The 101710-nt window shown below is 42.5% G+C and overlaps 2 protein-coding genes across 5 annotated transcripts; one reads left to right on the top strand and one right to left on the bottom strand.

Moving 5' to 3' along the window:
• Positions 1-24487: 24487 nt before the first annotated feature.
• Positions 24488-77362, top strand: DZIP1 (DAZ interacting zinc finger protein 1). Of its 3 annotated transcripts, XM_042929267.1 has the most exons (20): positions 24488-24654; positions 24766-25326; positions 32762-32846; positions 35535-35659; positions 38510-38671; positions 44079-44216; positions 47136-47198; positions 53302-53442; positions 53891-53939; positions 55089-55145; positions 57219-57275; positions 62340-62399; positions 67907-68049; positions 68486-68648; positions 68952-69081; positions 69867-69920; positions 71546-71739; positions 73208-73338; positions 74556-74730; positions 76302-77362. In XM_042929267.1, the coding sequence occupies exons 1-20, from the start codon at positions 24652-24654 to the stop codon at positions 76376-76378; spliced, it is 2568 nt and encodes an 855-aa protein (XP_042785201.1). In that variant the 5' UTR covers positions 24488-24651; the 3' UTR covers positions 76379-77362. The 3 variants fall into 3 exon arrangements, with proteins under 3 accessions (XP_042785201.1, XP_042785209.1, XP_042785219.1); XM_042929275.1 differs by lacking the exon at positions 62340-62399; XM_042929285.1 differs by lacking the exons at positions 57219-57275; positions 62340-62399.
• A 1351-nt stretch (positions 77363-78713) lies between these two features.
• LOC122214295 (claudin-10) lies at positions 78714-101510 on the bottom strand. 2 transcript variants are annotated; one of them, XM_042929231.1, is made up of 5 exons: positions 101221-101510; positions 94299-94460; positions 94129-94210; positions 79660-79767; positions 78714-79050 (listed from the first exon to the last, which is right to left on the bottom strand). In XM_042929231.1, the coding sequence occupies exons 1-5, from the start codon at positions 101438-101440 to the stop codon at positions 78927-78929; spliced, it is 696 nt and encodes a 231-aa protein (XP_042785165.1). In that variant the 5' UTR covers positions 101441-101510; the 3' UTR covers positions 78714-78926. The 2 variants fall into 2 exon arrangements, with proteins under 2 accessions (XP_042785165.1, XP_042785174.1); XM_042929240.1 differs by lacking the exon at positions 79660-79767.
• Between the last annotated feature and the right edge of the window lie 200 nt (positions 101511-101710).

Raw genomic sequence — 101710 nt, 5'->3', positions numbered from 1 at the left:
GCGAACTGCAGGATTCTCAGAGCCTGCTACCTCCAGCCGAGTACAGACTCCACTGAAGAGTGCTCGAGAAACGGCCAGAGTCCCAGGCTCGGTAGAGGAGGGTGAGCTGATGGGGCCCGGAGCATTTCGGGGACAGCCGGGCAGAAATACGTTAGTGACCCGAGGCCCGCGAGAATGGTTTGGAAGCCCGGGAACCCCCTCCCCACCACTGGCCAGCGGACCAGCGTGCCCAGAAAAGAGAACAATTCTGAAAGATTCTGTGAAGAAACAACCAGGGAGGCACAGCTGCTAAGAGAGCAAGGGGGTCTGGAGAGTGTAGCCAACGTCAACCATAAGGGGGGTGAGGGGGGAGACCTGTTAGAAAGGATCTTGCATCATGTCCTCATCAAAGGAAACTCAACAAGAGAGATAGGAAGTTGAACAAGATAAGATTCAAGTTACTCGCTTTAGCGTTAAGTTTTGTTCAAAGCCACTTTCTCTGGCGTCCCCAACACAATCCAGCTCGCAAGCTGTACATCAGTGATGTTTTAGGTGGAGTAAAACAGTAATGCTGTTCTGTGTTTATTGCCAAGCATAAACTTATTACTTTACCAATAAGTATACAACTGAGTATTAAATAAATAAAACGTTCATGTAATACTGATAATAAATAGATGAATCTTTGGACAGTTGGAATGAATTAATATCGATTTTTTTAAACAGCTCTGTGGCCACCCCATGTTCATTGCACCACTACTTACAATAGCCAAGACATGGAAACAATCTAAGCACCATTAACAGATGAATTAATGGATAAAGAAAATGTGGCATGCCTGCATGAGTATTATTTAGGCATAAAAAAGGAAATCCTGCCATTTGCAACAACATGGGTGGACCTTGTGAGCATTATGCTAAGTGAAAGAAGTCAAAGAAAAATAAATACTATATGATCTTGTATGTGGAATCTAAAAAACTCAGATACAGAGAACAAATTGGTGGTTGTCAAAGGTGGTCAAAAGTTTCAAACATCCAGTTACAAGGTAAGTCCTGTGAATATAATGTACAACATGGAGAGTATAGTTAATAATACTGAATTTGAAAAAGTAACAATACTGTATTGTATATGTGAAAGTTGCTAAGAAAGCAGAAGTTAAAAGTTCTCATCACAAGAAAAAAATTGTAACTATAGTGATGGATAGTAACTAAACCTATAATCATTTTGTACTATGTGCACATATCAAATCATTGTACACCTACAACTAATACAATGTATGTCAGTTATAGCTGAATAAAAAAATGTAAAAATTGGTACAGTTCTATGCCTTCTGATTTTTGATTATATGGAATTAGTGATAAAATGTTTTACATACAATGGGTAAACTCTTCAAAACAAACTTTCTAAAGTGAATTCTAATGGTCAATGTCTTTATAAAGGTTTGTGTTATCATATTGTGAAAATATGATAACAAATCATAAGGACTTTATTTTTTCCAGATTTCATGTCTATAGATTTATATAAATGAATATCTAGATATCTAAATATTTAAATCTAATATACTTATAGATATTAATATCTATCTCATATCTAAATTATATCCTTACATCTAACTCCAAGCATAGAAACAATTGCATTTAATCTTATAAACACAATAATTAAAGGACAGATAATGTCAAAATGGACAATAAAGGAAATAACGTATCAATTATAAAGCTGTCTACATGGTATGATGAACTTCCTTTTGTGGCCAGGTGATTTCAACAAAGATGCCAAGACAATTCAATGGGGCAAAGGTAGTCACTTCAACAAATGATCCATGTGCAGAAGAATGGAGCTGGACCCCTTCTCTACTTAGACCATAAAGTATAAAATCTATAAAACTCATAAAAGAAGACAGTAGTAAATCTCCATGTTCTTGGGTTAAGTAAAGGGTTCTTAGATACAACACCAAAAACACAAGCACAGAGGAATAATTAAAGTGGATTTCATAAAAATTTAGATTTTTTGTGTTTCAAAGGACGCCAAGAAAATGAAAAGACAATACACAAGATGGAAGAAAAAAAATGCAAATTGTAGATTTGATAAGGGAATTGTATCCAAAAAAAAAAGTATATATCCTTTTACAACTCAAGAATAAAAGACAACCCAATTGAATACACAAAGAATCTGAATAGGCATTTTTCAAAAGAATATATGTAAATGGTCAATACGTACATAAAAAGATAGTCCAAATCATTAGCCATTAGGGAAATGCAATTCAAAACCACAATGAGGTACCACTTCATACTTGATAGAATGGCTATAACCAAGAGTTGGTGAGGATATGGAGAAATGGGGATTTTCACATATTGTTATTGAGAATGTAAAATGGCACAGCCACTTTAGAAAACAAACATCAAAATGTTAAATGTCGACTTACCATATGACCCAGCAATTCCACTCCTAGATATATAGTTAAGAGGATTGAAAACATGTTCACACAAAATCTTGTTACACGGACGTTCCTAACTTATATAATCAAAAGTAGAAACAGTTCAGGTGCCTATCAACAAGAGAGTGGGTAAACTGTGCTAAATCCATTCAATAAAATATTGTTTGACTATAAACAAGGAATAAAGTACTGATACACGTTACAACATCAATGAACTCTGAAGATTATGCTAAGTGAAAGAAGCTGGTCACAAAAGGCCACAAATTGTAGACTTCCATTTATGTGAAATGACCAGGATAGATAAATCCATACAGGCAAGATTAGTGGTATCCCGGGGCTGGGAGTAAAGAATAGGGAGTGACTACTAATGTGGATAGGGTTTCTTTCAGGGGGTTGATGAAAATACTCTAACATTAGGTAGTGGTGATGGTTGCACATATCCATGAATTTACTAAAAATATTTAATTGTACACATTTATTTTTTTGTTTTTCAGAGAGAGCACATGTGAGCAGGGGAGAGGGGCAGAAGGAGAGAGAGAAAGAATCTTAAGCAGGCTCCATGCTCTGCACTGAGCCTGACACCAGGCTCAATCCCATGACCCTGGGATCATGACCTGAGACTAAATCAAGAGTCAGACACTCAACCAACTGAGCCACCCAGTCACCCCTAACTGTACACTTTAAATGAGTAAATTATAGGGGCGCCTGGGTGGCTCAGTCGGTTAGGCGGCCGACTTTGTCTCAGGTCATGATCTTGCGGTCCGTGAGTTCAAGCCCTGCGTCGGGCTCCGTGCTGACAGCACAGAGCCTGGAGCCTGTTTCAGATTCTGTGTCTCCTTCTCTCTGACCCTCCCCCGTTCATGCTCTGTCTCTCTCTGTCTCAAAAATAAATAAACGTTAAAAAAAAATTTTTTTTAAAAATGAGTAAATTATATCAATTATAACTCAATAGAGTTCTCTAAAAAAAAAAAAAGAAAAAGTAAAAGGATGGAAAAAATATTTATCATGCAGATACTAATCAAAAGAAAGACAGCTGGGGTGAGTATCTAAAGTAGGCAAACCTATAGAAACAAAGTGGAATGGTGGTTCTCAGCAGTTTGAGGGAGACAGAATGGGGAGCTGTTGTTTCAGTTTTACATTATGGAAAAGCTCTATTGCATAATAATTGTGAATATACTTAAGACTACTAAATGGTACACTTACAAGTGGTTAACATGGGGCCCCTGGGTGGCTCAGTCAGTTAGGCATCAGGCCCTTGGTTTCAGCTCAGGTCATGATTTCATGGTTCCTGGGATTGAGCCCCGCGTTGGGCTCTGTGCTGATAGCTTGGAGCCTGCTTGGGATATACTCTCTCTCCCTCTCTCTCTCTCTGCCTCCTCCCCCCTGCCAAAATAAATAAATAAACTTTTTTTTTTCAAGTGGTTAGGGGCATCTGGGTGGCTCAGTCGGTTAAGCACCCAACTCTTGATTTTGGCTCCGGTCATGATCTCATGGTTCATGAGATCAAGCATGTCAGGCTCTGCACTGTCAAGAAGGGATTCTCTCTCTGCCCTTCCCCTGCTCATGTTCTCTCTCTCCCTAACCTCCAACTCCAGGAACAACCTGAAAAGGCTTCCTTAGCGTGCGCATGTGGCTTCATGGGTTCAAGCTCCTCATCAGGCTCTGTGCTGGCAGAGCAAAGCCTGCTTGGGATTCTCTCTCTCACCCCCTCGCTCTCTGCCCCTCCCCGACTCGTGCTGTTTCTGTCTCTCTCAAAGTAAAAATAACTTCTAAAAAAGTGGTTAATAGGGTTTATTTTGCTATACCTTTTTTACCACAATTTTTAAAATGTACTAAATCTCAGGACAGCTGTGGAAAAAGACATTTAAAAAAAGAAAATGCTGGGGCACCTGGGAGGCTCAGTTGGTTGAGCGTCCGACTTCAGCACAGGTCATGATCTCCACCTGATTGTGAGTTCGAGCCCCGTGTCAGGTTCTGTGATGACAGCTCAGAGCCTAGAGTCTGCTTCAGATTCTGTGTCTCCCTCTCTCTCTGCCCCTCCCCTGCTCATGCTCTGTCTCTGTCTCTCAAAAATGAATAAGTGGAAAGAAAGAAAGAAAGAAAGAAAGAAAGAAAGATGCCAGATGACTGATTAATATGGGACAAAGTAGAATTCAAAGCAAAACAAAATGACCAGGGATAAAGAGGGACGTTACAAATGATAAAAGGATCAATTCAATGAGAAGACATAAAAATTCTAGAGGATATGCACCTAACAACAGATCTTCAAAATACACGAAGCTAAAACTAACAGAACTGAAAGGTAAAAGAGAGAAATTTATAATTTTAGTTGGAGACATTAATACTTCTCTCTCAGTAATACATAGAATGAGTACACAGAATCAGCAAGGAAAATCAGAAGAACTGTTCATTAGCCAACTGAATCCATCTGACATTTATAGAACACTACTGAATACACATTCTTTTTTTAAAAAAAACGTTTATTTATTTTTGAGAGAGAGAGAGAGAGAACATGGGCAGGGGAGGTGCAGCGAGAGGGGGGCACAGAGGATCCAAAGTGCAGAGATAGCAGAGACAGCACAGAGCCCAATGCTCTCTCAGCAACTGTGAGATCATGACCTGAGCCAAAGTCACACGTTCAACCAAGTGAGCCACCCAGGTGCCCCACAAATACACATTCTTTTTAGGTGCACATGGAATATTCACCAAGATAAACCATATCCTACATCATAAAACAAAACTTCACCAATTTAAAATAATTGCAATCATAAAATAAAAGAACTCATTATATAAAGTATGTTCTCTGACCATGATACAACTAACCAAGAAATCAATAACAGAAAGGTAATAGGGAAATCTTCAAATATTTCTAAACAACACACTTCTAAGTAACCCATGAGTCAAAAGGGAAGCCTCAACAGAAATTAGAAAACATTAGAACTGAATAAAAAAGAAAATACAACATATGAAAATTTCTGGGATACAGTCACTAATTCCAACACAGTTCCTATGAAACTCCCCATGAGGCAACTCCTGTACAGCTCCCTACAAGTAGGCAATAATGTATCCGACGTCTTCTGGTTGCCCAGGCATAGAAAGAAAAATAGAGCTTGAATCCATGTGAAATGAACACATGTCATTTACACTTCCATTGGCCATAACTAGAGACATGACTCCATGTAACTTCAAAGGCACTGGGGAGTTTGTTGGGGCACCCACACAGTTGACAATCAGTGTATCTGATTCAGTGAGCAAGAGTGATAACAGAGTTACCAGTCATAAAGTTTTATAGCTCAAGGTGGTAATGGCCAAGATGGAAAGAAGTGGTAGGATTTGGAATCTACTTTGGAGGTGGAGCCAACAGGCCTGCTGATGGATGGAGGGCAGTAAATGAGGCCTCGTTTATGAAAAGGAGCCAGCCACTTTAGGAGGCTCACAGAGGAATAGCAAATACAAACCTACTTGTCCACCCAAAATGGAACTGCAAAATAAAAGTTCAAAACATATCAAGAGCTGTCATGCCAAGAAAGACGGGCAATGGAGCCTGAATTCACAGAAGAGGAAATTAACTTTATAGACTAAGGATGCTTTATAGACATAAATGCAAGAAATACAAGAACATCCATACAAGACACCCAATACAATACATCCGCAAATGCAAGAAAGGAAGTACGGAACAAAATAGGCATAAATGAAATGAGAACAGGAGGATATAAAAAAGAATAATTGTGTTAACTTCCTAGGGCTGCCATAATAAATTGCCACAAACTGTGTGCTTTAAAAACAATAGAAATTTATTTTTCTTATAGTTCTGGAAACCAGAAGTCCAAAATCAAGGAGCTGACAGGGCCATCCTCTCTCTGAAGGCTCTAGAAAAGAATCTTTGCTGGTTTTTCCCTCCTTTCTGGTGGTCCCTAGCAATCCTTGTCATGCCTTAGCCTGTAGTCATCATTCTAATCTTGGCTTCCACCTTTGTGTGGCATTGTTGTGTGTGTCCTCTCCTCTTTTTCTTCACTGATTACATCTGCCAAGACCCTATTTCCAAATAAAGTCACATTCTGAGGCTCTGAGCAAACTAGAATTTGGGGGTAAGAGGAATTATTTAACCCACCACAATAATTAATAAATAATCTTGGAAATTAAAAAAAAAAAAAAAAGATTAGTTCCTGAAATTTAAAACATACCACTATCAGAAACTCTTAGACCAGGCACACACAAAAATCTTAGTAAGGATTGGAAACCCCCAGAAAATCTTAGTAAATGTGAACAAAAATTAACAAGCTTTTCTAATACTTTATCTAAGAGCTCTGTATGACAAAAAAGATGATGTTCTGCCTATCAAATAGGACTTTTTTTTTTTTTCAAATCGCAACGTTTACAAAAATCTACCAAATCCTAGTTCACAAAGGAAATTTTACAAATTCCTAAAAATCATTATCATACAGGGGAACCTGGGTGGCTCAGTTGGTTAAGCATCCTACTCTTGATTTCGGCTCAGGCCATGATCTCACCTTTCCTGAGTTTGAGCTCTGAGTTGGGGTCTGTGCTGAGCCTGGAGCCTGCTTGGAATTTTCTCTCCCTCTCTCTCTGCCCCTCCCCTGCTCATGCTATAAATGAATAAATAAATAAATAAATAAATAAGCAAACAAACATTAAAAAAATCACTATCACGCATTTCACTTCACTTTACTTTCATTTCATGTTCATTTTACATTCATTTCATGTTCATTTCATGTTCACTTTAGTGCAATTAAATTGAAAGTCCACAAAAAGCAGATTTTTTTTTCCAAGTCATGTGCTTGGAAACAAAAAAAATATATATCTCTAAATTACTCATGGTAAAAACAAAATCATCACGAAAATTCCAAATTACACAAAACAAGATAATAATGAAAATGCTACATTATTGTAATTTGTGGAATACTGCTACAGCAAGTGAAATGGCCGATATGTTCAGCTCAGGATGCTAGAAACACTATAAGGCAGGAATAAAGAAATAGAAGGAAAGAAATAATGAAAAAATGAGCAGAAATTACTGTATTCGGAGTGGCAAAGAAATATGAGGGATCTAAACCAAAAAGCTCACTATTGATAGAAGTTACAAAATAGACATAAATAGAACAAGCTAAAAAAAAAAATCGAGAAAAGGCAGATTAGAATTCAAAAGGAGCACACAACTACAAATATGGTGGAGATGTTTTAATTTATAAGATAAATAAAGATAAATAAGATAAAGATAAATAAGATAAAGATAAATAAAACATTGTCTTTATGCCAATAAGTTCGAAAGTAGAGATGAAAAGAAAAATAGAATGTCTGGATAAGCCAATAGCTGTTAAAGAAAGTAAATTAGTAATTATGTGTCTCTTCCTAAAAAAAGCCACCTGGCCCTCACAGATTTGTAATCCCTGCTATATACAAAGTATTTCAGAGTATTTTCAAAAAGAGGAAAATTTCTCCAACTCATTTTAAGAGGCTAGATGATAAAATTGGAAAGAAAAGAAAGTCATCAACTAAATTATGAGACTAGATAAAGCAGTCTTAAATGGAATATTTCCAGATCAAATTCAGGTAGTTAAAAATGAAAGATAAAGAAGAGGTTATCCTGGGATACAAGGATAGATCAGAATCAAAACGTCTTTCAATGAAATATGTCAAATTAACAGGTAGATGAAAAATCATTCTAATATATTTAATCCTTAAATAACATACAGCACCCATTCATGTTTAAAAAAAATAGGGGTGCCTGGGTGGCTCAGTCAGTTGGGCATCCAACTGCTGATTTCAGCTCAGGTCATGATCTCATGGTTCCTGAAATGGAGCCCCATGTTGGGCTCTGGGCTGACAGTGTGGAGCCTGCTTGGGATTCTCTCTCTCTCTCTCTCTCTCTCTCTCTCTCTCTCTCTCTCTCTCTCTCCCTCTCCCCTGCGATCTCTCTCTCTCTCTCTTTCTCTCAAAATAAATAAATAAACTTTAAAAATAAATAAATAATCTCAGCAAAATATGGAAGCAAACTAACTGCTTTAATTTGGTAATTGATATTTACCAAAACTTCTACTTTGAAGGTGGTAGTGTCAGGTCAGTATCTCCTTTCCGTCTTGGAAATCACCCAAAGTCACCAGCATCACCACAACAAATAAGAAAGAGGAAAGCTAACTGCAATCTCAACAAAATGTAGAAGAATGTTGAATCTCCAATTCCCAAAGTAAGCGGGAGAAATGCCAAACGGTAGAGGAATCAGAGAGAGGATGCCTGATAATGCACATCTAAAAAAAAAAAAAAAAAAAAAAAGTTTAAAAATGCAGCAAGATAACTATCTTGCTCCAAGGTAGAGGCATTTCCTATACTGCAAAACCCAAATACCTGGCTTGCAACAAGACGAATGAGATACACTGGTTGGTGACAGAAGCTACTTAGAGCACACTCTAGTTCCAAGAAACAAAAGATATAGACTTGAAATAAATGATGTTATTTATTATCAATAAATGATAATTGATTAATTATCATTTCCCAGAAGCAGTGTATCACCATGGAAGAGAAGAGAAACTTCACATGATGAACAGCCTTGTGGTTACATGTCTCCCTTTGCACAGAAGTAGTGAAAACTAGATCAATTCATACCAATCCTTGGATCATAAGAAAAATGAGGACCAGCTTAGAACACAGCCCCATATTTTCCTCTATACAAACTTCCTACAAAAACAGCTTTAGGAAAACTTCACTTCATTTAAAGATAAGTAATCAGAAAGGACAGAATCAAGTGGCCAATAGGCACATGAAACAGTGCACAACATGATTTGTCACCAAGGAGATGCAAATTAAAACCTGAATGAGATACTGCTACACACCCATCTGAATGACTTACAATGAAAAACGTTTGACAATATCAAGGGTTGCAAGCATTTAGAGCAACAGTAACTTTCACACAAGGCTGGTGAGCATGAGATGTTACAACCACTTTGGAAAAACTGTTTAGTAATGTGTTACAAAGTTAAATTTATATCTGGGGCGCCTGGGTGGCTCAGTCGTTAAGTGTCTGCTCTTGGTTTCAGCTCAGGTCATGATCTCACAGTTCATAAGTTCAAACCCCACACTGGGCTTCGTGCGGCCCTGTAGGGCCTGCTTGGGATTCTCTCTCTCCCCCCTACCTCTCTCTCAAAAATAAATAAGCTTAAAAAAAAATTTTTTTAATTATATCTATGTCTACTTGATGACCTAGAAATTCCTAGGCATTGGTATTAGAAAAATGAAAACATATGTCTGCAAAAAGCCTTGTACAATAATGTTCACAGCAGCTTTATGTATAATAGCCACAAACTGAAAATATCTCAACAGGAGAATGAATTTTTTAAAAAATGATAAACTCATTCATATAATGACTTTAAAAATATAAACACAAAGGAGTGCGTACTGTAACAATGTGACTATACTTAATAATATTGAACTGTAGACTTAAAATGATTAAGAAGGTAAGCTTTTGTTACATATATACTTTTTATTTATTTTGAGAGGGAGAGAGAGTGTGTGCACATGTGCAGGGGAGGGGCAGAGAAAGAGAATCCCACACAGGCTCCATGCTGTCAGCGCAGGTTCCCCACGTGGAGCTTGATTCCAGGAGCTGCGAGATCATGACCTGAGCCAATATCAAGAGTCAGATGACTGAACTACCCAGGTGCCCCTTGCTATGTATATTTTACCACAATTAAAAATAATGATACAAAAGACAATTTACTGGATAATTCCATTTATATGAAAGAGTTCAAGAAGAAACAACACTAATCTATAGTGAAAAAGGCCTGAATGGAAATTACCTCTGGGTAGTGGGTATTACCTGTGAAGAGTATATGGGGTCCTACATATTGGAAATATTATGTATTTTGATGGACCACAGATCATGATATATTTAGATGTTGCATATATTGCATGATCATAGGTAGGATATACTTAGTATGTAGCACTTTCCTGTAAATATGCAATACATCAAAAGAACAAGTAGAGATACAGAGCCTGGGGAGGAAATGGAGAATTGAAAGCTGACAGAACTCGGGGAAAAATGTGGAAGAAAAAAGAAGCAGTTACAGCATTGAAGGTCAAACTGGAAAGGAAAATCATGCTGAAAACCTAGAAAGATACGTACAGTTTAGGAATGAGAAAAGGAAGCAAAATGAAATTAAATAAAATGTTTTTAAAAATTAAAGTATGAGTTGTGGCTACATGGGTATGATAATTCAATGAGCTATGCATTTATGATCTGTGCAGTTTTCATAGGAATATTATACTTCAATAAAAATGTTAATTAAAATAAGGATTGGCAGAGAATATCGATGAGAAAGCAGGCAAGCAATATCCAATTCTACACACACTTCTGAGTTCCCAACAGAGAAAATGGAAATACAGGAAGAGAACACATGTATCAATACATAAAACAATTCTCCAAGATTAGAATAGGATTTGAATCTGTACCTTAAAAGAACACGCTTTGTACCAGGAAAAACTGTTTCAAAGCTATCACTCTTGAGACATATCCAGGTAAAAATGCTAAATTCTAAAGAAAAAGAAGTAACACTATGAACAGCCAGACAAAAAGTTCAGGTCATATATTAGATAAAGTAAGTTTAGACTGGGTGGGTCTATACTTTCTGTATTGCTGGGCATTCATTTCTATAAGGCAATTGAGCAAAACTTATGTAAGAACAAAGGCCACACACACACACACACACACACACACACACACACACACAAAAGAACAAAGGCCACAGATCAGCCATTTTTAATATGTGAAAACACCAGGATATTGTTCCTATGAGTCATTCTTGAAGAAATTTTTCCTGGACTTATATATTATATTTACCTCCAAGAAAAATAATGAAGCTTCACTTCTTACTAGATCCTCTTTCCCATTTGATGATCCCCTTTGTCAAAATCTTAAATTTCTAGTCCCTCAAATTTCTAGAAATCCTAAATGATTGGATTCATCACTGTCACGACTCCCATTATGATACCTAGCTAAAATAATTATTAAAATTTCACTTAAAAAAGAAATGTGTTGGGGTACCTGGGTGGCTCAGTCGGTTAAGGGTCCTGCTCTAGATTTCTGCTCAGGTCATGATCTCACAGTTTCTGAGTTCAATCCCTATGCCATTAGTGCAGAACCTGCTTGGAATTCTCTCTCCCTGTCTTTCTGCCCCTCCCCTGTGCTCTCTTTCTCTCTCAAAATAAATAAACTTAAAAAAAGAGAAATGTTTACACAAATCACTTGTTTTTCCTAACTTTTTATTTTGACATAATTTTACACTTAAAATGTTAACAAGCATAGTCTCCCCTTACTCCATGCAGTGACCTAGAGGGTGATTGTGGGAACTGCAGCACCCATCTTCAACCACAAGGGGGCAGGGCACATGGAAAGTTGCAGAGAGCTGGGAGAAGCTGGGAGCCTGGCAACTTCATGAAGCCAGTATATAGACCCACACTGCCTTCTTCGAGATTGCCCTTATTATTTGTTAAGTGTTTATTTAAATTCCAGTTAGTTAACATACTGTATCCTGTTAGTTTCAGGTGTACAGTATAGTGACCCAACACTTCCTCAGGACACCTTTACATGAGACACATTTATACAGCTACCCTCACCCCACCACCCTTTCAAAAATTCATGGTATGCCACTCCACTTTTACGAAAGACCAACATTAGTAACTGTTTTCTCCAACCAAAAGAAACCTGAAGAGGATTTCTCTTTTATGAAAAAAAAAAAAAAAGCAGAAATAATGTCCAGCACTTGTTTTGCAGGGAGCCCTCATACCGGCAGCGTGTGCTGTGAGCAGCAAGTGTGCAAGCCCCTAGATCCCTGGGAACTAGACTCGGCTTTGCAGCCATCAGGCCACCAGAGTTCTGAAATGTCCCTGCAAGCATCTGTGCTTTATCTCCCTGTATTTTGTGCATCCATAAGATGTGCCCAAGAAAGGTAAATTTTGGGGTCTGGGAGTGCTCAAAACATTTTCCATATAAATTAGTGTAATTGCTTGTTTGCCTTACATCATTGCAGCTTACAGAAGATTTCCTAGGAATGCCGTATTTTCAGCGTTGGGAGAAACCTATATCCTACTATAAAGGGTTCCAAAGATAGTACAAAATATCCTCATACACCCTTCATCTGGAGTGCCCCATTTGCCACTTTGGGTTTATCACTCCCTCTTCAAGAGCTAACATGTGACTTAGCTGTTCTGCCAAAAGAAAAGCATGTCTCAGAAAAGGGGCTGCTGTTCTTGTCTAGGTCCTGTAAGGAGACCACATGCATCAATGCCACAGCAACCTACAGCCGATGTAAAACATAAACAGTAGACTTTCCTATCCTCAATATGATATTGGGGGATTGTTTGCTACTCTGCTGAAAGCCAACTGATACAGTTTCTGGTTGCCAGCCGCTCTGGTACTACCCATACTATGTACTGGTTCCTGAAAGCCATCTTGTCCTTTGGAATAAAGACTCGATGTGTGCTTGAGGGGGTGCGGGGGAGACTGGCTTTCACAAGGAGCAGGGCCAAGAGGCAGAAGCAGGTCCTGAACGCTGTCTCCCCTTACTATTGCAGGTGAAGCTAAAATTAGAAGGCAGGAGAACAAGACAGAAGAAGAAAAAATAAGCAACAGCACACATCCCTAAAAAGAATGGGAAAATTCCTATGAATGTGTTTGATTTTCTATGCTTTTCTAAGCAACAGTGACTGTCCTGTCTTGAGCTGGTTAGGATCCTAGTATCTGTATGAAGGAAGCTAAGATCCCAGAATCTAGATGGAGAATCAGTAAGTAGGGAGTATGTACCTCCCTGAGACAGAAAAATCCAAACTATTCAAAGGGATAGAAAGGTGCTATCTTCATGCACCCCAATGTTTACAGCAGCACTATCGACAACAGCCAAAGTAGGGAAAGGGCCCAAATGTCCATCGATGGATGAATGGATAAAGAAGATGTGGTATATATACGCAATGGAGTATTACTCAGCAATCAAAAAGAATGAAATCTTGCCATTTGCAACTTCGTGGATGGAACTAGATGGTATTATGTTAAGCAAAATTAGTCAGTCAGAGAAAGACAAATATCATATGACTTCACTTATATGAGGACTTTAAGATACAAAACAGATGAACATAAGGGAAGGGAAGCAAAAATAATATAAAAACAGGGAGGGGGACAAAACGTAAGAGACTCTTATTAAATATGGAGAAAAAACAGAGGGTTACTGGAGGGGTTGTGGGGGGGGGGGGGTTAAATGGCTAAGGCCCATTAAGGAAACTACTCCTGAAATCATTGTTGCACTATATGCTAACTAACTTGGATGTAAATTACAAAATAAGAAAGAAAGAAAGAAAGAAAGAAAGAAAGAAAGAAAGAAAGATGCTATCCTTTGTCCTGTGTTATCTGCATCTTTAAATCTTGACCCTTCGCTTTAGGGAGAGAGAACCTGCTGAAGAAAAGCATCAGGATACCTTTCCTAAAAGCAAGGTCGTAGAGCTGGGTGGTAAAAGAGAGTCAGTACTGTTCAGACTAGACAGACATCTGTTACCCTTCTGCTTGGAATATCTTCCTTTTGGGGAGTTTCACTCCACTCTCCATGCAGTCGTGTTGGGTCCTGAACCACTGACTGTATCTCTATCAAAGCCCCTTTTCCTACTACCACCTTAGGGTCCATCAAATACATGATCCACACTAGGTCCGTCACATTCCCTCTCACAGGAATGGAATCTGGAGTAGAATTTCAAAGGACTGAGGGTGGATGGGGCAGTGGGATTGCCCTGAGTTACAGAGAGCTCTGGATCTCACCTGGTTACTGTCTTTCATGAAGGCTGATCGATTTCTCCTTTGCTAATGTGAACTACCTACTATCCTGCCAGTCATCCCAGGACAGAATCAGTTTCTGTTATTGACAAGCAAAGAACCTTAATTAACAGGGAAAGTGGTGCCAGAAAAAGGGCACCCATGGGGAAATGTGGGGTGTTTGGAATTAGTTATTTGACTACTATGAGGCAAAAGAATCTGAGACTCCTGTTAATATTCAATAAGTTTGGGGCTCTGGGAGCCTCGTAGTTGCTTCACTGACCAAATTAAAGGGATGATGAATGGCGGACAACCAGGTATAATGGTCATTTTTTCACTCAATGTATAACTTAAAACAAGAGAACAAAATCAAATCTCAAAATTTCACCTTGGTGATATGCCAGTTTTTTCTGCAACTTTGACAAAAAAAAAAAAAAAAAATCGGTTCCTCTCTAAAGCTGTAAGGTTGAGGACGTACAAACCAAACCCAGAAACTGATTTTGCGAGTTGACTTCACAAGTCTCTGTATGTCTTTCACATGAAGGTTGGAGAAATGATCAGGAGGCAGTGCATCCAGGCTAGTGGGAAAGGCAACATTGAAGAAGATTTGTAGGACTGAATGAAGTGCATCTTTGAGATGGTATTGGCATCCCCTGAGAACTTGCTAGAAATGCAAATTTTCTAGCCCTGCCCCAGACCTACTAAATCAGAGACTCTCAGGTGGGCTCATAGCTGTCAGGTTTAGGATGTCTTCACAGCTCTGATGGGGAGCGGGGGGACTGTGATGAAAGTTTGAGAGGAACTGACATAAAGGAAACTGAAATCTTCAAACCATCTTGAAATAACCCCTCACCCTGCTTTCTTTGGCCAAGGGCACGTTGCCACCTTTGCATGTGAGAACTAATAATTTCCCTCAGAGCCCAAGTCACACGGTTGCTATGGCAACCAGCCACAAATTTCAAATGGCCCTGGTAGGGGGAGGGGGAGGTAATCCCGACAACTGATACACCAGAGTTAGAAGTCTAGAAGAAGTTGTAGAAATTTGCTAACCTATGTCCCCTCCGAAACTTGGAGAATGGGGAACTAGACTTTGAGGTTGTTAGATAAGGAGTACGGTCCCCATATTCTACGTGGAAGAATGTACAGATACGGGGAACCTCCAGAGATTGCATATTCAGTGCATAACAAGTTGGGGAAAGACCATTCGATGTAAATGTGTACAGAACTTTGTCCCACGACCAATTACATCTCAAAAGTCAGAAATCCCTTAACAAGTCTAAAGGAAAGAATACAGAGACTCGAGGAAAAGGGAATAAAGGATTGGATAGATGATGCTCACCTAGTCCAGGCAGCTCCCCACCACCACATTTTTGACATAAACTTTCATTTTCATAGCAAAACATATAGACTGTTAAGGGGAACCAGTGTTATGGTAGGAAAAGTGAAACCACTGCAGGTAGTTTAAGCAGTAAGATAATTGCACCCAATTAGATGCTTGCAAAATCATAACAGAGATGCAGGAGTGTGTGGAGGGTAGGACAGCATCGGAGCTGTGAAATTCTGGAGTTTGATCCTCCGATAAGAGGAAAAGGCACCGCTGTCTCAACAGCCACTTGATGCTGTCGAGAGTTGTGCCTAGACACGCTTAGTTCAACAGCTGCCTTTACCTACTGACACTGATCACACAGCCTTGCTTGCCAGCAAAAACGACGGCAGGCAAATAGTTCCTGTCCCACTTCTCTCTTTCATGTCATTCAAGAGTGTATCTAATTGGCAGAAACCAATTTGCTTCCAGAATATGAGCTGGAAAGGAGTCTGAGAAAGGCATGGGTTTTAGCTTTCCAGCCTCTGCAGAGCAAGAAGATACATTTAAGGAAGGAGGCATGAAGGTGTAGTGAACAGATTCTGTATCCGTCTCCTAAGAGAGGTGACAGCTCAGTACAAAAAGCCTTCTCTCAACACGGAATGCTGAGTGCAAGCGCTGTCACTGGGATGGGCTCCCAGATCTCAGGGGAACGGGAGGAGCTCAAGATGCGTGTGCCCATGTGAAAGCTGCTAACCACCAGGGGTAAACTGCACTTGGTTATCCTGGCAGGCAGTACCGTGGCCATGGCAATCAGATTCCAATAAAAATACTCCGGCCCCTGTGGATATCCCCCCCCCCCAGTTGTGATAAATTAATCAGGTAGCTCCAGAGTGTGGCATGTCATGAAACCATACGTCCTGAGTTGATTCGTATGATCCCTTCCCCCACCACCACAAGCGCCAGGACTGAGCCACCTTCCTTGACAGTTAGGTTTGGGATTTTGTTTTTGTTTTTAACCTGTCTTCCAGATCTGAGTCAGTTCAAGGCAATACATTAATGGTTCAATTAAATTGTTGTTTTTTTTTTAAATTTGTTTAAATATTTATTCTTGAGAGAGACGGAGACAGAGCATGAACGGCAGAGGGGTAGAGAGAGGGAGACACAGAATCCAAAGCAGGCTCCAGGCTCTGAGCTGTCAGCACAGAGCCCGATGTGGGGCTCAAACTCATGAACTGCAAGATCATGACCTGAGCCCAAGTCAGAGACTTAACCGACTGAGCCACCATGAGCTGCTCAGTTAAATTCTTTTTTTTTTTTTAATTTTTTTTAACGTTTTTTTTTTTTTTTAATTTATTTTTGAGACAGAGAGAGACAGAGCATGAATGGGGGAGGGTCAGAAAGAGAGGGAGACACAGAATCTGAAACAGGCTCCAGGCTCTGAGCTGTCAGCACAGAGCCTGACGCGGGGCTCGAACTCACGGACCGCGAGATCACGACCTGAGCTGAAGTCAGACGCTCAACCGACTGAGCCACCCAGGCGCCCCTGCTCAGTTAAATTCTAACTTGAAATTGCCACCAGGCCATTTCACTACTTAGGCCACAGTGAACAACCAAAGGGAGGTATGGGTTGCTGTGGTGATTTCAAAATATGGCCTCAAAATCTTTGAGGCGTCCTCCCTTGAAAAGGCAAAACTAATTGCTGTCCCCTTGGGTGTAAGTAAAAGTGACTTGCTTGTAATCAGCAAATATCCCTCTAAGCCCTACCTTCACTGCATCTCACACATTTTGATAAGTTCTCTTTTTTATTTAGTCCCAAATTAAAAATTTCTCTTGAGGTTTCTTCTTTGAGCCATGTCCTACATAGAAGTATGTTGTTTTATCTCCAAATATTTTGGAATTTTCTAGCTATCTTTCTTCTATTGATTTCTAGTTTAATTCTGTTGTTACCTGAGAATATATTTTGCATGATTTCTATTCTCTTACATTTGTTAGGGTGTGTTAAATGGCCTTGAATGTGGTCTATCTTCCTGAATGTTCCACGTAAGTTTGAGAAGAACATGTGTTCTGTTGTTGGATGGAGTATAGTCAACCATTGAACAACCTGGGTTTGATCTGCATAGGTCCATTTATACATTGATTTTTTTTTCAGTATAGTACAGTACTGTAAATGCATTTTCTCTCTTTTATGATTTTCTCAATAGCATTTTCTTCTCTTTACCTTACTTTATTGTGAGAATGCAGTATGTAACATGACTGTGTTATCAGTAAGATGTCCAGTCAATAGTAGCCTATCAGTAGTTAAGTTTTGGGGGATTTAAAAGTTATATATGAATTTTCAACTGTTTGGGGGTCAGCACCCCTAACCCCTGCATCGTTCAAAGGTCAACTGTACGTACATGTTAAGGATCATTATGTCCTTTTGGAACATAAATTCCTTCATCATTATGTAGTACCTCTTAAATCCCTGACCATCTTCCTTGTTCTGAAATCTGCTTTAATACCATCTAGTTCCATCCACTAGTTGCAAATGGCATAGGCCATTCACATTTAAAATGATTATTGATATAATTGGGTTATCATCTTACATGTTTGTAACTATTTTCTATTCATTGTACTTGTTCTTTATTTCTTTTCTCCCTCTTTTCCTGCCCTCTCTGGTTTTAATTGAGCATTTTATTTTATTTCACTTTATTTTTTAAGTAATTTCTTTAAAGATTTTTTTTAAGTCATCTCTACACCCAACATGGGGCTCGAGCTCACAACCCGGAGATCAAGAGCCGCACGCTTTACCAACTGAGCCAGCCAGGTGCCCCTTTACTGAGCACTTTATATATCGTTCTGTTTATCTTCTCTCTTAGCATATCAGTAATACTTCTCTTTTTAACTTTTTTAATGGTTACCCTAGAGTTTGCAATATACATCTACAACTGCCTGCCAGCAGCACCCCATTTTAAGTTACTCAAAGGAAGCTAAGGCTGAAAAGCCAGGTTTGAAGGCAGAATTCTTGGATTCTCAGACAAGCTCCCAGGGCAGCAACTCTTCTCTTCCCAGCTGGCACCATCCGAACAAGTGAGGGGCTTTGTGTGCACAGGTGTATAAGCACCAACCTGTATGTCTACACTATCTAGTGCTTTTAAATAACTCTGTTAGAAGTGCTAAAATGGTTAGGCCATCCCATGTGCTAACCAGAAGCAGCAGTCCATCTCTGAGAAGACAGACTCGGGAAGCAGCCCATGCAGGTTCTGGAAGTCAGCGTGGCTGTTTACGGAGGAAATTCTGGGCTTCCGTGCAGCTGGGACATGGTCTAGAATGGGAAAGCACAGGCTACTGGAGGGCCTGGTCCACTAGCTCCTTGGACTTTTCTAAACAGCCAGGCTGGGGTGAAAGTCCTCTTGCTGACGTGTAAAGGCAGTATGGGCCCAGGTAGTCATCTGACTCATCTTTACAGAGTTTGAGCTTGCTACTCAGTTCTTCAAAAGTAAAGAATATAGTGTATAATAACGGATATACATATAGCGTATAAATTACAAGGAAAAGGGAATGACTTAACCCAAAAGTTAGGACAATTGTTAAATAGGAAGGTAGAGAGGGACGTGATAGTGGGGGTTCATAGAGAGGGAATGTTTTATTTCTTAACCTGGGTGGTGAGTATACAAGTATTCATTCTATTACTCCTCAAATTGTGCATATACATTTTATAGACTGTTCATACTATATATAGGATATTATACTTATGACTAAAAGACATTAGTCAGGTGATCAAGATAAGGGCATACATGACATGTATTGTCTGGTTCAATACATTTTAAGTATTTTGCTTCATAGTCCCACTTTCAGTATCTAATCTTGGTTTTACTCATGTAAGGCCTGATTGTGTTTAATGATAAATCGATGTGGGGGTACCTGGGTAGCTCGGTCAGTTGAGCATCTAACTCTTGATTTTGGCTCAGGTCATGATCTCACAGTTTATGAGATCGAGCCCCACATCGGACCCTGTGCTGATAGTGTGGAGTCTGCTTGAGATTCTCGGTCTCCCCCTCTCCCTGCCCCTTCTCCACGCTCTCTCGCTCTCTGTCTCTCAAAATAAATACACTTAAAAAAATGATAATAAATGGGTGCTAATCACTACCCCAACTGCCTACCTCAATGTAATTTTCATTTTCTCACACTTGCTATTTTCAAACAAGAGAAATAGAAACAAAATTTTGAAATAAATTAAACTACATTTTTGTTTACTTACTATAAGAATCAATATTCACCAATGTTTCTATTTTCCTTTTTTAGGATATTTCTGTCTTCAAAAAATACTTATTTGAGCATTTACTACATGCTCAACATGCTAGAATACCTGAAGTTCTCATTGTCTATTGGAGATAGATACTTAGTTTTTTTGTTTTGTTTTGTTTTTTTGTTTTAGAGAGAGAGAGAGACAGAACATGAGCAGGGGAGGGGCAGAGAGACACAGATTCTGAAGCAGGCTCTAGTCTCTGAGCTGTCAGCACAGAGCCTGATGCAGGGCTCGAACTTGTGAACCCCAAGATCATGACCTGAGTTGAAGTCTGACACTTAACTGAGTCACCCTGGTGCCCCCCTACATACCTTCTTAAAAGTGAATTGTGTAATTATCATAACCACTTCCTGCTGGGCTGTGCTAACTGGTATGAGAAGTTTGAAAGAATCAAGAGTGTATGAATGATTGCCATGCCTTACCAAAGTCAACTGGTTCACTTTATTTCTTCCAACTCCATATATGTGGAGTAAGGTACTGACCGTGGGGAATGATGGATATGAGGAACTCAAATGGTGTATCATCAAATAATGTTCAACAATCATGCTACACACACACACACACACACTCACACACATACCAGAAAGGGCTACAGACTATAGACTTTGCAAAAGCAATGGCCTTTCTATTTCATAATGCCTGAAAATTCTACCTAGAGATCTTTACCCATTCTACTTTTTTTTTTTTTAAGTTTATTTATTTTTGAGAGAGAGAGAGAGAGAGAGACAGAGCATGAACATGGGAGGCACAGTGAGAGAGGGAGATACACAATCTGAAGCAGGCTCCAGGCTCTGAGCTGTCAGCACAGAGCCCGAGGCAGGGCTCAAACTCACCAACTGTGAGATCATGACCCGAGCCCAAGTCAGAAGCTTAACCGAGGGAGCCACTCAGGTGCCCTCTAACCATTCTACTTTAGAGGATTCTTATGGGATCTTGGATTCACTTTCGAATTGAAGCATTTTAAAATTCAACACATTTAAAAATCTCACAAGGCTGTGCAAGGCCTCATGATTTCAAGTAAAAACTAAAGAAAGGAATTCACATAAATACTTATTAAGCTACTACTATGCTTGAAGACTTGTGCTAAATAAAATGCGGTACAAAATTGATTGGGTCAGGGAGAATCACAGGGAAAACATGTTACCATCCTGAAAAGATTCTGTAGTTACTCCTTTCTAAGTGAAGAACATTTTTTTGCTAGAGCAGACGCTAAAATTATGCAAAATACGCACTCAAATTTCTCAATCTGGGTCAAGCTCATGGCTGTTATAAATGATACATGAATACATACTTTCCGGATTACTACTTATTTTAAAATACTGAATTTTGTCCAATTGTCAGACCAAGTGTTCCAATTTTAGGTTAAAAAAATAACTACACTACTCTTGAACTGCGACATCCCGTCTCCCCCCACTGTCAAACTTTGTACCAACAGAGATACGTGCCTCGCGTCCTGAAGTGGACAAAACCGAAAGAACGCGGAAACCTACGTGGGTTTACTCCGTGTGTGCTTCTGTGCACAGACCCTAATCCCGTTTTTCACGTCACTCAAATGCACAGCTGCATTAGATAGCCTCTTCAAGGTTCCTTGCATCTGCAGACTTCTGCAATGAAAACTCCTCTCTTCTTGGGAGCGAGTTCACAGAAAGCCCCTATGGTGAGGGCCAGGCCACCCGAAGGATTGGACTGAACCTGGTTTCTCTTTGAAAAGCCTTTCTGGGAAGAACATCCCACGCCAGCAACAGAGCGCGCCCCGGCACCACGTGTCTGCACCAACGGCGGGATTGGCGGAGCGCATTTTAGTGCTGCGGTCTAGACGCGCGCGGTCCCGCCCAGCTGCCAGAGGAGCTGGGACGCCGAGAGGAGAGGCCGGAGGGAGATCGCAGAGGGGAGGGGGGCGGGTGGGGGGTGGGGGATCCCGAGGCGCCAGCGGCCGCGAGTCTGGAAAGGCCCGAACGGCGCCAGGCCCGCCACGCCGCAACTTGCCCAAACCAGACAGGCTTCATCCTGCGCCCTGGAAGAAGGAGCCGGCCCGCCGCCTCCCGCTCGGCTGCTCCTCTGCCTCCGCGGGCCCCGCCTGCGCCAGCAGCGCCTCTGGGGTCTGGGCCCCCCAGCGTCGCCCCAGTCCGCCTGCAGCGCCCGGCGCCCGGCTCCCGCCAAGGAGCGCGCAACTGGGGTGAGCCGAGGCCCGGGATGCGCCCGGAGACCTTGGGAGCTTGCGGCGGACCGGGCATCTCGGGGCCCGCGAAGCCAGGGCCTCCGCCCGCTTTCCCCGGCTGCGAGCCGAGGCACTGCAGACCCCGCTGGCAAGGCTGCGGCAGCCCCCACCCTCAGTTTACCTTCTAACGGGTGGCGCCGAGCCCTCGCTGGAGCCCACCTAGCTCGGCCTTTGTCTTTGCGGGTTCAGCTGGCCGGCCCTGCAGTGCACCAAGGACTGGTTGCGCCGCGCGGGGCTGCTGCCCAGCCGCGGGATGGGGGACGGAGGGAACGGGAAAGCGTGCCCCCTTCTTTCCTGTTCCGGCCATCTTGCGACCGAGATTCAACCAAAGGGGCAAGGATGGCCAGCAGCGCGGCGCTCTGGGCCGGAGTGGTGGCGGCGAACGGAGATGGGCACCTCAGTCCCGCGCGCCTCTTCCCTGGACCGCAGTGGGGGCGTGCGGACCAGCCCTCTCATTCAGCTCCGAGGGCCTGGGCCCAGAGCACGGGTGAATCCCTTAAGAGGCCAGAGGCACAGAAAATAGGAGGGATACCGGCCGGGAGCCAACAGTTATTTAAGCGTCTAATTCATTCAATCATTCTTTATCCACGTGTCCATTTGGCAAATTCTCAGCTCCTCACTGTGCCTGTCCGTTGTTAGGTGCTGGGGACACACGGTGAGCAAAAGAAATCACGGCCCTTGTTCCCGCTGATCCTGCAGTCCAGTGGATGGAGCCCACAGGACACAGACCTGCCAGGTCGGTAACCTGACGTCCTTTAAACAGATAGGGAAACTGAGGCCTAGGACTGACATAACTTGTTCTAGGTCAAGCAGCAAGTATATGGAAGAATCAAACTTTGAACCTAGATCTTTAATTTTATACTGGCTGCAGTGAACCGTTAATAGTTCTTTTTTCCTAAAGGCCCATTAAAAGTTGTTTGGATGTACAGTTTATATGAAGTCATATGAACTGCATGCTTTATTTCTTGGATGTTTTTATATGGATTTATTTCTAGTTCACAATATCTGGGAGTGCTAAAAATATTTGATATTACAACTTTGCTTGAAGTTACTCTGAATGGTATTTTCCTTTCTCCTACTCACATATCTGGCTGTTAGGAAAGAAAAAAAAATTCCTGATGGTTGGTCCACGCAGGGACACCCCGGTGGATTGAGGAATGTCTGGCTTTTCCTCAGCTCATTGATCTCTGTGGTAGCCACAGGCATCACCCAAAAGACCCCAAGAATGAAAGGCCTGATGTCTACAAGTTGCTGTTAGAGCAACTAGCAGCAGATGCTGCAGATCTCTGCAGATCACAGAATGCAGCTGCCTCACAAGTTTGTAAGGTAAACACCCGGGCCCTCTAAAACTTGATGGTACAAAGCTGATGGTTAAAGTTCCCCTCCATATATATATATATATATATATATATATATATATATATATATATGTAATTTTTTTACCTTCACATTTTGAAAAGGTATCTTTTTGGGAAGACAAGTACAAAAAGTATTAATAATATCTGTGGAAGTTCCTTAATTTGTACTTTTTTTTTAATGTTTATTTATTTTTGAGACAGAGAGAGAGCGAGCATGAGCGGGGGAGGGGCAGAGAGAGAGGACACAATCCGAAGCAGGATCCAGGCTCCAAGCCGTGAGCACAGAGCCCAGTGCGTGCGGGGCTCATGCCGGGCTCCAACTCAAAAGCCGCGAGATCGTGACCTGAGCTGAAGTCGGACACTTAACCGACTGAGCCACCCAGGCGCCCCTTAATTTGTACTTTTATCAGTGTCCTGTACTTACCAGTACCTTATTTTTATATGTAGGCAATCCATAGAGGAAAAGAGACCCCATTTTAAAAAGTATTTCGGGTGTACGAAATTTAGAAAGCCTGCCGTCAGATATAATTAGCTCTGCCACTATTTTAATTTTTAAAACTTTATTGAGATATAATGTACAAATGCACCCTTAATTTTCAGTGCACAATTCGATAAGTTTTGGCAAATGTATATACCCCGGTAATCAACAAACAGTAAGCACAATCAAAACAGAATATTTCTGTTATAGCCCCAAAAGTGTCTTCCTGCTGTTTTGAAGCCAATTCCCCTCCATCCCATTTAATTTTACATAGTTTTGTTGTTTAACGTTTCTTAAGTCTGTGTGTAAAAGAGGAGGATGAATAGGCATTTCTGATCTCAAAATCTAAAGTGAGGACAGGGGTGAATAACTGGAGGCTAGCGGCCGGAACGGAAAGTTCCCGGGGATGTGGCTCCCCACTCCTTAAGGACAGGGAGGGTCAGCCCCAGAGCCAGGGAGGGTGGTGGCCCGGTGAGCTGGCGCTCAGGAAGTGCCCTCTTCGGTGGACGGGCTCGCCCACGAGGTCTCCTCTGGTCCCGCAGGGCCCTGGGCGCACGCTGACTGTGCGGGGGCTGGCGCGCCCTTTGCTCTAAGTCCGGGTCAGGGCGCTGCCATAGCAACGGCCTGGACGCCCAGACCTTAGGCCGCCGCCGCCGCCGCCGCCGGAGACCCGGCCATCTCCCGCTCCCGAAGGGTGGGGCGGCGGCGGCCCGGGAGGCGGCCGGGGCCGGGTAGACGGGACCGCCCCCTCCTCGGATACCAGCTGAGGCCGCGGGTTTGCTTCCAAGCATGGTAAGTGAGAGCGGGGAGGTCGGGCTGCTGGCGATGTGGGACTTGGGGGCGGCCGGGGCTCCCCGGGACTCCCAGCTCCCTCACCACCCCTACGCTGCCTCCTCCCCTCAGCCCTTTCAGAAGCACGTCTACTACCCGCTGGGCAGCGGCCTGGAAGGACCCGACGCCCGCGCAGCAGCTGCCGCGGCGGGAGCGGCCACGATGGCCTGTGGTCCCCCCAGCGTGGCGTCGGTCCCCCTGCCCTTCTTCCAGTTCCGGCCGCGGCTGGAGAGCGTCGACTGGCGGCGGCTGAGCGCCATCGACGTGGACAAGGTGGCGGGCGCCGTGGACGTGCTCACGCTGCAGGAGAACATCATGAACATCACCTTCTGCAAGCTGGAGGACGAGAAGTGCCCGCACTGCCAGTCGGGGGTGGACCCGGTGCTGCTGAAGCTCATCCGCCTGGCGCAGCTCACCATCGAGTACCTGCTGCACTCGCAGGAGTTCCTCACCTCGCAGCTGCACCACCTGGAAGAGCGGCTGCGCCTGAGCCTGGCCGATGGCGAGCAGAGCAGGAAGCTCCTCACCAAGCAGGCCGGCGAGATCAAGTTACTCAAGGAAGAGTGTAAACGCAGGAAAAAGATAATCTCGACCCAGCAGCTGATGATCGAGACCAAAGCCAGCTATTACCAGGTGGGACGCTGCGTTGTGATTCCGAATCATAATCCAGTTTAACATCCTCGATTCCCACCTCGGTATTGAGAGTCCTTTCCTAGATCACCGATTTTTTTTCCCCCTTTGTGAGATTTTTACTGCAAATCAGAAGAAACAACATAGTTAAGCAAAATAGTAATTTTAACCAACAGCTGACATGGTTCGTTACCTTCTGTAGACAACCAGAGGATTAATAATTAAACAATGTTGTCTGTCGTGCTTTGCTGAAAGTCCTCTTTATAAACGCTGGCTGTTTAAGAAACTGTGTCCTCCCCCTAATTGATGTAATGAGAAATAAACCAGGTACAAATTGCTGTCGAGGTCTGGCCCCAGATGATCTGGAATGATTAAATTTGTGGGGCTTTTATTTCAAGATATTTTCAAGCTTGCTGAAAAGTTGTAAGAATAGTGCAAAGAAATTCATAAACCCCTCCCCCAGATTCTCCAGTTGTTAACATTTGCCACATTTGCTTTATTTTCTCATTCTATATATACATATAATTTTTGAACCCTTGGCCAGTGAGTTCCAGACTCCTAAGTAGTTCAGTTTGCATATCTCCTAAGACCAAGAACACTGACTAATGTAACAATATTAGTGATATAGAACAACAGTATTTGTTAATTGAACTGGTATTTAAAAAAATTTTTTTAATGTTTATTTTTGAGAGAGAGAGACACACACACAGAGTGCCAGTGGGGGAGGGGCAGAGAGAGAGGGAGACACAGAATCTGAAGCAGGCTCCAGGCTCCCAGCTGTCAGCACAGAGCCTGACTTTGTGGGCTTGAACCCACGGACCACGAGATCATGACCCGAGCCGAAGTCAGAAGCTTAACCAACTGAGCCACCCAGGCACCCCTGAACATGTAGTATTTTAAGTATATTTTATGGGGCACCTGGGTGGCTCAGTTGGTTAAGCATCCTGCTCTTGATTTTCTGGCTCAGTGATGAGATCTAGCCCAGTGATCTAACCTGGGGGCTGCCTCTGTGCTGAGCATGGAGTCTGCTTAGGATTCTCTCTCTCCCTCTCTCTCTCTGTCTCTACCCCACTTGCATGTGTACTCTCTCTCTCTTTCTCTCAAAATAAATAAACATTAAAAAGTAAAATAAAATATATTTTATTAATGTAAGAATAGTATTAAAAAAATTGAAACCTCTTGCTTTTCTGTGTTTAATCTCTAACTTTTACAGGTTAGATATTGAGCTAAGATAAATATTGTAATTTTTTAGTATAATAGAAATCAGTTGTATATATTTTTTTATTGACTAGATGGAGAAAATGCAAAGGGTATCAACAATGTTTGATAAAGTTATCAGAGAAGCAACAGGCTGACAAGACTGATTTCATATCCTTACATTGTAGTCACTTTGGCTAAATATGAATTAAAAGGCCTCAGTGAATGGGCGCCTGGCTGGTTCAGTCAGTAGAGCATGTGACTCTTGATCTTAGGGTTGTGAGTTCGAGCCCCATGGTAGGAGTAGAGTTTACTGGGAGGAAAAAAAAGCCTCAGTGCACTTAGGTACTAGGGGCGTGAGTAAATGCAGAGAACTGGATGTAGGCAGATTATGATGTGGTCATTAGTGCTTAGGACTGACCCAACAGGAGTCTTGAGAGAAGTGTACTTAAGATAGGTGAACAATTGGGACAGAATACTGTTAGAAAGGCTTAGTGTTTAGCCTTGGGTACACAACCCTGAGATATAATACTCAAATGACACCTAATGTTGCTAATTGCCTATTTGTTTCATAAATGCCATGTACATATTTATAAATAGTGTTGATATGGCCTTTGATAAATACATCTATTAAACAACGAATAGAATAGGTTCTATTTAGACATTAAAAATAATTTAGCTTTGGTAGCAATCAGTGATATGTTAACACCTATGACATACAGAAATTTTATGTTTATGAACATTTTTTCATTCTTTTAGTTACTATAGAAATAGCTGTTAGTAAAGATTTTCAAGTTTGAATGATACACATGAATAAAGGTAAGGGCTTCGTTTTATTTAATGACTGACACCTGCCAAGTTGGCCACTCAGCAGAGCCTCTGAATAACAGTGTTGGGTGTATGGCGTGCCCCAGTGTGACCATGTAGAGGTAGGATTGCCCAGACCATTTATTCCTACTTAGTGTGGTATAGATACACTCTGCTCTCTTAGGTGCCTTGCCATTGTCTCTTGATGGACTGAGCAGTGTGAGCCCTTTAGGGTGACAATTCCAGAGTTAGACTGTCTGGGTTTGAATCCTAACTATTCCACCATGCAAGTCAGTTAACATCTAGACCTCAGTTTCCTCATCTGGAAAATGAGAACATTAGTAGTAGGTATCTTTTAGGGCTGTTCTGAGAATTCCATGAGCTAATGCACATGCAGCATAAGGAAGTCTCAGCAAATGGCATCTGACATGTGGTGTTGATTTCCACACTGGCTTCTTGGTAGTGAGCTGTGACTCCTCAGGATCTCTGCAAGGCCTCGCGCCTTTCCTAGGAGGTGAATAGCGGTGGTACAGGAAGAAGGCCAGGGGTTGCAGTGATGATGCTGTAAGAAGCGGTGATTCAGGGAGGGGAAGTCAAGTCTGCTTCTAAGAATAGTTGGCACATAGGCCAGCTGGGGGTCCAAGATGTTACAAGTATTTCAACTCCAGGTTCGGACATGTGGGGATATTTGGCCTATGATAAGATTTATAGGAAGACAATTGATTTTGTTTAAATAGCTATTTGACTTTAGCCTGCAGTCATGAATTTGTGTTTATGGAGACCTCCAAAAGCTGGGGAAGTCTCATGGCCATGTGTAAAGGCCAGTGTGTGCCAATGATGTGGTTGTCAAATTATTTTTTTTAATGAAATTAAAAAATACCAGTGTATCATAACAGGACTTAGACTCATTTTAAGAAGAACTTTTGTTTTCGCAGCTGGAAGACTCAGATTCCTGTCCATGCTTTAGCACTACAGGCAGATTTTGGGATCTATGTCAGTGAATTTCTGACCCTGGTTGCAGTTTTTCAGTGGAGATAGTGTTGGGGTAGAAAAAAGCATACATTTTGGGGTGCCTGGGTTGCTCAGTTGGCTACGCATCTGACCAGCTCAGGTCACAATCTCACGGTTTGTGAATTTGAGCTCTGCGTTGGGCTCTTTGCTGTCAGCGCAGAGCCTGCTTCAGATTCTCTGTCTCCCCCTCTCTCTCCCCCTCCCCTGCTCTTTCAAAAATAATGAACATTAGGAAAACAAAAAGAAAAAAAAAAGCATGCGTTTTGCAGTCAGAGAGACATAGGTTAAAATATGCATCTTATAACGCTATGACCCAATTCATTCCCCACACCGTTAACCAACCTCTGGCAACCACTGGTCTTTTTACTGTCTCTGTAATTTTGCCTTTTCCAGAATGTCATATAGTTGGTATCACTCAGGATTTAGCCTTTTCAGATTGGTTTCTTTTACTTAATAAAATGCACTTAATGTCCTTCCATGTCTCATTTATCTGGTCACTTACTGAAGAACATCTTGGTTGCTTCCAAGCTTTGGCAATTACGAATAATGCTGCTATAAACTGATACGTGTGCAGGTTTCTGTATGGACATAGGTAATCTAAGTGGCTGTATCATTTTGCATTCCCACCAGCAATGGGTGAGGGTTCCTGTTGCTCCACTTCCTTGCCAGCATTTGCTGATGTCAATGCTCTGGATTTTGGTGATTCTAATGGGTGTAGGGTGGTATCTCATTGTTTAAATTTGCATTTCCCTAACGACACGTTAAGTGGAGCATCTTTTCCTATGCTTAATTGCCATCTGTGTATCTTCTTTGGTGAGGTGTCTGTTATAGTCTTTGGACTATTTTGTAGTTGTTTGTTTTCTTTTTGTTGAGTTTTAAGAGTTCTTTGTATATTTTGGGTAACAGTCTTTTATCAGTTGTGTGTGTTTTGCAAATGTTTTCTCCCAGTCTGTGGCTTGTCTTCTCATTTTCTTCACATTGTCTTTTGCAGAACAGAAGTTTTCAATTTTAATGAAGTCTTGTTTATCAGTTATTTCTCTTTAAAAATTTTATTTATTTATTTTGAGAGAGAGCGCATGCACACATGAGGGAGGGGCAGAGAGGGAGGGAGAGAGAGAATCCCAAGCAGGCTCCACACTGTGACATTGCGGAACCCCGTGTGGGGCTTGAACTCATGAACCATGCGATCGTGACCTGAGCCAAAATGAAGAGTTGTTTGCTTAACCAACTGAGCCACCCAGGCGCCCTCAATTATTTCTTTCATGGATTGTGTCTCTGGTGTTGAATCTAAAAAGGCATCATCGAGATCATCTAGGTTTTCTTCTATGTTATTTTTAGGAGTTTTATAGTTTGGCATTTTACATTTAGGTTGGTGATCCCTTTGAGTTCGATTTTGTAAAGGATGTGAAGTCTGTGTCAACATTCATTTCTTTGTGGATGTCCAGTTTTTCCAGTACCATTGTTGAAGAAACTGTCTTTGTTCCATTGTATTGTTTTTGCTCCTTTGTCAAAGATCAGGTGGTGATATTTATATGGGTTTATTTCTTGGCTCTCTCTTCTGCTCCACTGATCTGTTTGTCTGTTCCTTGGACAATACCACACTGTCTTGATTACTGTAGCTTTATATAGTAAGTCATAAAGTCGAGTAGCATCAGTCCTCCAACTTCATCCTTCTCCTTCAATACCTCGTTGGCTATTTTAGGACTTTTGCTTCTTCATACAAACTTTAGAATCAGTTTGTTGTTATCCACAAAGTAACTTGCTGGGATTTTGATTAGGGTTGCATTGATTCTGTAGATCAACGTAGGGAAAATTGACATTTTGACAATATTGAGTCTTCTTATCCATTAACACAGGTATTCATTTATTTAGTTCTTTGATTTGCTCTTCAGAACTTTGTAGTTTCCCTCCTATAGATATTTTACATGTTTTATTTTATTTTATTTTTTTGAGAGAGAGTGTGTATGCATATGAGAACACGAGCAGGGAAGGGGCAGAGGGAGAGGGAGAGAGAGAACCTTAAGCAGGTCCCATGCCCAGGATGGAGCCTGACTCTGGGCTTGATCCCACAACCATGAGATCATGACCTGAGCCAAAATCAAGAGTTGGACACTTTACCTGCTGAGCCAACCAGGTGCCCCTAGATCTCATACAAATTTTGTTGGGTTCATACATAAGTATTCATTTTTGGGGTGCTAATGTAAAGGATGATGTGTTTTTAATTTCAAATTCTACCTTTCCATTATGGAATATAGGAAAGCAGCTGACTTTAGTATATTAACCTTCTATCCCACAACTTTGCTATACCTGGTTGTTAGTTCTGGGGTTGTTGTGGGTTTTTGTTTGTTTTGCCAATTCTTTTGGATTTTCTATAAAGACATTAATGTCATCTGCAAACAAAGAAATTCTGTACCTTCCTCCCTAATCTGTGTATTTGTTACTTCCTTTCCTTGCCTTATTGCATTAGCAAGGACTTCTAGTACAATGTTGAAAAGCAGCAGTGAAAAGGGTCTTCCTTGCTTTGTACCTGATCTTAGTGGGGAAGCTTTGAGTTTTTCCACCAAGCGTGATATTAGCTGTAGGTGTTTGTTGTAGCTAGTCTTTACCAAGTTGGGAAAGTTCCCCTCTTCCCTGAAGTTTTTAACTCTTAGACTCTTCCACTGTGAGCCTCCAGCAATTTGTCAATTACAGTTTAGGTTTTCCTACCCCTTCTTACCCTGAGTTCATGGCTTTTCTGTATTGTTCAAATAGTTCAAATATCTATTTTTTGATTTTAGAAATTAAAAGTCACAGTTTCCAGAAAGCCTCATCCTTTCCTTTCTCCAGTGCTGTGCCTGGCCCTAAAGCCCACACTGACATCTGAGTCCAGTGGGCAGGCCATGACATACTAAACTTGAGCAGTCATCAAGAGCAGAGAAAGCTGGAAAGATACTTTAAAGACTCCCCGAAATGCAAGGCCAAGAAATATGCCATAATGTTGGCTTTCTGGGAAAGAGACCCTGAACTTCTGATGCAGTTATACTGATTTGGAGTAAGCTATACTGCACATGAATAGAAGAACATGTTAGTAGCACAATGAAAATGAAACTGCAAAATCCAAACTGGAAGAAACTCTGTAGGACACATGTTTAGTTTCTTCAGCAAAAGAATTGCAAAGATAAAAGAGAGATGGGGGGCCGGGGCGGTCTATAGACCAGAAGACAGTGGAGAGACATAATGAGCAGTTGCAGGATATGGCCGTATTGGGATCCTGATTCAAAACAAACTGTAAAATTTTTTTCTAAGAATGTCCTTTTAGAGGCTCCTGGGTGTCTCAGTTGGTTAAATGTCTGACTTCAGCTCAGGTCATGATCTCACAGTTCGTGAATTTGAGCCCTGCTTTAGGCTCTGTGCTGACAGCTCAGAGCCTGGAGCCTGCTTCAGATTCTGTGTCTCCCTCTCTCTGCCCCTCCCCCACTCACGCTCTGTCTCTCAAAAATGAATAAATGTTAAAAAAAATTAAGAAAAAAAATGTCCTTTTAGAGATGGATTCTGAAATACTAACAAATGAAATATATAATATCCAGGTTTTAATTCAGGGTAATCCAGGAACAAAGATATAGATGAAACAAGTGGAATTTTTGCTTAAAATTTGAATCTGTGTTAAAGTGGAAAATAGAACTATTTGTGGATTTTTTTTTCAGTAAAATTCATTTTAGGAGGCCAAGTATTTCTAAGCATGTGTTCAGTGATTTATTAATGCTGGGCTCTGGGAATAATGCTATGAATAAGATAGACAAGAGCCCACACTGTCAGGAATGTGACATTCTAGAACCAAGAGGGATTGAGCAGAGAACAATAAACAAGTGAAGTGGCTAAACGTGGAAATAGTAACTGGTGAGACATGCAATGGTGAAAGTAAGTGTGGTGGGACAGTGACTGGCAGGAGGGCCATCTGCCAAGGTCTTGTTGAGGATGTGCCCAGTGGGGAAGATGCTCCCGGAATGACTCCTGAATGTCAGGAAGGAGCCAGTGGGGGGAAGGTCTGGGCAAGGTTCAGGCCGGGCACGAGCTCATGCAGAGGCTGAATTTGGCCTGCTTGAGGGACAGAAAGAGGACTGGCGTGGTTGGGGTGTCTCGAACAAGTTGGTGACAGGCTGGGAACCAGCTGTGGAACAGGAGCAGCATCAGGGGTTCCTGCAGGCACCCAAATGGGCTACTCTGGCTGTCGGGAGATAGCTGTCACTGCCTTGTTCTCAGTTTGGAGAGAACACCCTGGTTTACAGTTGTCTTTTTAGTCCTGCTTTTAGTATCCCTTGCCGGGATGATATCTTTTGGGGGACTGTTCCCAAGAGGTGGTGCTTTAGGTACCCCAATTTTAATTGAAATTAGGTGGGAGAGCACTTGTTACAGGCATTCATATTTGTTGCTGTCTCCTTTTCAGTGCCATTTTTGTGATAAGGCCTTTATGAACCAAGCTTTTCTACAAAGTCACATTCAGCGCCGCCACCCTGAAGATTCTCACCTTGGTAAGTCACGAGCTCAGCTTCACAGAGCTGTTTTCCTTTTGGTACCTTTCTCTATTTTCAGTGAGGCATGGTCCAGTGCATCTCTCAGTCCTTCTAAAAGTATCATAGTCTTTGTTCATTCATGAAATATTGAGCGCCTACTATGTGCCATGCACAGCACCAGGCCTGGGGCTATGGGCGCACACGAAACAGACCAAGTTCTGCCCTCTGGGGTCTTACATTCTGTTAGGAGGGGCAGAGGAAACACACTTAAATAAATGAGTGGTTCCTTTCAAACGGTGGCAAATGCAACACGGAAAATAAAACAAGAATGGGGTGGAGGTGGTCAGCAAAGTCTTCATGGAGGAGGCCTTATTTGATCAGAGACTGGATTGATGAGGAGGTCCCAGCCCGGGGAAAAGCTGGGGAATGAATATCCCAGACATGGGGAGCTCTGAGTGTCGGAGGTGTGAGGGGCAGGCAGCACAGCATGTCTGAGGAACAGAGAGAAGATCAGTGGAATAGAGCGAGCAAGGCAGTAGTGTGTGGGGACATTGGAAGGGAGGAGGCCAGGTCACGTGGGACATTGAAGGCCCGGGCCAGGAATGTGGGTAGTGGCTGGTGAAGAGCGTAGGGGCCGTGGTGGTGGAAGCAGGTGGAAGAGTGAGGAGGCTACTGGGGTAATGCAGGTGAGTGATGTGGCAGCAGGACCAGGACGGGACCAGGGAAGACCAGAGAACTGAAGATGGAGAGGACGTGTGTTCTGCACAGAGCCCACAGACGTGTGACTTAGCATGAGAACGAGAGATAAGAGAAAGACAGTCTTGGATTTTGTCCTGTACATTTGGGTGAGTGGCAGTGACGTCTACTGAGGAGATCTAGGGGTGGGAGGTGGGCTGAGGAAGGAAGGAGAATGAGAGTGTGTGTTGGTCAGGGTAAACCTGAGGCACACATACAAACGCCATGCGAGTGGAGATGCAGGGGCTCTGGAGGTCAAGGTGAGGCCCAGGGTGGAGATACAAATCCAGGAGTCGTTAGCAGAGCGGGGCTGGTTGAGCTCACCTAGACAGAGAAGAGAAGGTGGCTAGGGGCCAGCCTCAAGGCTCTCCAAACATCAGGAGCTCAGGAGGAGCAGCCTAGTGGGTGAGAAATAGTTATGGAAGCAGGAGGGAGACCTGGGGAGTGTGTTGTCATGGAAACCAAGGGAAACAAGTGTTTCAGGAAGGAGGCAGTGACCAATTTATTGAATGTACCTGAGGCGTAGAGTGAGATGAAGACTGAGAATTGGTTATTGCTGTCACGATGGCTGTTGTTGACCTTGACATAGCAGCTTCAGTGGATTGGTGTGGACAAAAGCCCAAGGGGAGTGAGCTGAGCTGACAATCAGGTGAGCAAGTGGTCATGTTGTAGACATTTGCTTCAGTAACATTTGCTGGGAAGGACAGCAGAGACATGAAGCATTGTCTGGAAGAAAATGTGGAACAAAGGGAAAATTTTTGTTTCATTTGATGCGGGAGATACAAAGATGTGTTTGGGTGCTGATATGAATTAACCATGTATAGAGGAGGAAAATAAGCAAGAGAGGGCAGGAGTTCGGTGGCTTATCAACTAGGTTTCCTGTTACTTAAATATTCTTAAAAATAAAAAGTACCAGGTCTATTTCTTCTTGCAGATCAAAGCATTCTGCAGATTGCCTACAGACTAGTAACCCACTGGAATTCTCATTATGATCTTAATGTTTTCATATCTAGATGTACGTACTCCTAACTTGTCACTAAGTACTTGCTTTCTGAAACCTCCCTTTTTTGCCAGTCTGTTTCCATTCCTGCCTATTTCGGACAAACAGATTGATTTAGGAAAATAGCTAAGCTTTGTGTAAACAATACGAATGGCATAAAATTCCACATGGAAGTCATGGACCGTTGATGCTACTTAGCAATATAGTGGAGAGATTGGGAAGGTTAAATAGTTTAATTAATCTACCATTCTTCCGTGTGAAACTGACCTTCTTTCTCTTCTGTTTCAGTATCTTATTCTATCTCATACTCGTTTCAGAGAGTATTTCGGACTCTGAAATGAGTATTATTTCTTCAGGTCATCTTTGAGATTCTGACTTTCCACTTTGGCTTTCATACCTTGCATGTCTACACTCACAGACACATGTACATCCATTCAGTCATGTGCACATCTTCATGTAAGTACATGTACATAAGTATCTTCCCTTCACTTGTTGCTTCCTTTTACAACCTTCTGCTACCTCTTTTTGGCCTTGTGAACAGTTTATGGCCCCAGTTTGCATCTTGAATGGCAGCCTCTGATTGTCTTAGCACTGATGGGGTTCTCAGGAGAATGTGGTGGGAGCCAGAAAGATAGTGACCTGCCATGGAAGCTTCCCTTCTCTCACCGAGACAGGCATCTCAAAGAAGAGCCCGGGATTATTCCTTGTCACCGTTATTATTCCCTGAATGGGCTCTCACACTGTCTCTGGAGGGTAATCCAATACAGTGGCCGAAATAATCTGCTGAAAGTAGTTCAGTGCCCAGTAACACGATGGGCTGCGAGCAAAAATTGGCTCATGTGGCACAAAAAAGTAATAATATCCCAAGTTGGAGCAGTTTCCTTTGTCTTTGTCATATCAATAAGACCCTGTAAGTTTCAGATAGGTTTCAGTAGAGGTGGTATTTTAATAAAATATTTCTGTTGCAACAGAGTATAAGAAAAAGGCACAGACTGATAAGCTCCAGAGTGAGATTGACATGCTGAAGGAGCAGCTGCAGCTCACCAAGTCTCAGCTGGAGGCTGCACAGCACGCCCATGCTGTCAGGTTCTCTAAGGTACGGTACTGAGTTCGGAAATGGTGGGATGGTGAGAAGGATCCGGATTAATTCCTTTTAAATGTTTGGTGGAATTCACCAGTGAAGCCATCTGGTCCTGGTCTTTTCTTTGTTGGGAGGTATTTGATTACTGATTCAATCCACTTATTCATTGGTCTGTTCAGATTTTGTTTTTCCATGATTCAGTCTTGGTAGGTTGCATGTTTCTAGCAATTTATCCATTTCTTTGAGATGGTCCAATTTGTTGGCATATAATCATATGCATAGTGGGCTATTATAATCTTTTGTAATTCTATAGTGTCCGTTGTAATGTCTCCTCTTTCATTTATAATTTATTTGAGTCCTTTTTCTTTTCTTGGTTAGTCTAGCTAAGAGTTTGTTAATTTTGTTTATCTTTTCAAAAGCTCCAACTCTTAGTATTGTTCATCTTTTCCATTGTTTTTCTGTTCTCTATTTTATTATTTCTGCTCTAATCTTTATATTTCCTTCCTCCTGCTAACTTTGAGCTTAGTTGTTTTTTTTTTTTCTAGATCTTGAGGCATAAAGTTAGATTGTTTACTTGAGATATTTCTTTTTTTCTTAATGTAGACGTTTTTAGCTGTGAACTTTCCTCTTAAAACTGCTTTTGCCATATCCCATACGTTTTCGTATGTTGTGTTTCCGTTTTTGTTTATCTCAAGATCTTATTTACTTCCCTTTTGATTCCTTCTTTGATGCATTGGTTGTTCAGGAGTGTATTGTTTATTTTCCACATATTTGTAAATTTTCATTTTCCTTCTGTTGCTGATTTCTTCTTCTTTTTCTTAATGTTTAGTTCTGGGAGAAAGAGAGAAAGCACAAGTGGGGGAGGGGCAGAGAGAGAGAGAAAGAGACAGAATTCAAAGCAAGCTCCAGTTTCCAAGCTGTTCAGCACCGAGCCCAATGTGGGTCTCAAACTCATGAACCAAGAGATCATGACCTGAGCTGGTCTGTCACTTAACCAAATGAGCCTCCCAGGCTCCCCCTTCCTGTTACTGATTTCTAGTTGCATACAATTGTGGTCAGAAAAGATACTTGATATAAATTCAGTCCTCTTGAATTTGTTAAGACTTGTCATCTAATGTATGATCTATCCTGGAGAAAGTTCCACATGAGCTAAGCAGACTGTGTGTTCTGCTGGATACTATCTGTTGGATATTATATGTCTATTGGGTCCATTTGGTATGAAGTGTTCAAATCCTGGGTTTCCTTATTGACTTTGTGTCTGGGTGATCTGTCCATTGTTGAGAGTGGGTATTAAAATCCCCTATGATTACTGTGTTGCTGTTTATTTCTCCTTTTTGTTCTGTTAGTATATGCTTTATAAATTTAGATGCTGCAATGTTGGATACATAAATATTTATAATTCTTATACCTTCTTGATAAATTGATCTCTATTATTGTTAAGTAACCTTTGTCTCCTGACATCTTTCTTTTTTTAACGTAGGCATTTACAGCTATAAATTTCCCTCTTAGCACTGCTTTGGTTTCTCTTTTTTTTTTTTTTTTTTGTTTTTTGTTTTTTGGTATGTTGTGTTTTAATTTTCATCCATCTCAAAGTATTTTCTAATTTCCCTAGTGAGTTTTTCTTTGTCTCATTGGTTGCTTAAGAGTACAGTGTTTAGGGGCGCCTGGGTGGCTCAGTCAGTTAAGCGTCCGACTTCGGCTCAGGTCATGATCTCGTGGTTCATGAGTTCAAGCCCCACGTCGGGCTCTGTGCTGATGGCTCAGAGCCTGGAACCTGTTTCAGATTCTGTGTCTCCCTCTCTCTCTGACCCTCCCCCGTTCATGCTCTGTCTCTGTCTGTCTCAAAAATAAATAAGCGTTAAAAAAAATTAAAAAAAAAAAGAGTACAGTGTTTAATTTTTTAAGTATTTGTGAATTTTCCAGATTTTCTTCTGTTATTGATTTCTGGCTTCATTCCACTGTGGTTGGGAAATACACTTAGCACACTTTCAATCTTTTAAAATTTATTGAGAGGGGAGCCTGGGTGACTCAGTCGGTTGAGCATTCTATTCTTGATTTCAGCCCAGGTCATGATTTCATGGTTCATGAGATTTGAGCCCCGCATCGGGCTCTGCACTGACAGTGGGGGAGCCTGCTTGGAATTCTCTCTCCCTCTCTCTCTGCCTCTCCCCCTTCCCTCAAAATTAATAAATAAACTTAAAAATAAATAATTAAAATTTTTGAGACTCTTTTGTGACCTAACATTTGCTCTCTCCTGGTGAATCTTCCATGAGCGTTTAACAAGAATATATGTTCTGCTGCTCTTGGGTGTTCTGTATATGTCAGACTAAGTTTGTTTATTGTGTTAAGTCTGCAGTTAGGTAAAAAAAAAAAACAAAAACAAAACAAAACAAAAAAACCCAAAACTGAAGGTCATTGAGAAATCAAAGGCTGATTGACTAGACATGAATTTAGCTTGTATAAATAGGAATTTGTGTTTTGGGAGTGAGATGGGGCTACTCTATCCAAATTGATACAGTATTGAGAATGGTTCTTCTGCTCAATAGACGTTTTCTTTTAAAGGATGTTTACATTTTACATATTGCATATCTACTATACAAGTTCATAGATCACCGAACTCTTGAGACTTTGGACCTCTGTGTTTGTATTTTAAGAGGTGTAAGGATGAAAGGATGCCATGTGCTGTTTTTGGTTTGGAAAAATCGCTGTGGACGTTGCCATTATATGAAGTGCTATTGCACACCTAACTGATACACTCAATACTAGCTGGAGCTATGTCCATTTATTTAAAATTTTGCACATGTCATTTATTTAAAATTTTGCTTCATATAGAACTTTTAAAACCATGCATTCAAATAATTTCAGGAATATGAAATGCAGAAAACAAAAGAGGAAGAATTTCTGAAGTTATTTGATAGATGGAAAGAAGAAGAAAAGGAGAAACTAGTTGATGAAATGGAAAAAGTCAAGGAAATGTTTATGAAGGAGTTTAAAGAATTGACCTCCAAGAATTCAGCATTAGAATATGTAAGTATTAAACCAAGTACTCCTCATAGTATTGGTAGGATTGTTGCCTTGAGAGGTAACATTAGAATGGCATTATGGCCAGTGGATCTAGAAATCACTTTATTGTGCCTTGGTCCAGACAGCCCCTTTCTTGAGAGTCCTGAGGGAGCTTGAGACATACAGAAGACAGAGCAAGTCAGAAAAGTCATTTCTTTGAAAGTGGGAGCTTTGGCTCCAAACGCATGTGCAGAACACTTGGTACATTTGAGGGGCTCCTGGCTGGCTCAGTCGGTGGAGCATACAATGTTTAATCTCGAGGTTGTGAGTTCAAGCCCCATGTTGGGAATAGGGATTAACTAAAAAACTAAAGATTATGGGGCGCCTGGGTGGCTCAGTCGGTTGAGCGTCTGACTTCAGCTCAGGTCATGATCTCACAGTCCGTGAGTTCGAGCCCCACGTCGGGCTCTGTGCTGACAGCTCAGAGCCTGGAGCCTGCTTCAGATTCTGTGTCTCCATCTCTCTCTGAACCTCCCCTGTTCATGCTCTCTCTCTGTCTCAAAAATCAATAAAGGTTAAAAAATTTTTAAAAATAAAATAAAATAAAATAAAATAAAATAAAATAAAATAAAATAATAAAGATTAAATAAATGTTAAAAAAAAAAAAAAAAGAACACTTGGTACATTTGGTACCCTTGGTCAGATCATAGAAGAGGGTCTCTGTTTCCTTAGCTCGTTAGGATAGCCAATAAGCCATAAGCCTCCTCCCTGAATTCTGAAGCTTTCTAAGTTCCAAAGGAACTTTCTGGAAAGACTGACACAGATCACCAATGTGGAAGAAGAAAGCCAACCCACAAAGACAGAAGTAGAATTTTTTTTGCCAGGTCCCTTCCTGGCCGGTGGGAAGGACAGCTGTTCTGTGCAAGCAGAATGTAACTAAATGAGTCTCCATCCCCTATAGGAGCAGTCTTGTTCCACACTGCCCTGGTCACATGCATAGACAGAGACGTGGCTTGCTGGGCTGGGACCTTAACCTCTGTGACAGTGATCGCTGTCCTCCAGCGAAGAATGACTTGAGCTGGATGGGCAGCCCAGTCCCCGGTCACCCTTGGGGAAAGGAAGCAAGATCCTTGAGCTCCCTCTAGGGGCCAACAAGTTTTACAAACTAAAATGGAAAGATATTTTTGGAATATGGCTCAAGGCCTTCTCTAAAGCGCCTTGAACTCTTGCATAGGGGTAGGGAAACCACAATCTGTGAACCGAATCTGACATACCACCCATCTTTGTATGGCCAGTGAGCCAAGAAAGGTTTTAATATTTCTAAATGGTTGAAAAAGGTCATAAGAAGAATATGTCACAACACATAAAAATTACATGAAGTTTACATTTCTGTGTCCGTAAGTTTTATTGGCATACGACCACATGTGTTCCTTTACACTTTGTCTGTGGTGCTTTTGTGCTGGAGCCGTACAGGTGAGTGATTATCACCAAGGCCTTATGTGTCTCCCGAAGCCAGAATACCGTCTGGCTCTTTACAGAAAATTTGCCAGCCCCGCCATATCTTTATAAAGCAAACATGGCAAAATGTTAACAATTGGTCCAAATGGGTGTTCATTATATTATTCTTTCAACTTTTCTTTTTCCTTTTTTTTTTAAATTTTTATTTATTTTGAGAGAGTGCACAAGCACTAGCAGGGGAAGAACAGAGAGAGAATCTCAAGCAGACTCCATGCTGTCAGTGCAGAGCCCAATGCAGGGCTCAATCTCATGAACTGTGAGATCATGACCTGAGCCGAAATTAAGAGTCAGTTGCTCAATCAGCTGAACCACCCAGGTGCCCCTCAACATTTCTATAAGTTGTAATTTGCAAATAAAAAGTTGAAAGGGAATAAATTTGGATGGTTCACTGTGTCTTTTTTGTAGGGCTACAACTTCCTGTTGGTTCAGTCGTTCCATATCACCTATCCTTGGTTGTTGTTTCTAAGCATCAGAACACCTAGGCAGTAATTTCTCTATCCATGGTTTCTTTTTCGATCCCTGCACCAGGGACCTTTCCTGAACTCCTATCTGTGGTTCAAAGTGGGATGCCGTATAACCCACTGGTGGATTGCGATACTAACCAATTTAAGACTGGCTTCTCACATCTTCTTCATCAAGGCTGTACTCATTTTTCCCTTTGTGATAAGCTGCTAATTAGAGTTCTTTTGCCTAAGGTTCCATCCAGGATCCTGCCCCCAGCTGCCTGCTCCCGGGATAATTTTAATAGTGGATTGGGACTTTTCCCCACATAGGGCTTTTTTACCACTCCTACCTTTTTTGGGGGGTGGGGGGTAAAAAGATGGCTTTATTGAGATATAGTTTCTATACCATAAAATTCACCCACTTAGAGTGCACAGTTTAGTAGTTTTTAGTATGTTCACAGGGTTGTGCATCCATCCTCATAGACGTTTTGGAATATTTCATCTCCACTGTGCCCGTTGGCACTCCCTCTCCCAAGCCACTGGCAACCACAGATCTGCTTTCTGTCTCTGTGGATCTGCCTATTCTGGATGTTACGTGTGAATTGAACCATACAATATGTGATCTTTTGTGAGCAGCTGCCTCCCAGTTAGTATAATGTTTCTGGGATTCATCCACGTCGTAAGGATATATATACATCACTATTTCATTCCTGTAGTTGCCGCATGATTTTCCATTCCATGAATATCGTATTTCTTTTTCTTTTTTTTTTATGTAGAGTTTCAGATTGTTTTTTAATTTAACTTTATTTTTTATTTTTTAAAATTTGCATCCAAAATAGTTAGTATATAGTGAAGCAATGATTTCAGTAGATTCCTTAATGCCCCTTACCCGTTTAACCCATCCCCCCTCCTACAACCCCTCCAGCAACCCTCAGTTTGTTCTCCATATTTATGAGTCTCTTCTGTTTTGTCCCCCTCCCTGTTTTTACATTATTTTTGTTTCCCTTCCTTTATGTTCATCTGTTTTGTCTCTTAAAGTCCTCATATGAGTGAAGTCATATGATTTTTGTCTTTCTCTGACTAATTTCACTTAGCATAATACCCTCCAGTTCCATCCACGTAGTTGCAGATGGCAAGATTTCATTCTTTTTGATTGCCAAGTAATACTCCATTGTGTGTGTGTGTGTGTGTGTGTGTGTGTGTGTGTGTGTGTGTATACCACATTTTCTTTATCCATTCATCCATCGATGGACATTTGGGCTCTTTCCATACTTTGACTATTGTTGATAGTGCTGCTATAAACATGGGGGTGCATGTGTCCCTTCGAAACAGCACACCTGTATCCCATGGATAGATGCCTAGTAGTGCAATTGCTGGGTCATAGGGGAGTTCTATTTTTGGTTTTTTGTGGAACCTCCATACTGTTTTCCAGAGTGGCTGCACCAGCTTGCATTCCCACCAACAATGCAAAAGAGATCCTCTTTCTCCACATCCTCGCCAACAACCATGAATATCGTATTTCATTTGCCTGTTCATCAGTTGACAACATGTGGGTTGTTTACCCATTTTTAGCTATAGATGGTTTTTAAAATTATTATTATTTTTTAAGTTTATTTATGTATTTTGAGAGGGACAGAAACAGCGTGAGTGGGGGAGGGGCAGAGAGAGAGAATCCCAAGCGGGCTCCGTGCTGCCAGCCCAGAGCCCAACGCAGGGCTCAAACTCATGAATTGAGAGATCATGAACTGAGTGGAAACCAGGAGTTGGATGCTTAACTGACTGAGCCATCCAAGTGCCCCTAAAATTATTAATTATAATAGACTTCATTTTTTTAGAATAGTTAAGCTTACAGAAAAATTGAGCATCCAGTACAGAAAATTTCATGTAACACCCCCCTCTCCTACCCTGTACAGTTTTCCATCTTACTGACAACTTAGTCTGGTACATTTGTTATGGTTGATGAGCCAATACTGACATATTAGTATTAATTAAACTCCATACTGTGGTTCCACTTCTTTAGCTTTTACCTAACATCACTTTTCTGCTCCAGGGTCCTCTCCAGGATACCACATGATATTTAGTTGTCACACCTCCTTAGCTTGTCTGAGACGGTTTCTCTGACTTGTTTTCAGTGACCTGGACAATTTTGAGGAGTACCTTACTTGTCAGTAGGACGCCCCTCTACTGGAATTCACCCAGGAGTCTTCTCTTGGTTAGACTGGGCTTACGGGTATGGGGGATGAAACCCTCAGTGATAAAGTTACAGTTTTCATCACATCATCTGAAGGGTAATACTCTCTTCATGATTAATGGTTGTTGGTGTTGACCTTGATCACCGGCTCAGGTTGTGTCGGTCAAGTTTCTCTGCTGAGAAGTCAGCCTCCACCAATTTCACACTGTACTCTTTGAAAAGAAGTTGCTGTGTTCAGCCCAGATTACCCTTTTGTTTCTTCAGTTAACGTATTACCTTCTGTGATTTTTCTGAGGGTTTTTTACCGCTGCTAACTTTAGGAATAACATAACAAGCAATAGGTAAAATTAAAACATGTTGTCCCTAATGGGTTCATGGATACAGTTGCACGATGATGGTGGCCTCACCACTCAATTGTCATGAGAACCTGGGCACCTGGCTGGCTCAGTCAGTCAAGCATCTGACTCTTGGTTTCGGCTCAGGTTATGATCTCACAGTGCATGAGTTCGAGCCCCGCATCGGGCTCCATGCTGACAGGGTGGAGCCTGCTTGGGATTCTCCATCTCCCTCTCTCTCTCTACCTCTCCCCTGCACATGCCCCCCCGGCTTCACCGCCTCTCAAAATAAATAAATAAGTAAATAAATAAACATTAAAAATTGTATTTATATTAGGAATACAAATAAGTAAAAAAATAAAAATAAATAATCATAAGAACCAGCTGCACTCAGTTCCTCTGTTCCTGGACACTGTTGTGTGCCCATCAGAAATTTTAAGACCCATTGTATAAGATTAGAAAGTTAGGTTGTCCTTTCTGTTGCAATCACCCTGTACATATGCTGTTGGAAAAACTGGAAAGCAGCAGAAAGAAAACCGGAAAACCAGTAGGTGGGAGAAGGAGAAAGCACAACAAGCATCTAGTAAGGATAGTCGGATTTAAACGTGGCTGCATGTTGGGGCGCCTGTGTGGCTCAGTCAGTTAAGCATCCGACTTCGGCTCAGGTCACGATCTCACAGTTTGTGAGTTAGAGCCCCACGTCAGGCTCTGTGCTGACAATGTGGAGTCTGGAGCCTGCTTCAGATTCTGTGTCTCCCTCTCTCTGCCCCTCCTCTGCCCCTGCTCTCTCTCTCTCTCTCTCTCTGTCTGAAAAAAAATAATAAACATTAAAAAAAATTAAATGAAAATAAAAGTGGCTACATGTTCCCCAATTTTATTTGTGTTCAGTCTTTTAAAAGTATAAATATCTGCACCAGTGAGTTTGCATTTATTTTCTTTCATAGCAATTGTCAGAAATCCAGAAGTCCAACATGCAGATCAAGTCCAATATTGGCACATTAAAAGACGCACATGAGTTTAAAGAAGAACGTCCTCAGTATCCCCAGGATTTCCAGAATGTGATGCAACTTCTTGATAGTCAGGTATGTGCCAGTGGCCAGTAACTGCAGCCGGGGCCTGATTTTTCTTCCTGAAGCAGTTTACAAGCATTTCCTACAAAAAAAGGGTTTGTCTCTTCCCGTGACCATGAAGCTAGTTCTTTTCTTCTTGTCTCCTAATACACATATAATTAATCATAGCCGTTCATTAGATGCTTGTTGATTGACTAACAGATGCAGATATAGACTAGTTGGCAAAACTATTTCATTTTTGGCTAACACAGTATCAACTTGAATTGTGTGGGATTACCTTAGAGTTTATTTTTCGTATTTCAGAGGTAGGTCCCTGCTGTCAAAAGGCCTAGAAAGGCATAATGAAGCACTAACTTTATTTTTAGAGCTGAAATATCTGGCTGCATTGCTATACTGATGGTCTTCTTCATTTATGAAACCTAATTACAGTCATGTGGAAAGTGGCGTCCATAATCAGCACAGTTGTCATTCTGGCAATTTTCACCCTCCTGGTTTAGGGGAACATTGCTTTTTACCAGGAAACAAATGGAGATTAAAGTTTATGAATTTAGGATTTTGTTGAAAAAAATATTTGCAAACGACATATTGGATAAAGGATTAGTATCCAAAAACTATAAAGAACTTACCAAACTCAACACCCGACAAACAAAGAATCCAGTGAAGAAATGGGCAAAAGACGTGAATAGACACTTTTCCAAAGAAGACATCCAGATGGCAACAGACACATGAAAAGATGCTAAACATCACTTATCATCAGGGAAATACAAATCAAAACCACATTGAGATACCACCTCATACCAGTCAGAGTGGCTAAAATTAACAACTCAGGAAACAACAGATGCTGGTGAGGATGTGGAGAAACGGAACCCTCTTGCATTGTCGGTGGGAACGCAAACTGGTGCAGCTGCTCTGGAAAACAGTGTGGAGGTTCCTCAAAAAATTAAAAATAGAACTGCCCTACGACCCAGCAATAGCACTACTAGGAATTTATCCAAAGGATACAGGAGTGCTGATGCATAGGGGCTCGTGTACCCCAATGTTTATAGCAGCACTTTCAACAATAGCCAAATTATGGAAAGAGCCCAAATGTCCATCAACTGATGAATGGATAGAGAAGATGTGGTTTATATATACAATGGAATACTACTTGGCAATGATAAAGAATGAAATCTGGCCATTGGCAGCAACATGGATATAAGTGGAGGGCATTATGCTAAGTGAAATCAGTCAGTCAGAGAAAGACAGATATATGTTTTCACTCATGTGTGGAACTTGAGAAACTTAACAGAAGACCATAGGGGAAGGGAAGGGGAAAAAATAGTTACAAACAGAGAGGGAGGCAAACCATAAGAGACTGTTAAATATAGAGAACAAACTGAGGGTTGATGGGAGAGAGGAGAAAATGGGTGATGGGCATTGAGGAGAGCACTGGTTGGGATGAGCACTGGCTGTTGTATGTAAGCGATGAACCCCGGGAATCTACTTCCCCAACCAGGAGCACACCATACACACCGTGTGTTAGCCAACTTGACAATAAATTATATTTAAAAATATATACGTATCATTTTAAAAAGTAAGTGTATTTTTGGAATACAGACCACTCCCACTGTTTCTTACGTTGCTGCTCACATCTTGCCTCTCTCCCCGGCCATTGCCCTTCCACCGTGCAGCCAGGCCGGCCACGTCACTGTGCTGTCTTATCCTCCCACGGCTCCCCATTCTTCACAGAGCCAAGTCTGGAATCCTTAACCAGCAGCCAGAGTCCCTGAGGATCTGGACCCTGTGGTATCCCGCACTGTTCTCGGCTTTACCTCAACGCTCCCAGCTGCACCAAACAGCTCATGGGTCCCAGGAGACAGCATTCTGTGGTTCTGCTTTTGCCCTTGTGGCTTTCTTTGTCACACACCTCTCAGTTTTCAGGACCTGCGGCTTAATTCTTCAGCTGGGGCAGCACCTCTTCTAGAGAGTTCTCCTGGACCTCTGGGCTATTGCATTTGGGTAGTTCCCTCAAGCAGAGGTCCTGAGAAGTTCGCTCACATGCACCTTATGGGGGGGCTGTCTATTGTTAGGTCCACTTTCCTCCTATTCAAGGCAGAGTGTGTCCCTCAGTCCTCGCCCAGCCGGCCACGACAGCCCAGTGAGGCCCCTGGCATGTGGTAGGGGACTGTGAATTGTGTCTTGTATTGAACTGTTGACAGTTGCTCCCTGTGAGCTGGGCTCAGGAATTGAAGGACCTAATTATGAATCCCAAAGTCCCACCTAAAATTCTTTTGTTTCCTTCCTGTGAGCTGTGTTGTCAGGTCAGAACCCAAGGCCTCAGAAGCCTTGGTGTTTCTTGGGGCACCTGGGAGACTCAGTCAGTTGAGTACCTGACTTTGGCTCAGGTCATGATCTCACAGTTCGTGGGTTCAAGCCCCGCATTGGGCTTTGTGCTGATAGCACAGAGCCAACTTCGGATTCTCTGTCTCCCTCCCACTTTCTCTGCCCCTCCCCATCTTGCACTCTCTCTCTCTTAAAGATAAACATTAAAAAAAATGTTTATTTAGCTTTTAGCTCCTTCGACTGCCAAACTAGCACCTATTTTTGAAAACAAAATTTTATTGGAACACAGCCATGCCCACCCATTTATGTATTATCTAGTGAATGTTCTCCTACTGCTGGTAGTGGTGACTGAGTCCTTTGGCCCCAGAGCCTAAAATATTTACTATTAGTCCCTTAAGAGAAAATGTTTGCTGACCCCTGCCTTAGAGTTTAAGATGATAACCACGTGCAAATGTATTTAGACACTTTTGAACGTCTATAATCTAAAAAATGCTTGCTAAAATTTTACCAAGTAGGTAGTTGGGTTCCAGAGGTACTCACTACAAAGGAAGTTTCCATTTTGAGTCAATTTTATTGCACATAAATTACTGTTGTTTTACTGTGTCGTAGGAAAGCAAGTGGACCGCCCGAGTTCAAGCTCTTCACCAAGAACACAAGAAAGAGAAGGGTCGGGTAAGACTAAGAAGCCAGGGTCTGTCGGTGGGTCATTTTTTAAAAGAATATATGTTTTTTCTCTATGGCGAAGGTAGTGTTTATCTGCTTAACAAATTTTATGGAGAAATGTGTGACAGAAATGAAAATTATAATTTCTACACCAATGATAACCACTACTAACTACTTCGTTGTAACTTCTTTTGGTCTGTTTTCTGTGCCATAAATGTAGCATTTCTGTATGTTTTGAAACCCATACTTAGGGTCTTACAAATTTTGAATCATGCTTTATCACTGTGTACGCTTCTCACTTAATAGATTGTAAACTTTCTTCTGGTTTTTTGGGGATTTGTTGTTTTTTTAACATTCTTGTGTGTGTGTGTGTTTTAATTGTTTATTTGCTTTTGAGAGAGAAAGAGAGACAGAGAACCAGCAGAGGAGGGGTAGAGAGAGGGAGACACAGAGTCTGAAACAGGCTCCAGGCTCTGCACTGTCAGCACAGAGCCTGATGCAGGGCTCAAACCCATGAACCATAAAATCATGACCTGAGCCGAAGTCTCAACCAACTGAGCCACCCAGGCTCCCCAGTATTCTCGTGTTTTTAAAAATATTCTTCAAAATCATAATTTTTTTAATGGCTATAGAATGATCTTGTAGATGTATCGTAAGTTATTATTAATCATTCCTTTATTGCTGAACCCATCGTTTCTGATTTTTTCACATTGCACATCAGTAGTCTAAATAATCTTTAATTTTATTAAAGATAATTTAATTTGGGGCGCCTGGGTGGCTCAGTTGGTTGAGTGTCCGACTTCGGCTCAGGTCATGATCTCACGGTCCGTGAGTTCAAGCCCCGCGTTGGGCTCTGTGCTGACAGCTCAGAGCCTGGAGCCCGTTTCGGATTCTGTGTCTCCCTCTCTCTCTGCCCCTCGCCTGTTCATGCTCTGTCTCTCTCTGTCTCAAAAATAAGTAAACATTAAAAAAATTAAGAAAAAAATAAAGATAATTTAATGTGAACAATTCTTCCATTTTAGTGAAAACAGCTTGATTACAACTGAGTACATCCCAAATTTAAGCATTATTGCACTGGTGCAGAAAATCTAAAGTACTTTTATTTGAGACAGGAAAACTTGGATCTATCTTTTCACTTCATATGTACGTTGTAGCCCTGTGTCTGCTGTGTCTTAGTCGGTTTGGCTGCTATAACAAAATACAGTAGACCGGGTGGCTTACAAACAACAGATATTTATTTCTCATAGTTCTGGGGCTCTAGGGATTGAGCAGAGAGTTTGTTAAAGTGAGGTCGTGGCTGCGTGTAGGTGTAAAGCCCATGTTGATTTCTCCAGCCTAAACTACCCTCTGAGCTCCGGATGAGATAGCCAGCTTTGTACTTGGTATCTCCTCGGGCTTCCCAGGTGTCATATGTCTCAGATGAGGTGCTCGGGCTCGTCCCCAGATGTGGTTTTCTGTTGTTCGGTGGCATCCTGGTCTGAGCAGTCAGGAGCACGCCTTGAGCCGTGTCTCCCTCAGCACCCAGCGCAGGGGTATCAGCAGGGCCTGCCGCGTGTCTCATATCCACGTTCTTCTGTCCATTTCCATTGCTCCTACCCTCCACCGAGCCCCCGCCATTTCGAAAAGGACCCTGTAACTGGTCTCCCAGTTCCAACCTTCCCTTTTCCCAGTTTGCTCTCCAAGGAGCAGACAAGACCATCTGGCTGCTGGCCACCACCTGCCACCTCATCCCGGATCCTCTCTCCGAACCTACACTTTCTGACCACAATCGCCTTCGGGACACTTGTAGAACGTGCCAGCCTTTTTCTCTTCACACAAGGTCTTTGCTGCCGGGACATCCTTCCATTTGCTCTTCACATGGCTGTCCTTCCCCTCTGTCTTAGTGTTCTGTGCCTCGTAGCAAATTACCAGCAATTCATCTTCTCCAAGTGTCCGTGAGCACAGGCCTGGTGGTGTCCTGTGCTCGGAGTCTCACAGCTGCATTCGGGACGTGGGCTTGGCTGCTTTCTCATCTGGGGCTCAGGGTCATTCCAGGCCCGTTCAGGTTATTGGCAATATGCAGTTCCTTAGGGTTGACAGTAGGATCAGGACCCTTAGTTCCACAGCTCACTACCCAGCTGTTGACTTTTTCAAGGCCAGCAGGAGAGAGGCGCTCGCCTGACTAAGGCCCGTGCAGGGTAATCTCCCTTTGCATTAACTCAGAGTCAGCAGATTAGGGACTTAAAAAAAAAAATTTTTTTTAATGTTTATTTTTGAGAGAGAGACAGAGAGAGCCTGAGCAGAGGAGGGGCAGAGAGAGAGGGAGACACAGAATCCAAAGCAAGCTCCAGGCTCTGAGCTGTGAGCATAGAGCCCAACGTGGGGCTCAAACTAATGAGCCATGCATGAGATCATGACCTGACCCGAAGTCGGACGCTTAACCTGCTGAGCCACCCAGGCGCCCCAGACTGGGGGCTTTAAATGTATCTGCTAAGTCTCTTCACGTTTGCTGTCTTGTGTTGGTTAGAAGCACATCTCAGACTCCAACCAGCTCATGTCTTCGAGTCTGCTCTTGCTGCTATAACAAAATACCATAGACTGGGTGGCTTTAAACAAGGGACGTTTATTTCTCACTGTTCTGGAGGCTGAGAAGTTGCACAGTCAGGGGGCTGGCTCAGTTCCTGGTAAGAGCCCTGTTGCAGATGCCTTGTCACTGTGTCTTCATGGGGCAGGGAGAGAGCAAGAGATAGCTCTCTGGTCTCTCTTAAGAGCACTAATCCCATCATGAGGACCCTACCCTAATTCATCCAAACCTAATCACCTCCCAAAGGCCCCACCTCCTAATACATCACGTGGGGGATTAGGGCTTTGACACATGAATGGAGGGGCGGACACAAACATTCAGTTCATAACTCTACCAAGAGAAAGGTTTTACGCAGGGTGTGTAGTCTGGGGGTACAAACTTGAGGGCCATTTAGAATTCAGCCCCCCTCTTGCCTTAGCTTACAAGTCATCTGACACCATCTAAGTAGGTAGCCTCCTCCCTTACGGTTCCCATCATGTCATAAGTGTAACTCTGATTGCTGTTTCACATAGTTAGATTATTTATTCACTTGTTTACTGTCTCTGATCGGATCACTAGCCCTGCGAGGGAGGGACTCTGCCTATCTGGTTCTCTGTTGTATTCCCAACGTTGACTAACCTAAAGTGTGATTGGCATTCATTAAATATTTGCCGAATGAATGTGGAAGGTTGCTAGTCGGCCAACAAGGAGATCATTCAACCTTGTTATGGATGGAGGAATGCTGATTGGAGGGGTCAGAAGAGCAGGGTTGAAAGAGTCATCTGTTGGTATGAGCACAGGCCCCTGGTATGAACCCGGGCCCCCTTAAACTCAAGGCCATGCTGGTCTACCTTGTTGCCCTGCTCACCTGTCATGCTTCAGGCACTGAGTCAGCTTGAGAGAAGAGGCAGTGACAACTTAGAGGGGTTGCTTTTCTGGGAGAATGTTCTAGCTTCCCTTCAAGATGCTCTAAGGTAGTAGTTCCTAACCAGGATGCACTTCAGCATGACCAGAGTCTCTTTCCCAAAACACTCTTGCCCAGCTCCACTCAGTGAGATTCTGATTTAGTCTAGGATGGTTTCTGTGTTGGATCCATGGTTTGAACAACTGCTCTTAGGATTTGAGGTTCAACTCTTGTCCTTCAGGACGTCTTACAGCGTTGGTATCTAGGGACAGAATTCAGGCCTCCTTTCGAATGCGGATAGTGTTTAGTCCTTGCTCCTTTAAAGCCTCCTGTGCTCCAGACCGTTGTAGGAGTTCCGGTGGCCCTCCGGCCAGAATAGAGTGCAGGTTGCAGAGTTGTACTCTTGGCCACTGTGAGGCGTGATGGAAAGATGGACTGTTGGTGGTTTGGTGGAGGGAAGAGAGGCCTTCCCTGGTTCCGAGTCGGCTGAGCTGCCCCAAGTATTGGGAGTGTGGAGAGTCTGTGTTGCCGCTAGGCTACGCTGCTCCATTGTCTGTTGGTTTTGCCTGTTCAGAAGCTGCTTTTCTCCTTCCTTAACTTCTCTTAAACCCTAACAGAGGGGAGAATTCAATCAGGTTTAGTAATCTTTGCCTGAGACCTAACTATTAATTATTCCACATGATTGCTGCCTACTGTTCCTACAATGCACATATTGTATTTCTCTGTTTAAGGGAAGTTGTGATTGCCAACTTTTTATTGCTTTACCTAGGCCTCTTGGCAGCTCTTTGTTTTTTTTTTTTAAATAACATTGGTAGGAGTTCAAAGGGAGTCACATATAAACGATGGCATGCGCTTTTGACCCGACAGAAGACTGTAGAGCTTGGGAGGTTGTATGGTGGTCACATAACAAAAGGAAAGGAGGACAGAGTACTGTGTTCTGGTAGAGAAAAGAGCATAGTGCTTGGAATGGTAGGAGGTCACAAGAAATGGGCTCAAGAGCTCCAACTTTCTGAAATAATCTGTGGCTGTCCCTTGCTTAGACTGTTCTCTCAGCAGACTCTTTTCTGGGCTTTTCTAGTCCATTCTCAATTCCGATATCAAAATGTTGCCAACCCTTAGCTTGTCCTGTGTCTCCATCTTCTGGGAGTCTGGACGGACTCTACATGTTGTTGATCAGAAACTCCTACCCAGACCCCTGGACATTTTCACTGGCTTTTCCTTCTATTTTCCAGCTCAGCATTTCCCAGACTGCTTTGGGGCACTCTCCTCATGGTCTGTAGAAAATGTGGGGAAGGTTGTTGGCAGTGTTCTCCTGGGGGAGGTTCTTGGCATCTGCTAGGACACGAAAGGTTCTTCTTCATCCTTACTCAGGAAACCTTTTCCACTTGGTTCAACCCAGTGCTTGTCTCACCTTCTCTGGGCACAGAGCACTCCAGTGGGAAGACCATGCAATGTATTGAGAGAGAGCATTAACTTGTTGTTGTTGTTTTAAATGTAAATAGATTTTTTTAGAGCAGTTTTAAGTTCACAGCAACACTGAGCAGAAAGCACAGAACGTTCCCAAATACCCCTTCCCCCCTCCATACGCACAGCCTCCCCCATTATCAACATCCCGCACCACGGTGGTACCTGTGTTGGAATTGCTGGGCCTACATTAACACATCATTGTTACCCAAAGTCCATAATTCACATTAGGGTTTACTCCTGGTATTGCACTTCCTATTTCTATAGATTTTGACAAGTGTCAAATGACATGTAGCCACTGTTATAGCATCATACAGAATGGTTTCACTGCCCTAAAAATTCTCTGTGCTCTGTCTATTCATCCCACCCTCAACCCCTGATTTAAAAAGCCAAGCAAGTTGGGAAATGCTGCTTTAGACGCTCTTTGTATTTCTCCTAGGCACGCTCACGGGCCCCCTTTCTTTGGCCTACACAACCTTCTCCATTTCCAGGGTGTAGGCTTGGAATGTCCTTAGCTCCAAGGACCCATGTGTTTTTCCCCTCTGTTTAATGAGTAGTGAAATTGCTTTAATAATCTTTCCCTAAATTATTGAAAGCAAATTCTTCCTGAAGGTTTTTATGTCCAGTATATGATTCCATTTCCTGAAATGAAATCTCTGAAGATGAATCTGTTTATAAATCTTTGTATCTTTCTGTTTTCTGTGTCCCTCTCACGCTCCTCCCTCCTTCCACCTTCCTTTTCTCAGCGAATATTTATTGGGAACCTGCCAAGGGCCTGAGATGGTACTTGATCATTGGACATATGAATAATTAAGGTGGACTCTCCACCCCAGGCACATGTGGACGCCTGAGGGTTCAGGACTGCATTGGGTTGCAACCACTCTGTGGGGTGGGGTGGGGGGGCCCTGACCCTTTATCAGTGCTCATTCCTGTGGTATTGCATGCGATGTGCTCAGGTGCACACAGCTGTTCATGCTATCAGTGTTGTGTGTCGTGGGTCACAAGCTCCCCAGGAACAGAGATGAAGCCCTCATACAGCCAAGGCCATGGTATACAGTACCCAAAGATGGATTCAGTGACTTGATGTGCACAGATAACCTAAGGCCAGCAAAGAGCCACAGGGTGTATACATACAAACCGCAGAATGGAGACATTTCACATACAGTTTGCAGACCGATGCCTTGATTTTTTTTTTTTTCCAGCTCTTGTCACATATAGAGAAACTTCGAACCTCCATGATAGACGATCTAAATGCAAGTAATGTTTTCTACAAGAAAAGGATAGAAGATCTAGGGCAGAGACTCCAGGAACAGAATGAACTGATTATCACGCAGAGACAACAGGTATTTGGGGCTATATATTGGCACTGTTTTTCCTTAAGTAGCGCAATTTATCTAAGAACATTTTGTTTTATTTTAGAGCATTTGTAAGTTGGATAAGATAAAGGAGGTAGGATATTTTCTTCCATATGGTTGTTTGTAAAAGCACATCCAGTAGTTTTTTCAAGGTATTTTTAAAAACCTGTAAAGAGCAAGCAGATTTATTCAACTGGAATTTAGAATAAATTTGAAGAGAAGAATTTCTCTTCGTGATTACTTTGAGAAGAAGCCCAATCCAAATGCTGCTTCTATAAAACTTTTGCCTTCATGTCTCTAAAGTCCATTTGTCCCCTGTCTTTGGGGGATTTCATGAAAAAAGTTAATTTGCTAAGTACGGTTATCTTGTCCATTATCTAGCATGTCCCTATCCGGTTTCAAACATGAATCGTTAGAAAACTGTTTTTCTTTGCAGATTAAAGAGTTTACCAGTAGACCATTAAACAGTGTCAGTGAACCCAAAGGTGAGTGGACCAGGATCCCAGTGTTGGAGGCAAGGCAGGCCTCCCTAACCGTGCACCAGTCATCAGAAGAATGCGGGGTCCCGATGGTTGACAGGCACTAAAATGACATTCCTGTGGTGACTTTAATTTTAGCGATCTGTTACTGAGATCCAGAAAGTTGAAGAATTTTAAATACCTAGACTGTTGTTGAATGGCCTTATATGCTTTTTATCAGAATACTGTTATGCACAAAATGCATCCTTAGTAACCATACCTCTGGACTGATGTGCCATAAGGTGAATTTACAGTTAAAAGCAAAAGGTCTAGAGACAAACTGGGCTCGGCGCCCATCTCCGGCATTGTGCGGCTCTGTGAGTCTCTGCCTCAGTTTCCTCAGCTCTAAAGTTGGAGTATGAAGAGTTAGCTACATCATAGTCTTGTTATGAGGATTACATGGGAGAGCATATATAAAGTGCACCTGTTAAACACTGGCAACAACTATTGTTAATGACCCTAACCTCAGTTTCTCTAAAGTACTGGAGAGGCTTCCTGTGTCATTCTCAGCCATGGCAGTTGGAGTTTAAAGATTTATTCTAGGCACAGTTGGGGCACAGACAATCCCCGTCTCATTCGGGAGCGAGTCTAGAAGGGATGCTGGAGCCAGAAGTGCAGGGTTTCCTGATAAAGCGTAAAATTTACCTTTGTCTGGACCCCTTTCAAATAATCCAAGTTCCTGCTTGTCTCAGGTTGTTAAAGGGGTACTTGTCTGCTTGAGGAGCACAGGTTGGGGATTGGTAATGGGTGCATGAGCTACATTTCCTCCTCGAATCTGGGGGTCCTGGGGGTTCATTGGCCTACATACTTGGTTCCCTCTTGTTTTGAGATAAAGCTTTGGGAAGGGCTATTGTCCCCTATAACTTCTCTTCAAACGGTGAGAGTCCAGGTAGTGAGCAATACCTATATAATTACTTAGCATAAATATTTGACTGACCATAATTTTAGGAAAAAGTTTTATAAGGATTTATGTTAAACACCTTTACTCTGTTGGATGAGTGACTATATGTTGGTAAATTTTTTTTTTCCTGAGGGAAAAGATTAGTATAAGGGCTGGCAAAATATGACCCATAGCTTGTGATTTTTGTTATTAATTAATTAACTTTTTTATTTCAGGGAATCCTTTAACCTGGCAAACATTGGAATCTAAGCCAACTGCCCCAGCTGTATCTAGTAAGTTTCTATAATAGCCTCAGGGTTCAAAAGATACTTTAATAGTGCTAAACCAATACATGACTTATTATTTTTAGAGACTCTTCTTTGAAAACCAGTGTGTTTGCAAAGTATATAATAATCTATTTTGATTCCTGGCTTTGACCTAGTTCTAAAACCCAAGACAAGACTGTAAATATCTGTGTAATTTTGTGGTGATTTTTGGTTAGCCATACCTAACCTATTATTTGTCAGGTCTGTTCTCTGTGTCCCTCCCATGCTTGTACTTGTGGGTTTACAATGTGACTGTGTGGGGTGGCCACCACATTTTGGCATCGCTGAGGGTCAGTGCTGCAGGCTTTGACCTGGTGTTCCATCAGTCACTCACTTGAGGAGGGCTCGGCAAGTCTGTCTTCCGGAACCATCAGGGTTTGGCTATAATCCACAAAGACATAATCTGAAGAGTTTAGAAACGGAAAGATTGTTTTCCTAATAATAGTTAAACAGTTGAAATATTCTTATTATTCTTTTAGTCCATTCAGGAAAGCGTAAGGATGGAGGAAGTAAGGGTGATCCTGGACAAGAGAGGACGTGCGTGCAAACAGGGATCAGAATACCAGGGAAGGGTTCAGGCTGAGGCTAGGCGCTGAGTGACGGTACCATTCATATGGGCCCAGGACAGTAGTGATGAGCATGTTTGGGAATTTGGCACAATTGACTGGGAAATGCTAATGGTTTTCACCGCTCAGTCTTCTCAAATGCTTCTGGAGGCCTCTCGAGGTTACTTCTGCAAGCAGAAGAGGGTGAGAAGTGCTGAGGAGGGAAGGGCAGGTTCGTGCCAAGAGTGGGGTTGAGGGGATGGTAAAAGCTGGGCTTACATCTTATGGAAAAAATGCATTTTGTAGAAGGATGACAAGGTTAAAAGGCATTAAATTGTTATTGTTCATACTTTGTACTTGGCACAGTATTGGAACAATCTTTTGTTCCACTAAAACTTTATTTACAAAGACAGATGGTGGACTAGTATGTTCCATGGGTTTTACTTTTGCAAACCTTGATCTAGATTATGAAAGTTGCAAATGGCTTTCAGGGTCTTGTTTCTAGGGTCTGTGTGTGTCATTTACACAGAGCTAGGAGTTGAACACTTTCACCAGTGGCCGTTGTAAAGACAAAAATGTATGCCCATGGAGGAAGCTAAGGCTTGTGGCCAGTATTTTTCAGAGTAGGATTAGAATTAAAGATCTATCGTAATAAGCTAGTGGAAGAGAAAACTGATAGACAAATACATAGTCCAGAGAGGAACCTCAGGTAAGAATTGTCAAATATTGGAAGGGAGGCTGTGGAATCTAATTTTCTGACGATATTTTAAAAGTAGAAAGCATTTAGTCTTCCTTGAATCAGACTTCTCTCTAAAGGCTTTGACTGAGTTAATGCCTTCTCACAATGTGTTCCAGCCCAGTGATTGGATTTTTAAAATTGATTTATTGTACATGAACGTTCATATCAGCATTATTCACAACAGCCAAAAAGTAGAAACACCCAAATACCCGTCATCTAATGAATAGATATATAAAATGTGGTCAGTCCATACAGTGGAATTGGCTGATGCTAACATGCGATGTGCAACACAGATGAACTTTGAAAATGTGGTGTTAAGTGAAAGAAGCCATTTACACAGGACCCCAATGTTTGAGTCCATTTTATATGAAATGCCCCAAAATGAGGCAAATCCACAGAGACAGAAAGTAGATCAGTGCTTGTCAGGGACCGTGGGTAGGAAGAAATGGGGAGTCGTGGCTAATGGATGTTTGGGTGCGTGTGATGAAAATGTTCTAACATTAGTAGTGGTTATGGTTGTACAGCTCTGAGTTCACTAAACACCACTGAATTCTGTATTTTCAAAGGGCAAACCGCATTTCAATAAAGCTGTTACAGAGAATTGGTTTAGGTTAGCTGGTGACTGTCACCTGAAACATTTGTCCCTTAGGATCTGTATATATCTTGACTTATTGGAGGAGTGCTTGATTATCAAGTTGAGATGCTTATGCTTTTGTTACGGGAGCCTGTGAGCTTTCTCTCTTTGTGCTGTTTCAGTGACTGCCTCAGCCCCACAGACTTTGGATGCTAAACCAAGTCTAACAATGGCACACGGTAAGTTTCAGCCAAGTCTCAGCATTTTATGTGCAGTTTCTGCCCTGAGTCAGAGAACTTATTAACTAAAAGTGCTTCTGTGGGGGTAATTATGCAAAACAAAACAGAAGACGTTTTAGCAAATGCAAAACAGTTAATAAAACTACAGCCTTCATATGTAATATTATCGTAAACTGTGAATATACCTACTAAAGGCATAAAGTAAAACCTGTATATGTTGCTGGACTCACAAGCAGAGATTTTTAACTTTGAGTAGTACTTTGATTATGTGTGATTTCGGGCGGAAAGTAGTAGGTGTTGGGTAAGAAGGTGATTTTCTACTAGACCAGCCAACCAGCACGTGCCACAGGGCATGTGTGACTGTTTTTGTAACTTTCAGTGTGGCAGCAAATCACCTTTTTTAAACAAACAGTTTCAGCGATTGGTTGGAAAAATCTAGAAAAGACATGTGACAGAAACCAAAGGGAAAAGTAGGAACCACTGGTGGAAATCACTGCCAGGAGTCCATTCTTGGACCAGGGGCACAAAGATGATAATTGTTAATCACATGATCCAATAGATAGGGTGAATTTTTGTAGCCGTATTTTATTTTTATACTATTAAAGTGTTTACAGTCTTTGCAAGCATGTTTTTAGTACATTGTTTTCCTGTGGTCACCTGTGTATTAACTGAATTAAAATGGGAGAGGAATCAACTTTTTTCTGCTATCTACAAATGCTTCTGGAATGTAAATGATTACTTCATTGCATTTTAGTTAGACTTAAATCCATGGTCAGTCATATCAGACTTTGTGTCTTCAGAAGTGTTCTGGTTCATATGATCGTGGCCTTTTGTAATTATCTCTTTGCTCACTGATGGACTCATGAAGTGTTTATTGCCCCTCACTTTTTTTTTCCAAAGGTCATTTCAGGCATTTCAGGAGGATCAATACCCTTGAGCATATGTGTTCACACTATGTGATGCATAAATTCCCTACTTAGTGGGTGTTATTATTGGCAAGTGTTTATAGAACACTCGGGTTTTCTCCCTCTGGGCCAGTAAAAGAGATAAAATGTATGTTGCATCTATGTCAATTTGCTTTAATATTGAATAGACAAGAAAACTTCCCCTGGCAATTGCTCTCTACTCATATTCTTTATCTTGGGTCTAAAATCTCTGTCTTGCCTTCTTTTTCAGGGTTGATTTTTATAACGCATTGCCGACTGCTTCTCTGTACTTTCACAGCGTGCTATAGTTTCTTCTTCTGTCTTTTGTTACTTTGTTATCATTAGCCTTTTGTGTGACAGTGTCTGAGGTCTACATTTTCTTTGTTAAAACAAAAAATGTAAATATTTTTGGCACCCCTATAGTAAGTATGTTTAGTATTTTGGACCCCTATAGTAAGTATGTAAGTAAGTAAGTAAGCTGTCTGGAGTTAATTCAAGAGTCCTGACAAATCCATCAGTTTCAAAGCACTGTGTTCCTTATGGACTTTGCCCTGATTGGAGCTGGACTGCATGAACCAGCCATGCCCCCTTGTTGGCATCTGCTGGGATTAAAATGCTAGTTTTAAATGCCAGCCAGACCTGGCATGAGGCCTGCAGTCTTTGGATTGGGATCTGAGCTGATTTGTGAGCATCTCAATGGGCAGGAGCAAGGAGGAGGCTAGTACGGGGGCCCACTGACCTGCCCCCCACCCCCGGCCATGGCAGTGTCCCCAACGGTAGGGGTGGGGGAGGGGGCAGGGAGAGTAAGTCTGTATTGCATAACATTATTTAGGCCGATTACGTCTCAGTCTTTCCTTTTCCATCTCAGAGCTTGATGAGGTTCTTTACTGTGAGAAATGTCGTGATTACTCACTGTCTTAGGTTGGAGATCTGCAGGTGGGAGGTTATTGGGCAGTGCTCTTGGACAACCCCCGTGAGAGAAGACGTGGGTGGAAGGGGACGTTGAACCCAGATACAGCTGCAGTGGAGGCCTCGTCAGATCTCACCGGGGGCTTTAGAGCTGGGATGGGCAGTTCAGAATTTTCCTGGATCGAGCAATCAGTTACAAGATGTGGGCTGTCCCAGAGAGGAGGCAGGGGTGTAGGCCACTCCTTTCAGCCAAGACAAAGCAAAAAATAGAAGCAAAAGGTAACAGGAACGCACTAGATGTGAATTAATGGTGCAGATGAATTATTTGGCTGAGCATAGAGTATGCAGAAGAGATTTGAAGGAAGTAAGGTTGGTTGAGACTGTTCATGGCAAGCACCGTGTGCCAGACTATAGCTGTTCAGGCCGTTCTTGTGACATTATGTAGCTTCTGAATGTTCTTGAGGCTGGGTGTGGCCAGACTTGGAGGGCTAAGCTTGCGGAAGCTTAGCCTGACCAGAGTGTATTCAAAGAATCAGAGCTGGAGAGACCAGCTGGGGCTCGAGTAGTGGTCTACAGGAGATTCTTCACCTAGGAATTGGGGTTGAGGTTTTGAAACAAGAGGGGGCAGACATACCAGCCATTCCCGGGAATTGGTGGAAAGGTACAGGTGCAGATGGTTCAGGCGAGGATGAGGGAAGGGTTAAGAACACGATGAGCTCACGGAGACCGTGCCATTTAGAGGACTCTGGGAGACAGATGCAGCCATTGCCAGTGGGAAGGCACATGGCTTCATGGCCAAGAGCCTAGACTTTGAAGGGAAGCAGACAGTCTGGATTCATAGTTGACTCAGGAAGCCGTAGGTTTGGGTTTCCCTGCCTGACAAATGGGGAGAGTAGTATTGGCTACTTTGGTGGGCTGTGGTGAGGATCAGGTGAAGCAGGACCTTTGGAACAGGAGCCAGTGAGCAAGCCCTGGCCAAACGTTAGCTTCTGGGGTGCGGCCGACAAGTGCCAAAGGGCTGGATAGAGATCTAAGAGTCTGTCTTCTGGAGGTTATGGTAGGAGACTGACATAACGATTTTTCTGGAAGCCTCTGGAGCGTTCACAGGGGAGAGACTTCAGCTCTCACCCTGGATGGAGATCTCAAACCAGGGCAGGAACTGGGTTGTTTGGAGGCTGGACCTGTGGCTTATAAGGCATAAGAATGGCAGGCCCTTCTCTTCACACTTGGACATCAGTCTGCTAGTTTAGGGAGCTGGGGTCTGGTGGGCCTCACTTGCTTTATTGTAGGAGCCTGGCTTCCCTCCCCTAGAACCCTGTCCTCTGCCCCACAGGAGCAAAGGTCACAGTTTTGAAGATTTATCCTGACTCCAGAGAAATAAGTCCTAAGATGATCTCTGTAATACAATGATAATAAATATGCATATGATGGTTTGGGGAGATTTTAGGGAGATTTTCCTCATAACTTTATTTTTGTCATTTTCACAAAGTATAATAAAATATATACCATGTGACTTTAAAAATTGAAATTAGCTCTCCTCCTAAAAATCCCTACTTTCAGCAGTTCAAACTAGTGAATAGTCTATTTGTGTAACTTTACCTTTTAATTTTTTTAATATTTTACTGAGATAAAATTGATCTATAACACGTATCAGGTGTACAACATGATTTGGTAATTGTATATATTGTGAAACGATCACCACAGGGTCTAGTTAACATCCATCGCCACACATAATTACAGGATTTTTTCTTTATTTATATGACTTTAAAATCTTGCTGCTGAATGACAAATTCGAAAGCACATTTCTAATGTTCAGCAGCCGTGATCCATGGATGTAATTAAATGCTTCTTTGTGTGATCATGTTCATGTTTCAAAATTAGACTACTATTTGCTAGGCCGTGTTCCAGAAGTTCCAGAAGTTTAAAATGCATTTCTCCCAGTCAACGTTAGATAGGTTGACTTGGTTGCTGAATAAGCTATAAGAGCCTATTTATATATACTTAAGTATAACATATATGTATTTATTTGTGTGTCCCTGTACATGTGTGCATATGTTTGTAGATGCCTAAAACAGAGTACCAGAAGTACCCTTCAGCAAATTAAATCTAGAACATCAGAGTAGGGGGTATTAAATCTTAGGGAATCTGTGCAAAGCACATAGATCTGTGCCCAACAAGCTGGTGGGCTCTCAGTAATTGTTGGCAGTTACTACCCTCAAGGTCACCCACTCTGGGGTCAGGTGGTGGAATGAAATGGCCTCGGCCCTGTGGGTGCAGGTGGAGAGCTCCCTGGGGAGGTCCCTGTGGCAGTCTCCAAGCTGAAGACGAGTGAAGCACGCACTTCCTAAGCTAGATCTCTGCATTTTATCCCGTGTCTGAAACCTGACTGCCTGACGCCCAAACCTGACCTTCCCCAGGAAGGAACTTTCCCTCTATTGATGGGATGGCATTTAGCTTTATCTGTGCTGCCTATGGGTTTCCTAGTGCACAGTCACCAGGAGGCCTCATCTCTGCAGCCCCCCCCCCGCACCCCCCCCCCCCACACACACACACCGGGCCCTGTTCTGGGGTGGGATTGGGAACAGCCTGCCTTCACGTGCAGTCTGTCCGCAGCCTTGCCCTGGTGGCTTTCCCGGAGTGGAAGCAGGTGTTGAACCGTGGTTTGGGGACACAGAGGCGTATAAGGACAGGGTCTTAGTCCTCCCACTGCCCCTCGGGCCACCCGTCCTCCACCATCCCGGTCCTCCCACTTAAAGGTCCCGGGGCTAATGACAAGTGGGAATCCCAGAGCCTTGGGCATTTTCAAATATTTTTATTTTTGGAACTGAAATCGCTTCATTAATTTTCTCTTTAGCCACCCTATCAAAATACCTTATAAGGAAAGTATTTGGGGGGGGGTGTGGATAAGTGAAGAAGACCTTTTGCAGTTGTGTCCTTAAAAGAATAGCATCAGGCACGAGGTTGCTGAGTGAGAAACTGGGTGTAATTATTTGAAAATATAATTTCCTGAGAGGGGACTTGATGGAAAAGACGTGGAAAGAGAAGATATCACGAAAAAGTGACCAGCTTTAACTGACTGCCTCCATATATTTTCCCCCAGCGAATCCTGCTGTTTGGGGCATGATTAAAATACTGCGGAACTATATGGGTCTCAAAGTTGTTTGCAAGGAAACTAATTTTACTTTGCTGTTGTCCTGTTTGTACTGTTCTTATTTTTCCTCATCGATAGAACAGGCATTCCCATCGCACATACTGGAACCAATAGAAGAGCTTTCAGAGGAAGAAAAAGGTAACCAAGGGCTCCATCAGGGGTCCTACCTGCCTAGAGTCTATTTAGATGCCAAAACGCAAGCCTTGAATCCGATCCAGTGGTTTTTGTCACACCGTATCCAAAGTAGGGAAGACATTTAGGTTTGGAGATTATGCTTTCAGTCTATCTGTAGTGATCTGTCATCTTACTCCTTGAACATGCTGTTATATTTTCTTTCCCCTGCATTCCTGCATTCTTAGCATCTGAATAAGACATTTTTGTGTCAGTCGTGTGCCCGATGATAACAAAAATATTCGTCGCACAGTAGGTATTTCTCACACCCTGGATCTGGGAAAGGAGTGGGTGAAGTACCCATTTCAAAATGATTTTAATAGCAAGAAAATCGTAATGTTTAAGCTCTCAATGTAGAATATTTAGGTGCAGAATAATATCTGTGTGGGCAAATTTGGGAGCTGTTCAAGGTTTGGGGAGATAATTAGAGCAATTGTTGCTTATTCATTTGGCAGTTCTCAAAATCACTTTCTGTCCATTAATTTTGAAGTTTATGAAAAATGTTCCACATTATTAAGAGTATTTTCTATGCCAGACTTGTAGATCCTAACACCATTACATCTGAATCTGTTTATCATCATTTTCTCCTTAACAGTGATAATGCTTGACCATTTATCACCTCTTCAGGAGAAAGCAAATGGTTAATATGTATATAGATTCTGGCCTTGGCATTTGTGTTAGAGAATTAAAATTTTTTTATTAAAAATTTTTTTAATCTTTATTTTTGAGAGAGAGACAGAGAGAGAGAGAGAGAGAGAAAGAAAGCACAAGTGGGGGAGGGGGAGAGAGAGAGGGAGACACAGAATCTGAAGCAGGCTCCAGGCTCTGAGCTGTCAGCACAGAGCCCAACGCAGGGCTTAAACTCACGAAATATGAGATCATGACCTGAGCTGAAGTTGGAGGCTTAACAGCCGTGAGCCACCCAGCCGCCCCAAGAATTAAAATTATATATTCCAATTTGCAAATTCTTAATAGTTATTATAACTTCTTCTGTGTTATCTAGACAACTTTTTCCAAATTGTTTAGAAATTGAGAAGTGACTAAACCAGGCACATCTATAAAATCTATGCAATGTGTATTTTCAATTTGCTTTCAAGTAACATGCTTTCTCCCTCCTCCATGTCATTTACTGATGTCTGGAACACAAAATATCTTATTCTGTGAAGAATCTATGTAATGCATCAGGAGGTTCATAGAAAGGGTCCAAAATTTTTAAACAGGAGCCCCAAATCATACGGTTCACACTCATTTAAAAAACGAGTCAGCTAGGTTCCAAGAGGAGTCCTGCTTTGTCCACCATCACTTGGGGCCCTGCTTCCTCCCGCTGCACCCTTCTGCCTCTGTTTCTTTTAAAATTCTCTACCCAGACCATGTAGGGGGTGAGTTTGGGTGGCAAACACCGTCATTGGTTGTGTTGCCACATGCACGGGACCAGACTGGGAAAGAAAATAATCTTTGCCACCCTCGACTGCGTTCAGACACAGCTCTAGTGGGACATAGGAAAGGGCTGCAGACCACCAGAAAGCCCTGAGTCCCAAGCACACTGTTACAGAAGCCAGGGACCCAATGAATCCTTCCAGTGCTTCCATGGGGCCAGCAGATTAATTGCCATCAATAAATTCCTCAGCTGTGCTAACATTTTGCGATGATATCTGTGCAGCTAAATTTTGGCAGTGGTTTGTTTGCAAAGCGCTGTGGCTGTTACCAAGAAGTAAGGCATGCATGACTATTTCTGCGTCCGTACTTTTTTGACAGTCCCAAAGAGGCATATTTGATCTTGCTGTCCTATAGGACGTTAGGATGTGAGGGCCAGGAGGGCTCTCAGGGGCCGTTTTATTGTTCAGAACCTCGAAACACAGGGGGATCGGGAGCTTGCTCCAAGCTGTTGGGCTTCATTAGCGACGGGACTGGAACTAAAGTCCAGGTGTTCTGCTTTCCGTAGTTTAATGCAAGGAATGAAGTGAGAGAGGCAGGCTGGTCCAGGACTGGCAGGGTGCCCTTGGAGCAGTCTCTTTACCTCTCTGTTTTTAGTGTCTTCAGGTGAAAAATGAGACAATTAATTACTAGATGATGAAGTCCCTTCCGACTCGGAAATTCTGTTTTGGTTTTTTTTACTGTTTGCTTTGCACTGCAATTATTTGCTCACCATGAATGCTGTGTCATTAGTCTGATATATAACTGATCATTTGTGTGGGCTGTTATCCACTGGCCACCTACCTGGGTATGCTTTACATTTAAAAAAAATTTTTTTTAATGTTTATTTGTGTGGGAGAGAGAGGGAGAAGTAGGGGCAGAGAGAGAGGGAGACACAGAATCTAAAGCAGGATCCAGGCTCCCAGGTGTCAGCACAGAGCCCGACGCGGGGCTTGAAATCATAAACGGTGAGATCATGACCTAACCTAACGTCAGGTGCTTAACCGACTGACCCAGGCACCCCATGCCTTAAATTTTTTAATGAGAGGAAATGCTGATCCTTAGAAAGTTTTGTCTTACTGATCTTGTGAGCGGTATGTGCTTTAATTAAAGTCTTCAGCTGTGATTGGCTTTCAAGTGATTAATTCCACCTTTACATAAAAACTTTATGTTTTTTCTCCTGTTCATTCTATATTCTTTCTTTTGCTTCTTATCGGCCAGCTCCAGCCTTCTGAGAGCCTCCTACCAAGAGGTTTCTAATTATTCATAAATGAATAATCCAAAGCAAGCATCAACATATAAAGTGATTTTGAGGACAGAGGGAAATGTTTAATCTGCAGTCATTGTGGGAAACTCGGTCATCAGAATGAATTTGTCATCAGGGTTGAGAATGAACCCAGACCAATCAGCAAACAAATTCAGTTCACTTGACCCCAGTCCTGGAGCAGAAAGAGCCTGGAGCCTCTCTGGCTGTGCTTGTCTTCAGTTCCTTTTATATCCTGGATACTGACCCCAAAATTACCTTTGTGTAAACAGGGTGAGAGGTGTGTCTGTTTCACTGGTAGCACCATGACTCCCAGGCCATCTCTTTGTACCTCTTCTCATTTTAGCCCTAGATATTTGTGCACTTGATGGCCAACTAGCAGCCAAAGCCAACGACACGGCCATGGCTGCAGCTGGATTTTGGTGCATTATCTCTGGATTCTGATGCATTATCCATTCCTAGGACAGAAGTGCTTTTTTGTTTGTTTGTTTATTTTTGAAAGAGAGGGAGAGAGAGAGAGAGAGAGAGACACAATGTGAGTGGGGGAAGGGCAGAGAGAGGGAGACACAGTATCTGAAACAGGCTCCAGGTTCTGAGCTGTCAGCACAGAGCCCAACACTGGGCTCCAATTCACAGACCAGACTGTGAGATTATGATTTGAGCTGAAGTCAAACGCTTAACCGCTTAACCAACTGAGCCACCCAGGCGTCCCAGAAGTGCTTTTTTTTTTTTTTTTTTTTTAAGGTGGCTCCAGAATACGGGAAAACATTGGTGGGAAAACAGCATGAATGCTGAGACTATAAAATTTGAGATTACTTCTGACTTATATTAATATATAATCTTACAAAATTTCATAATTTCAGTTTAGCAAGCCGCAGTACCAAAGTATAGCAAAGCATTATCATGCAGGACCTTTCCTTCTATTTAATGTACATATCATCATTTGACTGATTTTGCCCTCAGCAAAACCGGTTATTAATGAGCAGAAACATTCTTTACCTGCTGGTATCGCACTAAGGTTTAGAGAACATCTGAACCACAGAGCGTTTTGTTGAGGGTCTTCTGTCAATCTGAGTGCCGTGGGTCCCTACACTTCCCATGGACTGAGGTGGGGGAGGGAAGAATGGGTGTCTCTGGAGCCCCTGGAGCCCCAGACCCACTAGATGCTGGCATCTGGTGCTACCCTTGTTGGGTGAAACACCCCTGTTTGGAGAATAGACTCCAAAATGATAGCACTGGTGATGTGTTCTCTCAGATCTGGCATGGGACATTCACCAAGGGTCTGAACAGCCCACCGTGAGGCCTCTTGCATCAAATTCTCAGCTCCTTTGACATCGGACTCAGTTCAGGGTCATGTAGACATGCCCCTTCTCCAAATGCTCTTGAAGTAGACATTTTTTAGTGGGAAGGAAAAGCTAGAATATGGCCTATTGTTTTTTCTTTGCTTTTAATTAGAAAGGCTCTTTTAAACAGAATATACTTCTCCCAAGACCTGTATTAACCTCTTTTTCATTTTGGTAAATATTTTGGGAGGGGTTATAATTTTCATGTTTTGAAATTTTGTATAAACTTCTACCGAATTTATTAAATAAAAACTTAATTATTTAATGTAAACTGGGCTTCTTCATAAAATGATACATAAATTCTAACTGAATTTAAGACAGATGAATTCTTCAGAAAGTAGCAAAATAATTTTAGGATAAACCATTGAACTTCTAAAGGATTTATTTTTTCTACCGTGCTTCTATAGAGACATTTCTCTTGCATTATTTATCTAGTTATAATTCAGTTAAGTGGGAGGGGCAGAGAAAGAGGGAGAGGGAGAATCCCAAGCAGGCTCTGCACCTGTTAGTGCAGAGCTAGACATGGGGCTTGAACCCACGAACTGTGAGACCATGACCTGAGACAGAAACAAGAGCCAGCCGCTTAACCGACTGAGACACACAGGTGCCCCTAAAGACACTGAAGTTTTTTTTAATGTTTATTTATTTTTGAAGAAGAGAGAGACAGAGTGTGGGGGGCGGGGGGGGGGGCGCAGAAAGAGAGGGAGACACAGAATCCGAAGCAGGCTCCAGGCTCCGAGCTGTCAGCACAGAGCCCGACGCGGGGCTCGAACCCACAAACCGCAAGATCATGACCTGAGCCAAAGTCGGACGCCCAACCGACTGAGCCACCCAGGCGCCCCAAGACACTGAAGTTTTAAAGCAAACTTAAGATAGTTTTGAAAGTTGTGATACTTCAGCATTATATATTGTGCTTGAATGACCAAATGACCCAAAAACTGTATTACAAAATGCTTGCTTGCTGTTTAAAAGTGGTGTTTTGCCATTTTCTGCTTAGGGATTTTATGTATTTTTGTTTTTTCTTCTCTTTTCTTTTTTCTTTTCTTTTCTTTTTTAAATTTACATCCAAGTTCGTTAAGATACAATGTAGTATTGCTTTCAGGAGTTGAATCTAGTGATTCATCACATACATATAACAGCCAGTGCTCATCACAAGGGCCCTCCTTACTGTCCATCATCCATTTAGCCCATCCTCCACCCCACCCCCCCCATCGCCTCCAGCAACCCTCAGTTTGTTCTCTGTATTTAAGAGTCTCATGGTTTGCCTCCCACTCTGTTTTTATCTTATTTTTCCTTCCCTTTCCCTATGTTCAGTCTGTTTTGTTTCTTAAATTCCACATGTGAGTGAAATCATATGATACTTGTTTTTCTCTGACTTATTTTCGCTTAGCATAATACACTCCAGTTCAGGAATATTTAATTTTTTTTAACACATTTTGTAAACCTTATTTCAGGAAGGGAGAATGAACAGAAACTAAGTAACAACAAGATACATTTAAGGAAAGCTTTGAAGGGTAACCCCTCCCTCAATAAGGAAATCAGAAACATGTTGGAGCAGAGTTTGCTGGAGAAACTGGAAACCTTGGGGATTAATGCGGTAAGCTCATTCATTTCAGGAACACTTGTTGGTTTTGCTTTATTTTGCTTTCTCAATGGGAAGGGATCAGAGAAGAGAAGAAGGCATGTCTGCTCTGTCCTTGTGGATTCATTCTGTCCTGATGGCCCACCTTGCATTGTTGGTTAGTCAGACAGACAGACACACACACACACACACACACACCCCTCTGTGCATTTGGTCCTAGCACTCAACAGCCTCTCACCGCTAACCAATCATGTAGAGTCATTCACACATCCCCTGTCCCACTGCGCTGGGAGTGCCTTTCGAGGTCAGAATAGCGTGTTGTGGTATGTTAGGGCATCCGCTTACCTCACATGCAGCCATAAAGACAAGAGGTTGGCATAGTTCGTGCTAACAAATGTTCATGAAATGAAGAACATGCCAGGATAATTCGGTTAACGGTTCATCTCTTCAGGATATACGTGGTATTTCAAGTGATCACTTCAGTAGAGTGCTAAGAACTGTGGAATCAGCAAGACATGAGCGAGAAAGACAAATACCTAACATTCAGCAAATTCGAGAATTCCTTGAACGTGAGGTCAGCTGTAAAATCGAGGAGAGAAACTTACTGTCCTCAGGTAAGCCCGTAACTGGCTGCCATTGCATTTCTGCACATAGGAGCGAAATCCAGTTCTCTTTCATAATTTTAAATGTCTCACAAACTCTAGAACTTGATTGGCAAGTCTAATACCATATGAACCATTTATATGTTGGGTCTCGGATTTTATTTTTATATTAAAAATTGCCTGTGGTGTGGACTCTAGACCCAAGAGATGAGTTTGTTGGTTTCAACTGCCAGTGTAGACAGTATTGTGGTATTTTCTTCTTCACTCACTGATCATCAAGGCAATGGAGATTCATGAATGATACTACTATTCCAGATAAGTATGGTGCTTCTCAAATGGATACCCTCTCAACTGGAGAAATACCCAAGGCAGTGCAACTTCCTCCCAAAAGCAGACAATTGATTAGGCAAAGACCTGTTTTCACTGATAGGACATCTGTTCCCAAGTGAGTATTTTTAATGCTAAAATTTTTGTATAAAAGGTTTTTTTTAATGTTTATTTATTTTTGAGAGAGAGAGACAGAGACAGAGCACAAGCCGGGGAGGAGCAGAGAGAGAGGGAGACACAGAATCCAAAGCAGGCTCCAGGCTCCAGGCTGTGAGCATGGAGCCCGATGCGGGGCTTGAACTCCTGAACTGCAAAATCATGACCTGAGCCAAAGTCGGATGCTCAATCGACCGAGCCACCCAGGCACCCCTGATAGACTGGGTGGCTTTAAACAACAGCAATATGTTTTCTCACACTTCTGGAGATTAGAAGTCTGAAATCAGCGTGCAGTATGGTCGGGTTCTGGTGGCAGCTCACTTCTAGGCTTGCAGACAGACGCCTTTTTTCCCTTTTTTCTCACTGTATCCTCCCATGGCAGTCAGAGAGAGGACTGATCCTTCTTCTTTTTAAAAAGGACACTAATCCATTTATGGGGGCCCCCACCCTCATGACCTCAGATAAGCCTAATTACCTCCCAAAGACCCCTTCTTCTGAGAGCATCACATTGGGGGTTAGGGGTTCCACACACGGATTTTAGGGGGACACACACTCACCCCACAACAAGGTTTGACTCAGCCAAGAGTCACACGTACAGCTCCGGCCTGTCACGGGCACTGGCACACTCGTTGCTGCTGATCCTCGTTAACATACGTTCAAAGCCACAATCACCAATCCCATAGAAATTTACATTAAATTATGTTATTGGTCCATGCCGTTTAGAAATCGTTTTCTGTTGTTTTTTAGAATTAAGAAAAATATCACAGAAGATCATTTTCCCAAAAAGTCTTCAACTCTTACGTGAGTACTTGGGAGCGGGGAGCAGCCATTTAAAAAATTCTTTTCACTGAACGTTCCTTTTATCGTAAATTAGTGTGTGCACTGTGATTAACTAAAGCCCTAATGATTAAACATCGTAATTGATTTGTTACTCTTTTATGACATGTCTTTGTTTCTTTACCAGATTTTATGTAAGTCAGTAGCACTTATCACATCTTGACCTCCACTAAGAAGTGAGACCGCCCTGAGTCATTTCCGTTACTCCCCTCAGTGTCCAGTACTTTTCAATAAGCACAAAGAATTAAATGGATGATGTCAACTTTTAGCGGCTGGATTCTTGGTAGCACAGTCAGATGATATTTCAGTCTTCTCGCTCCTTGTGGAAATCAGGAATGGCCCTAGACCTTACTGTCTTCGGCCCTCTCGGGATACTAAGAATCCTAGCTGAGTTACTCATAAACTGTGTGCCACTGATTCAGTAGTTTACCTGTTTAAGCCTGTTTCCTTATCTGTTCAATGGGATGATGCTGCCTTTTTCACAGGATAGTTCTACTACAAATTAATACATGAAAAGGGCTTGCCTCAGTGCTTGGCAGTTCATGGGGGCTTAATAAATTATAGGTATATTTTTGTTTTTACTTATAATGTTTTTTAGTTTTGTTATTTTACTTATAATTTATATTTAAGGGAATATAATTTAAATATAAATTTGAGTATTTATAAGTAAATTTAATTTTATCATAACTGAAATTTATCATCAAGTTTTTCTGGAGATATTAATACTGTAAATATCTCTTCTTGAGGCACTGTGTATATATAGTAGAGACAATATAAACTATGTATATATCAACTATATATAAATATATATATAAACTATGTATATATAAACTATATATAAATATATATATAATAACCATATACAGTTATATATAAACTATATATATATAAACTATATGTATATAAACTATATATATAACTATATATAAATATATATTTAACTTATATATATATAGTTAGAGACAGTATAAATATAGTAGAGGCAATAAAAATGATTAACCCTTCAAAAGCACTCTTCATGTACATAATCTCATAGGAAGAGCCTTATTTCATGGGATGTAGTATAACAACATTGTCTGGAATTTAAATGCTCAAAGAATATTTTTTTTTTGAGAGAGAGAGAGAAGGGGAGGGGCAGAGAGAGAGAGGGAGAGAGAGAATACCCAGCAGAGTCCATGCTGTCAGTGCAGAGCCCAGCTTGGGCTCTCATGAGCCTGTGAGATCACGACCTGAGCTGAAATCAAGAGTCAGACACTTAACCCAGTGAGCCCCCAGGCACCCCAGGAGAGAGAGAGTCTTAAGCAGATTCCACGCTTAGCATGGAGCCCCACACGGGACTTGATCCCATGATGCTGGGATCATTACCTGAGCCGAAATCAAGAGTTAGACACTTACCCGACTGAGCCACCCAGGAGCCCTAAGTGCTCAAAGAATATTCTTAAATGAACAAACACTACTCTGAACTTCTCACTGTAAAATAGAATGCTCTTTTAAAAGGCATATCCTGTAATGTGAAGTGACTGAAAATCCTGAATCATTGTAAATCCTGAAATGGGAAAACAATGCCGTTTGGGTTTTCATTTGTTTAGGACGCCGCCCTTCAGTTCAGAGGAAGAGTTGGATGGTGAGGACCTCATCCAGGCATGCGCATCCCCAGACTTACTTCTCGTGCAGTCATCCAAAAGCAACAAGAATAGCTTTGGAAAGAACACTGTCAAAAGTGACACTGACTGGACCGAGGGTAGTGAAATCGAGGACTCCGATATTTCTCCCAAGCCCACAGGTGAGCTGTTGTCATTGAAAATCCTTCAGGAAATTTTGTTTAGGACAGTGCTTCCTAACTAGGGGCACGAAGCACCGGGAGTCTGAGCTGGGAAAGTGCTCACAGGAAGGATGGGGCTAATCCAAAAGCTACTGTTGCCGAAGGAAGACAGACAGGGCACAGCAACTGACTGATGTGCAAGTGGAAGGTGAGGAGGGAGCTGGGGATACCTAAGTGTGTCAGTTTCCTAGGGCTTTAGGAACAAAGTGCTGCATGCCTTGTGGCTTTGAACAAATTTCTTGTCTCTGTTCCAGAAGCTGAAAGGCCAAAATCAAGGGTGGCAAGGTTGGTTCTTTGTGAGGGCCACGAGGGAAAGATCTGGTGTGAGCCTTTGGCCTTGGCTTGCCAATGGCCGTCTGGTCCCTGTGTCTCATCACATCACCTTGCCCCTGTTCGTTTTTGTGTCTGAATGTCCCGTTTTTATAAGGACACTAGTCATACTGGATTATGCCCCGCCCCCTAATGACCTCACTTTAATTTGATTACCCCTTTAAAGGCCTTATCTCAAAATAAGATCATGTTCTGAAATATTGGGGGTCAGGACATCAACATATGCACATGGAGGGATACAACTCAGCCCATACACTGGGTGCCTGTAAGAATGGCTGTTCTTATGCACCGTGCTGCCTTTGGGTGTGGCAGTTCTAGAGGAGCAGAAAAGCCAAGTGTAGGACTGCTGATAATTTGAAGAGAAGTGGGGCATAAGGGTCATTTCTTAAAAAAGAAGTTCTGCTTAATGCAGTTAAACATTATATATTTCAAACACCTCAGATATCATTAATTTATCGTATTGTATACAATTTATATATGTACACATAATTATGTAAAATATAATTAATTTCAAAACAGTTAATACTGTTTTTGAAAATACCCACGTGAATATTCCACTTATACAGACTACCTTGCTGAAGTGAACATTTCTTTTTTTTTTTTTAATGTTTATTTATTTTTGAAGGAAAGAAAGACAGAGTGTGAGTGGGGGAGGGGCAGAGAGAGAGGGAGGCGCAGAATCCGAAGCAGGTTCCAGGCTCTGAGCTGTCAGCACAGAGCCCGACGTGGGGCTCAAACCCACAAACTGCGGGATCACCACCTGAGCTGAAGTCAGATGCTTAACCAACTGAGCCACCCAGGCGTCCAAAATGAACGTTTCTGACCACAACTTGAATGAAACCATCCTTCTTTGATTTAAAATGAAAACTTTATTACTTCTAGTCTAGGGGATCATGATCTTTTTAAAAGGGATTATTATAAGGGCATTAATGTAACTTTTTGTCAATGCCCAAAATATATCAATTGATTTTAATTTAATAAATATGATTTTTTGCAAAGCTTACATTTTTTCAAAGTCGCCTGTAAAGTTATTTTGGAACCAAACATAGATAATGATTTTTTTTTTTTTAACTGTACCTATTTCCTGTTGGTCACATAGGAACCTCCATTAAAACGCTGACCGAAAAAGTTGAAAAGACGGTTTCAAATCATGGAAGTGTGAACAAGCCATTTGGTGGGATTAACGTTGCTGAGGCGTTCATCAAGAAAGAACTGAAAGAAGACCTGAAGGTGAAATCACTTTTGCTTGCTAGACACACACAGAGAAATTCATCTTTTAACGGGTTATCCTTACTAATTGTATGTCCTTTTTATAGTGAAATATTAAACAAACCTAGTTACTTGGTGTAGCCAGAGGTTGAGACTTTTACCTTATCTCACTTGCCATCTTGCCTTTCTTTCCATTCTGTAGAGAATCAAAGATACTGGGGTGCTAACTGGTAATAAGGCAACATGTGCTTATCAAGTTCTACAGGTTTTCAAATGCCTGTCACATGTCGGGCTTGACACTTGCAGGTGTTAGACGGTTTGTACACAGAAACGTGTGACTGACTAGAACCTGGGGCCTCAGATCCGAGTCGGTGGCATGACCTGACCGTAAAATGGGGACTTGTCGAGGTCTGGCCCCACTTGGGAGCTGGCGTTGGTGGAGAAATGCATCAGAGATCTGAGGGCAGAGCCCAAGCTCTTCCTCCTGAAGGGAGGAGAGGCCCTGACACATTCTGAGGTCCCAACGCCAGGACACCGGAAGTGTTTCTGTGGATGGAGGGCTCCTGTTGTATTTCCGGGCGTCGTTCATCTGTGCCGACTGGGTCTTCCAGTGGGCCTTCCAAGTCACTGCTTGCTTAGATTTAACTCTTCTCCTGCCCATCTAGGGACCCAGAGCATTTTGCCAAACTACTTTTAGTAGTGTTATTTGTATTGTACAAGCCAAAAGTGACAAAACGTATCACTCAAGCAAGAGAAAGCTAATGTGTCTTCCTTAGAAAAGGGGCAGTAGAAATGTGTGCTCCTTCAGTCGGGGCCTTTTCTGCAGGGCCCTTATGTGGCGTCTCCTGAAGTTCAGTGTCACATTATCACAGAGGGAAGAGCCCCAGACCCTGCCTAGTTCCTACTTAGGGAGCACCCTTACTTTACTACTACAACATAGTGTTTCTGGGATTTTGGAAACTCATGGTTGGTAGAGGAGGTAGGAAACCTACATTTCCATGGCAAAACAAAAAACAAAAAACAAAAACAATAAAAGAGGTGGTTCTGTCTGCTTTCAAAACACAGCTTTCCAAGTTCGTTTCATTCCCTTCCAGAAATGACCAGATGGGCAATCCTCCGAGATTCCCCAAATTCAAGTCATTCTGTGTCAGCAGCTCAGTCTAGCCAACAGCACGACCAAGGGGCGCTAACATGGACCGCGTCTTTATGAAACGTTCATTACTCTCCTTTTCTTTTAGTGCACAGATGTGGACGATGAAGACTGGGACATATCATCCTTAGAGGAAGAAAAATCTTTAGGGAAAAAAACTGGGCAAGAACAGAAGGAACATCTACCTTTGAAGAATGAGCCAAATTCTACTCAAGTGCCAAATGCCTGGGTTGCATCTAATCTCCAGGGGCCAAAGGGAGAAGGTTTGCTGCTTTAACATCTTACAGGAGCTTGGTCTACTTTCTAATTATTTGTGTTTCTTCCTTATAAATATCTAATTAAACTTAATATATCATACAAGTATCGATGCTTTATGTTATTTTAAAAAGGACTAAATGTGCACAACATCTGATCTGTATATATTTATTTAATTTGGGCCTAATCTTTGGATTTTAATTTTATTACTTTAATTTTAACATTATTTTTGAGAACGCCCATACAAATATTCATGCTTCATGCAGATGCCTCGCAGAAAATTAGAATTTCTGATCACACACCTGAGTGGGGCCATTCTTCTGGCAGTCTTCCTGAATTAATCTGCTCACACATCAAATGTTTTTATTTTCTTTGAAGAAAGATTTCTCTTGCAACATCGTAGCCAGTGGGATGAATTACAAATGAAACCCTGAGGTGACATTGTTCTTGGGTGAGACCTAGCATCTGGCTATGTCCGGGAACTTAAGTCTCAATGTATGTTTAATTTTTAAAATTATAAAATGTAATCTATGTATTTTTTAATCAAAGAAATTCTGCCCATGGTGAAAGCCAAGGGTCACAGAAGGGCTCCTCTGTGTGCCCCTCACCTCGTATGTTACCTCGAGTTCCCCCACATGTGAGTAGTGGGTTACGCTAGTGTCCAGACTCAACACCTGTAGACGTTAACTGTTGGTGTCCTGCTAAGACAGACGGGGGTCTGGCTCATTTTCTCCCCTCACTACACCTCTCATGACCCCTCTTCAGGGTCTTCAGGCCCCTATTGGTAGCTTTAATACATGCAGACCTCTCCCTTTGTCCTTTCCATTTTCAGCAAGATCTCTTGCCACCTCACTCTGTAAGATGCCAAGAGGAGCCATTGCCATGTCCGTCCTTCAAGTCAACTTTTCTCTCCTCCAGGGTGGGAGCCGTGCCTATACTGCCACACCGTGCCCATCACCAGGTTGCCTGTGCTGTCTGAAGGTTGATTCTGACAGTCACAACCTGACGACCGTGTGTACATTACAGTAACTGTATGCACACGGGACCGAGAGGATGCTCTGAATACCTTCCCTTTCTCTTCTCCCCGTGGCATGACCTCACGCCCCTCAAAGAAAAGATGTCTAGAGGACACTCAAGTGGAAATCTCTGCACCACACTATTTTGGTGGCTCAGCACACTTCTTAACATCATATTAAAGCCCACATCCCCTAGAAAATCCTTTTTTTCCCCACCATTTAATTCCTACTTGGCTTATTATAATTTGATTCTGCTTTCTTTACACCTACTACTCAGAGTCCGTAACAGTGACAAAACATTATCGAGCACAGTCAGGATGCAGACCCTGTGCTGAATGCAGGGAAGGAGAGATGCTGAGTGGAAGCCTCCACGTAGGGGTCCAGTGAGGGTGTCCAGGAGACGTGGCCATTCCGTGGCCAGACTGCACCCAGCCTCCTCCACAGCCTGCGGACGCTGGGGCCTGCGGATGGGTGAACAGACTCAGACACCCAAGTTTCGGAGTTTTACAGGCTCCTCAGTGTGCTGGTTTGATCACTCAGGCCTCCTCTTCCTCCCCCCACAGGACTTCAAGATGAATCAAGCACGTTGAAAAGCAGCTTAGTAACTGTGACTGATTGGAGTGACTCTTCAGATGTGTGACTACAGCCCCAGAGTCAGAAGGTCCAGACGCCAACAGGATTTCAGTAATCTGCCCACAGGATCCTTAACGCTCTTGCCCTACGGTATTTCCCACAAGAACAAGGAAGCGGATTCAAAGAACAAGGGTCTCTTTAACAGCACCTAATTCAGTATTGAAAACAAAAACTGTCAACAGTATTTCGAAGCATACAAAGGTGTTTAAGACTTCTGCTGCTTAAAAATAATGTGTCATTGAAGTCATAAAAAGTTTTCTCTTCAGAGCAGTACTCTAGTGTTTAAGCGCATTTTTTCGACTAATTTTTAAGTGAATTTTTTTTAAACTTATAGCCAGTTTGGGTTCGAATTAAAGCTTTTTTTTTAAATACCTTTCTTATATACATTGTCACACTGGAAGTGATTTATTATAAAATTCTGTTAGTATGCTTAAAACTGAATTAGTGGAATCAGTGAAATCTTACGAGTAGACTGGTTATTTTTCACATAGAAATAAGTTTAGAATTATAAAAATATAGCTAGGCCCACGCTAAATACATTTTCCAGAAGTACCTGTACCAGACTCAGCTTTGAGCCATTGTAAGCATGTTGTTATTAAACAATTATTTTAGAACTTTAAACACCATTTCTGCAGTATAACCTTTACCTTGGATATTTTATGAATAAAATGTAGCTGTTTTAAACATCAAGTTATCAGAATATGAAAAGATTGGGTCATTACTGAATTCATATGTGTATGTAGAGTTTTTCCCCCCTTTTTTCAAATGCCCAACCCATATTATAAAATACCTCAAAACTATTAGTTCTGTTCTTAACAATTGTCAATGGTCGCAAAGTTCATATAAACTGTTTTTTGCATTTTTTGTACTTTGTGGTACTACGTGTACTCTTGTTTCCAAAAAAAAGGTAACATTTTAACTAATGGTCTGTTGGGTTTTGGATGTCTTTTTCAATTTGCCAACCTTTTAAGTAAAGGCCTCCATTACATCACTGTGACTGTAGCTGAGTTACTCATTAAAGACAGTTCTGAGCTAAACTTACTTTATTGGCGGGGGGGGGGGGGGGGGGGGGGGTAGGCTTGCCCTGTTAGCTGTGCCACAACAGCCTAATCTAAAGTCACAACAATTTATTATGCTTCTGCCCCTCCCTGCCCCTTCCTCGCCCCTTCCTCCGGGGTCCCTTTCACTTGTCTGCTTGCACCCTTTCTAACACTTCCCCCAGGCCATTTTATGCAGATGTACTCACTTTGTATGTAAGTGCTTTCAAATTTTCATGTAGTAGGACAGAGATAAGCAACACACAAAAGCCACATCCTGCCTGCAAAGGCACAGGGGCCACTGTGTTATTTCAACCTTATTTAAACAGATACTTATTTAACATACTTATTTAACAGATACTTATGTAACAGACCTTGGGTCTGTTTTGCTTTTTTAACATGCATCATTAGTTCCTTTAATCAGAACAACTTCATAATCCTCATCCTGAAGATGTGCCAAAAGGAGGGGCGCCTGGGTGGCTCAGTTGGCTAAGCATACGACTTCAGCTGAAGTCATGATCTCGCGGTTCATGAGTTTGAGCCCTGCCTCAGGTTCTGTGCTAACAGCGCAGAGCCTGCCTGGGATTCTCTCTCTCCCGCTCTCTCTCTACCTCTTCCCCACTTGTGCACACTGTCTCTCAAAATAAACTTAAAAAAAAAAAAGATGTGACAAAAGAAGAATTATTAAGTAACTTGCCGGAGGCCATTCGGCTAGGAAGTGACAAGAGCAGGCTTTCCCTGGGCTCCAAGCTCCGTGTCTGCCACATCTTCACTCCTGACGGAAGGGGGTGGACTTCTGCCAAGTGAGCCCCAAATTTAAATTAAGTTGGCACATCTGTGTTGCAAAAGCAGGTGCCACCCAGGCTCCAGGACCTTCCTCTGCGGGCTCCAAAGTCAGGCATGATCAGCATCTCTCACTCAGCTCGTGCTGATGCTCCGCTCCAGAACCTGCTTTCTACAGAGACACCCAAGCAGTTATTGAAGGTGGACATGCCAGGCAATGGGCAGGAGCCCTTCCTTGAGCGCTCACAGAGATCGCAGTAGTGACAGGCGTAAGAAACCACAAGTCAATGCTACGCAGACTGTAACCTGTCCATCAACCCACGCATCTTTCGAGAAACAGGCTCGGATTGCCCCCACACTGTTCACAAGATACCACTCCTTAATACCCCTTCTGTTTAATATATGAAGGAAAAAAGGAATGGGGGCAAAGACTGCAACGTCTGAATGATTAAGGATACGTTACAAATCCTTGATCCTTCGGTGCTAAATGCATGTTCTATAAATGTATCAGATATATACAAATCCTGTAAATAACCTGTTTATTTTCTTATAGAAAGCCACAACAGAAAATGATTAGTATATAACTGTGTAAGAACATTTACATCCATACAATCAGCAAATTCTCCAAATTCATGTTTTAAAAATAGTTTGAGTGTGAATTACAGGAGGGCCTTGCGGGGATCATCTGTGAACAGTTCACTTTTATAGTAAAGACAGCTCGCGGCGGTTTTCCTTTCAGACATAAGCATTTTTATCAAACTGTTTTGAAGGGTTTGTGGTTTTAAGATCTCCTCCTGCGCCAGGATATTTCGTCCGAGAAGACATGACAGATGTGGCCCCGTTGTATGCGTATCCCATTCTGCAAGGCAAAACACCGAGAGCCCGTTTTCTTACACGGAGGGTAGAAACCATTTCCCCCATTTCTGTCCCAGCCAAGTTTCAGAGCCTCCCTGACTACTTTTAGTTAGCACTCTCTCTTGTACCCCCAAACATTTCACTGCCATTTCTGACCAGTTAGCGGGACCACGGGAATCTCAGCAGAGGAAACTCATGGCTTGTTCATTTGTTGTTTCTCTTTTAAAACTCCTCTTCCTGGACCCTGGGGGACCCTAGTGACCTTCATCAGTAATGTCTGCCCATGTGAAAATGATGAGGTCAAGGTGAAGAATACACCACACCCTGTCATAAGACCCGTCTTTCTGCTTACAGAAATAGCTTTGGAATGTAAGAATGATGAGCTCTGTTTTTTAAACTAACTTTAACGAAGTATATATTTATTCCATTCAATATATTTATTATATTGAATATTATATTCACTATATATTCCTCACTTTTGCCAATTCTAGTTTTTTGAAGTTTCTTTTTAGTTGTGTTTTGTTTTTCGACGTGTCTAAGAATCGTGTGAGCGATCTAGAACCTGCCGCACGTGTAGTAACTTTAACAGGTCATTTTTATCTCTTTTTCATACCTGGGTGTTTTGTTGTTGTCAGATATTGAAAAGCAAAATATGACACCACCAATTATGCAGAGTGAGGCTCCCGCCCATCCAATAAACAGAGCAGCTCCTAATTCATACCTGTGAGGAAGCATTACACATGCATTACGGCTTACTTCTTTTGGGGAGTAAACAGTATTTAAGACCTAACAAGCCAACCTTTACTAATGCTCATCAGAAATTGCCACTGCAGCTTGCAGAGGAAATAAGAACACTTGTATCTGCATAACGCCTTAAACTCTATTCAAAGTGTTTTTCTGGCCATCACTTGATTGTATCTCCCCAATCTCCCGAAAGGAAGAGGAAGTGATCCCTGCAGGCGAGGCAGAGGCAAAGCCAACTGCAGAGCCCAGGCCTCCTGACTCAACCAGTATCTTTCCTCTGGGCTCTAAGGCTCACAGAGCTTTCCATCTATTTATTCTGTTGCACAGGGTAATTTATTATTTTTTTTTTAATGTTCATTTATTTTTGAGAGAGGGAGAGAGGCAGTGCAAGCAGAGGAGGGGCAGAGAGAGGGAAACAGAGGATCTGAAGTGGACCCTGTGCTGACAGCAGTGAGCCCAATGTGGGGCTCGAACCCACGAACCGCGAGATCATGACCTGAGCCAAAGTCGGACGTTTCACCGACTGATCTCCCCAGGCACCCCACACAGGGTAAATTATTCAGGTAGACTCTGGTTAGAAAATGGAAGGTTGCCTTTGCTTTCAGTTTAATTCCATTTCATAAACATCTATTTGCAAATCACGTACAAATACACGTTGAAGATCAGCAGAATGTGCCATCCCCAAAGAGGCCACTTGGGCATGGGGATTATCTTGAGTGGAAGGCAACTGAGAAGATACAAGAAAAGCTCTCTGCCCTTCCCCATTTGCCTAAAAGCAGGACATAAATTTGTAAAGATGTCCCCTGTGCCGCCTACCCCTCCTACCAAGAAGGACAGAAGTTAATCACCAGAGACAACAATACACTCTGATCAGCTCACAAACGGCACCAGGAGGCTCTCCATAACACTTTACTAACTAGCCCTGCCTTCCAGTACTTCCTCCATAGATCTGCCTTCCCACAATTTGCCGCCCTAGGAGCTCAGAAGCCCTGTCCCTTGTCTTGTCACCTGTGAGCGTATTGTTCTTTTGTTAAGATGCCATATAAGCCCAAGTTCTAACTGGCCCTTTGAGTTAGTCATCACTGGGTGCTCCCACGTGTATGCATGATGCTCAGGTTGACCAACTGTTTTTCTCCTGTTAAACCATCTTTTGTCAGTCTAATTTATAGGGTCTCAGCTGAGAACCTCGAAGAGTAGAGGGGGAAAGAGGTTAAATTTTTCCTCCTCTACAGAGCCCGTGAAAAGTCCGTGCTAGATAAGTGCTATCTTGCTTACCACCACAATCTAGTGGGAGACAAATACAAAATAACATCATTTAGTGATAGATTGCTAATAAACAATAAACACCTCCTATATGGCTGGTCACAGTACTCTGCTGATGCCTTGAGCAAATACAAAGATAGACAAGGCAGCTGCTGCCTAGGGGATGTCCCCACACAAAGGGGCAAATAATGCTACAGAGAACAAGAAAGGAAATCACTTACTGTGGAGGGCCAGAGGAAATCCTTTTAGGGGAGGAACACTCACCCAGAAAAACAAGTAAGGAATGAGAAAAGTATGCCAAAACGTTAGGGGCTGTGTGTTCTCATGCTTGCCTATGCTTTTTCTGAAGAATAGGGTTTTTTTCTTAATTAAAGAAGTGATCCTCAAGCTTTTTTGGCCCACAGACTTCCACTGCAAGGCAAAAACTGACGGATGCCATTCCCAGCCTAATGGTGGTTTTCAGGATAAAATGAAGCCCAAGTGGGAGGGGTCTCTTTTGGTCATGCAGAATCCACAGAAGAGCTGAGACAGAAAAGCAGGGGGCGAGGGCGAGAAGGGACAAGACAGGTCTGAGGTGGGCTCCCTCCCCAGCCTGCCCCCCAAAGGAGGTGCAGGGCCAGACTCAGGTCTCGAGGCCACACCATGCTGTTGACAGCATCTGGCATGCACCCACCACCTGTGCCTGTCCCGAGTTTTGCCTCGTCTGTTTCTACGTGCCATATCACTGACTGAACTCCCAGCCGGGCAGGACAGGATCTCTCCCATGATCTGAGTCACAGTAATGGTAATGGAAGAGTGACCTTGACTGCCAGCTTGGGGAAGCAGGAAGCGACCCTAACAGAAGATCAGGAAGGTATCGTCCACTCGCTCATTTTCAGATCTGGCTACAGAGGCAATTTCACAGCCTGTGTTCACAGTTGGGAAGAAGTGATGCACACAACACATGCTGCCCTGTGGTCCCTTCTTTTCTCACTGTCGTGTTGCCTTCTCTGGGAAACCCAGGTGACAGCTGAAGCGAGTACAACAACAGGGGGCAGCACATCATCCCGCACTAGAGCACTAATTATGCTCCCGTAAACAAGAATCTTCTCCAACCGCTCCCACTAGTGGCGATGGCAGAAACAGAAGACTGGGGTAAAGTGCAACAAAACACCTTCAGTGCACAAAAACACTGGACCGAAAGGACTCAAGGCTGAAGTGCACTGATGAAAAAGAGCTGGCCGGACCAAGAGTGCAAAGTTCACGGTTTTATAAAAGATGCCTACGTTAAACACCATGCAATCCACCTAAAAAGGATATCCTGGATTTCCACCACCAGCTCTTCTTTTATGATGTTTGAACACAATTATGCACATAAAACCAGCAGACTGCCTGCCAGGTCGTTAGATGTAGGTCATCCGACCTCTTCAAAACATCCGTGAGTCCTACAGCAAGCTGCTCTCAGATGCCCCCCGTCACGCTTTTGCTGCAGACGGCTAACAGTGAGCACACTGAACATTTCTACTTGGAGGACAGGACTGTGGGATTACGGTCTAATGGTACTTTCTGTTTTTCTCTATCGTGGGCCTCCCATTAGAGTTCAGGCTGTCTTCACTCCTAATAAAAGCGTGACTTAGTTATTACTCTTAGTGTACATACCCCGGAAGCAACAGTCTAAGGTTTTTCTTAAAAAATATTGAGCTTTCTAAAATCAGATTCCAGGGCCGGATACCATGGTCGATTAAAAATAAGTCTCTAATTATTAATAGTGGTCAATCAGGGGTGACAATCATAGAAATCATAAACTACAGCTTGGCACTGTGAATTCGCTCAAAGGAGCATGCAAACATGTACACAGTGTCGTCACAAATCAGAGGATAAATTACTCAGGCAGGAAAAATGTTGGGACTTGTGTCTTTATACTCATTTAAGCCATCCTGAACCTTCTGCAAGAATCATGAGTTTGTCTTATATTAAAAACAGGTTCAGGGCACCGGGGTGGCTCAGTCAGTTAAGTGTCTGACTTTGGCTCAGGTCATGATCTTGCAATACATGAGTTTGAGCCCCACATCAGGCTCTGTGCTGACAGCTAAGAGCCTGGGGCCTGCTTCGGATTCTGTGTTGCCCTCTCTCTCTGCCCCTCCCCTGTTCGTTCTCTCTCTCTCAAAAATAAACATTTTTAAAAAATTTTTAAAAATACTGGCTCGCTTATTCCTGACTTTTAATATATTTTCATGTTATTTAACTTTAAGTCAGTAAATTCAGACTCTATTCCAAGAAAAGTACCATTTCCATTTGAGTTCCTTGTGAGTTCTCTCAGAGACAAATAGTACTCAGAGCTGAAGTCTTTAAGAGACTCCACATCTACATCAGCAATTTCTAACAATTTGGTTTTGTGACTTGGTTCTTTCTCTTGCAGAGACTTTTTCTTCTTCATTCTGTGGAAAGACACGGATAGCAGACTTACTCAGCAAGGACTCAAATTCGCACCTATCAGTGTGCATGATCTGGCAAAAACTGGCTGGTATTATTGAAACACAGGATTGAGAGAGCACTATAATATCCACTCAAATCTGTTCCAGAGCATGTTTCCTTTGACACTGACTGGGAAGCTTAGTCTCTGCCTGGAAAATCTTTCTCCGTTTATTTGGTAATACTAAGAAGCTGACTTCAATGCCTCCGAAGATTACCAAATTTCAGATGCTCTGTTGCAGGGCTTTCTTTCATTAACAATATCCTCCTGGCCCCACACCAGCTTCCCCACTCAGAGCGTGCCCTCTTTATTGGACTGTTACGATCGCCAACATTTCTTCATTATTCTGAAAAGCTCTAAATCTGCTTAGCACCAGACAGATCCATGATTGTCAGGGGGAGGACAGAGCTCCATTTTATGGATCAAAATATTGTTTCTACAGTATCTCAAATAATCCTCTCAGTTGATAGGACTAATAAAAAGCTGCCTATATGACTTTAATTCACTTATGTAATTGAATGTAAGTTAGCAAGCAGGGGAAAACTTTACTTATATATAATCACTTAAAATTTCCCCCAAAAAAGAACCATAAAGAACTAAGGCATTAAAATGTCCTTTGAACTGGGACGCCTGGATGCCTCAGTCAGTTCAGTGTCCGACTTCAGCTCAGGTCATGATCTCAGGATTTGTGGGGTCAAGCCCTTGCACTGGGCTCTGTGCTGACAACTTAGAGCCTGGAGCCTGCTTCAGATTCTGAGTCTCCTTCTCTCTCTGCCTATCCCCCACTTGTGCTCTCTCTCTCTCTCTCAAAAATAGACATACATACATACATACATACATACATATATACAACCATACATAAATAAAACACCCTCTGAAGTATTGGGTGAAATTATTCTCACCCGCCTGGCTGTGCCTGGGGCCCTAGAGAGCTAGTACCACACTTGGAGGCCTTCATTCTAATCATCTCATACTTCAACTCATATTTCAGCCCTATAACCTTCATGGTAATCCGAGGGAATGGACTGAAGAACCCCTTTTATTTGCACCTCCTATTTTTTTGTCTTCCTTGCATCCAAACCCATTATGACTTATTTGCCATCTATGGGGAGCTCGTGTAGCCTACCCAGGTCACCACCACAGAAATAATGTGCCAGGAGGCATTGTGCTCATCATGTGTTTTGAGGTGTACAAGAGAAGGACAGCTCTGGTCTCAAGGATCTCAGAGTCTAGTGACAATAGTCAGATAGTAAGCAAGTAACACTAGCAAAGTACAATGAAATTTAACAACAGCATCAGAAGAGTATGTTTTTGCCAAGTAAACATTACCTGTTCTCCCAGATCCACCCAGACGTCATTCAGGTGAGTGTCTACAACTATAACCAGCATTACTGTCAGCTCACTGTACTAGGATTTTTGTGTGTGTGCTAAGAATTTTTTTTTTGCATAATTACATTCAATCTTCATTACAATCCTGAGAGATAGGTATTGCTACCTCATTTTACAAATGAGGAAGCTGAAGCTCAGGGAAATTAAATTACTTGCCACATACCTCAGCTAAGTAAATGGTAAAACCAGGATTTAAAACCCATAACTGTGATTCCAAAACTCAAGCTCTTAACCATCACTCTTTCTTCCCTTTACGTAGTATACCTTAGCTAAGTAAAAGATTTTATCAATATGAGAAAATACCATCAATGCAATATATTCTTATTTGTCATTTCAGAGAGATGGGCGTTTTCTCTCTCTGCGGCTCACTGCCTTCTCAGTGGCTCACAAGCTCCAGGGTATGGAATTTTTTCTGAATTCCCCTCAGGCTGTCTTTTCACCCAGCACAAAAAGAGGTGAGTGTAGTAATTAAAATCAGGGCATGTTGGACTGGAAAAAACAGAAAATGCAGTGCCTCCAAAAACAAAACAAAAAGTGTTTAGCGAGTGAAAAAAAATCTCCTTGTACGACCCCCAGAGGAGCGAAGTGACCTTGCTGTAAGTCGCAGAGCTAGGAGTCAGGTCTTTGGCATCTGGGATAGCGTTTTTTCAAACACATTGTCTTACTCCTCATTTTAACAAGAGTGGTAGCAGCCAAAATAAATATTCCAGTTAACTGAAAACTAACGATCGATCAATTGATCGATCATGTATCTCTATCGAGTTTAAAGTTTAGAAAGCATACCACGTATTACCAACATAAACATTTTAAAATTGAATTCCACTGGCATGCCATTGTTTTAAAGATTACTACCTAAAATAAACGTTCTTCAGCTCATAGGCTTATATAATCCAAGGTCTAGATAACTACATGAGTAGATTTTATATTAAATAAGTATTCTGCAGGTATTATCTACAAACACTCCTCCCCCCGCCCCCCCCCACCCTCTCCTGGGGGCCCAGTTACAAGGATGGGCTGCCACATGCCCACCCAGCCTGTGTACCTCCCCACCCTGCTCACAGTCTAGCTTTCCCTTACACAATCCCATTGGCTAATGGTTTCTCTCCCACTGCCCACAAGATGCCACAGGATTTCTCACCCGAAGCTTCCAGGAGACTTACAAAGTACTAACAGGTACCTCCCAAATGGCGGCTAACGTAGAATTTAAATAATAAGCATCCACTTCTACACGGAAACTTCATGCAGAATTCTCACATTTAGGAAACCCAAAATAAAGATTGATCTTTTTGGTGTCAGTTCTAAATTGCTTTCCTGTGGCTAGATTAAAACAGACATACATGCGTTTCTTTTCTATGTGCTGTGATTTATCAACAAAATTCTACAAACGTTATATATTAATAACATGCTGATGTGGTAAGTGCTCTAGCTACGTTATTTTCTTCCGTCCTCTTCACACTGAGAAGCAGGAGGGATTACCTCTCTTATCCAGACAGACAACTGCAGCTCTCCTAAGATCCCAGAGGAGCGAGGGCAGGGACAGGAGCTGAGCCGGGGTGTAACTCTGAAACCTGCCTCTTAGCCTATCTGCCGCCACCCCCCCTCCAACCATCTGCACGCACAGGAAGTATCTTTACAGAAGCCCTAATTCCTGCCAAGTATTCACGGAAATTTAAAAAAAAAAAATTCACAGTGTAACAATATAATATTAGCTAAGGTAAATTACAACTTAAAAGAAATATGTCCTGTCCCCCAAAATCACATAGGCCAATTCCAAAACAAATCTGTTGTTTAGCTCGATCTCCAGTCATATGGAGAATTGGGGGGTTTCCTGGGCCCTCTTTGGTTTTAAGTGAAAATGATGTGCCGAGTCCTTATACTCAAAGCAGGCAGCAGGCGTGATAACATGTTCGCACACACGCTGTGAAGTCTGAACAAGCAGACACTGCAGAGGGGGCTGTGCTTCAAGACAGGAAATTCCTGGAACGTCGAAGCTGCCTTGAGACCCCTGAGGGCATGGCCAGAGCTTAGAGTCCGTGCGTGCACAGGTGAGTGTGCGCATCTGCTTGTGTTAAGAGAAAAAACATACGGATGAATTTGCAGCAAAAGAGCCTGAGTCATTTAAAAGCAGATCCCGCATTTTATTCAGAATCCCCCACGGGCTACCTGAAAGTGTCTCAGAATCATACCAGGGACAGATGTATGCAGGATGGCTCTCTTGGGAAGGGTCTCAAGAATGTCTATGAATTTGACAGTTCCTGGGGGTTGCACGTCTCCAAATCAATGCTACGACTGAGGCGATTAGAAAAAAAGAAGAAATTACTCAAGCCTTGTTTCTTTTAAATGGTTTCTTTTAAATGGTCCCTTTCAAACCTGCCTTCTATTTGAGAGCCAAGCGTCTTAACAACAGTTATCACTTCTACCGGGCTTCCAACATTTCAATATTCATTACTCTATGGCTCACCTTAGTACACGACCTCAAGTAATGAACTGCGACATTGATGCACGCTGCTAAGGGCCAGTATCCTTAAAAATAACAGTGAACATTTACTGAGTGCCTACCGTGTGATGCATGCTTCTAAAGAGCTGAATATTTATATCCCTCCATAGCACAGAGGAGGGACGCAGGACACAGAAAAGACACGGACCTTCTTCAAGGTTATACAACAAATAAGCAGCAGAGCCGGGCTTTCCTCCCAGGCAGCCAGGAGGTGCTGGACCCAGGGCCTCGCTCTTTGACACTGTGTGTATGCTGCCTCCTGCCCTCATGTCCACATGACATGCCCGTAGGTCCCAGACATCCACAAACATGCTCAGTCTTCCCACTCCAAGAGAGATGCAGACAGACAGTCCTATAACACTGCTGACCGGCCTCCTTGCTGTAAATGTCATGGAGCAGGCACTAGGCACAAGAGACTCCAAAATCAGCAAGATGTGGTCTCTGCCCGCAGATGCTCCTGGTCTGGTTTGGGACAGGAACCAGTAAGTAAGTGCTAACTGCACGGCAGCATTATGACAGAAGCACCAGGTGGTGGAACAGGAGCATACGGGAGGGCACCTCACCCAGAACACAAGTCCTGCAGGATGGCTGGTGTCAGCCAGCATGTGAAAAGGAAAGGGAAAGGGGGCTTAGGGGTCCGAGTGGAGTCACCAGGAAGCATGGCAAACTGGCAGGAATTGTGACTCCATGTACTGGCCAGTAAAAACAAAACACAGTTGCCCAACACTTGATTCGCAAGCATATTTTTAAAGTCACGCTAGTGTTAACAAAAGCATCCGAGCCATTATGGTGATCTGAGCCACCACTGAACAGCGAAGGCACAGGGTAACGCTTCTTAATATTTAACAGCTGAATTGTTTTGTTCTTAATACATGGTACCTCCAAGGAAGCCCTTATCCAAGAATCTGTGAGCTGTTTACCAACATTAATTCATTCTCCAAATAACTCACGAGTGGAGTAAGCCTAAATAAACGAACATCCATAATTCATTACATTATAATAATGACAGAAGTCAGAAGCCAAATATGCTGGCAAGGTCATGTAGTGAGATTGATATTCCTTTGAACTTCACCCAGGAAAATGTGTAATCTAGAAAGGTACCTTCTAGAATGATCTACTTGAATGATCTACTGTTCATTTAACTGGACAGACAGCAAGCATGAGAACATTTATCAGAGAGTAGACAGCTGTTTATTTCTAACTACTAAATAGCCACAGAGGTGAACAGGTTTTCCCAAGTAAAGCTGAAATCCTAAAGTAGAAACTAAATATATGCCAAGAATGAGTGTTAGAGATAAATAAGTCCACGGTTTTAAACACTCTGAAAATAAAAAAGCCTGAAGGATAAGACCTGAATATGAGAATATCTGAGCCAAAATACTAATGATAAATTTCATATACTAAAAGAGAATAAATCTAAGATTATGACGTCCCATTTCTTCAATTAGGGCATTTGGTTTAATGCTCCAACATTGCACGAATTTGAAAAGAAGTTTCTTTGTGTCAATAAATTCTTACTTGGAACAGTTTATTTAAGAAAACAAATCAAGACCTTTAGGAAGTTAAGTCATTCGGACAACAAAGCAGTAGTGGAAATAATAACTGAATTAAATCTCAACTCCCTGGAGGGTGGGTCACAGGGTAGTGGATGCCTGGTACCATAAACTTGAGAATGGTAGACTTTTTTGGATTTGGTAGGTTTTATTTTAATAAAAAGGAGGAAGTTGGTTTGAAACAGCCAAAGGGAAGAGTTGGGAAATCTTTTTCAAGGCTTTGCAGCAGCCCATCCTGGAGTCATGAAACATAATCACAACTTGAATGAACGCAAGAGAAGCAAAACAAACGCAAAAAAAAAAAAAAAAAAAAAAAAAAAAAAAAAGGCGGGGGCCGGGTTGGGGGGCATGGCAGAATCGACCACAGTCAGATGTAACTCTTTAAACAACTGCAATTGTGGGGGCACCTGGGTGGCTCAGTCGGTTAAGTGTCCGACTTTGGCTCAGGTCATGATCTCATGGTTCATGAGTTTGAGTCCCGCCATGGGCTCTGCACTGGTAGCTTGGAGCCTGCTTCGGATTCTGTGTCTCCCTCTCTCTCTGCTCTTCCCCTTCTGGCACTCTGTCTCTCTCCCTCTCTCTCTCAAAAATACATAAACATTAAAAAAAAAAAAAAGAATTACATTTGTGTTGTGACTACAGCCTGGGAGAAAGAACTTCCCAGATATATGGAGGGAGAGGAAGGATTTCGGAAATACAGAGCCAGGAGCATAGAGCGTGATACTGTTTTTAGTGCTACAGCCTCTGATCTTTACTCCAGCTGCACTAGAAGCCACTCATCTTTTCTCACCAATAAAGTGCCTACTGAGTTCCTTGCACATAGTAGGAACCTAGCAGGAATTTTGTTTCTGTGTTTCTAACTTAGGCAACCAAGGTAGGTCTTACATAGGAATGTCCTGGAAATCCACAGAAAAGATTCAATTAATATAGCACAGAATCTTTTTATTTTTTTGAGGGGGGGCACAAGTGAGTAAAGGGGAGAGAGAGAGAGAGAGAAGCAGGGTCACCCAAAGCGGGGCTCATGTTTTACCCGAAGTAGGGCTCGAGCTCACCCGATATGGGACTAGAACTCATGAACCGTGAGATCGTGACCTGAGCCAAAGTCAGATGCTTCATGACTGAGCCACCCAGGTGCCCTAATATAGCACAGAACCTTAAGAAAAACAAAACAAACATCAAAAAAACTAGATTCTGAGCCCAGACTGTCTTCCAGTGCATTTCAGGGCTCGGGTATGGGATAGCTAGGATTTGCTCACCAGAAATTTAAAGTAGAGCACACCACAAGCAGCTGTCTTCACTGCCTTCCTAAAGGCCAAGCACACATGTGACTGTGGACAGGGAGAGATGTCACTTGGTGGTAGCTAGTTTTAGGAAGCGTAGTGTGTGATACGGATGGGAGAGAGGAGTGAGTGTCCTTCCTTCTCTCCTCAGTGGGCTGACACCACAGGAAGCTTTTCCCCTAACTCTGAAAGGACTACCTCTGCAGATAAGACTCACTTGCCAGGCACTGTGCTTGGCTAATAAGACAGCGATGAAAGGGGCACTTTCTAATCTCAAAGAATTTACTCTCACGCAAGTGAATGAAGACACCAAAGAAAGTCAGAACCTTCCTGCTGTAGTACCTTCCAAATCTCAACCCACCTAGGGCTGTCCTGCCTTTAGCCCTGATTCTCCAAAGCATTCCTCAGTTCATGCACAAACTAAGTCAAAGACCAATGGCTGAATTTTTAGCAAATGCTAGCTGAGGCAACACTAGCCCCTAGAATATGCCAAATCAAAATCTCACTTTAGGGCGCCTGGGTGGCTTAGTCGGTTAAGTGTCCAACTTCGGCTCAGGTCATGATTTTGTGGTTTTTGAGTTCAAGCTCCACTCAGAGCCTGGAGTCTGCTTCAGATTCTGTGTCACCCTCTCTTTCTGCCCCTCCCCCACTCACAGTCTGTCTCTTTTTGTCTCTCAAAAATAAACATTAAAAAAAAATATCAAAATCTCACTTTAAAAATTCTAAGACCTATGAAATTAGTTTATTTTGTGTAGGTAGCCAATTTTTAACTTATTAATCTTTCAAATTTTTATTTCTCTGTCCTCTACTAGAAATGTTGATAAAAGGATGGGGCACCTGATAAAAGGATGGTGCTCAGTCGATTAAGCAACCAATTCTTGATTTTGGCTCGGGTCACGATCTCACAGTCATGAGATCAAGCACCACATTGGGTTCTATTGACACAGAGCCTGTCGTGGGGCCTGAACCCCAAAACATGAGATCACGACCTGAGACAAAAATCAAGTGGAACACTTAACCGACTGAGCACCCAGGTGTTATATTTTTAAGTCACTTCAGAAAAGGCTAATAAAAATATCTATAAAGATAAGCTACAATTAAAAATCAATCTTAACAGCTAATACAATACAGTAATCAATTTCCTCTTTTCTAATCAGTTCTGAGCATCTATATACACTCTCTTAATTTCCACATTAAGTCTATGAGAAAATTCTATTCTTAGCCTGATTTCAGGATGAGAATACGGAAACAGGAGGCAGAAGTTGAGAAGAGAGTGAGTGCCGACAGGACATGAGGGGGGGATGAGGAAAACCCTCCGAGTCCATATTTACTGAACTGAGTTTAACCAAAACCTGAAAGAAAATCAGAAATCCCAATGGCACCAAACTGAGTTAGGCGACTGAGCATACAGCAAACACAGAAGAAAAGTCACACAAAGGACAGACGCAAATTACTGGGCATATATGAATTAGCCTTGCTTGACCTTTTGAGGAATGATAAAAATGATTTTTAAGATTCTGCCAAAGACATCCTTAATAATTGTCAGGAAAATAAAGACAGCAATGTGGAAAAGATAATCCAGAAAAGGCAGCAATGTGTTTAATAAAATAAACCAGTTTTGTTGTAGATTTAGGATACCAAAGCCTGAAATAAAAATGTATCATTTAATGAAAATTATTAGTTCGTTTAAATATCATTAACGTGTTTCTTTTTTTTTTAATTTTTTTAAAATTTTTATTTATTTTTGAGAGAGAGAGAGAAAGTGGGAGGGAGGGAGGGAGGGATGGAGGGAGGGAGGGAGGGAGGGAGAGACAGCGTGAGCAGGGGAGGGGCAGAGAGAGAGAGGGAGACACAGAATGTGAAGCAGCCCCAGGCTCCGATGCAGGGCTTGAACTCACAGTGAGATGATGACCTGAGCCAAAGTTGGAGGCTTAAGAATTTAAAAATCAGAACGCATTTTTCCAACATAAGCAGGTGAGTAAAAATTACACTGGTGTCTCAAACACCCATTTTTGTTTCCCATTTAACAAAAGTTAAAATAGTTTTTGAAAACATGCAAAAAATATATATAGCATACTGTCACCAAAAATCATGAAACGGAGTATTATAAATCATGGGTCTTAGAGCAAGCATTCCTGGTCTGACTCATAGTCTAATCAGACAGTACCTAGTTGAGTTTAGGTTCCATTGCACACATTAATTGACCTCTTTCCTCATTTGAAAAAAAAAAAAAAAAAAAAAAGGTTGTACCAAGAGAACCTACTTTATAAGGCTGTTCCAAGAATAAAACAAAATAATAAAACAGAATAATATTTGCAATGCTCTGCTTGGTACATGGGAGGGGCCCAACATGTGTTAGCTGCTATTTTCATTATATAAACATTTATTATTTATAAATAAAAGACACCAAAGACAGAACTAAAAAACCAATTCCCTGAAGAAACTTAAATCCACCAGAAAAAAGTAATGCACACCTGACCAGCTATTTTAGCAACTGTTTTTTAAAATCCTGTCACATTTTATCTGAAGACTGAAAGAGAAGCACCAGACTGGTTGTTAACTATACACGTACATACTGATGTGGCTTTCTACAGAGGTATGTGGGTATATTTTCATGGAAGACAAAATATTGCATATATCATTATTTCTAATTTGGTATCCCTGGGGTTTTCCCAAGGCAAAGAAATAAGCCTAGGGAAACTATAAAAAGCAATTGCCCATAGTTAAAAAAAACAACCATCAACAACAAACTGATCTGTAAATGCCAAAGCAACTGCCTGCAACCCAGACCGGTCACACATGGGTGGTGTCTGTACCACTCCGAGGGCATTTTTTAAAAACCCTGCAGGGGTGCCTGGGTGGCTCAGTCGGTTAAGCATCTGACTTCGGCTCAGGTCATGATCTCACGGTCCGTGGGTTCGAGCCCTGCGTCGGGCTCTGTGCTGACAGCTCAGAGCCTGGAGCCTGTTTCAGATTCTGTGTCTCCCTCTTTCTCTGACCCTCCCCTGTTCATGCTCTGTCTCTCTCTGTCTCAAAAATAAATAAATGTTAAAAAGAAATAAAATAAATAAATTTAAATAAATAAATAAAATAAAAACCCTGCATAATGTAGTTTCTTTATAAAGCTTTATTAAGTGGAGCTTGTTAAGGAGTTAATTTAAAAGGCTAATTAAAAATGGAAACATGAGGGGCGCCTGGGTGGCCCAGTCAGTTAAGCATCTGGCTCTTGATTTCAGCTCAGGTCATGATCTCCTGGTTTGTGAGATCGAACCCCGCGTCAGCAAAGAGCCTGCTTGAGATACTCTCTCCCTCCCTCTCTTTGCCTCCCCCACTTGTTCTCTCTCTCTCTCTCTCTCTCTCTCTCTCTCAAAATTGATGAATAAATATTTTTTAAACATGAAAAGATGATACTTCATTTAAATGTCATTTACAGATTGCTAATCTTCAGGAGCATGTTCCATGTCAGTGTTTGAAACCATGATGGAAACCGGCTCAGACACCAGCACCCGGCAAATGTCAATCTGGGTGGACAACAACCGAAGCAAGCTGTCAGTTTTTTGTTGTCTCACATCATCATCCTTTCCTCCCCACCTTACGTCTCTCTTCCACTTGTCCTCTACTTCACCCCAATTTAATGACGTACAGTGGATGAAGTCCAGAATTTCAAATGCTACGCCTTGAGCTTTTTAGACAAGACACTATGTGACACCAATGCAGTAATTAAATGCATCTTTTGCCAACGTAGCACATGAAATGTTTACTCTTGAAATGATGTCATCAAATAGTATTTATCAGTGTCTCACTTTCACGAGCCATGTAAGGAATTTATGTATCTTAATTTAGAAGAGTCACTCGCATACATTTCCTAGAAGCTAGAAACATACAGACCAAGAAGAGGACTTACTTCTGCTCAACATAGAGAGGATCAAAGAATTCCGTTGTGATTTTGTTTGCGTAGAGGGAACAACCGGTCATTGAGCACAACCCTGCAAAGTATCAGAAGGAAAGTACCACGGTTAGTGTCATTTCAATAACATCGTGAAGTGCCTTGTTTGGGAGAAAGTTACTATTTACCTGACAGTATGAATACAATTCCAGCCAAACAAGCAATTTTAGCTTTAGCTTTATCTGAGCCTCCGACTTTGGTACACTTCATTCCAAACAGGGCAAATATGGAACCAAAAAAGCCCAGACTGACAGCGGCAATCATAAGTCCTCTACATGCCTGGATATAACCTGCAATTAGAGGTCATCTGTGTTAGCATAAAACACGTGGCTTTCCAGGGAGACATCCTCCTCATTTTGTACCATCCTTCTGAATGAGGGTTCCGTTCTCCAAAAAAAAATACCCATAGTGGTTAAAACACATAGTAAGAGAAGCCAGAAGGGAAAGCAAGTTAATCTATATGGAGTGCCTGTTCTATGTCACCCACTTTTAGGATTGCCCTATGCATAATCCTCAGGATAGATTCCTTGAGTGTTATTATTCCCACGTTCACGGAGGAGGACACTGAGGCACCAAAGGTTATATAGGCTATGTCAGAGATGAATTAGTAAGAGGCTGAAACGGATTCCATCCGCTTCTGACTATAAAATCCATGCGACGCTACCCCTCTCTGTAAGAAATACCATCCACCACCATCTCAACCCTCCTCCTCCTTTGTACATTGGACCTTTTATTCATTTTTTACTAATGTTTATTTATTTTTGAGAGAGAGAGAGAGCGAGCGAGCAGGGGAGGGGCAGAGAAGAGGGAGACTCAGAATCCAAAGTAAGCTCCAGGCTCTGAGCTGTCCGCACAGAGCCCCAAACACACGGCTGTAACTCATGAACCATGAGATCGTGACCTGAGTCAAAGTCAGACGCTTAACTGACTGAGCCACTCAGGCGTCCCACATTCGACCTTTTAAATAGATGCTTTAATGGTTTTGACATTATAAAATTTATAATTGGGCAGCAAGGTGTTTCTGATATCAGTGAAAGCTTACAAATGAGACCAACTAGAATATCATCAGGAACCAATGATGAGTTTAAATCAAGAAGTATTTTAATGACATTATTACTTTCAGGGCACATGGAATAAAACTAGGTTTCAAAAAGCAGTGGTTGTTTACTAAAAGAATATTTCATAATTATGAAATTCACTGGGTGCATATAAGTGGATGCTTTCTAAGCACCCTAAAACCTTGTTCTATTGGGTTGTCTGATCATCTTTTGGTACCACCCATTTTTTTTTTAATTAAAAAAAATGTTTTTAATGTTTATTTATTTTTGAGAGACAGAGAGAGAGAGAGCAGGGAAGGGGCAGAGAGAGGGAGACACAGAATCCAAAGCAGGCTCCAGGCTCTGAGCTGTCAGCACAGAGCCCAACGTGGGGCTCAAACTCACCAACCATGAGATCATGACCTGAGTCGAAGTCAGACACTTAACCAACTGAGCCGCCCAGGTGCCCCACCACCGATTTTCTTAATCACCTATTCTTATTTGCACAGCCAGGGTGGGGTAAAATTCAATGTGGCTTTTGTCCAGACACTAACAAATTCTAAATCAATAGAATTTAAACCAATACACTTTTAGCACAGAAGGTCATTTTCCTTTCAGCGGGAAACAGTGCCATGTATCAATCTGGAGTAGCAATGGCAGATCCTAGGTATAAGCAGATGTTCGTGGAGCCAATGAACAGGCATGTACATCAAGTTCACATGTGGGATTATTTTTTTAATTTGAAAAAACACCTCATAAAGACAGCAAGTCACTCATTCTTAGTGTTCAGGTAAAACCCACAATAAATAATAATTCTAAGACTACAGTAATTGTAAATTCAAGAAATAATCCTGGCAGGGGGCCTCCAACCCACATTCCTTTGGGAAAGAATGAAATTTTAAAGTGTTAATACTATTCCTAGGGTCCATTTTAAAGAGTACAAAGAAGATACTCTGTTTAATTGCAACAAAGTTCGGCCTCCACCAATGCAGACTGCAAAGACAACGAACTTCTATTTTATAGCGTGAACAGCCTCCAGGAATAATTCCACTGGAGGTGAGGCTGTCAAAAACAGCAAAACAAGTTTATTTTTAGCCCAACAAGATAATGGAGGCTAATTTCAGTAGCAATAATCATACTGTAGGGCTATCTGGGTCTCTGCTGACCCGGGTTTTTTAAAAATTTCAACTCTCAGTCCCCTCTCCAGAAGCCAGGGAGCAGACAGAAGCACAGAGGGGAAGGCTGCTGGTTCCCTATAAGATTAAAGACCATCTACCAAGACAACCACTACTGGGACAGTGTGGTTTCATTTCTTCCTGAGACTTATAGTAATCTATGGTTTTGAGGTATGTTAGTGGATTCTCACTGCAATCACTACACAAAACAGCATGTGTGTAGACATAGCCTCTGTGATGCATGTTTTAAAAAATTAGCCTAGACAAGTTTATCATTTACTCGAGTCATCGTATAGTCTTTATGAACAGGAAATGCAGGAGCCTGGCAAATGGTTAAGGCCTACACTCTGATCATTTAGAACTCAAATGTGTTTTCCCAGATGAAAACAGTGGTATGAACCTCAGGCCGGTGCATGCAATCCTTAATATGACTTAATATGAAAATAACAGTAGTCTTTAAACTTTATTCAACCATGACTCATAGTATTTTTTTTCTGAGGTTCTCACTCTGTTCTCCTGTCTCAGCCCCCGTGCCTGCAGCAGGACTGGTCTCTTGGCATGAATATGAGAGGAGAAATACTGTTTCTGATGTGGTCGGGTCCTTCCCCGCGTGCCAACCAGAACCCTGACTTGGAGGGAAAGGCACCTCTCTCCAGCCTGGAACGGTAGCAGTAACTTGCTAACTACGCTAACATGGCTAACTATGCTAACTTACTGCATGCACAATCATTGGTTAGATTTTCTGAAACAGGGAACAAAGAGCAGACACTGGGTTTCCTGGGGATAAACCGCACCCCCTCCACTGCCAGCTCTAAACGGAATCCAGGTGTTGGTAAGCCTGGTTGTGTAAATTAGGGGCCACCAGTCCTTAAAACATCCACAGACTCAGGCCTTAGGTGACTTCCAACAAACTCAGAGTTTATCTTTTGCAAGGCAGACCTCTACAACCTTGCTTTTAACAGTTCCGGAGGGCAAAACTTCTAAGTAACACCAGCAAGTGGAGTGGTAGTAAAAACCTAGTCAAGGAGGCCATTATTTTTGACAGGTTGAATTTACTGACACCTTTAATAGCTAATTAACACATTAAAGTGCTGAGGCATGAACATATTTACTCAGAAGTTCTCTGAAGTATAATTTATAGTTAACTCTCTTGGAAGAAACGGCAAACATTTCCACGAACAAAAATAGATGGCATATACTAAAAACAACCTGGCTGAAAATGATTCTCAGCTGAAGTTCAAGTGGTGCTTTGAAAGGAATATGAGCTGGCGATAAACAGAAATCACTAGCTCGTTCAACCGTGAAAGTTCCAATTAGTAAAATACAGTGACTTTACAATAACGAATTCTGTTGGAGGAAACCTTCAAGGCATCCCTTAAAAATTAAGCGTTTTCCAAATGATGTGTACCTCATTTTCCATTTCAAACTAGCAAAAATGAAAATATCCACTTGGTGGAGACAATTCCCTAGTAGCACATGTGCCTGTTGCTGGATAGAAGGGAGAGAAAAGAATGGCCTTTTCCTACGCTAGTAGCTTTGTGTACTTTTTGCAAATCCTCTGAAAGAAGGGTGGGATCGGAGGAAGGCACGAACTATGAATCTCAGCTCTGGTTCTTCTATTTACCTGCTGTGTGTCCTTGATTACATTACCTTATCTCTCTGAGGCTCAGTTTTCTCATCTGTAAAACAGGGATAAGACCACTTACTTCACAGGATGAATAATATGAACAGAGTGCCTGGTGATTTGTAAGAATCTCATCAAAGCTTCCCTTCCATCATACTAAGATTAATTCTAAGCAGAACTTGGAGTTGGGATCTTGACATAAAATCAAATCTACACATTTAGCTTTTCTCGGCCTCATTTTCCTTGTAGGGAAAACTGGGGTTGCAATGATACCCCCCTGAGGATGAGGAATCAGAGCTTTGACCTCGTACAGAAAATTCAGAATAATGTCTCCATCATCTGCGCCCAAGAGGCTCCTTCTCCCACCTCAGGCTAGATGAGAGAGAGCCGTGGGCCTTCTCCCTCCTTTCTGCATTCTCTTTTGAACTTAGAGCTTCTTCCTGGCTTAAGGGGAGGATTGGCTTGCTCAGGCCTGTGGTCACCACAGCCTACAGTAATGTAGCCTTCTCTTGCCACTTCAGAGCAGCATCAGGAAGTCCAATGTGCAGTGTGATGTCGGCGGGACCTGCCTCAGAACCAGCACCCAGCAGATGTGGCTGCTCCAGGGACGCAGCAGACAGCTTACAAGCCGAGAGGCCTGCTCTGGAAAGGTCACCTTGTAGGAGGAGAAATCAACTCTCTAGGTGAAAACGTAGCGGTGTGATTAAATCCCTCAATATGTTATTCTGGGAGACACAGAAGAGTAAGATTTATCACTTTCGGATAGGCAATGCCTTCTTAAGCCACAGAAAGCAGAGGCGGCAGGAAGAAACTGATAAATCTGATCACAGTACACATTTCAAAGTTTTGTGTAAGAAAAGACATCGTAAGTTTAAAAGACAAGCAATGGGCCAAGACTGCAACATAAATAAAAAATCAAGGAGGATTGACACCCAGAATTTTAAAAAACAAATCATTTACATCAAGGGGAAAAAACAGACTGGGCATAAGATATGAATAGGCAATGCATGAAAGAGAAAAAAAAGGTCAGTAAATACAGGATAAGATGGTAAAAATCATTGGTAAAAACCAGGGAAACACCAATAAAAATGATAGCATGATAATATGTCACCCACAATACTGGATGAAAAACTCTGTGGTGAGAATGTGGACAAATAGGCATTCTCGCTCATTGGTGGTGGAATGTAATTTGGAGGTATAAACCGAACATTAAAATGAATAATCTGACAGGTACCATTTCTCAGTATCTACTTCACAGAAATATACACGTGCACAGAGAGACAAATATGAAGATTTTCAGTATAGCACTGACAACAGTGAAAAGCTGGAAAGTGTCCATTCCCCAACAGTGAGAAAGCAGCTAAATACAGCAGCCTGTCCAGATGTATGAATACCATGCACTTGTTAGAGTTACTTCTCTATGTACTGACTTGGACAAATACGTTAATTAATTTTAGAACATTGTACAACAAGGGGGAGTATGAAGACATTTGTGTTTTGGGTTTTTTTTAAGTCATTTTCTAGACACACGAGCACCCACGAGAGGCCATTTTGCAACCAGGGTTGTGTATAAATGTCACTCCTTTCTCTTCTCCCTCCTCAACTCCCTCCACAGCCTCATAACCGAGGGCTCTGCCCTCCTTCCTCCTCACAACCCCACCCGCCCCCAAGTCCCCATGCCAACTCCACTCCCACATCAGAGACACAATGTGAAAACTTCTCTATTCTGCACCCAACGCTCTTCATGGAGCATTTACTTCTCACTCCCCTCTCTCCTCCCCCAACTGTCCTACAGAAGGAAGCAGGCATATCTGGTGAGCTAGCCCAGGTAACAATACGGTTACCTTACAGTACAGCAGTTACAGTAAGAGGGCACTTTGGACCGTAACCATCAATCCCAAATTCTCAACGTAAACCACAGAAACAAGAGCCTGCCTGTTCAAAGCATCTACCTGAATGTGTGCTCTACAGAGCACAGGAAACTCAACAGTAATTCTAGGGGATCAACAGTGACCCAGATACTTATTTTACACAAGAGGACGAAGACCTGAGTGTCATCCATTCAAAATCAGGCACATATTCCCGGGATATGGGGGGTTCCATCAAATACCACCACGCTGAGCAACAACAGTTTGCTTTTCGTGGCAAGCACCATCTTAGGGGAATTAATTCTTGTCTTTTATTGAATCAGCTATGCAAATAAAAACCTGCAGTGGAATAATTTTTTTTAAGTTAAAAAAAAAAAAGAAACACCTCAAATCTAGAGATAATGCAAATGACTATCCTTAACTTTCTGCTGGGCTCTATCTAGTCCTGTGCTATAAAATCCTGGAAGAAACCAGCCTAGAACTTGAGCAATCATTGCACCTGCGTTGACATCTACCGTTCTCTTGAAACTAAAACAGAGCCAGTTTTCTAGAACATCCGCTTGTTGCTCTAATTCAATACAGTATAGAGCCCAACTAGCAAGAACAATGTAGAAAACAACCTACAAAAGAACAGCAGGTGAGTGACCTGGAGAGCTGACGCGGGACGCATGGACACAGAACTTGGCAGTCTCTGGCACAAGATTCCTGCTAGCCAGGATTCTCTACCCACTGCGGCACAGACAAGGGTTATTTATTTTCCTAAAACTTGGAGGAAGCATTAAAGCCCAGGCAGACACGTTTGTTGAAGCGTGGGGTTGTTTTTTCTAGGGGGAGGGGGCTTGGAGTGACACTCCCTGCAACATGTTACTTTTTCTCTTGCCTACTTTTAAAAGAACTAACAAAACGGTTAATGGGAGCTCAGGACAAGCAGAATTAGCTTTGACAAGTCGATACCATTTTAATCAGGATCCAGCTCTTTCGGGGAGTGCTGGGTGAAGGAGCCAAGCGTCACTCCGTATCCTAACAGTCCCCGAGAGATGGGGGTCCCACAACCGTGTCCTCGACTCTCAGGACTGAAAAGGTGCTTCCCTCAACCCCCCAACGCCTGAGTCGCCCACCCCACCCCAGTCCCAGGGCGCCGGGCTCGGACAGGCGCCCCGCGGGACACGCGTCCCAGGACGGCACCGACGGGCACGGGGGCTCTCCGCGGCTCCCTCAGGCTCTGGGGGGGGCGGGGGGAAGGCGAGGCTCGGCCACGGAGGGGTCCGGCCCGGGCCAAGAGGGCGCCAGGCTGCCTGGCCGGACAGGAGCGAGGGCAGGGGACGGGGGCCCGAGGGGATGCAGACCGTCCAGCGCCAGCATAGAGGGGAAGTCCTTGCAGTTGGAGACGCCCGTGGAGTCGGTCACGCACGTCTTCCACAGGTTGGCCCAATAGGTGGCGGTGGTGATGACCGTGCCGTCGATGGTGGACACCTTCCAGTAGTCGGTGGGCAGCGTGGAGGACACCAGCACCCAGCCCGAGATGGAAACCATAAAGGCGATGATCTCCGAGGCCGTGCTCGCCATGCTGCCCGCTGCAGCCGCGCTAGCGCTCGCGCTGGCGCTCCCACTGGGCGCCGCGACCCCCGCGCGTTCGGCCCCGCGGCCCCGCCCCCCGGCCCGCCCGGCCCCGCCCCGCCCCGCCCAGCCCCGCCCGCGGGCCGGCGCTAGGGGGCGCGCACGGGCCCCAGGACGGGTCGCGCCCTCGGGGGCGGAGAGGGCTCGCGGGGCGCCCTTATTGTCGCCGCTCGGGTTCTCTAGGGCCAGCTGACCTGGCGCCCGCGGTCGGGAAAAACT

This window comes from Panthera leo, chromosome A1 (assembly GCF_018350215.1).
Source record: "Panthera leo isolate Ple1 chromosome A1, P.leo_Ple1_pat1.1, whole genome shotgun sequence".
Classification (NCBI taxonomy): domain Eukaryota; kingdom Metazoa; phylum Chordata; class Mammalia; order Carnivora; family Felidae; genus Panthera; species Panthera leo.
The sequence above is the reverse complement of the archived record's forward strand: the minus strand, read 5'-3'. Positions and strand labels throughout refer to the sequence as shown.

Coding starts and splice junctions, on each gene's coding strand:
- LOC122214295 (XM_042929231.1), bottom strand. CDS start 101,440: ATGGCGAGCACGGCCTCGGAGATCATCGCCTTTATGGTTTCCATCTCG. Junction 94,461..101,220: donor CTCTATGCTGGCGCTGGACG/GTCTGCATCCCC, acceptor CTCTAATTGCAG/GTTATATCCAGGCATGTAGA. Junction 79,768..94,128: donor CCTCTCTATGTTGAGCAGAA/GTAAGTCCTCTT, acceptor GCTTCCTCACAG/GTATGAATTAGGAGCTGCTC.
- DZIP1 (XM_042929267.1), top strand. Junction 25,327..32,761: donor CCAAAGCCAGCTATTACCAG/GTGGGACGCTGC, acceptor TCTCCTTTTCAG/TGCCATTTTTGTGATAAGGC. Junction 69,921..71,545: donor AAAAAGTCTTCAACTCTTAC/GTGAGTACTTGG, acceptor TCATTTGTTTAG/GACGCCGCCCTTCAGTTCAG.